General features: G+C 44.3%; 1 protein-coding gene and 1 long non-coding RNA gene across 2 annotated transcripts; both read right to left on the bottom strand.

Moving 5' to 3' along the window:
* Positions 1 to 4830: 4830 nt before the first annotated feature.
* On the bottom strand, positions 4831 to 22685 carry LOC128834576 (uncharacterized). Its single transcript, XR_008444452.1, has 2 exons — positions 22444 to 22685; positions 4831 to 5269 (listed from the first exon to the last, which is right to left on the bottom strand). It is a non-coding gene; the product is annotated as an uncharacterized LOC128834576 (long non-coding RNA).
* Positions 22686 to 23297: 612 nt separating this feature from the next.
* On the bottom strand, positions 23298 to 108819 carry MRPS5 (mitochondrial ribosomal protein S5). Its single transcript, XM_054023185.1, has 11 exons — positions 108713 to 108819; positions 91645 to 91782; positions 71349 to 71474; positions 70022 to 70255; positions 61827 to 61861; positions 43889 to 43979; positions 39108 to 39154; positions 38178 to 38235; positions 35025 to 35087; positions 25496 to 25632; positions 23298 to 23887 (listed from the first exon to the last, which is right to left on the bottom strand). Exons 1-11 carry the CDS (start codon positions 108762 to 108764, stop codon positions 23663 to 23665), a joined length of 1206 nt encoding a protein of 401 aa, XP_053879160.1. The 5' UTR covers positions 108765 to 108819; the 3' UTR covers positions 23298 to 23662.
* Between the last annotated feature and the right edge of the window lie 13077 nt (positions 108820 to 121896).

The following is a 121896-nucleotide window of genomic DNA, read 5'->3' as shown; positions in this document are numbered from 1 at the left end:
ATATGGATTTAGCAAAAGGAGTGTGTGAAACCTCAAGGATTAGGTCTAACTATTAATTATTTAATGATACCTGCAAAGGAGTTGAAGTGTTACCATTTCATTTTTGGAAGAAAAAGTGCTTTTTAAATAAATACTCTTTTTGGTCACTTCACCCGTCACCGCAGGTAAAAAATATGACAAAAATCTGAAGACAGTCTCAGCTTTGGGATAGTTTCAGAGAAAACCACTAATTATAGAGACATCATGACTTTGCAAGACAGCTGGGTCCTTGCTTGCTTTCTTTTGCAAACCATTTGTGGGACAATAACTTATTTGCATAGCGTTATTCCAATGGGATTAACAATACTGCTCCGTTAGCAGCTTGAAGGCAAGGATAAAAACAGAGGTGACATGCAGAGTGGTGGATGTTAAATACCATAAAGCTGAGGTTAAAACTAGAAAACTCTGCCTCTCTTTTGTCATGTTCTTAAATCCAATAGGTTAAAAATATAACTCCGATTCGAACACTCCTATTTCACAGTCTAAGAAAGTGGATGAAAACGAACCCTTGCTGCATCCAGATCTGAGATTTTTTTTGTCATAAACGTTAACAGTTTTCTACTCCAAATGCACCAGGTCATGGCCCCAAATGCTCAAAACTTCCCTTTCCCACAACTAATTTCCTTCTCGTGGCCCCAGGCCTCTATTCTAAAGACATTACAGACCTGGAACATTTTAAGTGTAAAATCTGTTTTTAGATGCTCTGAAAAGTACCTTGAGTTTAATGTTTTTTTGCCATGTGAAAAATGTGTTTTGTCACCTTCTTCTCGGGCTAAACCTGCCGCAGGGATTGTGCTCAAACATGCCGGAAAAAGTCACCTTGGGCCAGAGACCAAAAGCTGCATTCAAAGCCCACTGAGGTTGCTGGGGTGACACCCAGTGATTTCACCAGGTTTGGATCAGACCCCAAGGGTCAACCTCAGAGGTGACGGCATTGGAGAATTACCATCTAGGTAGTGCTACCAGCGAGTGCACTAAGGAGCTCCTATTTCCTTGGAGTGCTGCGGTGCCTTGTCCCTTGGTGGGAGAGAAGTTGCACTCCCAAAGCCACTTCATTTGTGGATAGTTTAACCTCCTGTATAGCATGTCTGCCACCTTCTGGCCTATCAGCAGCATTCCTATGACCCCTTCCGGCTGCCTCACGCTAACACATTTATAATAATCACTTTGCCCCTCAGTTCCACCTCAGAGGGTTCCTGGTTCATCATTAATAAGTCTTGGCAACTGAGGTCAGTTCCTGAATTTTTAGACGACTGAATTCTAAAATTGTATTGCTGTCCACGTCCTCCCCCACCCACCCCGACCTCTTGGGAAAAAACAAACCAAAACCCTCCAGCCAGCCGTATCTTTCTCAGCCCCATGGAGAGTGAGCGCACAATGAGATCCTGGGAATCGGGAGCTAGACACTGGCTTGAGACTATGAAGACCAGGAGTCTCGTCCCAGCTCTATCTGCTCTATCACTTTCCCTCCCACGCTTTTCTGTTTAAATTGTTCCAGGCAGGGATTGTCTCTCATTCTGTATATTTACAGATAAAGGGGCCCTGACCTTGCCTGGGGGCTCTAGGTGCTATTGCAATATAAATAAGAATAATCTGATTGTATGACAGTGAGATCTGCTGCCAGTGAACTTCAGCATAGAGAAATGCCATTTACACTGAAGTAAAATGAAAGCCCGACCTATTCCAATGCATGGCACCAGGCCACTCACAATACCTGGCTCTCAGATAGCACTTTCTATTGGTAGCTCTCCAAGCATTTTACAAAGGATGTTACGTTTTTCCAGATGGGGAAACTGAGGCATTGCGTGGGGAAGTGACTTGCCAGCGGCAGAGCTGGGAACAGACCGCAGGTCAACTCTGTCCCACTCCAGAGTGCTGACAATTCACGTTAGAGCGAAGCCCCAGCTGTGCAAATCACCACACTATCACCGCCATACAATTTCTCAGTGTAACAATGGCTATAGTGCTCTGACAATGTTGGCTGCTTATGCTTGGAAAAATAAACCGACGCGTGATGTGAAAGGATAAGGCCATCCCAGGAGACAGCGACACAGGGATACACCAGACAAATACGCAGGGCCTGCTGCTCAGCTGGTGTCATGCATAGCGCCTGGGACTCCAATGCAGGCAGGTGATTTCCATGCGGCTCTGCCCACGACCCCAGCTGGGGATCTGGTCCACAGGCTGCAATGGCCCAGACTGGGGACTATGCCAACCTGCTCATTTCACTCCTGGCCTACAGAGATAAGCCCAGGCTGGGCTGTGGGTAGCTAAGAGGTTTTCTATTGTGCCTGTTATCTGTGTACTGCACCTTTCCATGCCTAAGCACCGTCCCTGGATGCAGAGTACAGCAGCCACTCTCTCCTCAGAGCAGACTGACCGTGCTCCTGGCTGAATGCAGCCCAAACGGATTGACACTGCGGAAGAGCCCAGAATTTCTAGTATTCAAATCACAATCATTCTGGGCAAGGCAATGGCAGGTCACAGTGGCTAAGAGCCAGGGTTGTTTCTTTCCAGCGATAGGACACAAAAGAGGATGACTTCATGTTCAGCAAGAGGAGTTTCACGATCACAGGAGCATAGAAATGTAATACGCTAATGGCTAATATGCTGCGTGTCTGCCCAGAGCACCAGCTGCTGAGAGACTGGCTGGTTCTTGCTCCTCCTCACCAAGGTGACGGCAGCACCGCACTGCAATGACTAGAAAGCAACAGTGCTGCCCAGAAGGACAGAGACAATTTGGGGCAACACCCCTTACCTCTGACACAGAAATGCTATCGCTGGGTTTTGCATATCTGTGGTAGCCACATAACTTTGTATTGCACCATATTTACCTCAGCCCTTCCCTGGCCGGAGACACCCCACCCCATGCTATGAGGAAATGGACCATAAAACCCATACCAACAAGCCAACACTGACATGGGACTGAGTGAAAACAAACAGCAGTGTGCGTGATAAAAGGTACGCTATGAAATATTACCACTGGTCCTGTTGGCCCACTCACAGGGGCAGCGTATTCATGGTACGTGTAGAAACCTGCATGGAACTTGGAGGGAGCACAGGTGGCAGGATGGAGATGATTGGCAGCGGCACTGGAAGTCAGTCTGCGTGCACATGGCTGGAGAGCCAATTTAGTTTTAGAACGACAGAACCCTCTCATGTTATTCCCAATATGCAGAACATGAAACACTCCCTAGAGTCAACTAGTGACACGGACAATTTTGTAGAGACAACTCCCAGTGCCATCACCCATGTAAATCGTCCAGTGTTGAGAGGGGAACATCCCTCTCAGCTGGCCCACAGTGGCAGAGCGATCTGGTGAGCTCAGATCAACCATGAGAGCCAGCTGGTGGGAATTCTGCTCCCTCCTCTGACACAGACTCATTGTACAGCCTTGGGCCAGTCCTTTAATCTCTGTCTTTTCCCACGCCTGCTAACTGGCTGAGCCACCCAGGCCTCTGGCAGGGGCAGCCTCTGCTCGCCCTGACCATAACTGCTCTTCCGACCCTTGCAGCATGGACTGCAGCCAGCTTGGCCTCAGTTCCCATGCAGCCGGTCCCCCTTTTCTTCATTGCCTCCGGAAGCCTCCTGGGACCACCCCTAGCAGCTCTTGCGCTCCTCACCCTACAGGAGCGGGGCCGGTGCCAAACGGATCCTCTCACCACTGCCTGCCATGGGATTTCTTCACCTTCCTCTGGAGCAGTGGGCGCTGACCACTGTTGGAGACAGGAGCCTGGGCCAAAGGCACCTTGTTCTGATCGAATCTGGTAGTTCCTTAATTCCTAACTCCATGTCTGAGAATTAAAACCACCCTGATAGAAAGGAAAAAGCCCTCGGGAAAGAAACGAACATTCTTTTCCAAGGGCCTGAGGCCGGGAGGGAACGTGGGAACAGCCGTCTCCCTGCGCTGCTTCTGATACAGCCGCTCTGATTTCTTCCCAGCCCCAGCAGTTCAGCCAGGCCTTTGCAGGCGAGAGGCAGGCGCTGGGATTTCTGATCAGACAGATTGGGACCTGTCTAGAAGCCACGCAGAGGCAGGCAGGGTTTTTGCCCCGTGCCTTTCTTTTGAAATATTGGATGAGGGTTTATTTTACTAGGCGCAAATTACCCCATCTGTAGCGCAGTCACGCGGAAGCGAGGCTGGCTCTTGCTGTCCGAGAGATGACGGTATCCGAAGCCCCAGGAGCAATACCAACAGGGTTCACGTGGCTTAGGCAAGAACAGCCCAGTCTGTGAAGTCAAACTGACAGGCCCAGAGGCCAGCCTAAAGCAGCAGCTCTCCCCTCTCTGGGGGCCTGCAGAGAGTCACAGGGTGCAGCTTGGCAACTCATTCCTGACGTGGCCAGAGATGGCCCACGGCAAGCAGCCATGAGGGCTGGTATAGGGCTAACGATGTTAAAGGCCCCTAGAGTTACAGGTTCACTGCCTGACGTTACACAGCAATAGGCGCATTTGGGGTTATTTTTAAACAGCCTCTGATTTTACTCGGTTACTTGGCAAACACCCAAAATCATTCATGCAAATTGAAAGTTTGATTGAACATGAGAGATTAAAAACAAGCATTTACAGCGAAACTGGGGCTGAGTGATCATGCAAAACCCAGTCACACCTGATCACAGTCTTGTTCCTTTTGGAGTCAATACATCAGTCTCTCTTATCTTCACAGCAACTTTCCTTTGATGAAAAGGAAAAAGTTAATTTTACTCCCCATCTTTATCTGAAGGGCATTCACTTATCCTGTTCTTAAAGAACAAACAGACCCAAGGTGGAGGAGAGACAGGACAGAGAAGAGGGGGGAAATATGTTTTTTATTGATGTCTTTGGGGCACAGGATCACTGGTTAGCTACGAGTGGATGCCTTGGCTGGCAAGTTGACCATGACACATGTTGCTTGGACTCTGGCTAGTTACGGTCTGGTCAGGGTCATCATCTGGGTGGAGCCTTTCTCCTTAGACAAGGCAGGTTTGGATGAATGCAATATAGTTGATTTCAGGATTTGATGAAAAGCCGAGAACGAAATAGGCTGGGAGGATTAAACAGGGGGGCAGAAACCACCACCACAATGGGAGCGAACGAGACAGGAACTCACGTGCCTTTGCGGTGCTGGTAATTAGGGATCCCCACAGGTGGGCTGGGGGCTGGATGCCTGGACAATGTGATGACTTTCAGCACTCGCTGGTGAAAACAAATTCCTCAAAGGAAGAAAGTCTTTCCATCTGATCTGCTCCTTCTGGAGGGGTCAGAGAAGATGAGATGAGCTGAGATGAGCTGGGATGCAAGGTGGGACGGGAGATGAGAGAGAGAGCTGATGTTTTTTCAAAGTCTCTTTTTAAGAAACCCAGAAAGGGGAAAAGTGGGTTGCATAGTTCATCATCTTCATTATTTTGTCCACCAATTCTGTCACCCCAATTTTGTTTAATTAACTTCTGGCTGTTTTTAACAAACATCATTTCAGCAGTCCTTGAATTATATTAGGTATTTTTGGTTTAGACTAATCCAGTTTCTTTGTCTGGTTTTCTTGTATCTTTTTATAACATTCAACATCAAACGTCCTATTTTTATTTTTTTGCCAAGTAGGCAAAAATTACACATTATTGTAACATTTTATGAACTTTTGCTCCCTGTTTACATTTAAGCTTACAATAGGGGTACACTTTGTAGGGCCAATAGTCACAACATAATCCCTCTCTTTTATGAGCCAATTACACCTAAAGTTGGACATTTGTTCATAAAATCACAGTTATAAACAAAACAAACTTAAAACTTAATATTGCTTGGATTTAAATTGGCTTAGCATTATTTCTTGTCAAATATGAAAAATCGTATCGGTACAACTATTTGAATATTAGTAAAATCAGAATAAATTGAGCATTGATGTATTGAATAATTTCAGCCGAAGGTAGGTATTATGGGCTTTCATGCGCAGGATGGTAGAGTTTAACATTTTTATCATACCAAATTCATTTGTCATATTTCTGAAAGCAAAGTCTGTTTTGAGTAAGACTTTTTTTTACCTCTAGGTAAATTTTGCTTAATACACAAAAACAAACCTTTAAAGCCAGGTTGTAGCACACCCGTTTTATTTTGCCACTTCATTAAAGAGCATAAAAGGTAACTTGGAGTAAGAGAGTTTATTGGGTTTATATGTATATGTGGAAAAGTTCCCGGTTCTGAAAAAAGAGAAACAAAGCTCTGAAGCACAGAGAGCGCCTGTGTCACAAGAACCAGAGAGCGTACTGGCAGAGAATGGTCGATTCAGAGGAAATGTAGGTGTCTTGCAGACGGACTTGGACAGGAGATTGTGAGAAAGCGCCAGGGACATGACTTGGATGAGAAACATTCTGAGCGAGACCCAGGAGGGACTAGAGTAGCCAAAGGATAGCGTATCAGACTGCAAGTCAGGAATATGAAGAGCTGTTACAAGACCTAGCAGACTTAGGAAAGAAAAGGAGGCACTGGCGTTAGCCTATTTAAACTTGAGAAAGGAAAGAGAGACAGACAAACAACTATCAGGCTCTGTCTACTCTACAGGTTACGCTGCTGCAATTTATGTCGCTCGGGGTGTGAATAAACCACCCCCTGAGCGACATGTTATAAGAACATGAGACCGGCCAGACTGGGTCAGACCAAAGGTCCATCTAGCCCAGTGTCCTGTCTTCCGACAGTGGCCAATGCCAGGTGCCCCAGAGGGAATGAACAGAACAGGTAACGATCAGTGATCTCTGGCATAAACGCTCGTGTGCACATCGCTATGTCGGCAGAACTGCTTCTCCCGCTGACACAGCTTCTGCCGCTCGCAGAGGTGGTTTTTTTATGCTTTCTCCCATTGGCACAGAGCGTCTTCCCCAGACGCACTGCAGCGGCACAGATGTATTAGTACAGCCGCTGCACTGCTGTACGTAGAGACAGACCCTCAGTGTGACTGCAATTAGAAGTGCAAATGAGAGTTGCTCAGAGTGATTTAATCAGTAAAGAGAAGGATGCAATAATGGAAAGAGGGGAGGCCAGAGAAGAATTGATTGGTATGAGGAAGAACCTGCAGGATTCTTTGAATGCTTACGTGATGTTGAAAGGAGACCTGAGAAATTGGAGGGAAATTAGACAGTTTAAAAAGACTGGCGTTACAGGAACAAGGGAACTTTGTTGAAGACCATCAACAATTTGATTCTGTGTCATCTTTGCAGCCTGCTGAAACTGTGTGAGAAAGGAGCCCTGAATTAAATAGCAGAGAGCACAAGCACCCCAGCCATGACAACACAGGCAGTGAATAAAAGTGCTCTGTGGTGATTCATAAGGAGCTGCTGCAGTGTTTGAACCAACTGATGAGAATGTTTAATTCAGCTAATGCAGATGTTAATGTTTACTCGTACTTAACTGTTGTGGAAAACCACCTGAGCGATTTAAGTCAGAGAGGATTAGCTCTCATATGCTTGGATAAAACACAATTATTAAAGCAAACATCTGCTGAGGAAGTTATAGAGTGGATGACATCTCTATCAGTGTCAGCAGAGTTTTACACTGACACCGCTTGCTTTGTGGAGAGTACTGTATCTTTAACGGCCCAACGAATTGCTCATAATGTTAAACAGGAAGGACAAAGTATTTCTGAATATTATAAAAAGTCTTATTTTGCAGGACAGGAACATCCTCAGTGTGAGACGCATGATTTTTAGGTGCTTTTTATCAGGGGATTAAATCGCTGGATACAGAACCTTCTACCTCAAGAAGTCATCCAGTCCAGCCCCCTGTACTGAGGCGGGACCCAGTAAACCTAGACCAGCCCTGACAGGTGTTACCTGTTCTAAAAAAACCTTCAATGATGGGGATTGCACAACTTCCCTTGGAAACCTGCTCCAGAGAGTAACTACCCGTAACATAGTTTCCATGCTGCTTGCAAGCGTTTCTCTCTTGTGACTAGTGGGAGAGAAGTTTCAGCCTGTCTGGGAAATCAGAGGTTGTTTATACTTCCTAGATGAGTAGGGAGAGAGCGTGTGTGGTATGTTTGTGCAGACAGGCGCGTCGTGGATCAGATGATTAAGCTGCAAGCAGGAAATGGGAAGTTCAGCTGCGCAGGTACAGGGTGTGATCTGAGCACTGGGCTGCGAGGTGCGGAGCGCTCTCAACTCCTGCTGACCTCACTGGGAGAGAGGAGGCCCAATTCCATCAGGAGGCACTCAGCACTCAGCCGGCTCAGGCTCCTAGCGTTTGCTTTTTTAGGGGACTGCGCTTTTGTTTTGGTTACTTGGCAGGTGCTCTGATTTTCTGGGCGCATTAGTTGGGGTGTCCCCTCAAGGAAACCTAAACTATCCCCTGGATTTCCAGTTGCATGCTGTGCAGTCTGCGCCTTGGTGCTGACACCCCCCGAATAAATGCAGTGTCAGAATGGGTGCAGAGGCCGGGGTTCCTGTGAAAGGTGCGGGTGGGGCGCTATCCAGCAGAGAGAGATTTACTGTTCCCTCAAACCCCAACCCGCTACAGCCAGAGTTATAATAGATCCACCTACAGCAAGTGCTAGAGCTGCTCATGCCCACCCCTCCTAGAAGGGATATTAAACCTCCTGCTTCAGGGCTTAAACGGAGACAGAACATGTCCCACATCTGCTACTGCGGGGTTTGACACACCTTCCTCTGAAGCAGCTGGTGCTGGATGGACCAAGCTGGAGCCTAGGGCTTCATTGTGGTGGGTGCTCATAGGAAGAGACAATCACTGCCCTGCAGCGCTTACCGGCTCAATGGACAGGCAGACGCCTGCAATATTCGTTAGGCCCATGGTGGAAATGTGGGGCTGAGGCACAGGGAAAACAAACACCATCCAGTGCTCTGCAGCAGGAGGACTCAGAGTGCTGCACAATGGTGTATTGTTATCCTTGTTTTACAGATGGGGAAACTGAGGCCCAGAGAGGTGATGTGACATGCCCAGTGTCTCTTCGGGACTCTGTGGCAGAGCCATAATATGAACCTAGATTTCCTGGGGCCGAGTTCAGGGCCAGGGCCTCATCTCCTCTCTCCTCTTGCTGTCCCCACGTGCTCTTTAGTGCGACAACGGAGTGTGGATTCCAGTCCCAGGGGACCTCTTTAATTGGTGCGATCTTGTGAAATTTAACACAAAGCCCATCTGCCTTTGATGTTAATTATTTTCATTTCATTGGATACTACTTTTTTTTTTTTTAAACCATCTCAGGGTTGGAAGGGACCTCAGGAGGTATCTAGTCCAACCCCCTGCTCAAAGCAGGACCAATCCCTAGACAGATGTTTGCCCTAGATCCCTAAGTGGCCCCCTCAAGGATTGAACTCTCAACCCTGGGTTTAGCAGACCAATGCTCAAACCACTGAGCTATCCCTTCCCCTGGGTTGCCAGGACATGACAGAATTCAGTCCGCCTGGGCAATGTCTGCTGTCTGATGCTGTCCTGGAGATAATAATGACCACTCCGATCGTTGCTGCCTTCACGCTGACACGGAGAGGTAGGTCAGCTGGGTGGTTTTGCCGACACTTTGCCAGCCTGACCTGTGTTTGACATGCTATCATGTTTGTACGTATCATGACTTTGGGCTCCAAGAATTCTGGATTGCCTGGGATGCTCCTGGAGTTTCCTTGCTTTCAGGGTTTGACAGAAGTCCTTACTCAGCGCTAGCTCTCACTGGAGCTGCACTGCTAGAAGTATTTGATGGATTGGTTTTGATAGCTACCGAATGGTCTCCTCTGCAGATTGGAATAAATGTACCATCCCTGCAGCTGTCAGATTTCAGCCATCTCATGTGAAAATGACTCACTCCCCGGCTCTGCGTATGTCACAAACCAAGTCAGCAAAACAAGCCAGCTTTGTGCAGCCGGGGCAGCACGACAGGATTCCTGGGCACTGTGAGAAGTGCTCTGGGTTCCAGGCCAGGGACCCGGTGTTAAGCAGCGAGTTCTGCTCCTTCAGACGCGCTGCTGTTTCTCTGGGCCACTGCCTCCCTCCGAGCCCCTTCTGCTGCTTTCCTGCAGCCTGTGCTTAACACGGCCTCGTTTCTGGTCCCCAAACCTCTGGCTTCTCCCTAGGTCCTCCCAGCGCCTCCTTTCTCTGCTGGAACGCAACCCCTCAGGACTGCCTCTCTGTGCCTTGCTGGGCTCACCACACCGACTTCTGGGCTACAGATAAAAGCGGAGTGCTGCAGCAGTGATCTCTGCCCTACCCACTTCCCGACCAGCTCGCCCTAGACAGCCCGGCAGCGCTCATGGCTGGCCTGAGTGAGAGCCTAGGAGCTGTCGCATCAGACAGGCTCCCGTGGTCCAGGAGCGGCATGTCATTGCAGAACAAGGGGCTGTGCCAGACCATCACCGGCCTCAGAACTCGACAGCCGCAGTCTCCCCTGGCTGGCCACTGTTGTGTGAGCATCCAAGCGCCACTCCAGGGAGAGGTCAGCGCAGGCACGAGGGCGTAGCGGTGCCGTGGCCACATGCGCTCCTGAGGTTATGGTGTCCGATAGCGCACCTAGGAGCACGGTGGCCAAGCTGAAGTGTGAGCTGCCATGTTAGTGGGTGCTGGGGGCTCAGGTCTGCTCTGGATGGGGCCTGGCGCTGATGTCCCCCCCCCTGCTTGAACGCAGGCTTGTTGCATCACAAGCCTGGGCTGCGTATTGTAGCTGCCCCACTGCTGTGCCCGCGGCGCTCGGAGAGTGATGGGCTGCGGGGGTCATAGCAGGGAGGGGAGCTCATCCCCTGGCTCCTGCTGGCGTCGACGGGAGCTGTGCCCTTCGAAAAGCAGGCCCAGGGGTCTCACCGTGGCCCCACAAGAGAAAGCACCTGGAGTTGGAGTACTCTGGAAAACTTGCGGGTTCTCGCAGGCCACTGGGCCGACCGAGGCTCAAGGACGTTTGTAAGAGGGACTCAAAAACTTTCAGCATCGACACCACAGAGCGGGAAGATGCAGCCAGCAACAGGTCATGCTGCACCACGGCGTTAGAGGGTGGAGAGAGGTGTTTGAGAAAGGGAGGAAAGTACAGCAGGCCTCAAGCACTAATAATGCACCAGCTTCATCCTCTGGCCTGTGCTTTCCGCCTGCGGTATCGGGGGCAAGCACCGTCCCTCGAGAATTGGGGTTTTAGCCGCTTGCGACGCTGCAGCACGACACGCAGCAAGTGAAGTGCCCTGGCACGGATACCACGGTCTTTTGAGACGGGCCGTTGCCATGTCAGCAGTGGCCACAAGCTCAGCTGAGTGCAAGGCCCCACGGGGCTGTGCTCTGTGCGGCGAGAGCAGGGCACGGTCGTTGCCATGAGGAGTTTACAATCCACACAGCCGAGACAGAGGGGGAGAAAGGAAGGATATTGCACTCACAGTTTGTGTGGGGGGAACTGAGGCACAGGGCAGTGACTTGGCCAAGGCCATGCAGGGAGTCAGTGGTAGAGGCAAGGAACGACCCCAGCTCTCCCATATCCCAGTCCAGTGCGTTAGCCACAAGCTCATCCTCCCTCCACTCCAACCCTGCCTGTCTCTGCAGGTGGCAGGGACACCTGCCTGAGCCCTCTGCTATTCAGCACGACTCTGTTTCCCTGGTGGTGTTATTTAGAACTGTGGAGTTTTCCAGGACTCGGGTCCCAACGCCCCTTGGCAGAGGGATCCCCTGTGAGCTGACTGCCTCTCCTGCATCCTTCTCCTGGCCCATCCTCCCTTTGGCTCCTCTCTCTCCTTAGACTGGTGCTGGAGGTAACAGTCCAGTTACAACTCACTGGCTCCTTGCGCTGGGGAGAACAGATGCACCCGCTGGCGGAGCCAGGTCTGGGCTCAGCAGCGAGCCTGCCAGCCTGGGTCAGGAGGCTTGTCTGTGGAAGGCATCAAGTACTTCTCCTTTCACAGTGTTCCTGATGTAGCTGACAACGCAGCTGCTTCTCCGGAACTCGCATGTCATGCTTCATGAGCTCTGGAGATGGAGCGTGAAGGCCCAGCAACTTCAAACTGACCCAGCCGCAGTACAGACATCTCCTAGGCAGTTGGGTTGATGCTCTCGGCATCCATCACAGTTACAACTGGTTCCCCTGGGACGCAATGCAGTCATTGTAAAGCTGCTGATCTCAACTGTCCAATGCTCAGAGGCTGTTTTCAAAAGTCACCATCATCCTGGATTTCCAGATCCTGTATTTTCTAAATCCTCTGCCTATGGGGCTGACTTGCTTTCAACTTTGCAGACCCATAACCATGTTGTAAAGAACCTCCTAAATAATGAACATCATCTGTACCAAATGAGCACTTGCCTGGACCACAACACGGCAATGACAATGAATCCTACCTTTGGGCGTAGTCAGAAGATTGCTGCCATTTTGCCCAGTTCAGGTTCAGCTGCATTGGCCTCTATTTTTCCTGGGCTCCCAACTGTCAATGGATGAAGTTCCAAACAGGATACACCTAGCAGCGAGCGCCTCCCATACCGCCCCTGGCAGCGAGCGCCTCCCATACCGCCCCTGGCAGCGAGCGCCTCCCATACCGCCCCTGGCAGCGAGCGCCTCCCATACCGCCCCTGGCAGCGAGCGCCTCCCATACCGCCCCTGGCAGCGAGCGCCTCCCATACCGCCCCTGGCAGCGAGCGCCTCGCATACCGCCCCTGGCAGCGAGCGCCTCCCATACCGCCCCTGGCAGCGAGCGCCTCGCATACCGCCCCTGGCAGCGAGCGCCTCGCATACCGCCCCTGGCAGCGAGCGCCTCGCATACCGCCCCTGGCAGCGAGCGCCTCGCATACCGCCCCTGGCAGCGAGCGCCTCCCATACTGCCCCTGGCAGCGAGCGCCTCGCAAAGTGCCCCTGGCAGCGAGCGCCTCGCAAAGTACCCCTGGCAGCGAGCACCTCCCATACTGCCCCTGGCAGCGAGCGCCTCCCATACCGCCCCTGGCAGCGAGCACCTCGCATACTGCCCCTGGCAGTGAATACCTGGCAGAGCTTATTTATTGGGGACATTCAAGCCATGATTTAAAGTTTCCTGGACTCGTTTACAAAATCTGAATGGCTCTTTAGGTTGGAAAAAGACTGGAGGCGAAACCTTCTCTTGTAGCTCCCCCTTCTCTCTGGTGTGTCAATTTGAATATTTGCTAAAAAATGGATTATAGATCCAGAGATCCTATGGTGAGACGGGACAACGGTGATCATTTAGTCTAAACTCCTGTACAGCACAGGCCAGAGAACTGCCCCAAAATAATTCCTAGAGCAGAACTTCTAGAGAAACATCCCATCTTTATTTCTAGTAAAAATATGTCTAGCTTCAACTTCCAGCCACTGGATGGTGTCAGACCTGTCTCTGCTAGACAGAAGAGCCCATTATCTAGTGTATCTGTTCCCATGTAGGTACTTACAGATTGTGAACAAGCCCCCCTCAACCTTTTCTGTGTTAAGCTAAATAGATTTGAGCTCCTCAAGTCTATCACTAGAAGGCCTTTAATCGTTCTCATGGCTCTTCTCTGAACTGTCTCCAGTTTAACAACATCCTCCTTGAGAACTGCGGGCACTAGACCTGGACGCAGTATTTCAACAGTGGCTGCACAAGTGCCAAATACAGAGATAACAGAACCTCGCTATCTCTAGTCAAGATTCCATTGTTCTATACACCTAAGGATCACACTCACCCTTTTCGCCAGTGTCGCAGTGGGAAGTCAGGTTCAGCTGATTATTATGAAATCATTCTGTAGGCTCTTTATTGTTTCAATTAGGCACCCTGCTCCACCGTCACTGAAGGCTTGGAGACAGACAGACAGACAGAGGGGTGTGCATGGGGATAAATAGCTAGCTAGGTAGATAGCTTCAATGAGCCTCATGCTCATGTAACGATTCAATAAATGACAATACCTCACCCACCTTGTCTCCCGAGTGTCTTGGGACCAGCACGGTTACAACACGGACAGTCCTAGGGAAGGTCATAGACGTGTGCTGACACACAGGAACAGTGAGAGCAGCAATAACAGCTAGTTAGGGAAACTCGAAGGGCCTTTTGCATGAATTCACCACTTGGAACACATGCGTTTGGAGTCGTGTCCCGGTCGGGGGACGGACGGACTCGGATCAGCGCTGTGAACACCTCTATTCTTTTACAGCGTGATCAGGTTTTTTGAGCTATTTTATTTTTTGAAACCAGGAAACAATGTACAGAACATTTTTAAAATACTGCAAAGCCAGTAACAACCAACATTTCAGGCCAACGGCTCCATTGCTACAGTGTCTTGCCTGAATGGAATGTTAAGTGGTCACTGTATTTCAATTTCAGGGCTCGGCCTGTCAGTAGAGACTGCGTTGCAATTTTCTTGGACGGGAAATGTGATGTCAGCATATTGGAAAGCCACTGTGATTTGTTACTATGTGACTGGGATTGTAACCTGAGTTTCTCGTATGCTCCGCTTTCCTTTTCTCTTTTATTTGGCTGAATTAAATTGTTTTCTGTAATGCAAAAGGTGGTTCCATTACACTTAAAAGCAACAAATTGTTTTGATATCAGATCTCGCCGCCTTAACATGCCAGCTGACAGGCTGCAGCTACAGAAACCATTAAGTTTGTGCTGATCATTCCCAGAAAATTAGAAAATAGCTTTTTTATTGTAATATTATACTCACTGCTCCAGACAGGTATGCATATTTTGTACCCACAATCACTTTACTGAAAAGCCTTCAGGGAAGGAAGAGTTTGAATTAAGCCCTCCAATCTTCTCCTGAGCCGCAGGTTTGAAAGCGAACGATTGCTCAGAAAATTAGATCCAGCTCCCCAGCATATTTCGGGGTTATTGCTGAATCTCATTTTACAGTCAGCTTTCTCTAGGAATAGCAATTGGCTCATGTTTTGTGCATGACGTTCATAAATCAGCAATACAAGCTTGGTGCAATGGGAGTCCCGACAGAGCAAGAGATCAGCTCTAGGACAGGGCTCAAAGTCCTTACAATTGCCTGGTTCTTTCACATACGTCGGGTGGATTCCCCGGTTTGGCCTGGCTGCGTTGGGGCGTTCCAGTGATGCACAGCAGGTACATGGCACGGCGCACAGCCACTTGAGCAGACAGGTGAAGAGAGCAGGGCAAACATTTTTGGACAAATACAGTTTAGGGTCGACCAAAACTATTAGCCAATTCCATGAATAGTTTCAGCCCAAAAGATTGTTTTGGAAAAAGCCAAAACATTTGCTCTGACATTCTCAAAGCGAAACGTTGCAACTTTTTGTTTCGAAATGTAGCGAGATTCATTGAAAACAAAAGCAGTACAAAACTCCCAAAGGGTAAAAACCACCCAAAACTGAAAACAAAAAACCCCAATCCCCAACCCCACCCCTGGGTCTCCTGGAGGTTTCCTTGGAGGCCCAATGTGTCTTCCCTGGTAGCGGGGCAGGCAACTGGTGCTGGGACAGCCAGGAGAGCAGGGGTGCGCCTCACTGAAGTCGAAGTGCTTGGTGCATGTTCTGGGCAGGGAGGTGCACAACTGCCTCCATCAGCAGAACTTCAGTCTGGTCTCCCTCTTTCTTGGTCCGCAACTTGAAGTCTCTACAAATCTATGACACGATTCCCCCCCGACGCTTCAGGCAACTGGTGTGCCGGTCCGGGGCTGGCAACAGCTTTTTACAGACAAGACAGGTTTGAAGCCCCGTGACCGAAGCATGTCCCAGAACCTACAGCAGGGAGGGATAGCTCAGTGGTTTGAGCATTGGCCTGCTAAACCCAGGGTTGTGAGTTCGATCCTGGAGGGGGCCATTTAGGGATCGGGGCAAAAATCTGGCTGGGGATTGGTCCTGCTTTGAGCAGGGGGTTGGACCAGATGACCTCCTCAGGTCCCTTCCTACCCTGATATTCTGTGATTCTATGAAACTGAAGCCTATGAACTCTCTAAAAGGAAACTTAACACGGAAACACTCAAACTATGATTAAATGGGCACCAATGATGTGCAAAAATGGACAAATGGGAGGAAAACTTACGAAAGCAAGAGAACAGGCTCCACCAACGATCCTGGGCTGTGAGAAGGACCTGAGATGGGTCGAGGTGGCTGTGCCCTTTATAATCTGGCACAGAGGCAAGGGTGCATATGCTGCCTCAGCAAGTACTGCTGAGGGAAAAATCTCCACCCCTCACTGGGTGTTCAGCCCCTGACGTGGAACGGACATGGGCAATCACCCAGCGAAGACGTCTGGATCCTGAGTCTGCTTTTGACTTCCCATATGCTGCTGAAGAGGAAATGAAGTCACAAGAATCCACGGCACTTGTTATATCTGAGTGTTTTACACAGTCTCCGTTACCTGAAGGGGATCAGACACAGTGGGAGGATGATGCGGTTGGTTTGGTGCAGTGGAAACAGCTGAAGTCAGCTAGTTCGAATAATAATATTTGTGCAGTGACTGAGTGAGCAGTTATTGCTGAAGACAGAGGCAAATTAAAGTGCATCCAAGCAATTTTAGCTGCATTGCTTGGTCTAATCTAAGGTGAAACACAGACAAATGTTCTCAGTGGTGAAACTAATAGGTATCGCCCTTGCTTCTTATTGCCTTTCCCCAGCAGTTGTACTTAAAACCACAGGGAAAATCCGTAGTAAATACAATTGGTGCAATTTTTATCTATATAGCTAAGCAACGTTTGATGGGGCGGGATATGAGTGCGATATCTTCCTTTAGCTAGCAAAGCTCAGAGTCTCTCAGGCCCGGTGCTCATCCCATAGATTAGAAATCTGAGGAGTGTTCACTGTTCAGCTAACCAGAGCTGGAGAAGCCTAGACTAAGAAAACCAAGTCCAAATACATCCATCTCACTGCAGTCTTTAGGAGACCGCAGCATTTACATCATACCCACTTCAATGCCACAAATACAAGTTTGCAGGATACTCTTGAAAGGTGTGTCAAACAACACTGGGGTTGTGGCAGTAAAGACAAGGTGCACTAAAAACACTCGGGGGGTTTAGTGAGGCCGTCACTAGACACACAGATCATATACAATGGCTGCTGTGTTTCAGCCACGGCGATCGTTCTGAACAGAACGGACGGTGAGTAAGTCAGTTCTCACCTTTTTTCACAGAATGGCTTACAGCAGGTCATGGACGCTCCCCTTCCGCTCGCGAGCCCGTAAGGGCCTGACGGCAGCAGCAGCAACTGCTTACATGGAAAGGCCACATTACAAATGTGTTTCGTGTACTTTTAGCTTCTCCTGGGATTGGGCAGTTGGAAAACGAGGAGACCGTACCAGACAAGCAGCCGGCTCACCGTGGACAACAAACAACCGCCCCCAGAAACTGCTCCTCGTGCCCCTCTGGTTGTGAGCTGCGGTGGTAAGGGTGCCAGTATGCATTCATTCAAAGGCTGGTGTGAGTATTGTACTTTCTCCAATAGGCCTCAGGCACCCCCGTTATTTTTACTGAAGTAACACCTAGGAGCCTTAGCCATGAACCAGGCCTCTGCCGTGTGAGGTGCTGTACGAACACAGAACAGAAAGAAGGCCCCAGCCTCAAAGAGCAGGAGGATTGGGAACAGGGAGGCCAGCATGGGCTGTCTGGGAGAGCACTATGGAGCCATGGAGCTCTGAGTATTTCAGGGTCTGAGCCCCGGCAACCAGCTTGGATGGCCACATAGGAGAACGTTTCCCGAGATGGGGTCCCTAGGGCCCCAAAGGAGGTCCTACAAATGTTCCCCTGAGGATACAGTGATGAATCTGAGCCCCATATGTAGGCGTAGGATTTTATATTTGTATCAGAGGTTATAATGATTGCCGGTTATAATAAATGTAGTATGTATTAAATGCATTTATATATGATTTGATTATCCTGCCAGCCACCTTTTTGAAAGCAGAGAGGAATGACGGTCTGGGACACTGGTAGAAACGCATCTGACAGACTGCCAGCGTCTGTACTGATGTTAAGCCCTCCAGTCTTTATTGGTCCGCAATTGGTCAGGGACAGACCAGAACAATCCTTATGGCTGATTATGGTCACCCTCTGTTTTAGGATAAGTTACAATGTTTACTATGGGGTCTTGTTTCCTATATGCATTACAAATTAGGCCCTTTAGTTAAATATACATTTCTTTGTTTTAAGGTCTAGTAAGCAAGAGACGGGATCTTGTATTGTGTCTATGTTAATGAGATTAGAGGCATGTTGAAGGCCCGGGCCCCAATGTGAATTGTTTTGGTCACAAGATATAGTAAAGATTTAATTTACAATGTCTTTTTTGCTCAACATGAAACACTGCTGTTTGTATACCTTCGAAGGTCTCTTTAAAAGTCTGTTTGTGTGAATAAGGAGTGTATGCATCAGAAAAAGATAAGGTGTGAAGGCCATTGTTAAAGTCAGATGGTCAAGGGAGGAGTGAAGAGACTTAATGACACCAGAGAACCATCAATGTGCATCCATAATTGAGGAAGGTTAGATTGATGACCGTGAGGTGGAGGCTGGCACCCCTAAAGACAAGACAATTGATTAAATCAAAACCAGGAAAGGATGACCCTGGAGGTGCTTTGGAATATTAACATCAAAAGGTAACACCAATTAAGGATGTAACCGGTCATAAATGACACAGCAAAATCCACAGAATTCAACTGAGAAAAAGGACTATAAGAACAGGGTTCTTTGCCATGGGACTTTGGGCTTGTTTTGCCACAACTCCAGGAGCATCTGATCGCGACCGACAGAACCCGGCTCCCCTCTGTGACCACTCTGGCTGGCCACTAGATTGATCCAGACTTTGGACTGGTAACATCGACTGGTGCGCGCGCGCGTGTGTGTCTGTGTGAGAGAGAGAGAGACTGAAAAGCATATGCTAACAGCCGTATTCTCAATAAATGCAGCGTATTGCCTTTTTCCCTGAAAAATATACCGTGTGCTTCTTATAAGCATAACACATAGGCTACGTCACAATGCAGCACATTTAATTCCATGGTGCATAGTGTCCGTGGGGGATCCTGTCTCGTCAGGAATGGCTGAAGCACCTAGAAGTAGAAAGGAACCCAGGATGCTGCCTTGAGACAGGACAACAGGTCACCTCGTGCTCCTGACTGAGCGTATTACAGCCAGTGTGGGCCACCACCTCTCCAGCTCCTCATTGTACTGCAAATCCAAGAGGACCTGAAGCAGAGGAGATGAGGGGCGGGTAGTGGAATACAGATAAGGACCACACATCAGGAAGAACTTCCAGTTACAGTAAATAACCTCTATTTCTTCTTGGAGGGCCACTCCCCGTGTGTGTTCCACTTGCAGGTGATTGACAAGCAGTGCTCAGACTGGAGGCGGGTGCGAGGAAGCCAACGGCAGATGCTTGCAGCACTGCAGATCCCACGGCTGCGTCCGCAGCTGAGGTGTGATCTAAGGCACAGTGTGTCACGAATGTGTGACTGGAGCTCCTGGTGGCCGTCCTGCAAATGTCTTGTACTGCGACCTGCTGTTGGGATGCTGTAAAGGCAGCCTGTGCTCTTGTGGAGTGAGCGGACACAGTTAGGAGAAGGATATGTGCTAACCTGCAGCACACTCGGATGCATCCCGAAACCCACTTAGAAATTCTTTCAGATATAGCTTGCCCACGCGATCTTTCTGCTATGGTGATAAAAAGTCTTGGTGACTTTCTGACTGGTTTGGTCCTTTGCAGGTAGAATGCCAGGGCATGCTGGACGCTGAGGGAGTGAAGTCTTTTCTCCTAGCTAGAAGCATGGCGCTTTGGAAAGAAGACAGGTAAGTGGAGACTGTGGGAAATGTGAAATTCAGAAACAACCTGGGGGAGAAATTTAGGATGCAAGATAAGGAAAACTTTGTCCTTCTGAAAAACAGTGTAGAAAGGGTCTGCCAGGATGGCTCCCGGCTCGCTGACTCTTCTGGCCGAAGCAGTAGTCATCAGAAATGCAACCTTCCTGGACGAGTGGGACATGGAGAATGTCATTAAGGGTTCAAATGGAGGTCTGGTGAGTGTTGACAGGAGAGATTCAGGTCCCACTGAGGTGTAAGTTTGATCAGTGGTGGGAAGGTCCTGGTTAGGCCCTTCATAAAACGTACTGTAACTGGCTGAGTGAAAACAGTGTCCATCTATCGGAGGAAGGAAGGCACTCATTGCTGAGAGGGGGACTCGCATGAAACTAATGGAGAGACCTGAGGTCTCTTGGGATAATCTAAAACAATCAGAATCCTTGCAGTGGCTGGAGAGTGTTGACTAATCTGCACCCAGGCAGAGAAACACCCATTTGGCCGGCAGCAGATCCTAGTTGAATCTTTCCTACTTCGGGTAAGGATAGCCTGAACAGGAGACAAGCAAGAACATTCTATTCCGGACACGCATCACAAACCAGGCCATGAGGTGGAGTGAGTCTGGATTGGGGTGCTTGATTCTGCCCCTGTCCTGAGTTAGGAGGTTCAGGAAGGTGTTGATCTGATTTGGGAGGGGAGCGGGGCAGACATTGTCAGGAGCTCCATGAACCAAAACTGCCTGGGCCAGTTTGGTGCTAGGAGAATGATGCTGGCCCCGTCGTAATGTACCTTTCTTATGACATGTGGAAGCAGCGGAATAGGAGGAAAGGCGTATCTAAGGTCATTTGCCAAGGACAACAGGAAAGTACTGCCCCAGGAGCTGCAGCCCATGGCCCCTTTAGAGCAACATGGCCAGAAAGAGGGGCAGCTGGTGGAGGAGAACCCTAAAGGATTCAGTATCAGTGGTCCCTGAGGAAGTCTGACCTGAAGGGATAGGGAGTGTCACTCCTCAAATGTCCATCAGGGCTCAACTCTCTCCATGGAGAGACAGGAGTGACCAGACTCGTCCGCGTCTGCGAACTGCTCCTCCGGTAGCGGAGGGGCTGTCAGTACTGGAGCACTCCTGTCAGAGAGCTGGGGGTAAGACGGCTCCTGGGACACTGCAGTAGTATCCTTCTCTGGTGTAGTAACATCCCTCACTAGGGCTGTGCTGGAGGGGAGACCGCTGATAAGGGAGGAACATATCTTCTGGTGTTGTGGAAGTCTCCGTACGTCCTCGTGTCCGGGAGATTCTGGCAGTCAAGTCTGATGGAACTGCTGCACCCTTGGAGGCAGAGTGGTCCTTGAACAAACCAGGTGGCACCAATGAGGAGTCTGGACCTGCACTTGTAGACAGAACCAGCAGATGTCTGTCCTTCCGCTCTGGTGCCAGCATGACTGATAGAATCGGAGGATCTTTCTTTCTACGTACTTCACCCTCCAGTCCAGGTGTTTTCAGCAGAGCCAGTTCCTTAGGGTCTGTGCACAAAGGCTCACCTGACCCCAACGGGAAGGAGCATCTCTCTTCTGGACAGTCCTCAATGAGGATCTGTGCTGAGAGTGCCCTCTATTCTCACGGGAAGCCCTAGATGAAGAGTCTTTGGACTTGGGTACTGGAGGCTCCACTCATAAGCATGGACTTAGAGGGGTACTGACTGCCAGTTCAGGCTGATGTACTGGGGGTGAGGGGGCGGGCGGGCGAGTGTGTCTCCCCGGCTCGGACTGAAGAAGGGTCTCACAGCCTTCTCCATCAGGTAGTGACTCAGGTGAAGCTCAGGAGATTCTCGAGTTCTGGGTAGGAGCAAGCGACAAATACTGCACGTTGCAGAGATACGCGTCTGATCCAGACAGAGGCAGCACTGATGTTCGCTGCTGATAGGGAAGGAGTGAGGGCAAAAGAGACAATGCTTGAAGCCTGGGACTCTGAGCATAGTCCCAGACCCGGGCAGGGAATCTCCAGGAAGGGGGGAAAATGCACTATACTAACTATACTATAAACTACTAGCTAGCAGGCTCAGAAGGATAAAACTATTGGCAATTGTATTTACAGGGTCTACAAAGGAGCTGAAGGAAGGGAGGACACAGAATTCTGACTCAGGCCACATGGTGGTAACAAGGAACTGGAGATGCATCGGCCTGCACTACCTCTTATGCTCTCGGTTGGGAGCAGGAGACCAGCTGTGCATGGGGGGGCCCCAAGAGACACTGCTTGCAGGAATTTCCGTACTCGGGCGCATGGGCATAGCCATGTGTGGAATACAGATCGGGACCAGCACTTGAAGGCCTACAGACTGTTAGCCCCTGCTGGTGACCTCAGAGCTCCTCTGCGGCCATCCTCACTGCAACCGGGAAGGCTAGGGCCAGGCTGAGGGTGGACAGTGGGGTGGGCTGTACCAATTCAAGCTGCATTGCTAACGCCAGCCAAGCAGGATGCTCTCCCAAGCAGCAGAGGGGAATGCAAGGTGGTTTGGGAGGAAGGCTCACCCCTCAGACATTTGTACCCTTTACCATGTGGTGAAACGTCCTCATCTGTGTTAACAGTTACCCCAGCTGGTTCCAGGACTGACTTGCTCCCTGGTTGCCTCGCTGGCTGCCAAATGACTTCTCCCGCAGCTCATCTTTGTGCCACAGCTAGCCTGCCCCATTGCTCTGGTCTAGAGATGTCTCTCTCACTACCCTGTTTCCCCGAAAATAAGACATCCTCCGAAAATAAGGCCTACTTACAGTTTTGCCTCTCGTTGTAATATAAGGCATCCCCCCGATAATAAGACCTCCCCGATAATAAGGCATCCACCGATAATAAGGCATTTTTCATTTCTGAAAAATAAGACATCCCCTGAAAATAAGACCTAGCGCATCTTTGGGAGCAAAAATTAATATAAGACACTGTCTTATTTTCGGGGAAACAGGGTAGTGGGCCATGAAAGGCAAGTGTCAGGAATCATTAAAAAAATTTATTACAATCTAAAGCAAAAAAATCTGAATTCCCCACTCCCCATGCAACCTTCCCGTTCAAGGTCCAACTATTCTTTGTCAACCTCCCAAACCACGCACATAAATCAAATATACTGGCTTAGCACCGATATCTCTATCACTCTTTTATGGTAAATGTCAGGGGGTTGTGAATGATTATTATTTACTTTGACTGAGGGGTCAACAAGCTCAAGAAACACTGGCCTAGACACGGATAGCTCCTGCCACTGATTCATCACACCTCACTCTGCGGCCCTCCTCCTATCACCATCTCCCCAACCCCCCTGCCATCCTCTGGCACTGCTCAAACCATTTCTCCTTCCTCCTGTTGTCCGTCCTCATCCCCCTCCCCCAAGTACATCTTCCGTCTCACCTCTAGCAACTCTGCCCCAGCCCTCGGCTTCCCTTCATCCTACACGCCTCCCTGTCAACACTTCTGCCCCTCTAATTTCACAGCGATCCCTATCCTCCCACTCAGGACAAGATTCCATGGTACAGAGGCGCAGAGAGTCCATGTACTAACATCTATCCTTGCACAACATGCTGAACTCTAAAAGCACATACAGAAATTTAAACAGCTTTGGGGAAAAACGCAGCACATTAAATTAGGAGAATGATTGGGTTTTATTTTAGTAATGTTTTTAATAGTTTCCTAAATAGCTGTAAAGAAAAAACTAGGATTTCCTGATTACAGACCAGGTCTGAGGATAGCAGCAGAGACCTGGTGCATATGAGATCAGCATGGCTGCACATCAGCCATTTACATTCAGATTGTTCATTAGCTGAACGTGGATGGCAAGAGAAGTTTGCAGAAAAGCCAACGAGACTGTTGAGCATCCAAGGCCGAGCAGCAGTAACACAAAATGGTGCTGAAGTGCACGTCTAGCCAAATCATCGGTCTGAGCTGGACTCTCTCTGGGTTTGTGCTGCGGTACCTTTTTGAATATTGGCATGGGCAGATCCCAGCTCTTCACCACACTGTCCTTTTGACATGTGCCCAGGAAGAACGTTTCATTCCTTGAGCTACTCTCACTTCGCTCCATTCCAGCTTGGTATTGGGAACCTCATCTATAGGCTCTGGTTCCTTCCTGACCTCTCCATTAGGTGAAGCAACTACAATCGGCAGGGGGCCACACTCCTCGCGGAATTCTACCACGTAGAGGCTTTTCTGATCTGCTAGCTCTTGATGGGTTTCCTGTTGGAGGGGTTTAAAAAAAAAAAAAAAAAAAAAAAGATTCTATAAATTTCACAAGAAAGAACTGAACCAGGACAAGTTCAGCCTATTTGATCTATCTAAATAACTTCCATTCTGTATTTACCTCCATACCAATGTTAATCATTGTTTGTCTGCTTAAATGGCATAAGTAGCAACAGAATGTGTCAGTTTTTCAGATGTTGTATGTAAACTAAAGAAATGATTCCTGGAACACGTAAGCGTGTGTAGAACATCCAGGGAATGCGATGCTGTAGTCCTAGGACTGCTGATCTGCTGGCACTGTAGGGTCATTCCCAGCAGTACCGCTTTCTGGAAAGGCTACTGGCCTATGATGAAGGCGTGCAGTGGGACAGTAACAAAATGTGGCAACATACCAAAAGCACTGTTTATTATACGTGTGACAGGCCCGAATAGTCCTACCCTGCCAAGAACTGACTGAAGATTAGTTACATTAAATGAATGTCTCCCAGGAAGTAGCTCTCACGGATGGGCAGGTAACTGGATGTTAGATGTCGTATGGTAAGCGTCCCATGGCCAAAGTACACATGCCATTAGCCTGAAGACACAAGGCAGTTTAATAGAAATCTTGTTGCTTCAATAATAACAAAGTAGCTGTGCTGTCCACGGCACACAATTTTCAAGGTAGTAACTTCTGTTATTCAAAGAAATTCTGTTCATTTGATTTTCAATCTTTCCCCCACCACCAAGAAAAATTATTCATTAAAGTCTCATTCTTCAGAATAGGTATTCACTTATAGCAGCAAACACCTCTGCTGCCCGTTCAGTGTACCAAAAAGAACTAATTTAATAAACATCTCTTAAAGCATCGATACCCCAAATGGGCCTTTCTTTCCTTTCATGCAAACATTTTGCTACTTTTCAGTCCTGCTAGCTAAGGAACATATTTCCAAAAGTGCTTCAGTCAATAGGGCTAACGCTCCTAAATCACTTGAGCTTCTTACAACCCTTGGATAATCTACAACAGTATTGTTTAAAAAAAACTGTAAGAAGCACCTGCAATTCTTTAACTAGACTAGCAACAGATTAAAGTAGAAAATATGAGAATTGTATTTTTTTTTTGCAGACTATATTTAAAATGTCAGCTGACTATGGACTGGACCACAGCAGTCAGGACTACAGCCTCCTGCCCACTAGTTCTCAGGCACTGTAGCTACACTCTCAGGAGAGGCAATGATCGTGTTCAGTACACCAACAGAGACAACCCAAAATGTGACTGACGAAATAACAGCAATAAAAGTAGGATTAAGGCTTTATCTGTTTGCGCTTTTTTAAATGTCACTGACAAAAGCAAATTAATCCCACAAATTCAGATTTCCCCTTGAGGCACTTTATGCTTGAATGCATAAGAGTTGCTGATGGACAGCTGTAAGTGACTAATGACTGCTGAGGGAGTGGAAAGAGGAGATTGAAATTCAAACTCTGTTTTCTCCTGGAATTGCAGAATTCGATTGAACTTTGTTACTTTTGGAACCTAGAATTTATTCTGTTCTATATCACGAAGTATAGATTATATTTCACCTTTTGACCATCGCAAATACGACTGCAAGTACAGACTGTAAAATTTACCTGCTTTGCTAAACCCTTAAAGAGAGCTCTGGTGAGGTTAAGTAGATTGTTGGATCCAGAAAGTTTGGCATACAGGTCTGTAATCCCAATCAGCTTGCAGATGGTAATGATGGCTCGATGGCAATGAAGACCATGCCCTAGAAAAAAATCAGATGTAAATGACACGTGAAAGCTAGTAAAATCATTACAACTTGAATAAAAAAACTAGGATACCGCAGACCAGCCAGTGGTAGCCTAAAAATGGCATGCAATTAGATTGTGAAGAGCGAAAGCATTCAGAATCTTCTTTTGAGGATAAAATATTGCAGATTTATTATCCTCCACATTCTTCATAGTCATGTTGATGGAAATAAGAACATAAAAACGGCCATAATGGGTCAGACCAAAGGTCCATCTAGCCCAGTGTCCCATCTATGTGTGTGAACAGAACAGGTAATCATCATGTGATCCATCCCCTGTCGCTCATTCCCAGCTTCTGGCAAACAGAGGCTAGTGATGCCATCCCACCCCATCCTGGCTAATAACCATTGATGGACCTATCCTCCATGAATTTATCTAGTTCTTCTTTGAACCCTGTTATAGTCTTGGCCTTCACAACATCCTCTGGCAAGGAGTTCCACAGGTTGACTGTGCGTTGTGTGAAGAAATACTTCCTTTTGTTTGTTTTAAACCTGCTGCCTATTAATTTCATTTGGTGACCCCTAGTTCTTGTGTAATGAGAAGGCATAAATTACACTTATTTACTTTCTCCACACCAGTCATGTTTTTATAGACATCTATCATATCCCCCTTTAGTCCTCTCTTTTCCAAGCTGAAAAGTCCCAGTCTTATTAATCGCTCCTCATATGGAAGCTGTTCCATATCCCTAATAATTTTTGTTGCCCTTTTCTGAACCTTTTCCAATTCCAATATATCTTTTTTGAGATGGGGCAACCACATCTGCACACAGTATTCCAGATGTGGGCATACCAAGGATTTATAGAGGCAATATGATATTTTCTGTGTTATTATCTATCCCTTTTTTAATGATTGCCAACATTCTGTTCGCTTTTTTGACTGCCACTGCACATTGAATGGATGTCTTCAGAGAACTATCCACAATGACTCCAAGATCTCTTTCTTGAGTGGGAACAGCTAATTTAGACCCCATCATTTTATATGTATAGTTGGGATTATGTTTTACAATGTGCATTACTTTGCATTTATCAACATTGAATTTCATCTGCCATTTTGTGGCCCAGTCACCCAGTGTTGTGAGATCCCTTTGTAACTCTTCACAGTCTGCCTGGGACTTAACTATCTTGAGTAGTTTTGTATCATCTGCAAATTTTGCCACCTGTTTACCTCTTTTCCAGATCATTTATGAATATGTAGAACGGCACTGGTCCCAGTACAGACCCTGGGGGACACCACTATTTACCTCGCTCCACTATGAAAACTGACCACTTATTCCTACTCTTTTCTTCCTATCTTTTAATCAGTTACTGATCCAGGAGAGGATCTTCCCCCATATCCCATGACTGCTTATTTTGCTTGAGAGCTTTTGGTGAGGGACCTTGTCAGAGGATTTTTGAAAGTCCAAGTACACAATATCCACTGGCTCACGCTTGTTGACCCCTTCAAAGAATTCTAGTAGATTGGCGAGGCATTCAAAGAAAAACAAGCTGAGTAGTTGGGTGGATGGATGTAAACTTTGTATTGATTCTACTGCATAATTATAATGCATTAGTACTAATTGCAAATGTTTTACTAAAACTTGCTGTATTTTACTGAAAGGTTTTTTTCTTTTTTTGATTTTGCGCTAGTTCTCCAGTAAGATCTGTTTCATGTGACCTAGGTCTATAAATCTTTAAAACCTGTGTGCAATAGATTTAAATATTTTATTTAAAACCTGCAAAGACAACTCTTATAGATTACTCCACTCTGCGGGACAGTCTTGTTGCTGAGTAAATGGGGGGAAAAAAATTTATTACAATACTGCAGGCTTTACTACATTAACATTTTCTTCTTCTTTTAACCTATAATTGGAAAACAAATTATACTCATCTGACGCTATTCTTCTGCCGTTTGAGAAAGCCCTGATTTTATGCTCAAAGACAGAATCAATTACATCTGAATGGTCTTTGAAAGGTTATAAATCCTTTTCTTTTCTTAATGGTCCACAATATTCCATTTCCCTGGCTTTGTTTCTTGTCTTTCTCCCAACCTTAGTCAAAATACAGCTTTCTGTAGGTTTTTAATGGATGAAAATCAGTCTTGCAATTTAGACAATCCACCATGGGCCAAGATTTGTTCCCAACATAAATTGAGCACAAGTATTCCATCTGCAAAGCAGCAGCTCTGTAAGTGTGAGGGTGGGGATGGGCTCTGGAGAGCTCCACATTATGTTATCGTAGGTTAATCAGTGGAGCCACTTAAAAGCATAGCTTTTAAAAGGAGCCTAAAAACTACTGAACATTTGTCACATGCCAAACAAAGATATAAGCTAGTCATAAAAGGAAGCCATTTGAAGTTAATTCCTGGTAATAAAATAAAGGTTCAGGGCTCTAACTAATAAAACTCAAGTACAACATGTTAATGGAATTAACTGTTACATTCTCTGGGTAACTAACCAAATACAGATCAGAAGGTAAGAAAATACTGGCACCCTCAAATATAACTTAAATGAATTTTTTAAAGCAAAGTTTGCATTTAGGTTTTAACTGTCTCCATAATAAAAAGTTCTCTTTAACCGCAGACTTTTGATTGTCTAATATTTACTATTAGACTATGAGAATTAGATGTTACATACACGTTCTAACAAATTACAGTTATGAAGGTAGCTTAGCTAAGGAAAGTAAGAAATTAAGAAGAGAAAAAAACTAAATATACTCAAAACAATATTGAGCTTAGTTTACACATTTTGTACTAAAAATCTCAAAATTTTTGTCTTTTGTGACCATTTATTGAGAGAAATGCTGTAAATTAATGGGTAAGGAATTTATAAAGTATCTCACCAACTTTAATACTGCAAAACAAGAGGCTTCAGGACACAGAAATAGGAGCTAGAGTGCTGTTACCAAGTAGGGAGAAAAGATACCTTAATGGAAGATGAATCTGCATATGCCTTGCCTCATGGCATTGTTACTACAGTGGAGGTTTTGAAGTGTTGTAACTTTTCCTCTATATTAAAGATAGCCATAGGACATTGCTATAGTGCTTCATGGCCATAGTGCTGCATTTTGCCTGTTCAGTTAATCTTAGAAATTAGCTTACAAGTCATGCACCTATTTCACTGTGACTATTCTTATAGGTTACAATCATGACTGTTTTAATGGGGAAGAAAGCTTACTCTGTTAAAGCTTTGAATTTAGCTTCTGTAATGCTAAGCATGGGTTGAGGTAGCATATGAATAGTAGGACTTTAAACATCTATAGAACCCCACAGATACCATTAGCTAATATGGCCAAGGAACCAGCATAGACACGAGATTTGTAACACTGATTTACAACAACATTCTGACAATTTTTTTTTATATATACAACATATATATATATATATACACACATATATATATATAGACACACACATACACACACTTGATCTAATATTTTAAATGTTAAATTAGAATTATACTTCTAATTTAATCCCAAATAGGGTTTGTCCAGAACATAGTAGTCACTAGTATGAATATTTCATGCAGCGTTGAAAATGCTTCAAGAAATGTGTGACCTATACCAATCAGTTAAAAAACAGGACGAGGAGATTGTTTTCTCTAGCAAAGGATACTTGAATATGCATGAATGTTTTGTGCAATTAGAACTGCAGACACAATACAAAGAGAAGATATAACACAAAGCATACTGTATAGAAAAAAAAATCAACAAACGCTATAACTGGATGAGAAAGAAAATGAAATCTTGTGTAGTCTAAAAATAATCAAAGAACAGTAAATGTCCTTTTGGGTAATGCTTCAGAGCAAAGAATGGATACTGTATTGCTAGAGCAATAATGAAATCAAACACTTGTATATTGCAACAAGCGACACTGACAGCTGAGGGAATACTATAAAAGTACACAGAACAAAAAACATACATCTACATTTCCTGCTATAAGCATGATCCGTCAGGGGTTATCACATATATGAAGAATGGGTAGGGTGTCAGTCGGACGTTAAACTACTGGAGGACCATTTCTGGAAGAAACGTTAGATGGGGAAAAGGCTAGGGTTTGTTTTGCAATCGACCCATCATAACACAGGAGGACATCTGAGACAGCTTGGGGCTGACAGCCAACAGCCAATGCAAGCAAAGCAGTGTCTTCACAGACACTGCGTCGCCCAAGCTACATTGACAGAAAGTGCTACGCCACTCGTGGAAGTGGAGTTATAATGTCGGTGTTGAGGGCCACTTACTTCGGCGGAAGCAGCATTGTATGCAGACACTCGCATCATTAGGTCGCTGTAAGCTGCCTTATGTTGACCTAACTCTGTAGTACAGACCAAGCCTGACTGTAAAAGATAAAACAGGGTCACAAGAGAATTTTTCAGCTCTGCTCTTACAGGCCCAGAGACTCTGAATTGAACCGAGAGCTCACCCAGGTTTATCCCTGGATTTGCCCTGAAAGACATTTCAAATTGACAGATCATTACAAATCCGTCACTCTTGGGATTTGGATCACAACTCATTTGTGTGTATGTGTTTGCTCTCTGTAAATAACACTTCTTTTTCCTAGTTAATAAACCTTTAGCTAGTTTATTACAGGATTGCTACAGACGCTGTCTTTGGCGTAAGATCTGGGGCACCAACTGACCTGGGATAAGTGACTGGTCTCTTGGGACTGGGAGCAACCTGAATGTGGTGTGATTTTTGATGTAAGTGACAATTTATCACTAAGTCCAGCTTGCCTGGGTGGCAAGACAGACTGGAGAGTCTAAGGAGACTGTCTGACTCCAGGGTAAAACTGCTATCGTGATCTAGGAGTTCCCATTTGTTACTGGCTTGGGTCAAATCTAATTATAGAACACACTACCAGTTTGGGGTGTCAGTCCTGTTTCTGACAGTCTGCCCTGAGATAGGCACTCATGGTTGTGAGCCACTCCAGACAGCATGACAGAGATAAGGAAGGAATGTCTTGTTTTGTTTCTCATAGGGAGAATCTAATTATTCCAAATGAGAGCTTTACATTGATATTTTACATTAATAAACAGCATTTGTTCATAACAGTTTGCTCAAGTGTTTAGTTCAGTAGCATTCCTGCTGGTGTTTGGACATTTTTGCTTTAAAATATTGCAAGGGATATTGAGATTTCTTTGTACTGCCTAGCCTGGAACACTACAGGAAAAAATTTACTTATTTATAAACTTATAACCTCATTAAATTCAATGGAGCCATAGGAATCTAAATGCGGGGGACAATTTGACTCTGTATCTGCTGCTTTATAAATAATATTCTAACCCACATTAAGATTTCACTTTCACATTAACAGAAGTCTTACTGAAAAAATAAGTTTTTCACCCTACAAAAGTAGTATAGGATTCACACTAATTTTTAGATGATAACAGAATGCATGTTATGCTAATAACTCTGTATATTAGCAACTGTTGTAATTTTTGTTCTGTACTGTCATATGTAAGCAACAAAATCAAACGATACTTGCAAAGCTTCAATGTACCAGCCTACTAAAAATATTGTTAATCTGTGAATATTGAAATAATTAAGCAACTGAACACAATGGGCAGTATTTCTGGACTACTAAAGGCCTCTGGGTTACTGTGAACCAATCCCCAAGTGATTTCTACTATTCAGGAAACATAACAACCCTTGAGAACACATTGGTAGTTGGAAACTTATTGCTATCATGTAATGGGGGTTATAAACAAAGAAGGGACCATATAGCTGTTTTTGTATCCCTACTGTCTATTGCAGTTAGAGCACTGATTAGTCACTCAGCAGTAGTCTAAACCTGTCCTCTATGAATGTGATTTCCTTTACTGACTGTATTTGTTCACCTCTGAAAGCAATCATAAACAACTCAAATTATGTCCTTCCAGATTAAGTCAGGTCTATGCCAGAAACTATAAATTTGGCCTTTACTGCCAATTTATGACATAATGAATGTTTGTTTGTTTTAAAATAGAAGGTACTTAGAATATAAAACTAAATATGTTGAAAATAAACAACAATAAGCTGAATGGCTGCATGTTAAAATACTAAGAATTTAAACAAGCCGCTCCTAAAGATATCTGTGTTACAGTCTACGTTAGTGAGACATCAGAACATACGGCTGGAGTGCATCCAGACATGGTCAGGGGTCGGTATAAGTACATGAGGTCTGGGAATTAGGTAAGTCATGAGAAAGAACGGTTACCCACCCTACAATAAAACTGTGGTTCTTCCAAGTGCTGCAGGCAGCGCGGAGCCTGCAGCAGGTGTGCACACGCCTCGTGCACGCGATATCAGAGTCTTTTGAACAGCAGCGTGTGTCGTGGCTGCACATGGCCTGTGCCTCCTGGTGGGAGGGCAGGACTCTCCTTCAGCGCTCGCGCAGACTGCAGCTCTGGTTAGCTGAGGACTCAAAAGTGGGAATAGAGGGCAGGTTGTGGGATCTACACTGACAACCACCTCTCGCAGAACTCGTAGGGTAGGCGACGTTTTTTTCTTCCAGCACGTGTGAGCATGGCTCTCCGAAGGGTCTCAGAGTTCCACCTGAAACAATCAGTTAAAAGAAAGGCGTAAGGCAGCTCCCAAAGGCGGTGGCAGCCTTAGCCAGCACTGCCATCAACCCCACTGCCCCTGTGAGGGCACAGGGTGTACGGTGGAGGACAGTGACTACAGGTGGCCTCTGGCATATCGGGGGCTTCTCCTGGGTCAGTATTTGGACGGTCAGCCCCAACAGTAAGGTGACGTCCTCTGGCTCTGCTTGGTTTATGTGGTTTCTGATGAGGAAGTCAGTATTCCGAAACACCCAAGACCGGCACAGCCCTTGAGTCTTTCAGTGAATGGAGAGCGTTGTCTGTTCTGCTGCTAAAGACCTTCCCATCCCTTCAAAGGGCAGATCCTCTCTGGGGGCTTGAACTGCCGTTGATATACTGGACGTTAGAACCCATGATCTTGCCTCATCATGACAGACATGGGCACTGACCTCGCAGCTGTGTCGGACGATGGCCATGATTTTAGTGACCATTTGGCCCACCCATGATTTCTTTTAGCTTCTCTCTGTTCTCCTGTGGGATCTGAGACAGGAAGGGAGCGACCCTTACCTAAGTTAGGAAGTTATGTTTTGCAAACAAGGCCTGGAGTTTGCAACCCGGCGTGGCAGTGAGGCAGAGGAGAATGCTTTGTGCCCAAAGAGGTCTTTACCCTGAGCCGTGCCCTCTGCAGACTTTGACTTCTCCTGCACTAATACCACCACTGGGGATCCTGGTTTTGAGTGGGCCTAGAAATGTTCAAAGCCCTTCATGACACCTGGTATCTCTCTTCCACTCATTTAGAGTCCAGGATCTCTGAAATATGGGACAGGAGATTTTGGAATGCCTTGAGTTCATCAGTGCTCAGCATAGGGGCTGGTGTAACTGCCTTGTCAGGCAATGAGGCTGGGTCCTCAGGTGGAGACGGGGGTTGCGGCTGTCTCTCCACTATCTCCTGCTTGTGTGGAGCAATAGCCAGCTCCTGTGTGGGTGGCCTGGCTAACGATGCCCCTGGAGAACAGGGTCTCCTCCTTGTCCGGGATGTGCAAAAGGCAATCTGCTCCAGGACACATGCAGCGATGGTCCCCGATAAGACCAATATGGCCAAAGAAGCATACTGTGGGGTACTGGCCTGGCCGATGTTGTGGCTGGCCCAGTGCAAATCTCACCTTATCTACTGAAGGGCCCTTGTTTCGAGCCCCGCAGTACTCTCCTGGGGGTCACCCTCTGAGGGTAGGGGAGAGGGACTCCCACTTGATGCCAGTGAGGAGGAGTAGGTCGGCAGGGTGAAGAGGAGCATGTCTCTGAAATGCTGGTGTCGGGGAGTGACACAGACTCAGTGCTCGTCCCCACTTTGGTGCAGAGGATGTCCCCTCCAGAGACCAATTCCTCCACAGACAGCTCCTTGGCACTGGGTTGGATTTGGCTCTCTTTTTATGGAACAATCCCAGTGTTGATGGAGGGTCTCAGATGTTTTGTCTTTGGAGAATAGTGTTTTGTACCCTTCTTACCAGATGATTCTGCATGGTCTTTACATGGTCTGGCTTGGCCTCTCGGCATCAGCCTTTCCATCCTGAGCATAGGTGCTGCACCTACTGCTGGGGCTTTGTTCATGACCCTTTTGCTGTTTTTTCCTCCCTGATCCCAGGATATGGTGTGTGTTCCAGGGAATGCAGGTGGAGGCTCATTCTAAGCTCTGCTTTTGCGCTTGCTGTTTCCTCTGGGTCCAAAGTGACTCACACGGATTGTTCTAGCAGGTGTAACTTGAGCTGAGTGTCCCGGGACGTGTGGGTCCCTGAGGACAAGGACAGGTATATGGTCCTTCCCAGGCAGGAGAAGCACTGGCTGTGCCTGTCAGCGAGGGGGATGAGTTCATCTCAAGATGGGCAGGAACCCCGATCGCTTAGACATCCATGAGATGTGGCGGGCAGCACGAGGCCCCAAACCCGTTGTAAGGGGGTACTGGAGCGTTTCTGCTTCTTTGTTTTGGAAACATCCAATGTGCGGAAGAAAAGGGGTGAAGACAAAGTTTCTTGACCAAATTAGTGACAAAAAGGAACAAGTTTTGAAGCTCAGAAGAGAGTAGCAGGTTGCACATTCACCAGGTTCTCTCTCACAGCCACAGGCAGTAAGAGGGACCTGAGGAAGGGTCGCAGCCACCCTGCCCTTTATGTCCTTGCATGGAAACACGAGGAGCAAGGTGCACGTGTGGCCCTGATGGACACTCCTATTCAAAAGACTCCAATCTCTCATGCATGAGGCACATCCAAATCTCAAAGAACAGCATCAATATGCCAGCTTAACACAGTTCAGGAGGTGGCTCAGGAGAGCACCCCCTAAGGGAGGAGACAGGGGAGCAAACAACTGGGATGACATGTTACCAGAGCACAAACCAAGTGGGTAAGCCGGGGAGAGTATATCACCTACACTGGCTCGAATGGTCTTTGTTGCTAATCATTTCCTGGCGGAAAATGGTCCTGAACTCCAGCCAGCACCAGAGCAGTTCCCACACCCAGGTAGCATGGAGGAGACCCCGAGGAAGGTGGAGGGAGAGAAAATTGAGGTAGCTGGGGGAGACAAATTGGGTGCCGAGAGGAGGAAGAGGCAGGGATGATGGGAGGGAAATTGGACCAGGAAGAGAGGAGACCAAGGATTTAAGTATATGATAGTGACATGACAATGGCCGGTAGTTTTAATGTACGGAATTGGCAACCAACAGCAGTTAAAATATAATGGCTGTATTTTTATGACGGCATTACATCAAAGAATAATTAACTTCAGTATGTATGTTTTTCCTTTGTCAAAGGAACATGAATGAGCTGGTAAATAATGCTTAGAAGTGCCAAGCCAGTTTTTAATTACCTTTGTTTTGCTTTTTCATCCGGATGGTTGTTCTTTTAAAAGTTGTTGTAATATCATGGTAAACTGAAAATAAAAATAATATTGTTACAGTATAATTCTCTAAGAATTATGCAATTCAACGAAATTACAGAATATCAACATATACAGAGTCCAGAACTCTGATAAGAAAATTATAGCTTACTCTCTTTTAAGAATTTTAGCAGAAGGACACATCTAGATAAAATTCTAAAACAAAATGACCTTTTTACAACAGCAAATATTACTGCAATATTATATAGACAGAATCAACAGTCACTTGCAAAATACAGAGTGTTAATAAGCAGGTTATGATCCCACCCTGCTTTGCACAGTGTTTATATATGGCGCAAACTTACCTCCTTCCTGGGATTTAGGTTTAGTGGTAACAAACAACCTCCCACCCCACCCAAAAAAACAAAACAAAACACCCTGAAAAACCCTCAGCCTAAGATTTCTCCCCAAGCTTGGCTGTTCCTAGGGTTTCCCTGCAAGTTATCCACTGTCCCAAGACCTTAGGTTGCTTTATTCCTGAGACACAATCCAAATCCCCTTAGTGCTTGGCTGGAGCTAGCTGGACACATAGGACCTAACCTCAGAGGATACATCTGCACTGCATTTTAAAACCTGTGGCAGCACGTCTCAGAGCCTGGATCGACAGACTCAGGCTCGCTGGGCTCATGCTATGGCACTGAACACAGCTGTGAAGACAGTTGGCTTGGGCTGGAGCTCGGGTGCTGAAGCCCGGCGATGAAGGGTGAGTTTCAGAGCCTGAGCTGCACCGTCTACACGGCAGACACGGGCTCCGAGACTCATCACCATGGTCTTAAAATGCAGTGTCAGCGTCCCCAGAGCAACTCAGCAGCTCTAGGGCGGGGGGGGGGGGGTTCTAGCACTTGGGCTGAAGATGGCTCAGCGGAAGAGTCCTGTGCTGCTCTGCAGGGCGCTAGAACTGCCAGCTGGTAACATGGCCCCAGACTACAGCTGTGGAATTATCCCTGGCCTCGGAATAAGCCCCAAGGGGACCCCAGAGCTTTATTTTATCGACTTAAAAGGAGATGGCAAATTTAACAAAATCACTTCTCTCTGAAATTTTTTTAATGATACCGGATACAAACACCACCCAAGATTACTACAACTGAAAGAGATTACTCCACGTTTTCACGTTGTTTCCTTTGGACATTCTGCAGTGCTTGATGTATAGTCCTTACTCCTGCTCTCAAGGGCCTTTCACACGACATAATTCAGAGAAAAATATTTCTTACAAGTAAACCATAAAGAGTGGCAGGATGAGGGGGGAAAGGAGTTTCAGCTAGATGCTTATGTGCCCGACACTCCTCTCATTCTTATTAACTGGAGCATCTAATTCACCCTCCAAAACCCTACTACTCATCTCCATTTGTGACAGGATGGGCACAACTAGGTTTAAGGAACTAACACTGATGTCGGGTGCCAGACTAGTAAGTAGCTCCCATGTCCTAAAACTCTGGGTGTGACACCACTGCTGATCTTTTTCCATTATATAGCAAGACCCTTTGTGAGGTCTGCAGAAGAGCGGCTGGCGGGGAGCTGTAGGGATCCCCATCCCTCGCAGAGGCTAGGAGTTGTGGGGTACCCCCACTGCCCATGGTGGCTGGGAACTTGGGGGCCCACTGCCTCAGGTAGCAGGGGTACCTTGCAGTTCCCTGCCGCTGCGGGAGGCATCAGGACCCTGTAGCTCCCAGCCCCTGGGGTGGAAGTCACGGATTCCATGACTTCTGCGACCTACGTGACAAAATCGTAGCATTATGTATAATGCTTTGTGTAATAATGATTTATTCTATAGAGCTGTATACTAATGTTTTTCACTGACTGTCTGGTATAAAGAGAGCAGTACACAGTACTAGAAGATACTACACACGTATTTAAGGTTAGAAAACATTTTATACGTCATTAAATTGCATTATTTGAGAAGCAACAACAGTGAAGCCTGTTTTGTGGGCAACCTGAGCTTTGGCTTTGTGTTTTTATTTGAATGTTCGACCACGCAATGTTCACATTCTCTTAATGTTGTTTTCTGTCTAGAATTCCTTGGGTCTTTTAAACAGAACATGAGGAAAAATCATACATCGCTTCACACTAGAAGACTCTGAAACCTGCTTAGTGCAAAGCAATGGCCATAGTTCAATGCTGTAATCTACCACGGTTTGCCTGGACAGCACCAGGACTCCTTCCTGCACACTCAGGAGCTCTGCTGGACACAGGATCTCTCCTAAGGTGGCAGGAGGTGTGCAGGAAGATTATTTTTCTTCATAGTAATGCCCAGAGCCCCAATCAGGATCAGGCCCACTGTGCTAGCATGCGACACACATATGGGAGGACACTCTGCCTGCTGTGGGGCTCATCTCCTGAGAACCTGAGTTACTCTGGAGCTACCAAAGAGCATCAAACGCTGAACTCCTCCCGCCCTAATGCACCAACTACCAACATTCCCTTTTCCAGAGGCCTGCAGGAAGAGACCGTGACTTGCTGGGGTGCTTAGGAAAAGTGAAGTGGTTTGAGAAGGGCACGGGGCCAGCAAGTCAGCTATAGGAAGCAGGTGACTTATACAAGGTGCAGGCCCAGCAGAGGTCAAATTGTGCTCGCATAGATCTACACGAGCTGTAAACGCTATAAGAGTTTTAACGAGTCTGAAAGTCTTGGCATCTCTTAGGTTTTCGAGATTCAAATTTTAAACTTGGGGGGGAAAAAAAAAATCTCCCAGTTTAGTGCATGGGGAAGAGCAACCCATATTATGAGACCAAGCCACGACTTCGCTTTGTTGATCTTCCTATAACTGTTGATTTGAGACTGAATGAAAATAAAGGGTAAACTGGATATTCATCCCAGATAATGGTGACTATTTTTGCACAGCGGTCGGCACGGAACTATCTGACGCGATCAATATGTCTAGCCAGAACAGTCTGGGGCTGAGATTTAAGAGAGCACACTGAAGGAATGGAACAACACAAGCAGAATTACAATGTAATACGTTCAGGCAAGAAAAAGTTTAGTTATTATGTTTCCTTTTGTAACAGCTGGCTGCAGGTTGGTGTTTTTAACACCAGTTTGAAACTTTTAAAGGAGGAGTCTAAAAAAAAAAAAACCCTTCGTACTTACTTGTGTAGTTTTGATATCGCTCTACATAGTGTAAATAGTGAATTGCTCTGTTCTTTGCCTAGAAAACAAACAAGCAAAATATTTCTTCTTACAATAATTGTTAAAGTTACTTTGACTGGAGTACCTCAAATCTGCAGCTGTTCATCCAAACAAAACTACACTCAGGAAAACGAGAGTCACTTTTCGCCCACCTCGATGCCATACTGAATTTCAACAATTCTAATCAAATAAAATGTTTTCAACTAAGTGGATGCAGTCTCACATAGATTTATCTTCACTCAGTAACAGTGGTATCCAAGTTTGGTTATTTTATCATTACTGTTTGATGACAACTGAGCTGGGCATTACAACATATGAGCAGGATTCCTGGAAACCATGTGTCATTCTAAAACCTAGGGAAGACTTGAGAAAGCCACTATGCTTCAGAGAAAAACAAAAAACCTATGCTGACTGGGGTGCCTGAACATTAGAAGTCTTAAATTGTAACCTGAAACTCCACAGACAAGGGTATTTGTCCTAAAAAAAGAACAACAACAAAAGCAACCCCTAACCAAAATAAAAACACATACAAAAAAGCAGTCAGAAAAAAAAAATTTTAATTAGATTTTTTAATAAAGATTTTTCCTTCTTTCAAAGATACTGCAACTCTGAAATGAAAGTAACTGGGAACAATGCATATAAAGTTACCAGAGCCATCCCTGTTCATGTATTTTTTCGAAATACAACATGTCAACTGCAAGAGATAGTAGTATCCAATTTGGGACACCCATGAATAAGTGAACCTATTACTAAAACGAACAAGCTATTTATTTTGTATCCAGGCAAAACTCTATTAATAGTGTTTACTAAACACTGATACTTACAAACATTTCTATATTTGATAACTACAACAGGTATGAAATATTTACATTTACTTTTTAAATTACATACTTTTCTTAAAGCTGTCATCCTGTCACTTGCTTTCCCCACTGCAAAACCTGAGAGAGACAAGTAGATGCATTATTAAAAACATATACACAATGTAAACAGTACATACTTACTCCTCTTACAGGGGTTCAGCGAGAGCTATGTGATTAAACATGTCATTTCTACTACCCTAACCTCAGCACCTGTTATTTCCACTCCACTGAATTAGACATATGAAAGAAATGGACAAGAAAAAGACCCATAAAAATGTAATATTTACAACTATCTAACAACTGGATGCAGTATTGTTGTAACAATCAAAGTCAAATCAGGTTGGCCAAGGAAAGAGATTTCCCACATCCATTTGTTCCAACCAATCCCTCATACCTTACTGTTGTGTCCAAGAGGGACCCCTCTGTTTAAAGAGCTTCAAGACACCTGCCAACTTTTTGGAAGTGGGGGAACAGAAAACAAAACAGGCATAATAGCTGCAATAGTAAAAAAAAAACAGTGGAACCAAAAACAAGAGGTAAGAGTGGCTAAATAGGGTGATTGTACAGAGCCAAACATGGGGAATATGAAAATTAAGTTTTACCAACAGAGAGAAACAGCAGCAAAGCACATAAACAAGTTAAGATAAGAAACCCTGAACCTTCCTCTTACATTCTAGTACATGCTGTTACTATAGCTAACAGAAAAAAGTTAGTACAAGAACTTCACTGAATTCCGGGATCTAGTCCTATTTTTATTAGTACTGTGGTACTGTCAATAGACAATGCTTGTCCCGAAAAGCATAGAGTCAGCTTAAGAGAAGACAATTGAGAGTGACAGACAACAGGAGAGAGGATGAGGGTTATAGGCTATATTACAATTACGTAGGCTGACAACATGCACAAGGGGTGGTTCCAAATCATGGATTTGGGATATTTTGGTTTTTGTTGTTGTTGTTTTGGCAGGTGATGGGGGTTGTAACCCTGCTCTAGGACCTGGCCCAAAGCCCACTGAAGTCAGTGTGATCAGGCCCACCACTCACTTCTTGCATGAATCACAGCAAAGGCAGGTCTTGAGAGAGGATCTGAAGCAGGCTGTAGCATTATGGACTCAGTTGGGAGGGGGTAGCATGGAAGAAAGTGTGGAGATAGGTATGGGAGAAATGAATAATCAGATGGTCAAAGTTGGCCTCATTAACACAGAAAATCTTACTATCACTATTGGATTCCAGATGGCCTTAATTCTGTGCAGATGCCATGGATGCACCTTAATTCTGGCATTTCCTAACTTCTGAGTGCTGGACTTTGGTACCTTAATGTTCGTGTAATGTAGTTTTGTATATGTATATGAGACATACACACATGAAGGTTGCGAAGTCAAGGATTCAAAAGCTAGGAAATGCCAGAACCAATGGCGCTATGATACGTATGCATCATGGAACCATCTTTAATTGAATGATCACATACTATGTTTATCATGGAATGGAAGGGCAAGAGCATGGAAGGCTGGTAGAATATTTCAACATGGGCAAAACTAAGTATTTTCCTTTAGCCTTGATCTCAGAAATGGCTGAAGCACTTTGGCTGTAATTTTCAAAAAAAATATTCAGCCTGAGATAGACACCCCGCATGGAAAATCTCATCCTAAATGGTTAGAGTCTAGCCAAGTTTTAAGCAATTGAAAATAGGGACTTATACTGGGACGTATCAGGCAACCTTAATAATAGGTGGTGCTACTTGCTCTGCCCATAATAAAATGAGACCATTTACTTCTGTGACGTGAACTTTTTGCGTATGTCTCCAAAACTGAACTGCTTTTATTGCAGCCATATAACAATACACTCATATGTAACGTCCTGTCCGCTGTCACCCTTACAATACACCCCTGGTTCCTACTTCTTGCTAGGTTTTACCAAAACCATTACCTTGCATTTTCCAGGCTGAATCTCAGTTTAATTCCTCCCGTTTCTATTCTCTCCAAGTCCCTTTGGCACTCCAGTTACAGCCCAATGTACGTGGGAACCACCCACAAAATGGGGAGGAAACCTTTTTTTTTTTTTTTTTTTTTTTTTTTTTAAGAAAACAACTGATAGCATTATATTTTCAAGAATGCTTGTTAAATAAAGCTTGTCCTGCATGCAAAAGGTTAACTCTTTTATTATATAATTTAAAGAGAGTCAAACTGATTCCCATGAAGCAGAACTGGCAAAGAATAAATAATCGCAGCATAACAAAGGGCAGCCGTGCAGTTTGTTTGGAGATCTCATTATGACAAAACGCTAAGTCTGTCTAGTATTACTTTGTCCTCACAGTTTAGTCCAATGCTTCAACAAATGTCTCACGCAAACCCTGGCTACTGAAGTGAGCAGGCACTGTTAAATTTTTGTAACTGACCAGATGAAACAGAACCTTTAGAGATGAAACTTGCATTTATTTAGAAAGCATGTGTAGTTTTCTGGCTCAACTTTATATTTCCAGTGCACACTTACTGTCTGTTGGCATCTAAGTTTTAAAATACAAAGTGAAAAATACAAGTGTTTATAGGCCTAGCAGCCTTATGGAATGTTTTCCCTTTGTTTTACATTAAAAATGTGCTGTAAAGAGTACTCTGATTTATTTTTCTCTTCGCGGGGGCAAAGCAAACAAGCTAAGAGGACTTGTCCACATAAGAAGTTGAATAGTGGTATAGTTAAAGTAGTATAGCACCTTACTGCGCATATAAAAGGTGCACAAAGGTGCTTTATATCAGTATAGCTGTTCCCGTATGGGAAGGGGAATAAGAATAAACCCGCATAAGGCACTTCTATACGGGTATAACTGAATCCACACTATGGGTTGGATTGGTTTAACTCTATCAGTAAAAATCACCCTCCTACATGACAATTATAGCAGTATAAAAACTGTGTGTTGACCAGGTGTCAGAGGTCAATTCTATTCACTAGGCAATGACATCATCAGCACAAAGGGAGTTTAAATGGGAATATTTCTTTAGCCATTTTTAATGATCAAAAAAAGGTTAGGAGAAGGTTTTTCATGATGCATGGTGCTGGATTCCTGAGACACCCATTCACACTACGTGAAGTACTGGGCACATTGCCTTTGCCTACCCTATATAATTTTAGGAAGAGATTTGCTCTCTAGTCCAGCTGAAGTAGCAGGAGCTCAAGTGTAGACAAGTCTCTGGTGGATTTCAGCATTTTTTACCTTTATTAATTAGCCCGTCTCCTCAGTAAGTTCAATGCAGTGTTGAAGACATCAGAAACCATTGGAGCTTTGTCTACATTAGGGCTCCCATCAGTGCTAACACTGGTTCAGCTGAACTGGTTGCATATTTTCCCCAAAATTCCCTCATTTGCATATGGGCACACAGGGAGACTTAATATACTTCCCCTTTTGTTTGCAAAGACAAGGTACATGTGATTGGGGCCTTGTCTGACTTAGATTGCTAATGTCTCCTTTGAAGAAGGAATCCTCGCCCTGACTTTAATGCAGCATTTCCCAAACGTTTGAAAGCTGAGACCCACTCTGAGGAAAATTAAGCCAACCACTCCCCTCTAGCCAGCCTCTAGTCTTCCCTTCTTCTTGTATTGAGAAGCTTGTAAATACTTGTCTTCAAATGCACCTGTCCACAGCCAATAATTATTAGACCCATCACAATCTGAGGTTTCTATTTTTTTCAGTTTGCTTTGTGCAACTGACAGCACTTTATCTACAGTTAGTTTCGTTGATGCCCTAATACATAGTAATTTTCTTCCATGTTGAAGAAACCGATATAAATATCTGCAGGGGAGAAGTAAAACAAAACTGGTAAAACCCTGAGCTGCTGATGTCAACGGAAGTCTTGCCATTGACTACACTTCCAGGGTTTCATCAAAGTATTTTATTTTTCATTAACATTCCTGGATGTACTATTTAAAGAGAACTCCATCAGAAACTGGATTTTTTTTTTTTTAAAAAAGAGTAAATTTCTATAAAGTAACAAAGTTTAGTGTGAGCAAGAAGGTAGCATAGAAAATGTTACAGACTTATCCTATAATAAAGTAAATGTAGACTTATCCTATAATAAAGTAAATCAGGCATTAAATTTCAGATGGAAGAAATAATACTTTGGACAGATTATACTGAGGTACAGGATGAGAAAAACAAAAAGAAATAACCTTCTATCCAGTTGCCTATCTGGGAAAAAACTCGTAAGGGTACAGGAATCAGTCCTACCATCCTGTCATACACTGGTTACAGCAAGTGTGGCATGTACTAGAGAAGGTAAAACCTATTTTCAGAACATGGAAATTGCCATAAGTTTGGTCCCCCTTTCTTAATGACTTTAATTGTTCTAATGAACACTCCAAACCACTCAACGTCATAAAGCTTTGGAGGTTCTTTTTAATCATAAATAATGTGATGCCCCAAAGCAAAAAGGAACAGCATGAAAAGGAAATCACATACTCCATTTTGATCTGCCAGTGATATTGCCTTTGTCACTCAGGAATTAAATAAGAGTGGCTGTTATAACTGACAATTATACTCTAATCTTATTAGTATATTACTTTGTTTTGTGTAAAAGAAAATAGAAGTGTCCTTGATGGGCATTTTTTTCATAATCATCACTGATTGTACATTTCCATTGTAAACCTTGATTCTACTGTTCTTTCTCTTGGTATATTGATATGTATGTTAATATTCCACCCCCAAAATGAATTTGTTGTTTAAAAACCAATCAGATTAATAAACATCCCTTTGAACAACATGCTTCCCACAGCCCTACCCCAGCATCATTCACTTGGCACCTTTCAAATACATTATAATTACACCTACCTGCAGCCCCATTTCCATTTCCAACAACCACTAGGGCACTAACTGATCTTCTTCTGCCTTCCTTTGCTGTCATATTAAATACATGTTTCACCTGACGGAAAAAACCAAAGCAGTTTGCTATGAGGCACTTTGTCTTCTTAAAAAAAAAATTAATCACTTTACTAAAAAGACAGATTTGTAAGAGAAGAGCTTAGACACATGCTACATTTTTGTGAATGAATATTATATAGAATGGGAACTGACTTTAAAGATTTAAGTCTGCTAAAAATTCTGTTACTGTATTAACTAGTGCACAACAACATAAAATAAGCATTACAGTGTGGCTTCACTAAAGCAAAAGGAACATTTTCTGTGATCTCCTCTGTACTGTTTAGTTACATAATAAATGAACATCCTGTATTATGATCAACTTCACACTTAATTTCAAGCATCCTGCTTAAGAAATATCACAGCAAAGAAAGAAAATTAATGAAAATGTAAAAAGACATTAACGTCTTGCTTCCCACCTCAAACTGACACATGTTAGAAGCTCTCTCATAGAAACTGCCCAAGGCAGGTTATTGCTTTATACCATTTGAAGACTGGGATCTCAAATTACTTACTGAGGCAGTGGCAGCTAATCTGATTTCCAGGGGTAAAGATACTAATACAAACTCTACACATACTTCCAAGTACAGTGAAAATATCACTGATTTCGGAAGAATTGGACACAAAAATCCGCAGTACTGCAATGGAACCCACTTCCTGGCTCTGCCAGACTCCCTCTTGCAATTACTTCACGTCTGCGCCCAAGTTCCCATCTGTAAAATGGGGTAATGGTTCCTTTCTCCCACCCTTTGCTACTTGAGGTTTTTTTAAATCATCTACTGGTATTTCCTGATTTAGTACCTCAATATTACCATATTGCACGGAGAGAGAGTTTTTTTTGCCATTCATTTCCCAGGATAGGCTTTCCTTGTCCTTTTGGAAAAGGGGGGGGGGGGGGGGAGATACCCTGTACGAGGGTACACTTTCTGGAAACACCAATATGATTCCTTTACAGTATAGCACCAACAGCTGAATTACAGTTAATACAAGCATATTTCAAGAAGCACAATCCTTTTAATAACTGTATTAGTGTCTCAAGAAGTCAGTCTCGTAGCAGCAACATTTGGGGGAGGATTTCCAAAAAGCACCCTGCGTTGGCCTCATTCTGTACCCCCGACATACAAAGGAAAACTCCCATTGGCTTCAAGGGAACAGCCCAAGAGTGAGACCCTCTGAAAACCCCTTGGTTTCCATTACAGTAATTATGTTAAATTCAAGATGCACACATTCTAGAGATGCATCATCTTTACATACTCTAAGCTTTACTAACAGCTTGTTACAAGTTAATAGTTTTTCCTTTGACTTATATTTGGCAGGAATGGCCTGATCAGCAAAGACCCTTGAAAGAAAGACAGAAAGACAGAAAGACAGACCCATGCAGGCAATTTGATATAGGAAAGAAACCCTGTAATAATATGGAACAACAGAAAACAAGCTGAAGTAGAATGAAAGGTGCACCTCAGCCCCTCCTACTCTCTCTCTGTGTCACATAATAGCCTATTCTCCTGTGGGCTGTAATACTTCTGTCCAATTTTGGTTGTTGGGTTTAGTGAGTGGGTGCTGGATGGTGCTGGAGACTTGTGACATACAGGAGGTGATTTGGTGTTCCTTCTGGCCTTAAATGCTATGATTCTGACAACGAAAGCTGCTCTTCATGCTGTATCTAAAATATACGTTTGCTCTGCATGCAATTGTGTGTATGCTTACACCACATTCTTAACATGTGCGTGCACATACAAAGGTGGATATGCATAGGCTCAAAAACCTGGGATTACAAGTCTCTATGAAGACCTTGTTTTTCTCCCTTCTCCAGGAGGTGGCAATCACAACACATGGAATGGGCTCCTTAAGAAGAACAATTTCGAAAACTGTACTTGTCAGCTGTTTCTGAGCAGCTCTGAAGGAAAATGTGTTCAGTCACCCATCAGAATCAGAGCGATCACATCTCTCTTCAAACTCTGTAAAGGCCTTTCAAGCTTGGTAATGTGAACAGACAGCCATGACTGTTAGAACATCAGTGTCCTTAGATTCTATCTATCTTTCTCCCTTTGCCTTATTAAATCAAAGAACACATCCCTTTTCTGGAACACAGTCCACAGTATTCCCCTCCCTACTTAGGAATTAGACTATGCAGCTGAAAGCACATCATTATAAGACAATGGAATTAATTAATACAGAATTAACAGCTTGTCACTTTTATAAACAGCACAGCTCAAAAAAGCGACTGAAATCAAGTCACAATTACCCATTTATTAGACCTTGATTCAACCCAGTTTTAATGCTAACCTTTAAAATCTGTACACTGATATATTGTCAACCTTAGTCACAGTGTATGTATCTTGAATTGATTCTCCTCACTTCATTCATTATTCAGTGCTAACACATTTAAATTCAGCTTTCTCTGGAGAAATGAAAATAACAGAGCACCTCTTTGAAAAACCAAACCAAACCACATAAAATATTTATTTATAAAAAGGAAGGAATAGCTACAGTTTCAAAGGAGGAATAATGGCAGTACAAATCGGGATGCTATAGCCTAAAGAGAAGCTGCAGAAGTAACTCGTGCTCTTATTTGGGTCTTGCCCCTAGACCCATCCATAGAATAAACTTCTGACCCAAGCGTGGTGGTGTTTTCAACTCAGGCTAGTTGGCCTGACTGGTAATATAGGCTAAAGCCCAAGTGCTGCTTTCACTCAGGTAACCCATGCACTTTGCAGTGAGGATGCAGGCTAAGCTACTCGAATGCTGACAGTCCTCCAATGCCTTCCTACAATTCCCCGTGTGTGCCCAGGACAGACAAACTCTCCCACAATTTGCTCGGAAAGAATCAGAGGGTCTCAGCTCACTGCAGCACTAAGAACTATATGATGTGCCCACATAAGTCCTAGAGACCCACATGAGTAAGTGCAGCACCAGAGTGGACTCAGTAACTCAAGTGTGGCTCGCTCACACCTGAACTGGGATAACCCAAGTGTTGATCATCTGGGTTACCGCTGCAATGAAGGCATATCCATAGAGGTAATATCAGAAATTGTTTTTGTTTATTTTCATAGGAGGATCTGTAAGTCAGAACCACATTCCAGGCTACCAAACTGTAAATTACTTCATAGTTTAATGTTCCACTCGCAATCTCTCAAACATCCCAAGCCAACGATGTATAGGCTGGGCGGCTGAATGATGAAGGTAGGAAGATTTGTTTATAAAAATACAAATTGCAACTGGCATCAGAAAAACCCTATTTTCCAGACAGACCAAATTCTAACCCCAAACTATCTGAAAAAGCTTAGTTTATGGCCGTGACCTCTCATTCTCTTATTGGTAACATTTCGGGTGCTGTTCTCCAAGGTGGTTTAAAACAAACAAACCTAGGAAATGCTTTTCATTGTATCTGATGGACATTGTCAACATTATCCAGAGAAAAGACGACTTTCCATTTATTCTGAAGACAATGACAAAGCTATGATATTTGAAAAGCAAGTGTGAGCCAACATCTCATTTGAAGTGAATTATTACTCAAGAAATTTCACGTGTACCTTATAATTTTTCAGTCAAAAATGTCAAACATCGCAGACACTGCAATTTCATGCCACATTTCACTTTTGCAATATTTTTCTTTCATTGTGCCATTTGTAAAAGCATTGTCTAGAAAACCTTAACATTCAGTGACTTATGAAAAAGTTGTAATCTGTGATTCTATGCATTAATAATGGAATAGTTAATAAGTTTCATTTTTGCCACAAAAAAATCCTGTTGTGGGAGGAGCAGTAATAAAATTAGTTAAAAACCCCACCTACTCTACCAGAGAGATTATTTAAAAACCGAAAACATTCACTTTAAACACATGCTAATTATTGCTAGGTGGCTCAAGGTTAATTGAAACAATGACCTTTAAACACCAACTTACATCACAGTAACAATCTTTAATAGCATAACGAAAATATATTTCTACTTAGAAGATGCAGACATGAATGATTAGAACAATGCAGGATGCAGGTTTTGTTAGCAATGTTATGCAGATTAGAGCAGTGTTGCTCAACGAGCAATCTGTGGACTGGCGCCGGTCCCGAAGGTCTCCCTGACACAGTTTAGGAAGGCAGCAAGCCAGTCCCTAGTATCAAAAAGGTTGAGAAATACTGGATTAAAGCATGCTGACATTGACTGTATTTTCATGTTGCATCCACAGACTACTCAGCTTTGTGTTTCAAGCTAGTCCAAAAAACTACAGGAATTATGCATAAGGGTCTCATGTAGCAGTTTTCTTCAAATTTCCCACTGCTGTACTACCACCAGTGCAGCTCCACTGGTGTTGACATGCTGCCAGTGATGCTGAGCAGGGGACATGCTGGTTAAAATACGGGTGTTTGGCCACTGTTGCTTCCACAAGTTGAACTGAACCGTTGATAGTGAAAGTGTGGGAAATTGGGAACTTTTAGTGTGCGCCAACAGGGTCCACACTGGCCACTTTGTGTGCAACACGCTAGCATGCACTAGAATTTACACCCTTGCTAGTGCAAACTAATGTAGACAAGCCCTAACTTATGTCACACCAAACTCTATATACAGACTATAACATTTGCATGTTTGCTTTCTACCATATACAGGGTTGGCTTCTTGCTTCGAGTGTGTTATTGTTAATATCCTTGTGTTGCTTCCTGTGTACTTTATTTAATATTAGGTATATTCTGTGTACCAAACTGCTTATTCAAATGCACACTTCCCTGTAACTAACCCACTGAAACATACGCCAATGGTTAGAAAAGAAATAGCACTGTGCTTTGCTGAAACCTTCAGATTTGTGTCTCACTGAAAAGGATATTACATGTGTAGAAAGAATCCAACATTTCGGAGGGGTTGCATTATTGATCTAGGACCCAGCTAAAAGGTTGCCAGACCTATACAAAATTCCTCAACTGAACTGACAATGATCGAAGAGAAGCAACGAAAACTCAAAAATCTGAAAACAAGAGTAAATGACCAGAAGGCAGAGTTTCTACAAATGGCAGAGGCAGCTTCAGTGTCAAGCAAAACAACCGGTCTGCCCTTGATAAAGGGCATTTGTTTATTACTACACTCTGGTTCCTTCTACAGCTTCCCTTTGCCTGTGTGCAAGAGTCAAAAGAACTCTGACTTCACCTTACAAGCTTTGACGCCCCCCTGATTTATTTCATGCATACTAGGTCTCGCTTTCTAATTCTGACCCTGCTAAACTGCAAGGCACTGCAGAACACTGTTATGCATTGCATTTACTAAGTGGCCACACGGTTCACTGAAGGCCCCGTGTTGTGAGGAAAGAAAATGAGTTAACTTTATTACAGATGACAAAAGAAAAGAGCTCTTGTATTTACAGGTGTAACAATAGCACATGTAATCTCTGTCAAACATAACTGTAGCTATTAATCCTCATTAGCTCAAAATTTAAGTAATAAGCACCACTGTCACTTTTGGCTTTTTTTGAACCTGCCAGTCTAGGATCTCAAAGCATTCAGCAAACAACGAAGTGAGCCTGACAACATCTCTGTGAAACTGGAAGTATTATTGGCAGATGGGGAAAGTGAGGTACAGGGAGGGAGTTTAAGTCACTAGCTCAAAATCACACAGGAGGGCCAGGACTAGAAATCACATCTTGAAACAACACCCAGTCCTACCCTTTAATACTCAGAGTAGGCCAGTATTTCTTTGTGACGATCTCTGAGCCGGCTCACTGGAAACCTCAGCACGTTTGTATCTTAATTCATATTGAAGGAAAAGTTAAGCCAGCTTTTTCTTTTGCTAAATGGCACTACCTCCAAATATTACTATTCTCTTTCCGTAGCTAAACACAGCCAGTGTTCACAGTAGGGTAACATTTTGTTGTTGTTGTTGTTCACAAAACATTGGTAAGGCTGCAACTTTGTTCATAAAAAGGTTCTTGCAAAGCAGTATATTTAACTTCCAAAGAACTGCTGACAAAAGCATGGCAAATGAAGGATAAAATTAAACAGCCTTGCGGGTTAGCTTTCACCCCGTCCTTTCACCCTGACAGCAGCAGCACAGGATAATACGAATGACAAAAACAGAAAATGCATACAAATGAAGCACTAGGTATGCCATCTATTTAAAGTATGAATACTAACAAGACTTGTTTATTTCAAAACCCAGGCTCCTTACCATATAAATGATGGGACTCAATTATCTACTTCAGTTTATAGCTGGCCTTGGATACCAACAACCTTTGCTGCTGATGACAGATCTCTTAAACGACCCACCATTCTTACTGTTATCAGCTGAAATTCATAATACTCTATTAAAACCACACAGCCTCCGGCTGCTCCTAAAAACATTTTTTCCTGTTCAAATGAAGCAGATACAAACAGACTTTAACTGCTCTAGTACTGTATGGTGCAATGGCTAGTTTTATAATTTAATCTAATAGCTATACCTTGACTGTAAAAAACAAAACAAAACAAACAAAAAAACCCATCTAACATAACATACACGGAAGGCCCCAACATTACCTAAAACCTTCTCTGTAGTATCCAAACTGGCAATCAACTGAACCATGGAACTGTAAGAGCAAAAGCCACTTGCAACAGTACACCATGAAGCTAAACAAAAGCAAAGAACTCTTGGGTGCTGTTAGAATATTTTAGTTTTAACTACATACTGCAACGGAGGTGTGACTAAATTAAAATAAATTCTATTTTGACACACTTGTTAGAAAATAAATTTAGAAATCCACAAACTTCCACCCACAGTTTTAAGAAAAACGTATCTCATGGTTTTTAAGAATTTTGTGCTTTGCCGATCCCCAGGATATTCATGAACTGAAGAGCCATATGAGAAGGCGTGGTCTATTTCATTGCTACAGGGGAGCTCCACCTGGGCGGTGACGGACCAGCGAGGAAAGTGAGATGATGCCTCTTCCCCTCCCCGGCAATGCTGGGAAAAGTGTTCCTAACTTGGTAGCAGGTGCTTCCATGCCATACAGAAGTCAGTAAAGGGTTCAGCTGTGCGAGCACAAAGGGGAGGATGCTTCCTTGTGCCCTCTTCATTTTGGCTGCTTGGGTAACTGCTCAACTCTGGGGACAGAAAGGACATTTCCTACCAGGTATTGTTTTGGGTTTTTTTTAAACCAGCCTGTCAGGGTGGCTCCTCTTAGTGGGGTTTCGACCTGTCTAAGGGATCCTGGTTTACCTGCAGGGAAATTAGGGCTCAGCAGAGTGAGGATATGTTGTTCACTGTTTCATTACTTTCTGCTAAAGTATAAAAGAGTGGGGCTACGGGCATGGAAAGCTGAGGAGCGAGACAGCATGTCACCACCGTGAAGAGCCCTAGTGCCTGAGCTCCTCTTACGTAAGGGTTGTGCAATCACACACAGGTGAACAGAGTCACAGAAAGTGAAATACTGCTAGCATTGAGACTGATCTTCATTTACTAGCTAAAGCCTTTTAGACCACACATTCATATTATTTTCTCAAAGCATTAGTGCTCTCGGAGGCAATCCTAATCAACTGCCATGACCAACGTGTCATGTAAATTTATTCTCAGGAATGAAGTCCGTTTATTTCAGGCAACTATGTAGGAGAAAGAATTGCCTTCACAAAGGAATAGATGACATGGAAGTGTTAAGTCAAAGGGAACTTCTGTTCATCCCCCTTCCTTTGAGGGAAAACAGATGGAACTTAACTTCTAGCAATTATAACCCAGAAAAACAAGTCTAAAATCTGCACCGAGTGGTGTAAAATATGACTTAACGTGCAGAATGACTACATCTGGCATATGATTTATTGATTATACCACACTCTACGATGAATCCTCAGTTAGTTTACTCACAACAGCAAAGATGAAATATCTTCAGAAAACAGCAATTCAGCAAAACTTCACAAGGGCTATGTGAATTAAAACTCAGTGAAGCAACACTCTTTGGACACACATCATCTATCTAAATAAAGCAAAAAACTATTTTGTGTAACCTGACAAAACATCACAACACTTTAATCAATCAAGATATTTCATGTAAGTCATATAGGCGATCTGGCAATCTGTGGAGACTAAACATTTTCGAACTTTTATACATACATAGGCTTATTTTTTTCTTAGTGAAGAAAGAGGAATGGAACAATTCTAGTGTTATTTCACCACCCAGCAGTAAAGAGTTTGTCAATGCATCCATGATAGAGCTCCCTGTCTAGAGTTGGGAACACAGCTACTGAAGCTCACTTTGGGTGAAAATCAATTCTAAAATGTTTCCAACTCTGGAGTTATTGATTTTTAAATTTCCTCCTTTGAAACCGAGAAGGAAGAAGCGTGGTCTAGTGGCTTATTACTATAGTGCCTACAAGCCCTGGTCATGGACCAGGACCAGGACCACACCACACTAGGTGCTGAACAAACAGAACAAAACAATAGTCCCTGCCCCCAAAGAGCTTACAATTTAACTAGAAAAAAGACAGATGGACAGAGTAGAGAATACAAGTAAACAAAGAGACAATATCAAATCAGGATTCTTAGGTTCTATTCCCATACTCTGCCACATACTTCCTGTGTGACTACAGAACAGTCACCCACATTTTCAAAAGTGGGCTCTGATTTTGGATGTCCAACTTGAGACAACTTGGGCTGGCTTTTCAGATGTGCAGAACATTTATAACTCCAACTGAAGTCAAAGAGAACTGTGGATTCTAAGCATGTCTGAAAATGCAGCGCCCAGGTCCCCCAGGAGACCTCACATAAGAACAGACGAACAATCTAATAGCCGGGGTAGCTGATGGCAATAATACAGACAGCCAGTCACTTTCCCATTGGATGATCCTCTCAGCAAGGGCATGAGGAGAAAATTAAGTCCAAAGAGCAGTGACCAATTTATCAGAGGAGGACAGGGACCATCGGATGGCTGCTCAGGAATACAGCTGTCATAACAGCTTCAGTTAACTGCACATTTGGGTGAAGAAGGGGTTGGTGAACCAGTGTACAACAGTCTGGGGAAGTGCTTTTGTCCCTTTCTTTGTAGAGGGCTAAAGCAGGCTGTAAAGTTGCTTGAAATAACATTTTAAATGGGACTGTTATAATTGTATATCATTTTCAGATTAATGAACAATGTTCTGTCAGTGTGTTAACTCAGATGTAATTTCCAGTGTGCCATCTCCTCCCCCTTTCAATCACACAAGACATTTTTGTTAGTTGCTAAGGTGGCTCTAAAATGCTATTCCAATATTAGCAAAAAATCTCAGTTTCTCCCACTCTGTCCACCCAATGTATTTCAATGGAGTCAAAAAGAGAGCTTCCTATTTTCACCTCAAATCTTCCTCTCTTTAGTTTTCAAATGCTGATGAATATGGGTTCTGAATTCAACATTTCTGTATGGAAAAATATATCACAAGATGTGCCAGTACCATTTCAACCAAGAGGCAATTGGCTACAGATTTAGAAGAGGTGACACAAATGGACAAGACAGGGAGGCAAGAGACAGCTAAAAATAATCAGACAGAAAATTGCCTCTTGCATCCACAGATGATATCCCTGGTACAACAAGTATCTGAACTTCTGCTTCCACATTGTTTTTTAAACCACTAGATAAAATACAAGTAACTTTTAGAAGTCTATGTGAAAGTATTGTTGTTAAAAGACTTTTTGTATTCCCTATTCTCAGTGGCTCTCAACCACGGATATGCGTACCCCATGGGATACGCACAGGTCTTCCATGTGGTACATCAACTCATCTAGACATTTGTCTTGTTTTACAACAGGCTACATAAGAAGAACTAGCAAAGTCAGTACAAACTGAAATTTCATACAAACAATGACTTGTTTATACTGCTCTATATACTATACACTGAAATGTAAGGACAATATTTATATTCCAGTTGATTTATTTTATAATTATATGGTAAAAATGAGAAAGCAAGCCATTTTTCAGTAACAGTGTGGTGTGACACTTTTGTATTTTTAGGTCTGATTTTGTAAGCAAGTAATTTTTAAATGAGGTGAAACTTGGGGGTACACAAGACAAATCAGCCTCCTGAAAGGGGTACAGAAGTCTGGAAACATTGAGAGCCACTGACCTATCTTACAGTAGCTATTCCTCATTTAAATGAGACCGTAATGGGGCCATATAATTCATGCATCCTGTCTCTTACCCCAAACTGTGCAGGAAGCATGAAGATTATTGCAGGACTGGTGCTGTGTTAAGCCCTGAAGAGCTGGCAAAAGGGACAGGGTCAGGAGCAAGTCTCACTTGGGTCCTCCACCCAACACACTACGTACCTTCTGAGAGTGTGTCAGGATTGGGGGAGGGTGTCCTCCTTCCCTTCTTAACTGACAGGTGTTTGGTAGCCAATATTTGCCTTCTCTCCCAGCTGACTTCTATAGGTAAATTCCCCTAAGAGCTTTTCCAATAGATGAACAGTCTGAAGGCTGCATCATCCAACGTATTGGGTTTATTTATAAACTCGCTTGTCAGCCTGCTGTTTGTTTTTAGAGAGACTTGCGTGAACTAAGAGAGGTGGCCCGAGAATCGGGAAGCGAATATGGCTCCAGGCATAAAGACAGCATTGAAAAGTGCACAGAAGAGACATGAAAAGAAAAGAACAGAGCTTTGAGAACAGCGTCCTATCTGCCAGTGTATAGCATTTCAGGACATATGGTGGAAGCTCCCAAAGAGAGCATTCTGCACGGAGGTCTACTATCTACATGAGTGTGGGGGTGACTTATATGTTCAAACTCCACACTAACCATTTACGCTTCTTTTCTGCGTTACATGGGTTAACATGTACAGGCTTGCACATTTACTACCCATACTTTTTTCTTGATAGTGGATGCAGCTGAATCAATAGGTTATCCTGAATAGCTGTATGTTGTGAAATACATGCACTTCCTAGGAAGTTTAACCTGGCATTGGTCACCTGCCTTTTTCTTTAAAGACAGTGTGAAGAGAAAAACAAAAAAGGCATTACAGTGGGCAATCAGCTTCTGATACTGCAAAAACTGTTTATTGTACTATCATTTTTAGGAACGGGTTAGACACCGGTCAGAGATCGTATACTGCCTGAGCGCGGGGGCTGGACCGGACGATGACCTCTCGAGGGCCCTTCTAGCCCTCTGTTTCTACGATTCTATTAAAACAATGGTGCTCATAAGAAATAACTTACGCACCAGTGTAAACACACATTTGATTTACTGGGGTGGTCCCATGACAGGTACAGAGTCTGCTGAATCTCAGCTTTTATTTAAAAAATATGAATAGTGTTTCGGTCCTAATGGTTGTGAAGATGACTTCTCAGTGTGAATGGCGTTTACACCAATGCGGTGTTGTCATCAGACTCAGCAAACACCCTGAAGCAACAAACTGTGTGAGGCACTCTGTTACCCTGTTCATCTCTCTGGGATATTAATTGTAAAGCCTACTGTGGACATTTAACTATTTCACTGCTGATCACATTAGCATATAGAATAAGGGAAGAGTGCAGGAGGGAAGTGGGAGCTGCTGCTTGGGGGAAAGTGTTGAGAGAAGAAGACAGACAGGGAGGAGGAAGGGAAGAGAAAAAGGGCAGAAACACAGTGATGGTCCTAAAAGCAAGCCTTGTTTACCCCCGAATGTGACAAGACACTTAAATAAGTGAAAGTTTAGTTACTATATAATCAGAATACTACTACTTCCCAGGTCTTATAGATCTCAAAGTGCTATACAAAGAAGATCAGAATCATCATCATTTACAGATGGGAAAACTGATGCACAGAGCAGGTACGTGACTTGCCGAAGCAAGCCAGTGGCACAGCCTGAACTAGAACCCAGGTATAAGAGCCATATTCCACACTTGATCTTTGTGCAAATCTCCCAAAGTCTTCAAAGAGAACTGCTGTGGATTAAGGGGTGTGTAATGTCCTAAGCTTATCCCCCAGCACTCAGATCACGATTAGAAATGGAGTTAGAAATCTACTGAATTTAATAATGAAACTGCTGGATACTTATCGAGTGGGAATGTTCTTGTAACGAAAACTATGATAGCTCTGGGAGAGACACAAGCTTTTCATTGGGCCTATAGTCTAAGAGGCCAATGCACAACTCTATAGTTAGAAAATATCTCAGCTGCAGAAATTCATATGTAGTTAACTGGCCAGAAGTCACTGACAAGCACCATCCTGCCGCAGTGTGTTCAGGACTATCGCTGGAAGATGCATCAAGAGAACCCTTAGCTGCAGCCTGTAGCCAGCTTTCCAGAATGACATGCTATCATAAAATATTAGATACATGCTTGGTACTTATTATATTATTCATATTATTCATATGCCAAAGCTATGCTAGTCACATTCTGCAGGGCCCATCCAGCGCCAAGAACCTCCCTGGCTGCTCGCTCTGCACAGCCTTCTGCAGCCACCTGAGGCCACCTGCTTGTGAACAGCAGCAGCAGAGATTCTGCTGAGACCCCTTCACCCTACACGGAAATCACACTCAGTCCTGGGAACGAGTGTCCCTCCAGCCCTGGTCCAAACGGGGGAAAGCTAGTCACATGGGGAAGGAAGCACTCAGTTATAGGGAACCCGTCAGCAGCAGCGGATTACTATTTTATGGAGAGGGGATGGTACGGTACCAAAGACTCTGCTCTTCCTTCCCAGGTAAATTTGTCAATTACATTGATCTGATCTGTCTTCCCATTGGGGTCCACATTGGAGATCTGCACTATACCTACTGTAGGTGCTCCAGGAGCTGGGTGCATTGGGGAACTGGAGTACAGGCCTTCTGGCAGTCAAGGAATTGTTCTATGGATTTGTTTTCCTCTAAGTATGTGTGCCAGTCCCAGCTGCAGGACAGAAAGAAGGCTTTCTATAGGGCGTTCCACGGTGCCAGAGTCTGCAGCTGCCCAATGGTGGGTGCGTCTTAAAAAGCTGCATAGTATATTTATATTTTGGATCAGGTCATTAGATTAAATTCTTCTGAAAAAAACACACTGTGTGAAATTTGTAATCACATATCGAATTCTAATGAGGTGAAGAGAACTTATTTGCAATTAAAAATCAAAGATTTATGCATGTGCACAAATCCTGTTACAGGCCAGTCAGCTCCACTGTACTTCAGAGTCTGCCAATTTTCATTATTCACCTCTGTTCTGTAAACATCAGTTAACTTGGAATTGAAGCAACTTTGTTAAGAAGCACTTTTACCTGTTTTTAAAATAACATATGAAAGTTTGTTTTAAAGTGGCAGTGAAAAGATTATGCTCTTGAAATTATGCAGCATTTTAAAATACAAGATTTCAGAGGCCATTATGATGGTTTATGACTTTGGAGTACCTTTTCCTTTCCCAATTTCCTGCTGGAAACTCCCTCTGAAGAATTCTCTTCAGAGCTGTCTGGTCCCACTGTGCAGCCTCATAAAAGGGTCACTGGCCTGGTTTACTGCTTTGAAAAGCTGCTAGAACCTGCCATTTCATGTGGCCCCAATGGCTGGTTCACTGGTCTACAGTAAGCTGCCACAATCAGCACATAATTGACCTTCCCTCCTTACTTACCCATGAACAGGTTGCCATATTTTAATTTTAAAAAAGGAGGACACTCCACGGGGCCCCAACTCCGCTCCTTCCCCTGAACGCTCCGCCCCCTGCTCCTCCCCCTCTCCTGCTTCCCGCAAATCAAATTTTCGCGGGAAGCCTGAAACAGGGAGGCAGCAGGTAAGCTGGGGCTGCGTGCGGCGCGGCCTAGTCCGGCCTCCCTGGCCGAGCGGCTCCCTCCAGCAGCCGGGCGGCCCAGGCCAAGAGGCTCTGACCTGGTGTCTCCCATCCGGCTCAGCTTGGGCTCTGGGGCGCTGGCCCCTGGCTCCCGGCCGAGCACCGCCGGGCCCTCCCTCCCTATTTTCCCGGACATGTCCGGCTTTTTGGGATTTCCTCCCGGACGGGAATTTGAGGCCCAAAAAGCCGGACATGTCCGGGAAAATCCGGACATATGGTAACCTTACAAGGAGAAGCAGGACTATTTTTAAAGGAATAAAAATGGGCCGTGATTGTCACAACTAGTGACTAGTGATTCTGTGAGCCGAGTTTTTGGGAGCCCAACTTGAGACACCTTAAAAAGAGGACGAATTTCAGAGGCAGGTGGCTCAAGCCCTCTCAAGGGGTCTGAGACACTAAGGGCACAGCTGTCCAAGAACTACTGAGCTCTGATGGAGAAAGGGGGAGCATGCTAATAGAGGGCAAAACATTTTTGGCATTCAAACAGTTGCTATCCATTCTGAAGGACACAATATTGCATGTGAACTGGTGGCAAATGAGTCACAGACATCGACTTTGTTCCGTATCTAAGGATATCACTAAATACTGCCAATGCAATGTCATTGTTTCCATAGCAACTAAAGCATTTCAAATGGAACAGAGAGAGACTAATATAAGATAAATGGGGGGCATAAACATGATATGTGATGGCATGGTGTTGTGTGGTGTTAAGTGTTAACGTCCACTACTTTTGGATGAATTGCATAATTCATTAATAACTTCACCATTGATAAATAATGAGGTCATTCCAGACCTGTGCAATAAAAACTTTATACCTCCCCACCACAAAGTCTCCATTTTTGTAATATTTTGTTTTCAAATTGAAATTAAGTTTTAAATTGTTTAAAATCATTTTCTCCTACCAGTTCCCTAAAAACATGGCTGGTGAGGAACTTGGATGCATAACGCTTAGCCTAAAGTTTTGCCATCAGTTAGAGAATATTTCGATAGCAATCTGGGTTTAGTAACCAATACCACTTCTCACTACCTCCTCACTTTGTACACAAGGATTACAAAGAATTTTGCAAATGTGAACTAATTAAGCCTTACAACAACCAACAATATTGTGTGTAGAAATACACACACAAATAAAATAAAAGAAAAGAAACAATCTAACAAATGTACATATTTCATGCAACTTATTTTTGAGAACCATCTTGAAAATAGCTTGTAAGGCCCTTCAAGCTGAATTCTTGGATATAGGTCATAATTGCAGATAGCACATGTAATTTTCCTCGTCTATAACATTCTCCATCCACACACAACATTTCAGACGCGAGAATCATTGCTCTATAGAATATGATGTAGTGCCGAAAGCCCAATAAGTGTTTTACACTTTCTGTAGGTCCCTGATCCCCAACATTAGAAAAAAGAACAGTAATACAATCTATCTTCCTCACCAGTGTTAAAATGCTGTGGCATGAACTCAATAAGGATTATACATGAGTTTTTGCTCTCACAGGCTTTTGGATCACTTTATTTTTACAAAGTAATCTGAAGTCGGGTGCCAGGCTAACATTCACCATGATAGGGGGAGGGTTAGCTCAGTGGTTTGAGCATCGGCCTGCTAAACCCAGGGTTGTGAGTTCAATCCTTGAGGGGGCCACTTAGGGATCTGGGGCAAAATCAGTACTTGGTCCTGGCAGGGGGCTGGATTCTATGACCTTTCAAGGTCCCTTCCAGTCCTAGGAGATAGATATCTCTCCATATATTTTAATGTAACTGCTCTTAAAAAAATTCCAAAGATGTAGAAAAAAGCAACCAATCATGAAGTTGAAGAAGATTCAGAATAATTCCAAAATATTTCACCATGACTAAAGACTGAGAGGTAGGTCTAAGGGAATCTACGGTGTCAAGACTAAACTAGATAGTGGGAACTACAGACAGTGTTGTAGCTTGCTTATCAAGACGACATAAAAAGACCAGTGGAAGTAAATATAGGTAGGCGTTAACATCTTTTCCTCAACAATTTAAAAGGTACTAAAATTATATCCAATTAGAGAATATATGCTGACACAAGAGCATCTCTATTATTAAGGTTGAAGCCTAACCTTCCATTACACTGGTCTACAATTTTTGAGAAGTCGTCTGCTTCAGAGATAAAATGTGCTATTTATTATGTATTTTGATGTGCTGAATTCAAATATGACAATTAAAACAACTGATTGGCTACTGTTTCTAAGATATTTAAGGTTTTACATTTTATGTCTATGTATAGTTTGTAGAGAGTAGTTTTAATCATAAATTGTAAACCTAGATCTTTTCATGTGTTTATGGTTGCTTTACATGATAATATTTCACCTGTCCTGTTTATGTAACACTTTAAAAATCAGCAAAAGGGTTATATAAATAAAATTTACTATGAAACAAACTGGGCGTATAGCTGATGGAATGCTTGGATAATGCACAGTCCACTTTTTCTTCTTTGACACATCTTTCCCAACTGGAGGCACCATGCAGAAGTAACAATTGCTGGTATGATCTGTTGGCTCTCTCCAAATCATTGGCACAGCAAAAGGCATAGATTTCCTTTTCCTGTTCAACCACTGGCGAAGATTTGTTGCACAAGTGTTGCAGCATATGTGTGGGACCCACCTCTTGTCCTGATCTCCAATTTTGCAGCCAAAATAAAGGTGATAGGCTTTCTTAACCATAGTGGTTATACTGCGCTTTTGTGATGCAAAAGTCACTTCACCACAAACATAGCAGAAGTTATCTGCACTGTTCACACAAGTACGAGGCATCTCTGCTCACTTTTGCTAAACAGAAATGTGTCCCTTTGCAAAATCAAACACTGACAAATAAGAGAGCACGACACTGTATGATTTCTAGAGCTGATCTAGGGCAATTTGTTCAGCAGAGTGATGTAAGCTTCGTTATGCTTGCATCATCCATGACTTCTAGGAATAACATGATGCAATTCATAGCATGTATGACGCAATACCAGCTTCAGATTGCATCATTCATTGTTTTGCCTAAAAAGCAAGTACTGTCCAAACCCAGTCATAGATTTATTCATAGATCCAGTCAAAGATGTATTTTAGTCATTTCTGGTTTAAATTGAGATCCCTTCCCTTTATAACTCACTTATCCTCCGCCATTCCCAAGTCAAGGGTCGTATATACTGACCCAATAGCATATCTTGAAAACTAGAGCCAATCAACAATTTTAAGCATCATTTTCGTTCTCAGTGACCCAGAATTAGTAAAATTTGACTACATTTATTTCAGAAGCATTTTGGCTGTAGAGCACTGTTATCAGCCTTAGGATTGTGGTTACCAACACCACCTTAAATCAACCTGAAATTTCACATGCTTGAGTTTATGCCAGGTTAGAGTTTCCCCTAGAAGGTCTGAGGCACATCAGGTAAGGCATTTGGGAGATTAAAAAACAACAAAACTTCCTGGCTTTTCTGGTTTTAAAAAAAGGGAGGGGACCGACCATGCACACCTCTTATAACTGACTTGTCTTTTTGCTTCTGCGTCTTCACAAATGGAGCTATAGTATTTGCCAGGGGTTCTCAAACTTCACTGCATCACAACCCACTTCTGACGACAAAGTTACTACATGACCTGGGAGGGTGGGGGATGAGGGAGGGAGCCTGAGCCCTGCCACCCCAGGTAGGGGTGGAGATCGGGCTTCAGCTTCAGCCCTGGGTCCCAGTAAGTCTAATGCAGGCCCCGGCGACCCCATTAAAATACTTTGGGATCCTGAACCACAATTTGAGAACTGCTGGTATTTGCTATATGGAACTTTGTTTTGTAGTAGGAGAGAACAGGGGACATGAGAAAGTCTTTTCAACCAACCTGCTTTAGCTTAAGGAAGAACTAGGCACAAGCTTTATCTTCAAACATTTGTCTTTTCAATGTCATACAAAGCTGCCTCTGAATTAGATACTATCTGTATAGCACAGAAGATCAAACATCAGTTAAAAGAAAGGCAGATTTTATTATGCATCTGAAATAGAACATTGTTTCATATTTCCCTCAGTCAGTCTACCTTCCATCACAATAAAGCGGATTGATCAGAGGCCAATAATTAAAGTGTAGGATTTAAATGTAATTATTTTATATTTAAAAATATAAATCCTTGAAGATTTTTGCAGCACTTACCTCAATTACCCTGGAGTCAAAGTCTTCATAAGTTTCTGTTGGGAGAAAAGAAACAAATATGTACTTCATTTATTTGCTCCTAATTATCAATACAGCACTAGGGCGACCTGTGATGACAGGTGATATAATATTACAAAGGGACAAAGCTTCTTATACAAATTAATTTATAATCCCTGCAGCATGTAGACTCTGGGCATGGCTTGCAATTTATATACACTAAACTAAAGTCCACTGCTTGTTTTCTTTAGAATGATCTGCAAAGATATTTTTAAATGATCAAATTCATTTAGAAATGTATGCTCCCTAAATTCAAAATAAGACGGGCATTCAGTACATTTATAGAGTAATAACAACGAGGAGTCCTTGTGGCACCTTAGAGACTAACACATTTATTTGGGCATAAGCTTTCATGAGCTAGAACCCACTTCATCAGATGTACCTATAGTTTTCCATTTCAGGGTACACAAAGTTCGGGTTTGTTGTGGATTACTGGCCTCTGCCCTTTGAGAAGACCAGCATGCATCATGCTGATAACACATTTGCCATGCCACCTCACTGAAACAAGCCTATCAAGACAAGATCAATCCTGGGAGGTTTTGCTGTTTGCTTACAATACAACATAATTCTGTAAATTTCTTAATATTCTTATTTTATTTCCCATTGGGTAGGATAAAATATCAAGTTTTGGAACCATGCACTATTGTTAAAAATAACATGGAACTTGCCTTGTCAGCAAGGTTGTGTAGTACGATGTCAGAAGCAAAGCACACATCTTACAGAGCAGAAGGGGGGGACGCATAGTGAGTCTAGACTTCATGGAGTTACAATATAAATGGAACAGAGGTGTTAAACGTACTAACCACGTATCTCGTTCTAATTATTTGGGGCACTCAGCACATATTTCTACACTGAGGAGAGCAGCTTCCTCCTGCTGAGCATGGAAGCTCTACAGTTGCACAAGACATCAGTACAGAATGAGTTTTGACTGAAGCCGCTGGTGCATTGGAACTATGGTGATAACAAACTACAATACTGCGATGTATTTCAACTTCAAATGTCAGCATTCCATTTTTTTGTAAAAACATGTTAAGTTCTAGTCTTAAATTAGTTTGAAAATTTAAAATTAGAGAGTTGTGAAAAAAAAATAAATTGTGACATTTACTTAAATGGAACAAACATGTTCCCCACCCCACCATACTTGTAACACCTCAATAGTTAAACAGACCTGGTTCAAACCACTTACCTTTTCCTTCACCCCTGCCCCAGAAACATCTGGGCTCAGACTAAGCTTGGAAAATGCCAGATCAAATGGCAAACTTGTAAGTTATTATAACTTTAACTTCTATAATTAACACCAGATCTCTCTCCAAAACAATAATTTGTTTTACATTAATGCCTTGAGGCTCCAACCAAAACCAGGATCCATTGTGTAACTAAGAGATGGTCCCTGCCACAAAGATCTTATAAATCAAAATAGCCAAGACAGAGTGGAAGGAGGAAGTAGAATTATCTCCTTTGTAGAGATGGGGAAAAGCGGTTACCTACCTTCCCGTAACTGTTGTTCTTCAAGATGTGCTGGATACATGTCCATTCCACTGTAGGTGTGCGTGCACCCCATGCACGGGTGTTGGGCTAATGGACGCTGCTTGTTAAAATCTCTGGATCTGGGTGCACGCGTATCCTACGTGTGGAATTCACATAGGGACCAGCGCTTGAATTTTATTTTCTTCAGGAATTTGTTCAGATCTAAACTAGGCCTGAGACCCCCTTTTGCTTTGGTGATCAGGAAGTAGTGGGAATAGAAGCCTTTTCCCCTGAGGGAAATTGGAACTTCCTCTATGGTCCCTGCCTGAAGAAAAGATTGCCCCGTTGAAGGGCAATCTCGTGACAGTGGTCCCTGAAGACGGACGGGGAAAGGGGGCGGGATAGAAATGAACTGGATGGCATGCCCCCATTCCACCATGATTGAGACCTACCAATCTGATGTTATGTGGCCCCACCACTTAGGAAATGAGATAAGCGATTGGTAAATAAAAGATGGGGAGCAGATGGAACTAAGGTGGCTGGTACACTCACTGTCCTTGAGTATCCCATCAAAATGCCTGTTTGGAAGGGGGTGGGTGGATGGTATGAGCCCACTGATGCTGAAGAGGGCCATGGTGGGCACCTCCTATAATCCCTTTCCATTTTTCTTGGTGGATTTTGGGATCAGGGAGCAGAACTCTGGTGTCTGAATGGCTACTGTGGAAGAAATTGCTTTCCCCCCCCCAATGACTGGAGTATAGATTCCAAGGGATTTGATTGTCGGTCACCCTGGAATCTCTGAGGCTATGAATTCTGTCATCCATTTTCTCTGAAAACAGACAGGGGCCTTCAAAAGGGAGGTCTTGGATCGTGAGTTGGACCTCTAGGGAAAACCCAGTTGACTGCAACCATAAATGCCTTCTCATATCCAAACTATCATCCAAAACTGTTTTGGAGGGCAGTTCTGGCGACCAGTTTACCCTCCTCACTCATCGCTGCAAACTCTTGTCTACACTCCTCGGGTAACTTGTCTTTGAACTTCTTAATGTTCTCCCAGAAAGTGAAGTCATGGCGACTCAGGAGTGCCTGCTGGTTTGCAATCCTGAGTTGCAGCTTCCTGAAGAATAAAGCTTGCAACCAAACAGATCCAGCCTCTTTGAGCCTTTGCTTTTTGGCGTGGAAGCTCGATGTCCCTGCCTTTCCTGCTCATTGGCAGCTGCCACCACAGGAGAGCCTGGGGAGTGGGTGGTGAGAGTAAAAATGTTCATACCCCTTAGAGGGGACAAAGCACCTCCTCTGGGCTCATTTGGCTGCAGGGGACAGGGGGGAGGGTGCCTCCCAAAGAGCCATGACTGGCTCCAGGATGGTTTCATTAACTCGTAGAGCCACCCTAGCCAGGGTCATCGATATCAGGATGTCCATCAACTGGTGAGACCTTTCGGACACTTCTTTTGCCTGAATGCCAAGTACAAAGGCCACTTTTTAAAAGCTGTTGATGGGCTCTGTGGTGCTCTGACATGGTGAGTAATTTGAGGGCCCAACAGCCTCAGCTGATGATAAAGACGAGGAGGCAGCAGGCATTTGACGTGGTTGCTGGTCCGCAGCTTGTGGTGGAGAGGCGGCTTGCATGAGTTCCAGCTGCTCGGAACCTGTCTCCGTAGCAGATATGGGAGAACAGTACTCTTGGTGCCCGGAACCAGTCTCTGCACCGGGGTCTGGAGGGTAGTGCGTTTGGTGCCTGTGTCTCCAGTGCGCCAGGAGCATTGAGGGCAGGACCTGGCTGGAGGGGGAATGCCCCATGGTGACCAGAATGGCCACTGGTATGGGTCTGGGACCCCTCCTTATCCAGGGCATTGACCTTTAGCTGGGGCCCAACATTGGGTTTGCCATATGGCACCGTGGTGCCAATGACTCTGATAGGGGGGCGGGGGGAGGAGAGTGCTGTGTCCTGGATGGGACAGAAATGACCTCACCTCTGAGCATGAGGAGTCAGATGCCTCTGACAGAAGAGGGGCTGAAAGACAGCCTGAGCCCAGGGATGACGGTAGCAGGGAAATAGAGGAGGCTTTCCTCTTGACAAGACAAGCTTCAGGGGAGGCTTGGGTAACCGTGCTGCAGGATCTCAGTGCAGTGAGCTATGAGCCCCAGGCATTGGCATGGGTTGCAGACCTTCTGCTGCCAACAATACCAGTACTGAGTGACTAAACATGTTTCTTGCAGCTGCATATGTGCCTGGGGTGGCTGGGTGCGGCACTGCCTGCTGGCTTTGTTAATGACCTTTACGGGAAACCTCAACAGACCTGACACAGGCTTCGAAGGTGGAGATCCCCCTTGGGAGGTGATGAGAGTTCCAGAGATGGCCTTTCTCACAAACGCTTTGTGGAGTGTCTGCCTCTGTCTTGCTTTGGTACTGACACAGAAGAACAAGAGGCAGAACCTGAGGAAGGTCCGAGTCTTTTCTTCAGTACCAAAGAATGGGACCAAGGAACTGCAAACATGTCGGGTGGGGTGCTCTGGACCAAAGCTGATGTAATTGAGGCGTTTTCCCTGTGTGACGACTCTGATGGGGGTCTAAGTGCTGCTTCCACGAGCAAGCCCTTAAGCCTCACCACTCTCTCGCTTTTTGGGCAGGGCTTGAAGCTTTTCCAGATGTGACATTTGTCACTAATGTGGGATTCTCCCAAACATTTCAGGCAGGAGGGATGCTGGTCACTGACTGGCACAGGCTTTGTGCAGATCCTGCAGAACTTAAACCCTGATGAGCAAGGCATCATTCCAGTACTAGTCCCAGTACCAAGAAAAAAGGGTCAAGAGAGACCAAAATCAGACACCTAGCCCTAAAATTATCAAAAATTGACTAAAACTAACTATAGCCAACAAGCTACTAAAGTACAGATATGTAGAAAGCGGAGTGAGGGAAGTACGTGAATCACTCAAGCCTGGATTCGCTCTGACAACCATCACTGGCATTAAGGAGGAACTGAGGTGGGTGGCTCCGCTCTGACACCAGCCCGCAGTGGCGTATGGTAACAGAGGGTGCTCAAGCCACCTCAACAGATACTGCTGAGAAAAACAAGTCTCTGATGTTTGTGCCCGAGTGTGCGCATGCCTGCCATGGCCTGACATGTGCAATCTCTGGAAGAAGTAGTGAGGCACAGAGTGGTTAAGTGACTTGCTCAAAGGCAGTCAGTCTGGGGCAGAGCTGGAGACAGAACCCAGGTATCCTGAAATTCAGTACAGTGCCTTGACGACAAGACCAGCCTTCCTCTCTCAATTCAAACTGAAACTCTTGGGGCACCATTACTCAATTCTTGAGAGATCCAAACTCTGTACTCATTCCAGGACCAAAGTTGCATACTCTATTCTTCCGAGCTCTTCACTGTTGAAGAAATGCTGCGGGAATAAACAATTGTGCACAGTATGTTCCAGTGACGATCCATTTGTGTATTTCATCATTTGCATGCATGAGCTGCCCACTTGCATAACTGTTACTCAGATGACTACCCTAAGTGAACTGAACATATATGCATTGATTGGAAACGGTCATATTGCTAGAGGATGTAACAATTCTATAAATGGCTCCCTTCCATCATGTCTACACTATTCTCTAGTATTATTTTAGAATATTTTGAATGATATAATATTAGACAATCTACGATGATTCAAGCAAGCAACCATGAGACTTATTTGATACAGATTTCTATACAACTACAGGGAAAAAAGTCTTGTCACTTCAAATCAACCATAATATGTTAGTGCAATACTTTAAAGGGTATTCAATTTAAAGGGCTGCCTGAAACATTTCTCTGTAAATCAGTCAAATGCAACTATAGCATCATTTTTCTGCCCTGTAGGAGTCAGGAAGCAATCTTTACAAAACTAAACATTTCACATAACATTCATAATTTAGTCTTTTCAGAATGGTGATAAGAAAACACTGGCCAGGTGTGTGCTACACCTGGGGTACCAAAGGGCATGACCCTTCTTTTTCCCATATAAATTATATGAATAAATTTAAGCTTCCCCTCTGCAAGTTACTTTTGAAAACAGAATTCCATTTCAGAAATGTCTCATAAGGGACAAAAGCAAATCCAAGAGCATGGCAGAATTTTGAGTATTCTGTACCATTACCCTCTGCTACTGCTCACTTGGCTCATGAAAGCTAGGGCAGAAAGGATACAAACGAAGCAGAAATGCAGTCAGATCCTTTTGACTGGCCTGTGCTCTAACACCCACTTTGGGGAAAGGAACAGTAAGCAAGTCTCTTTGGCACAGCCTTTGGCAAATGCCAAGATTCACTTTATAAACTCTAACAAATTCTCCTGGTGATGGACCTTGCCAATAGGACTGGTCACATCTTTACCAAGGTTCCTGTTTCAGAACTTACTGAACACTAAATTAACTCTCTTATCTGACTATTTTAAACATTAATAATAATTTGTTTCTGGTTATGCCCACAACAAGCTGTACTCTTCCTAGCCATGAAAGACGCACGGTTCCTGCCATGAAGAGCTTACATGCTAAAGGAAAAGGAGTCAGTAGGCCTCTCATATGGCAGGTGAGAGAATTTTCAAATACCAAACCACTCTTAAACAAGCATTTGTGGAGCTAAGCTTCTATAGATGGCTGAATCAGACAGCACAGTGAACAAGAGACATGGTTACCAACAGCAATTCTTGTCCTTAATGCATTGCCTCCACAGAGCCACACTGCACATACCTGGCTGCAGAACCTGTCTGAGCAGAACTTGGCAGTGCGGGCGAACACACGGCCCTCCATCCCTGCCTTCTATAGAAAGGTATAAATAACCCACTCCTCCTAACCTTCCCTCAGGAAAAGGCCTTGCTGACCGATTTATTTTCCCAGTTGAGTCATTTCACCACCTTACATGGCAGTATGAGAATGTATACATTGCCAAAACAGATGCTGTCCCAGCGATTAGCTGTGACGTTTGGATTAGGCTTGAAGTGACCATTCTGATAATCTAGGATGATCCGCACATCACAGGTCTGAAAATGTCACCCAAGGAGCCCTCCATCAAGCCTTGTGATTGAGCTAGAGTGCGTATTTTAGAAAGATGTCTAATCTTGTCTTAAAGTCTTTGAGAAATGGAAGATCCACCATTACCTCTAAGGCAGTGGTGGGCAACCTGTAGATAAATCTGAACAGACAGAGAGGCATAACCTCACAGAACAGTGAGGTAATGGTTCCAGTTTCCATGGTTTTGGTGCAAATGCACCCTTGGAACATTATATGGCGTCCCATGCAGCATATTACTGGAAAGTATTGGCAAACTGGAAGGAGTTTATACAAAACAAAAACCCACAAACTGATTGGGGGGGCTGAAAGAAGTGACTTGAGAGAAGATTAGAAAACCTCAATATGCCTAATTTGGGAAGGGTTCCGTGTATTCTGCAACCATTAAATTTGCCACAGAATCCATCCCTTGCTGCAGAAATATGCTCCAGAAGCTAGACTTTAGTTTAGGAAAAGAAATGATGCTACTGGCTCTTATGGGTGTGAAGAAAACTTTGAAAACATCAATCAAGTTTAATAGGTGCAATTACATCTGAACCTGCAGAGAGCCTGAAACAATCCTGCAGAGAAATGTGAACTGTCTGGTAAATCTCAATGGAATATTACCAGAAAAACCTAAACATGACAATATAAATGTCAACGTTAACTGTTTCACAGACATTATTCTGCTGAGTGTTACTTGTTTTCATATTTAATTTGTTAAAAACTTTTTTGTTCTAAATGAAGCTGTTGTAGAATTTCTAGTTACCACAAAAGACTGTTGGAGAGACTGTAGGACAGTGGTGGGCAACCTGCAGCCTGCATGCGTCCCATCAGGGTAATCTGCTGGCGGGCCGCGAGACATTTTGCGGACGTTGACCGTCAGCAGTCACGGACCCCCACAGCTCCCAGTGGCCGCAGTTTGCTGTTCCCAGCCAATGGGATCTGTGCGAAATGGCAGCCAGCACGTTCCTGTGTTCCGCCACCTTCCACAGCTCCCGTTGGCCATGAATGGCAAACCGTGGCCACTGGGAGCTGCGGGGCGCCGTGCCTGCGGACGGTCAATGTCCACAAAACGTTTCGCGCCTGCAATTAGCTTACCCTGATGGGCTGCATGTGGCCTGCGGGTTGCTCACCACTGATCTAGGACATGAAACAGAATTTAGCCTTACCTTGCCACAAACTGCACGGGGCCTTGAGGTTGGGTAAGAGGTTTAAATATGCAAGGCGATAGCCTTATACTTATCTCCTATAATTTGTATTTCTAATATGACATTTTATTAGCTATTCTTTCCTTGCTTATGCTAACATGAAATCTTTATTTCTGTTACTAAGCTAATGGGAACACTACAAATATGGCTACATCTTGTACTCAGGGCTGCTGAGGTAAGACAGACAAAAAGTGTTTTCACATTTTAAGACTCACAAAAGTTTAACTGAGAAGCAGTCAACTAGTGCTGAGCATTAATGTAACAACTGTCAGTCCAGTTACGATTACTAACTCTTCAGTTTAACTGCCTGGGTTTGTGTATAGAAATTCTTATAGTTCCTAATATAGAGGAGAATAATTATAAAGAAATTTAAAATGCTGAGAAAGTATGGATTCTTCTTCCCCTGCCTCTCTCTAAGAAGGTAATTACATTCACTCTTCTTACCTCCATTAGGACCTGGCTCAGGGGGTCCCAGACTGACGCCTCCCCAGGAATTTCCAGTCCAGCCTCGCTCTCTCTTCACCTTTGTTTTTCTTCTCTTCTCCCACTCATCCCTCTTCCGGATAATTTCAAACTGCACCTTCTCCTGCTCCTCTTTGTCTCGTTGACCAATTGTCTGGACTACCCCACTTTTCATCATAGGAGCATTGAGACCAGGCCAAAGGAAACCAGAACGTCCTTAAGAAAAGCAAAACATGAAAAGAATTCCCTCGCATTTAATGCAAAATTAAAGATTAAAACGCAACAGTACATAAGGTGAATCTAATAAAATGGATGTTTTAATATTCACTTATATTTCAACTGCTTTTCACAAGACAGAATTTGTATTAAAAGCTGGAAATTCAGCTATGTGAAATGGAGCATCATTATCAAAATCACCTAAGAAAAAAGGAAAGAGAGAGAGAGAGCGCTCATCTCACACTGTCGTAACTCCAAAGAAATTAATGCCAATGTGCTAACTGCACTGTTTATAAAAAGTATTACAAATAGGGTTGTCAGGCATCTGGTTTTTGACTAGAATGCCCTGCCCTGGCTCCACACAGCTCTTGGAAGCAGCCAGCATGTCCAGCTCTTAGGCGTAGGGGCAGCCATGGGGGCCCTGCGTGCTGCCCCTACCCCAAGCGCTGGCTCTGCAGCTCCTATTGGCTGGGAACAGTGGACAATGGGTGCTGCAGGGGCGGTGCTTGCGGGGGGCGGGCAGTACACAGAGCCCACTGTCCCCTTCGCCTAGGAGCCAGACATGCAGGCCACTTCCAGGAGCTGCCTGAGGTAAGTGCTGCTGGGCCAGAGCCCATATGCTGAACCCCCTCCTGCACGCCAACCCCCTATCCCATCCGTGAGCCTCCTCCTGCACCCAAACTCCCACCCAGAGCCCACACCCCTCACCCCTTCCCGCAACTCAACCCCCTGCCCCAGCCCTGAGCCCTCTCCCGCACCCAAACTCCCTCCCGGAGCCCACGCCCCCTACTGTACCCCAAACCCCTTATCCCCAGACCCATCCTAGAGCCCACACCCCCAGCCAGAGTCCTCACCCCCCTCCTGCACCCCAACCCCCTGCCCCAGCCTGGTGAAAGTGAGTGAGGGTGCAGGAGAACGAGCGATGGAGGGAGTGGGAGATGGAGTGAGCGGGGGTGTGGCCTCGGAGAAGGGGCGGGGAAAGGGTGTTCGGTTTTGTGCAATTAGAAAGTTGGCAACCCTAATTACAAACCAAAAACACTATGAATAGTAAGAGCAACACATTTATCAGTCCTATAGTTATTTATGTATTTACCTTCACCAATGAACTGGCCTCTATTGAGATCCCTCCTGATCTTTTTCTTGGTTCGCTTTCCTCTTCCCTTCCTTGCTCCAGCACCGGTCTCTGCCAAAACCCCTTTCCACAGCTCATCAGCTGTCACTGTAATGAAATGGCTTTTGTAAGTATGGTATCAGAATAATTAATATTGGTAACATTACTGAACAAAATATTCAAGATGATAACCCTTAGGTGATCCATTCTGGGAATGCATAACACCCCTCCCCCCCCATTAACGCCCATTTAAGCAAGCTTGTATCTTCTGCCTGTATCCTTCTCTCTCACCACTACTCTCTTTTTGGCCCTGTGTGCATTGGGTCGCAAAACAAATTAATGGAACTCTGTTTAAACACTGTTCAAAACAACAATGGTTTCTAACATGGTTTGCATTGCCACTGCAGAGGAGGTGAAACCACATAAGTACTGTGGTAAGGAAGGTACCCAGGTGAGCACAGGGTTTAAAATCTATTTTGAATTTTGTTTTTAAATCAACACCGTTCCTAGACAGTGTAATGTTTTAATGGCCTTGGTAGCACAAGACAGGAACAAAACAAGATCATTCGCTAGTAACTGACATTGGCAATAGCAGTAACTGCTCTCTGTGACACAGCGACCCATTGGTGCCAGCTGGCAAAGAGTTCACTGTTTTGTAACAGCAACTCCTAGCAGGCCTTACCAAATCACTACATCTAGCACACCACTTCCATGGTATTTATTCATAAACGATATCATCTGACAGCTCTCAAGAAAGCTTGTGGCATACTGATCCTCTCAATCATTGTGAGATATACGTACGGATGACATTTAAGAAGCTGTGAATGATGAGGAATGATTTCCCTTTACAAAAACCATGTTGACTCTTCCCCAACATATCATGTTCATCTATATGTCTGATCATTCTATTCTTTACTATAGTTTCAACCAATTTGCCTGTTACTGAAGTGAGGCTTACAGTAATTACCAGGATCATCTCTGCAGCCTTTTTGAAAAATTGGTGTCACCTTAGTTATCCTCCAGTCATCTGGTATTGAAGGTGATTTAAGTGATAGGTTACACATCACAGTTAGTTCTGCAATTTTATATTTGAATTCCTTCACAACTCTTGGGTGAACACCACCTGGTCAAGGTGACGTAACACTGTTTAGTTTATCAATTTGTTCCTAAATCTCCTCTATTGACCCCTAAAATCTGAGACATTCCTAAAATTTGTCACCTAAATAGAATGGCTCAGGTATGGGAATCTCCCTCACATGCTCTGCAGTGAAAACTGATGCAAAGAATTAATTTAGCTTCTCTGCAACGGTCTTGTCTTCCTTGAGTATTTCTTTAGCACTGTGATTATCTAGTGGCCCCAATGACTGTTTGGCAGGCTTCCTGCTTCTGATGTACTTACACATATTTTTGCTGTTAGATTGTGTGTCTTTACTAGTTAGTCTTCAATTTTTTTGGCCTGCCTAATTACACTTTTATACTTGCCTTCCAGAGTTTATGCTCCTTTCATTATATCAGTTAAAGCTTTCATACACTGATGAAATACAGGGTTCTCCCACCCTTTACATCCTTCCTTCCACCTCTCATTAAGGTGTGATGCTTTACAGAGCATCATCATAGAACTGAACAAGACACATTCAGAAAAACAAATTAATTTCACAGCCTGCTGTATATCTTGTCTGGGCACATCTGCTGTGCCATAAGGCATGGGAAGTAACCATCTTCACGTTCAGACCAAGACCTGAAAACATGGCTTGCATGCATTTTTACTAACTGAGGTTACTACGCTACCATTACATAAAGCTGAAACACAGGTCTTTTCTAAAAGTCAGGATTTTTTTTTTTTTTTCAAAATTAAAACTCAAATGATGTGACGAAAAATATTCACAACATGTTATAAAGCCAGTTTTTCTCCCAACTAGGCCAGAATCCAGTAAAGAAGATAATCAGGAATACAGTCAGACAATTGTTTCAACTCCTGAGAATGAATGAGCCTGACTATCAACAGTGACCTGGAAACAACTCTCAAATGCCTCAGCCCACAAGAGACATCACTACTGTAAATTAAATCTCCTGTCTCAGGCTGGACCACATTCTGGGTTTCTCTCTCTAAAGTAGCAGTCTGAATACCAGCAATCAGAGGAAGAAAAATAGTTCAGTTGGACAGAAGCGACTTGTCTAAAAAGCAACACAAAATAGCTGCTGAAGATCCCCAATCATGGAAAGAGATATCCTGCCTTATTCTCAATACGGGCTCACAGATCCCCAGACAATGGCACCAGTGAAGTTCTGCAATGCAGAAAGCAAGGGTGCAGCCAGCACAGAACGCCCATAACCGGCCATTGCCTTTACTCATACAGTGTATTTGTAATTCCTGAGGATACACATGCATCTTCCTAACGATTTGTGGCTTATCTTTATTTTGTATTTATTTAAATTCAGTAAGATAAGGCTGGTATGTGCCGGCTTCATTCTCCTACTGCTAAAATAGCTCCAGTTGCAAAGCCTCATGTTTTCACAAAAATGTTAATAGGATGCAATACATAGATATGGTATGCTATAAAGGTTATATTGCCACGGGCTGCAAAAGGTGCATTATTTGTTTGTGGTTTTGTGCAGGTCAAATTTTTTAATACCCCATCTTGTGACACCAGACTGTCCTTGGACCACAAGCCCAGCTGTACTTACTTTGGAGGGAGATGAAAATTAGAACACAAATTGGTAACACCCAAACATTATCTAAGATTGCAGAAAACCTAACATCATCGCAATTTTAAAGTCCAATCTCTCACAATCTACCAAGATTAAAGACATATTTCTTAGCTCATTTGAAAAGGAAGAATCCCAGCTCCCCCAAAGCATAAACAAAGAAGAAAGATTAGCTGGGGATGTGGAGGGAACCACACGTGTATCAATAGTAGTATTTGTGAGAGAAGTAGTTAATTTCATAGAAAGATTAAATATTGTTTAATAGGTGGAATTTTTTCCACTTGAAAACAACTTTTGCTGAATACTGTCTGATGCCAAATCAGTCATGTAGCAGATTTTAACAGCAGGGACTCAAAGAAACTAATAGTTGATACATTTTTAAAAAGGTTAGTGAACATGCCATGGTAAATGTGTTTTATTCCAGAGTAGTAATGCTTGCTAGCGCCATTATAGTTGGAAATCTATATTCTCTTTATAAACTCATCTTTATAGGGGTTCTATAACAAATGTTTATTTCTAGGCCAACCGTATCAGTTTCAGCTGAGAATACATTTTTATGGACACATTTACTCTAAGTGTACAAATATTTTAGCTATTTGTAAGTCATCACACACACAAAACCCCCTAACAGTTTTGCATTTCAAATACTTTCCCCCATCCCCCCCAAGCAAATAAAAGGGGATTCAAAAAAATTAAAATGTACAAGTCGTTAGCTGAAATATGACATCGTGTCTTTAGAGACAATGGGTTGCTTGGTTTGTAATGGGATATAGAATCTTTAGGTAACTGATACTGGTTTACTCTGGGTCCAGATGTATAACAACAAAGACAAGACAGAGCTTTTTCAAGGGCTGGCCCAAGACTGTGGAATGAACTCCCACAGGAATGAAAGACCTTCCCCTCTAAGTGCAAGGTGCATTTGTTTGCCCTTGCATTCTTTAAAAAACACATAGTATCATGTGTACACACACACACACACACACACACACACACACACACTCTCACTCCACTGTGTAACTTCTTCCGCCTAGGTAGAGGAGGAGAGAACACTATGATAGACGTTAGTCACATTGCTTAATGCACTAATGAAAGGGGCTTGGATACTACAGTGCTAAGCATGGTATAAGAGCATATACAGAACAGAATTACCAGAGATTGTTCAGGGACCACAGTGAAACAAAAGTGATGGACTCATTCTGCTTCCTAGTAGAATTGTTTTTCACAGTCCACCACCACAACTGGCAGCCTTGCTGACAGATTCAGAAAAAGGTCATGTATTGCCAGAGTACGGAATGAGTAACTTACCCATCTACAGAGGTGGCCTTCTAGATCAGAGCTGAGGTTACAAATTGGAAAGAGTGGGGAAAGAGGACTGTATTTATGCTGTAATGAGAAGAGGATTTCAGCCTCCAAAGTGGTCATGGCACCTAACAGGAACACTTAAATTCACAAATCTTTCTAAAACAATCTGCTGAGATTTAAATGTTAGCTAGTATACTTAACCTTTCTACCAATTACATACCTGCTACTTACTATGCATGTGTGCAATTAATGAGACCATTATACTGCATTTAATTTTTAATATACACATTCTTTCTGACACAATTTAACTGCCCTCAAATCAATAATCTGCATTGAAGGAAGGTGTTGAATAGTCCCATCACTGATGCACAGATAGCGAGAGACTATTTCAATCAAAGAGAACTGTTACAATCTCAATGTCAGAAAAAATTATCTTCAGAAGATGGTAACTTTGTTCCTCCAAAACTAACCAGTCAAAATAATTTGTGGTTGTTCTAAATATTAGCAATTCCTTTCACCAGGAGCCTTGAAAACCCCTACTCATTTGTTCTTAATGCAAAACACACCCAATTTGCATGATCACTTCTTCAATTTGCACTTACAGTATTTCCCATAACATAAATGGCAATTTCCTGCAATAGCTTTGGGAGATGGTACTGTATTAAGTGTATGTACCGTTGTGGGCCAGGGACTGTGTGTAATTCCATGGGGGAGGAGGACCACAGTTCCTCCAGGAACTAAGATCAGTGGAAGGTGATTAAACTAATCCACTCAGGCTGTAACACTTCCCAAGAGGTACCACCTACTGAAAACGTTGCCTATACTGCTTCAAACTGGATTCTCCAGAGACCAAGAGATAAAGAAAGGACTTTAGGATAAATAGCCTCTTCTGGATATGCCTCCTTGAGCTGGACTTTACACCCTATAGCGCTAGTGAAGACATACCCCAAGAGTTGCAAAACAGATACAGTAGAAATGACAATAACAGAAAGATTGCACATAAATCTTACCACACATTTCCAGCTTCTGCTAAGAGGTGATCAACAATGAGTCCTTTTTCTGTAAGCACATAATCCTGGTTCTGATACTTTACGTTAGCAAGCTAATATTCAGAGCCATAGTGGGGTATCACAGTGTTGGAAAATGTAAAGTGCTATATTTCACAGAAACGGCCTAATGTTTATGGCCTGACAAAATTAATGACTGTGTCTCAGTGTTAAAGGTTTACATATGCACCAAATCTGATACCTAAAAATATTCTGTCATAACGCTCTTGGTATATTGCCTCAATAAATAAGTTCTCCCAACAATTACTGTAAATGCTCAAAAATTCAAAATGGCCTCTCCATAATCAAGAGTTGTTCAAAACCAATGATTCTAAAGTACAGGGGTGTATAGTCTACTTCAAGGAGAAAATGTATTGGCAGGATGAACTACAGGATATATTGCAATATCCTCCACTCTAACAATTGATTTTTCTGTATCCATCACCATTCTATTTAAGACTATTGTAAGCACACCGCATCTATGCTGTTCTGCAAGACTCTATTTTCAGGAGTCTAAAGTTGTGGCCATTTTGAATTTACGTATCTCTGGTAAGCTTTCTGCAGCAGTGCAGTAGGTTTTTATTGTACAGCACAGTATTTCAATGGTCCAAGCAGCACTGTACATAAGAAATGCTTCTAACATGCACCATTTAAGAATACTTGAGAATACCCAACACAAAGTCCCATGCACTGCAATGAAAACATGTTTGACAGAGAGAATAAACCTTGGGGCAACAACAGGGAAGTGGGGTACTTATTATTTAAATTGTCCTAGTCTTTTCTAAAGGAGTAAACATCTTTTGTGCACAAGTATTCCATATAGCCCCTCCTAATGCTCCTTAATGCTGTGAACAATAATTCTCTTTATGTGCATCTCTCAAGTGTCTGCTCTTCTCCCTTTCTACTGCCCCCAGCAGTTCTCGGTGGGCTTCCCCAGTTTCTCAAACACGTTCTCAACTCCCCAGGACTTCTATGAAGCTCTGCCTCATTTTTCCTTTCAGCAGTTGTGAACTTATTTCCTTCCCTTATCAACACACTACTTCCTCTCAACACCCCTGCATGCTGTATCCACAGATCCACTTGTCACACCACCTGCCTTCTCATACATGAATCATCACTAGAAACAGTTGATTTCCTCTTTATTCTACAGTAACAAGCCTATAAGAGAATCAATTCCCTCTAACAGTACACTGTCACAATAGGAACTGCTGCTCCAGGTCTGACAAAGCACTTCCTACTGTGGCAGTATAGAGTGCTTTAAAGAATATTGATTTTCTCTTATCTAATATCTGAGAATTAGATCTCCTAGCTAGCTACAAAGCTTGCAGAAGGTCCTGAATTTTTCCATGGAAACATAAGTCTATATGTGCTGTGATTTATTTTTCCACTTGTAATTAGTTTCTTATTGTTATACAACCGACATACAATGGACTGAAGTATCAGATTTGCAATATAAATAGCCAAGCACCCCAAAAGATTTGGTATATGAAATTTTGCAGTTAGGAAACAAAGCAACATCATAAGAGAAGCATAACCCAAAAAGCAGAAGCTAAGATAAAGAATTGATTGAGTGTACAATATAATCCTATTAGAGAAAAATGGAATCTACCCAAGCAAAAGGAAAAAAAAAATCACCATAATTTAAAGAGTGTCAACATTTATAGCTTATATAGTCTTGATGCCCAGAGATAAGTCAAAAACCCAAATTAGAGGCAATTTCCAAACTTCTTGTAAAACTAAAATTGGAGTTAAGGTTGAAATTAGGATACAACACTTGCAAGTATGGAAATGAACAGTTAAAAGTCAATCTTATTTCCGCCTCTGTATTATCCTTCACATAACATTCAAAACCAGGAGACAACCTGGCAGCCCTCCACACTGCAAACAAGTCAGAAAACAAATTCTGAAATGTCTCATAACAGACATACTAAGATGCTAGTGAGCCAAATCAATCTCAGGTGTGAAGCTGGGAAAGCCAGTTGATTTATACCAACAATTAGTTTAGTACAGAATGTTCAAAGTTTATCCTCCCTTCACAAGAGAGGAACTCTGGAGTCTTGCCTACTGAAATTCCTGAAGAGAGCTGGAAAGAACAAAGATCTCCTGACTGCTACTGGTTAGAAAAGCAAAGTTAGTGAAATGCCTCTTCCCTTTCCTCACAGAATGTTGCTGACAGTGCGCCAATAGAATTCTAAACCTAGATCTAGAAAGATAAACATATAGAAGAGAAGTTACAATAGATAGGGCAATCAGAGCAAAATTTTTTCTAATATTTAAATCAGAAATTAAAGCTCTCTGTCAGGGCAGCCTGCAGGTGGCAGCAAATACAGTAAAATATCACTACCAAACAAACCAACAACAGTACTGAAAAGATTACTGTGCTTGCAAGAAAAGGCAATAAAAAGCAAAAGCAAAGCTTGAAATGGAAATCAAAACAGAGCTAACTAGGGCCACCCCAGTAATATATCAGATTTCTAGTTTGATTTTTCAGTAAGCCAGAGCCTGCCCTACCACAGGAAAAATCAGAACAAGAAATTCAGCATTTTCCATTCTTAGCAAAAGCTAAGGCTGTAGTTAGAGGCTGTATTCCAACAAGCAGCAATAAAGCTTTTTATCAGATTAATGTAGAGAACACCATACTATAAACCTCCAGGAAAGGCACAGATGAAAAATACTTGCCTTTAGAATGTTTAGTTTGGATTTAACAGCATTAAACAAATGTAAATTGTGGAAATGTTCCATTAACAAGCATACTTAAAAAAAAAAAAAAAAAAAAAAAAGGGATTAAAAGGAAATTTCCGTGAAAGACATGATCATCTTAAAGTCCAGTTGACACTTTCCTACACCTTATTGGAACAGCTTTTAAAAACTATTTCAGCTAACATGGATTTGCCGGCCGTAAACACCACACAAGAGACTACATCTCTAGACTGATTTTCATTCTAGATGATCATTACATAGCTGCCAAGTTTTGCACAGCTCCATGTGTAACATTTTATAAAATTACGTAATGAGCTAATTTGCATATTTTAAAGTTTGCCTATACAAGAACTGAGGTTATGGTCAACACCCTGCTCCAAGCAGTGACTTCAGCATGGAGCAGTGAGTAGGGTTGCTAGGGGAGGGTGAGGCAGCTGTGTGGGTGGGATGCTAGGGTAGAGCGGAGTGTCTGGCTGTTAGGGCATGGGTAACTGCTGGGATTGCTGTTAGAGACTGGGATGGGGGGCGTTTCTTGGGGAGAGCCAGATGCAGCTGGCTCAGGAGGCAGCAGGCAAGGCAAGGGAGTTGGGTGCCAATTCTGGACAGACAGCTCACTCCTTCACTTCCTCCAGCCCTGGGATCCAGCAGGGGGAGCAGCACGAGAGAGAGCGCATACCTGCCCGCTTGGTAGGCGCTACTGTGGCTTCTAGCAACCAGAAGACATAACTGAAGCTCTGGTGTGACAGGGCTATCAAATGCATGACACTTGGGAGCCCAGTTTACACCACATTATGCCAGTCCACATAAACCAACACATCTATGTTAGCTGCAGCTATTTTTAATTATGGTTTTCTAAGATGGTGGAAATTAGTGCTGATGGGGCCTGAAACTGCTGGCAGTCCAAGTAAGGTGACCTCAAAGCCACTGAAGTTGTTTAGATCACCTGAATTCTGGGGTACATTCATCACACACTAGTAACAAAGCTGGTTAAAAAAAAAAAACTAATTAACTTTTGCTTCTATTTAAGTCCTACAACAGTGAAGAATCAGGACAGGAGAGAGTAGTGTTTGCTTCTCAATACTAGTATAGCATATGAGAGAGCTGCATGATTAGAAAATTCTGTTTTCTATTCTTTAATCTGACATTAGCTTCATGTGTGGCTGTCAGCTAATCACTCAAATCCAAATTTCTAAAATCTGAAGCACTGTTCCACTCAGCACTGCAAAGCCGAAGCGAGTTAGATGGCTAAGTACCATTTTCAAGACTGACAAGCACTCAAGAACCTAAGCCTAAATCACTGAAGTCACTTCTGAAAATGGAAGTTGAGCACCTAAATCACTTAAGGTTTGCAATGTTGAGGAAATGTATAATGCCTTTATAAATTGGGCCTTTTCTTCTGTGCCCATTCCCACTCATGAGACGCCCTTTATATTCACATCTGTAAAGCACTCTGAGATCTTTGGATAAAAGGTGCTAAGTAAACTCAAAGCATTATACAGATCAGCTGGCACAGAACCAAATCCTACATCTCTCAACTGAATAGACAAGAAAAATTCTGAAGCAAATGATTTAAGTGTCATTTTTAAATTGCACATGAAATGCTTATTTGCAAGCACAATACTTAGCTTTATCATTTACACTAACTGTCTGATCCCAGAACGGAAGCCTACCACTGAAAACAGACAAAGATGTGGATTGATTCTATTTCCCTCCATAATCCTGGGGTAATAACCAAAAATTGTTTGCAGAATTCCCCGTGGAGGTTTGAGGAAGGATAAGCACAGATTTACCCTTTAGAGGATTTTCAAAAACTTAGCCTGCTGGATTCATAACATTAACTCTTCTTGATTGTTTTAGTCCCAAAAGCAGCATTAAATAGAAATCTTTACAACTAGATTCTTAAAAAGTAGCAAGCTAATTGTGAAGCTCTCTTAAAGGCTGTTTAAAGATGCTTGTGGAAATCTTTAAAATACTTTAGCAGGTTGAGAAGAGACCCTGGAGGCATGCGAGTTGGAGAGCAAGCACATAGTGCACTCACCTGCAGCACTATTTCCTAGTTACAAACTACTCAAAATAGTTAAGTTCCAGGCCAACTGCGAAGAGCTACAAAAGGATCTCTCAAAACTGGGTGACTGGGCAACAAAATGGCAGATGGCAGGGCACAGGGTAAATATGTGTAATTGTGAGTCACAAAGAGACAAAACGCAGCTGATTGGGTGCCTCAAAAAGTTTGGGAACCACTGACTTAGAGAGTTCCTCAGATGGAAATTGCTATAAAATGCAAAGTTAAAAAAAAAAAAAAAAAAAAAGAGACACAAAACACACTCATAAATGTTCTATTTTTTTCCCTGGTAACTCCACTCTCAACCTCTGAAGATTTCATTGCATAGCTTTGGAGATCTCTGAAGAGCTCATCTTTGGCCATCTCCCCTACTGTCTATCCTAGAAACTTTGGAATGTACATTACATTGTAGACAGCATGCTACCAAATCACTCAAAAATTGCACTTAGGGACAGCTCGGGTATACCCAAGGGGCTGGCAGAGCTTCTGAACATTCAGAAAGTTTGAGGAAGCTGGTTTCAGAGTGGTAGCTGTGTTAGTCTGTATCAGCAAAAACAACAAGGAGTCCTTGTGGCACCTGAGAGACTAACAAATTTATTTGGGCATAAGCTTTCGTGGGCTAAAACCCACTTCATCAGATGGGAGTGGAAAATACAGTAGGAAGATATACACACACACACACACCATGAAAAGATAGAGGTTGCCCTGTATATATGCTTGTTTGCGGGCAGGGTGGAGAGTGGAGGCCCACATCAAATCCCAAACACCAAAAGAGCTATGAAAGTGCTCGAACTATATTTAAACAACATACTTTAATTTCACTTCAGTCCAAACACCCAGGAGGACTCTCTTCCCCACACTGAAGTCAATGGGGCACTGCTCAGGTGCAAGGTCTGCATGCACACAACTCTTTGCAGGATCAGGACACTAGCTTCTATTCCTCAGTGTCACATGCTGAGCAACTGCTTCTGTTTGTCTGTTTTCATTCACTGCTATACTCATTGCCAGGCAGGAAGTTCTGTGGGGGTGAGAATGCCTGCACTCTCCACCTTGCAGACTCAGAAGATACTTTGGTAACAACATCTACCCTGATTATCAATGGCTTCTCACAGACAAACAAACCTGAGTTGCCTTCTCTGCATCCTGATGATGTGTCATGGAGACAATTTATAAACCTGCCTGTTTATAAAACTTTAGTGATGTCACTTAAAAACTCCCAAACAAACTGGATTTCATTATTGATTTACTGAATAACTATAGTTTAGATATGGTGTTTAAAACAGATGCATTCTATACAAATCTAGCTGATTATTGTTCTTATATTACCTATGGGAAACTATTCTCACTGACAAGTTTCAGAGTAACAGCCGTGTTAGTCTGTATCCGCAAAAAGAAGAACAGGAGTACTTGTGGCACCTTAGAGACTAACAAATTTATTAGAGCATAAGCTTTCGTGGACTACAGCCCACTTCTTCGGATGCATATAGAATGGAACATATAATGAGGAGATATATATACACACATACAGAGAGCATAAACAGGTGGGAGTTGTCTTACCAACTCTGAGAGGCCAATTAATTAAGAGGAAAAAAAAAAAAAAAAAAAACTTTTGAAGTGATAATCAAGCTAGCCGAGTACAGACAGTGTGATAAGAAGTGTGAGAGTACTTACAAGGGGAGATAGTCAACGTTTGTAATGGCTCAGCCATTCCCAGTCCTTATTCAAACCGGAGTTGATTGTGTCTAGTTTGCATATCAATTCTAGCTCTGCAGTCTCTCTTTGGAGTCTGTTTTTGAAGTTTTTCTGTTGTAATATAGCCACCCGCAGGTCTGTCACTGAATGACCAGACAGGTTAAAGTGTTCTCCCAGAGACTGCAGAGCTAGAATTGATATGCAAACTAGACACAATCAACTCCGGTTTGAATAAGGACTGGGAATGGCTGAGCCATTACAAACGTTGACTATCTCCCCTTGTAAGTACTCTCACACTTCTTATCACACTGTCTGTACTCGGCTAGCTTGATTATCACTTCAAAAGTTTTTTTTTTTTTTCCTCTTAATTAATTGGCCTCTCAGAGTTGGTAAGACAACTCCCACCTGTTTATGCTCTCTGTATGTGTGTATATATATCTCCTCATTATATGTCCCATTCTATATGCATCCGAAGAAGTGGGCTGTAGTCCACGAAAGCTTATGCTCTAATAAATTTGTTAGTCTCTAAGGTGCCACAAGTACTCCTGTTCTTCTTTATTCTCACTGAGTTATGGGCAATTTCCTGATGCCCAGGAGCTACTTCCTACTTATAACACTGCTCTACAGCCAAAATGCTTCTGAAATAAATGTAGCCAAACTTTACTAGTTCTGGGTCACTGAGAACGAAAATGATGCTTAAAATTGTTGATTGGCTCTAGTTTTCAAGATATGCTATTGGGTCAGTATATACGACCCTTGACTTGGGAATGGCGGAGGATAAGTGAGTTATAAAGGGAAGGGATCTCAATTTAAACCAGAAATGACTAAAATACATCTTTGACTGGATCTATGAATAAATCTATGACTGGGTTTGGACAGTACTTGCTTTTTAGGCAAAACAATGAATGATGCAATCTGAAGCTGGTATTGCGTCATACATGCTATGAATTGCATCATGTTATTCCTAGAAGTCATGGATGATGCAAGCATAACGAAGCTTACATCACTCTGCTGAACAAATTGCCCTAGATCAGCTCTAGAAATCATACAGTGTCGTGCTCTCTTATTTGTCAGTGTTTGATTTTGCAAAGGGACACATTTCTGTTTAGCCAAAGTGAGCAGAGATGCCTCGTACTTGTGTGAACAGTGCAGATAACTTCTGCTATGTTTGTGGTGAAGTGACTTTTGCATTACAAAAGCGCAGTGTAACCACTATGGTTAAGAAAGCCTATCACCTTTATTTTGGCTGCAAAATTGGAGATCAGGACAAGAGGTGGGCCCCACACATATGCTGCAACACTTGTGCAACAAATCTTCGCCAGTGGTTAAACAGGAAAAGGAAATCTATGCCTTTTGCAGTGCCAATGATTTGGAGAGAGCCAACAGATCATACCAGCAATTGTTACTTCTGCATGGTGCCTCCAGTTGGGAAAGGTGTGTCAAAGAAGAAAAAGTGGACTGTGCATTATCCAAACATTCCATCAGCTATATGCCCAGTACCCCACGGAGAAGGACTGCCGGTTCATGATGCACCAGAATCCTTCTCACTTGAGTCAGACGAGGAAGAGGATGAAACTTCTGGTCCTGAACCATCAATGTCACAGGACCCACATTTTCTCCCATCCTCCTCCTCTGAACCACACCTCATAACACAAGGTGAACTGAATGACCTTGTCAGGGATTTGGAACTACCCAAGAGTAAGGCAGAGCTGTTGGGCTCCAGACTACAGCAGTGGAATCTCCTGGCAGGTGATGTTAGGGTTTCCATGTTCCATGACTGTCAAAAGGATCTTGTCCCATTCTTCTTCATGGAAGGTGATCTTGTAGCCTGCAACAACATCGATGGTGTGATGGCAGCCCTCAACATCGTTCAGGATCCAGATGAGTGGAGACTGTTCATTGATTCATCGAAGACAAGTCTTAAGGCTGTTTTACTGCTTAACGGCAATGTTTTGCCATCAATTCCAGTTGGTCATGCAGTCAATATGAAGGAAACCTATGACAACATGAAACAACTTTTGAGGTGCATAAACTATGACCAACATCAGTGGCAGCTTTGTGGCGATTTGAAGGTTGTTGCTCTCTTGCTTGGTCTGCAGACTGGATACACAAAGTACTGCTGTTTTCTCTGCGATTGGGATAGTCGTGCAAGAGATTCCCACTACATCAAGAAAGATTGGCCACTCCGACAGTCATTGGAGCCTGGGAGGAAAAGTGTGCAGCATCCACCACTTGTTGAATCAAGGAAGATTTTGTTACCGCCCTTACACATCAAGCTGGGTCTGATGAAGAACTTTGTCAAGGCCATTGACAAAACACAAGCAGCTTTCTAGTACCTCCGTGGAAAATTTCCAAGATTAAGTGAAGCTAAGATAAAGGAAGGTGTCTTTGTTGGTCCTCAGATTCATGAACTTCTTCGAGATGATGCATTTGACCATGCACTGCGTGGCAAGGAAAGGACAGCATGGAAAGCCTTCCAGTTAGTGGCAATCAATTTTCTCGGAAACAACAAGGCAGACAACTACAGGTTGTTGGTGGAAAACCTCCTCAAGGCATACAAAAGCCTTGGTTGCAACATGTCACTAAAGATAGATTTTTTGCACTCTCATCTAGATTTTTTTTCCATCGAACTGTAGAGCAGTGAGCGACGAGCACGGCAAGCGATTTCACCAGGACATTGCAACAATGGAGAAACGCTATCAGGGCAAATGGAGCCCATCAATGCTTGCAGACTATTGCTGGACAGTGACAAGAGATGCTCCATTTAATGAATACAAGAGACAAGCCAAGACGCGCCGAGTAGACACTGAATAGGACTAAACTATAATAGTTTTTTGCCTTTTGTTTCATAATAAATTTTATGTATATACCCTGTTTCCCCGAAAATAAGACAGTGTCTTATATTAATTTTTGCTCCCAAAGATGCGCTAGGTCTTATTTTCAGGGGATGTCTTATTTTTCAGAAATGAAAAATGCCTTATTATCGGTGGATGCCTTATTATCGGGAAGGTCTTATTATCGGGGGGATGCCTTATATTACAACGAGAGGCAAAACTGTAAGTAGGCCTTATTTTCGGAGGATGTCTTATTTTCGGGGAAACAGGGTAACCCTTTTGCTGATTTTTAAAGTGTTATATAAACAGGACAGGTGAAATATTATCATGTAAAGCAACCATAAACACACGAAAAGACCTAGGTTTACAATTTATGATTAAAACTCTACTATCTACACAATATACATAGACATAAAATGTAAAACCTTAAATATCTTAGAAACAGTAGCCAATCAGTTGTTTTAATTGTCATATTTGAATTCAGCACATCAAAATACATAATAAATAGCACATTTTATCTCTGAAGCAGACGACTTCTCAAAAATTGTAGACCAGTGTAATTGTGCTGTTTTACAGTATCATGAGAAGATTTTAGAGTTGGAAAAAGCTATCCTGAAAGATGCTTTCCTGCTCCTGCATGCAGCACAGTGAATAATCTTGCCCCACTGTAGATGAACAATACTTTGCACTTCAATAGCATGTTCCATCTGAGGATATCAAAGCTCGTTATAAACATTAAAGGTTCAGTGATTTGCCCAAAGGGAATGCTATTTAGAGATTGAATTCTTAACCTAAAAATGTAAAGACTGAATCCATGATCCAAACCCTGATCAAATCCAACTACAAGCCTATCTAGCTATATACTAACTCTTGTCACTTTAATAACAAATGAAAACTGCAATGAATACTTTACTTTGTCAAACAGTGGAAACATATTATTTCTGAATAGCAGCTTAAAATAGAAAATGGGATCCTGAACTTCACTAATGGATGCCGTACTCATGGTACAATACTTTGAAGGTCACTATGGTTGACCTCATTACAAAAAAAGATGGTTAAAACTTTCCAGTGTTAAGGTTTTGTTTTTTTTTTTAAATAAAGGGGGACAAGGAAGTGACCTCCCTGACACCAATAAGGGGATTTGGGCACTGTAGCATTAGTTAGGTCTGCAAATCGGGTCCTTTTCCTCTTTAAAAAAATCTGAAATGCACTGAACTGTTAACACAAAGTTAGCTTGTATAGTTAAAAATCAGTCAGGAAGTTCAAGGTTCCAACAGCATAATTAACTCAGCTATAAATATGGGGTTTTCCCCCCATTCCTGTTTTTCTGACTAAACATATAGCATTTAAATCAATATACATAACAAAGCAGGCAGGTTGTGAAACATCACTGTTGAAATTTAACTCTGGCTTTTCCTGATTTTAGAGATCTTCAGTGTTGAACAAATGTAGTTGTTTATATTATTATTACTGATAAAAGTAGTCAGTAACTGTCTCTCTCCTAACTGGAGCAATTTAAGAGCATCTGGAGTAGACATGCTCTGTTCTCAAAAGAACTTTCCACTTTTAATATGGAAAGGAATGATTACTATTTTCCCAGATTCTGTTCCTTTTAAGTTGGGTCAGACACAAATGAAAGAACTAGGACAAAGAAAACTCATCTGGATGAAAAGAAGATATTTAGAGTATAATCTAATAAAAAAGTAGATATGTGAACTGATGTTTCTAGAAAGAAGCCAAATGCCAAGTTTTATACCAAATAAAATTCTTTTTAGTTAGCACAGCCTCCTGAATCAGCGATTGGTATATTTAATATAATTTTATGTTACTGGACTGATTTATTCCCACTTGATTTAGAAACAATGGAAGTGGCCACCTTTCTCATGTATTACATAGCCTAGGAGGGTGGTATACTCTAGTAAGGAAAAGCTAAGTTTTCCACTTTCCCATATCCCATAAGGGTGACAGAGCATTTTAATGTAGCACAGTTATACGCAAGTGTTCACTGCAGTATTATACTTTGATACATAAGCAGATGTGGAAGATGTGTTTGCTGAAGCAACTGAAGGGGTATGGCTGATTGGAGTTGAAGTCACTCTGCACAGGTATAATTCTGGATAACAGGTTGATATTCTCTCTGGGTGTATTGCCAAGTAGTTTTAGTGTTTAGGCTGCAGTTACTTGTCTTTGCTGCCTAAGGCTCCATCAGCGCAAGCCCTATGGTCTTTGAACCAATTCTCAATCATATTAGAATTGTGACTTGTTAAAGAAAATACAAGGTCTGAGATCACAATTCAGTTGTAGAATTTTCTTCATGGACTATGCTGTAGGAATGCATTTGCTTGCAGCTGTTAAATATCACTCTTTTCTGTTCTGAAGAGCTGCCGGGGGAAGTGACCCCCAGAATGCAACAGGCTGAGCTTTTATTGATGTATGTCAAAGATTTTTCTGTACACTTGTGTGCATCCAGTGTGTTTGGGTCTCTGGGCCGTTCCAGAATGTGTATGTGTGGTGACCAACTAGATCACATTCTCTATAGCAGAAGTTGGGTTGAGATCAGCGGAGCTCCATGTGGGTGGAAGAGGGTCTGCCCACGCATTGTAATAACGTACAGAATTGGGACCATACCAAGCAACCTTGTTTCTGAACGATCTGCTTTCTATGCAGCCTGACAAAATTTTGAACTTTTTCCTCACATATAATCAACTTCAGCTTTAATACTTAAATTACTATCATATTTTGAATTTCTATAGCTCTTCTCACCTAAAGATCTGAAAACACTTTACAATTAACTGAGCATCACAGAATACCCCTGTGAAGTAGGTGAAAATTATTTCCCTTCCTTTTACAGATGGGAAAACTAAGGCAGAGAGAGGGTAAGTGGCTTGTTTAAGGTCAGACGGCTGTTCGTACTCCTGATCCCTTGTCTCGGTTTCTAATCACTGGGCCAGGCTTTCTCCTCATTGTTGCCAGAACTGTGCTCCATGAATGGCTAGACCAGGGATCAGCAACCTTTGAGAAGTAGTGTGCCAAGTCTTCATTTATTTACTGTAATTTAAGGTTTCGCGTGCCAGTAATACACTTTACATTTACTGGGGCCAGCGGACGGAACCCCAGATCGGCAGTGGGCTGAGCTGTTCAGCCCGCTGCCGGTCTGGGGTTCTGTCTGCTGGCCCCTGCCAGGCGGGGTCCCAGCCGCCGGTCCCACTCAGTCCGCTGCCGGCCCGGGGTTCCGTCCATCCAGGCCGGCAGCGGGCTGAGCGGGGGCGGCAGCGGCCAGGATCCCGGCTGGCAGCAGAGTGCCACTAAAAATCAGTTTGCGTGCCGCCTTTGGCATGCATGCCGCAGGTTGCGACCCCAGGCTAGACTATGCCTTGTAATTATTATAAAAGCAAACTGTGTTCAAGTAATGATTTCCATTTGGTATCCAGATGGCACCAACAAGAAGGGTTACTATCTATGAACTCCAACTTGTAAAGCACACAGATTTTGGCCCATAAGGAATATTTTTTAAAACTTTGTTGAGACAATTCTCTTTCTATTTCGAATAAACAGACTCAGTTTTGTACCTACAAGTTTACATTTTAGTTATGAGCATGATAGCTACAGGCAACCTCTGACTCCGATTTTTACTGATGTCTAAGGGTATGAAAACAAATTGTTTCAAAGGATTACAAACATCCTCCTAAAGAGATTCTATCCATTGACAGACAGGATGGTGGTAACCTAAGCTCAGAATCCACACAGCCAACCCACAGTACAGGAGGAACCAGAGACTGTTGAGTGCCTTGCACTGACCTACATCCCAGTACCCATGATGGCTAGGTAAAGAACTATATACAGAGACTGCTGATCTAGAGTGGCTCAAATTTTGGGTGCCCAACACAAGATACTGAAAAGGGCCCTGCTTTCCAGAGGGCAGGGGTTCAGCACTTTCTGAAAATCAGACACTTCCAGAATGTCTCAAGCTGGACAAGCACAATCACTAGGCACATTTGAAAATCAGACCTAACTGCTTTCCAAGAGGAAAAGGCAAAACTTGGGACAACACACCACAGCTTTAAAATTACCTTATTATACCGCACTGAGATGTGCCAGTGGACAGGAAGAAAAACCCTAAATGCTGTATGATCAGAAAGGGATATCCAGCTGTCTGGATTTGGATTTCAAGCTGTCTAAGATAATTGCAATTCCTCTTTCTTAACTGGAATTACTATTTTTAAAGGTCAATCTGGAGGTACAAATGATCTTGCTACTAGGTAGTTAATGTTTTTAAAAATATGTGGTGAGAGAAGTAACCCGTTAATGATGAGACAGAACAGCACTGACAGTCATTTTGGTTGACATTTCACTTGAAAAGTGTGTTTTATATAAAGTGTTCATATTTGCATTTTTAATATTATTTCTAATACACCTGAACTGCCAAAGGACTTGGGCACTGTACAATGTTAAATATACAAAGCACATCAGTTTGAATGTTGAAGGTGTTTTGATTAAGCTAATCAAGGAAGTCTTCTAAAGAGAAAGAGGCAAAAAGGTTTAGAGGGAGAGAACTACAGGATCAGCAGCCGTCTACTTTCTTTTCCAGAAAGAACATTTTAGGGACATTTTAAAAGAGAGGAGAGATGGGTTAGGATGAATATGAAAGGAGAGGAAGTGTCAAGCCCTAAAGTTCACCACAGCAAGACATGCTACTGAAAGCCCAATGATATAAATAGCAGCAAAAGCATCCCTAACATGCAGGCAACTCTCTGGAAGAGGCAACGGGAGGCAGTTTGCAATGTACCCAGGGCCTACAGCATTAAGGGTCTTACAAACTGACAGAGCCAACTTAAAAACTCAATTCACCACTTTTTACAGAATCACCAGACTGCCGGCATCTCCTGCGACACCCACACATGTAGCTACCCCTCAGATTTCATGCAGCCAGCTGGGCTGTAGGAATGACTGCAACTTTGGATGCTGCTATCAGAGGCACCCAACAGCTTCTGTTTCGTCTGATGCCTGAAGAAGTTACATGCTTAAATCCTTGTGACTCAAGAAGAGCTTATCCCTTACCCGATACTAATTAGTTTACTTATTTTTTAAAAATGATCAAAGTTCAGTTTGTTTAAGAACGTACAGAGTCAAACAATAAGCTGTCATAAAAACAGTGTTTATTTTTAATCCAGTCACCTAAAGACTGAAATAGCTGCTGGTGAAAAACTTTCTATCCTAGAAAACATCTATTCATGGATTTGTATGGAATCAATATGTAGGCAACTAAGAAAAGATCTAATTCACAAAATCAGCACACTGTAATAGCTTGGTATGCTACATCTTTGTCATATTAATTCACTTAAAACAGTTTAAAATAAATACATCCTTTTACCAGCGGAAGTGTGTATAAGTTAGAAGAATGGAGATAAGCCAATCAGTTACTTAAAACCCGATCCTGCAAACACTTGTGCAAGATTAACTTAATGCCCTACGAGCAGTTGTGTTGGCTCCAGTGGAAGTATTCAGTGTGTACAGTTAAGCACATGTGTAAGTCTTTGCAGGGTTGGGATCTAATGTTGTAGCTGGGCAGATGATTAGATGGATATTGTCATCTTTTGTTTTTTTAATTGACTAAAAAAAAATCCAGAGACTTCACTGGGAGTTGGACTGGACCCTGACTATATAGGGAAAACTATTAAACTGACCCTATCAACAAGGCACTGTCAAATGTGCCAAGTAAATGGAGGGAGGAAAAAAGAAGAAAATAAAATCAAAAGTTTCCTTTCCCCCATTAGCTTTTCAGCTGTAGTAATCTTAGTTGATGTTTGTAACTATTGTAGATGCAAAATGTTAATACAAAATGGGATTTTCATGTTGACAGAGTCAATATAAAAAACAGAAGAGAGTTAGACAAACTGCTCGTGTTATAAAAAAAGTGGTCTTTTTTCAAGACTTACATTTGTTGAAAAAGCTGCCTTGCCTGCATTGTTGTATTGTCACGCTACATGGAGCAGAAATGTAACAACGAGTCTGTAGAGCCCATGCCAGGTTCGTATAGCGACAGCCACTCCTATTCGCTGGTAACGAGAGACAGCCTGTGGAGGAAGATGCAAAATTGTGAAGATATTTTTATTTTCAGGTTGAATGAATCAGTCATAAAGACTTAAAAAGCTTGATTTCTTTAAGAAACCCACAATTATCTCCGCAGACTTCCACCTTCTGTCCCTGGACTGCACAAGGTGAGGTACTTGGGGAGAAGTAATGATAGGTACCATACAACATACATTGATATATTTAAAAATAATCGGCAGAAGATTTCTTCCATATCACTAGCAGAGATTACAAAAAGAAGAACAGGAGTACTTGTGGCACCTTAGAGACTAACAAATTTATTAGAGCATAAGCTTTCGTGGACTACAGCCCACTTCTTCGGATGCATATAGAATGGAACATATAATGAGGAGATATATATACACACATACAGAGAGCATAAACAGGTGGGAGTTGTCTTACTAACTCTGAGAGGCCAATTAATTAAGAGAAAAAAAAAAAAACTTTTGAAGTGATAATCCAGCTAGCCGAGTACAGACAGTGTGATAAGAAGTGTGAGAGTACTTACAAGGGGAGATAGTCAACGTTTGTAATGGCTCAGCCATTCCCAGTCCTTATTCAAACCGGAGTTGATTGTGTCTAGTTTGCATATCAATTCTAGCTCTGCAGTCTCTCTTTGGAGTCTGTTTTTGAAGTTTTTCTGTTGTAATATAGCCACCCGCAGGTCTGTCACTGAATGACCAGACAGGTTAAAGTGTTCTCCCACTGGTTTTTGAGTATTTTGATTCCTGATGTCAGATTTGTGTCCATTAATTCTTTTGCGTAGAGACTGTCCGGTTTGGCCAATGTACATGGCAGAGGGGCATTGCTGGCACATGATGGCATAGATCACATTGGTAGATGTGCAGGTGAACGAGCCCCTGATGGTATGGCTGATGTGATTAGGTCCTATGATGATGTCACTTGAATAGATATGTGGACAGAGTTGGCATCGGGGTTTGTTACAAGGATAGGTTCCTGGGTTAGTGGTTTTGTTCAGTGATGTGTGGTTGCTGGTGAGTATTTGCTTTAGGTTGGGGGGTTGTCTGTAAGCGAGGACAGGTCTGTCTCCCAAGATCTGTGAGAGTAAAGGATCATCTTTCAGGATAGGTTGTAGATCTCTGATGATGCGCTGGAGAGGTTTTAGTTGGGGGCTGAAGGTGACAGCTAGTGGTGTTCTGTTATTTTCTTTGTTGGGCCTGTCTTGTAGGAGGTGACTTCTGGGTACTCGTCTGGCTCTGTCAATCTGTTTTTTCACTTCAGCAGGTGGGTATTGTAGTTTTAAGAATGCTTGATAGAGATCTTGTAGGTGCTTGTCTCTATCCGAGGGATTGGAGCAAATGCGGTTATATCTTAGAGCTTGGCTGTAGACAATGGATCGTGTGGTGTGTCCTGGATGGAAGCTGGAGGCATGTAGGTAAGTGTAGCGGTCAGTAGGTTTCCGGTATAGGGTGGTATTGATGTGACCATCGCTTATTAGCACAGTAGTGTCCAGGAAATGGACCGCTTGTGTGGATTGATCTAGGCTGAGGTTGATGGTGGGATGGAAATTATTGAAATCATGGTGAAATTCCTCAAGGGCTTCTTTTCCATGGGTCCAGATGATGAAGATGTCATCAATGTAGCGCAAGTAGAGTAGGGGCGTTAGGGGACGAGAGCTAAGGAAGCGTTGTAACAAACCCCGATGCCAACTCTGTCCACATATCTATTCAAGTGACATCATCATAGGACCTAATCACATCAGCCATACCATCAGGGGCTCGTTCACCTGCACATCTACCAATGTGATCTATGCCATCATGTGCCAGCAATGCCCCTCTGCCATGTACATTGGCCAAACCGGACAGTCTCTACGCAAAAGAATTAATGGACACAAATCTGACATCAGGAATCAAAATACTCAAAAACCAGTGGGAGAACACTTTAACCTGTCTGGTCATTCAGTGACAGACCTGCGGGTGGCTATATTACAACAGAAAAACTTCAAAAACAGACTCCAAAGAGAGACTGCAGAGCTAGAATTGATATGCAAACTAGACACAATCAACTCCGGTTTGAATAAGGACTGGGAATGGCTGAGCCATTACAAACGTTGACTATCTCCCCTTGTAAGTACTCTCACACTTCTTATCACACTGTCTGTACTCGGCTAGCTGGATTATCACTTCAAAAGTTTTTTTTTTTTTTTTCCTCTTAATTAATTGGCCTCTCAGAGTTAGTAAGACAACTCCCACCTGTTTATGCTCTCTGTATGTGTGTATATATATCTCCTCATTATATGTTCCATTCTATATGCATCCGAAGAAGTGGGCTGTAGTCCACGAAAGCTTATGCTCTAATAAATTTGTTAGTCTCTAAGGTGCCACAAGTACTCCTGTTCTTCTTTTTGCGGATACAGACTAACACGGCTGTTACTCTGAAACTAGAGATTACAAAGAGCCTCTAGAAAAGGAGGGATATTCTCCATCCATCAGGTACGTGACAATAGTAAATAATAAACACATTCCAAGATATATGCACCCTTTAAAGAAAATCTGAGGACAAAGTCAGCTCATTGAAGAGTGCTATTCTAATGCCTGCCTAAAATGTTAATGAGGATCATATCTTAATTTAGTAAGGAATCCTATAGGTTACATATAATAAGACAGGTTGAGAGGGAACATTTAGAAAGTGTGGCAGGAGAATGTCTCCCCATAACTGAAAGGACCTTCCCACCTTTTGTCAATTTTGGTTGTGCTTCCAGATCTACCCGTAGCTGAAGTGGCCAAAAATGCCTCCCCCCACTACATTTGGTACAAAAGTGACCATTTCTTTCTCATGCAGACCTAGCCAATTATTCACGTCCTTGTCACCCACAGACTGGATTAATGCAATGCACTACACAAGGGGTCATATCTTGAAGATCGCTCAGAAAGTGCAGCTGATGCAGAATACAGCAGCTGTTTTATTAATTGTGCTAGCTACAGAGAGCATATTAAATCAGTATCCAGGGAGTGCTCCGGCCTCCTTATTTGGTTTTAGCTGCAATTCAAGGTGCTGGTACTGACTTTTAAAGCCCTACATTGTACAAGAGAAGGTGCCATATAGCGACTGACAGGACCTGATCTACTCTACCTCTCTGGCTTGGTCTACAATTACATCGATATAGCTACATCAGCCAGGGGAGTAAAACCCCCCAAGTTTCTGACTGACATAACCCCCAGTATAGATGCAGACATACCAATGGAAAAGTGCTTCTGTTGCTGTAACTAATGTTGTCTGGGGAGGTGATGCTCCTACAGGACAGAAAAAACCCTTTCTGTTGCTGTATGCTGCATTGACACTACAGGGCTACACCTATATAGTATTTGCTGAACAGACTTGCCTTCCCCCAGAGCCCCTAGATGTGAATGGCTGGTGTAGGGGCCAGAGTGTTGTCAAAAGGAAGGCATATGACTTGAATTCACTTCCTAAGTCTGCTGACCTTCAGGGTACAGGATAAATTTTGTTCTCTCAGGCTTTTGCCCAAAGTAATGGAAGTCGAGCCTATTTTTATTTACATCCTAGTGTGGGGTTGCATGTCTTTAAATTTGAGCTGACATAGGTCATTTGAATTTGCTATTGTTTCTTACTAAAATAAACCACATACACTAAAACAGTATGCATTTTGAAGAAAATGAAATAAAAATGGGGACACAGTGTGCTGACCTTGAAAGAGACCATTCAAATATAGCTATTCATTAACCAACTAAATCCAAAACAAACTACTTCCTCATAAAGAAATTGGATTCTTAAATTCCGTCTTTCCTACTAGATTTTAAAAGTACAAAATAAGCATTGATCGTTGCCATATATTGTTATCTTCCAATACTATTGATCTAGTGGTCCATTTCTCAAAAGGTAGGGTAATTAATTCACCTAGACAAATGACAATTTATTAATTTAACTGGGCCCTGTATCAGCAGTAGATTTTTAAAAAATTCTCTTAATATTTTATTTAAATTAATATGTTACTTTAAGTCTTATTTAAATGAAAATAAGTTATTTCTGAGGAAAGTTCGTTTGATTGTTAAAAAGTCCATTATGAAAATATTCTGAGCTCCTGTAAATTTCTGCAAAATAAAAAGTTGTCCATAAATAGATACTAAAAAAATAATAGCAATAGAAAAGTGACCTGTTTATTCTTAAAATCTTAGTTAAGATACTAGGGAATCCAGTACAAATCAAACATATTAACAACCCATTAAAGCATAATTTGAAATGCATACAAGATATATTGGCTACCATTCAAATCCTGCATTCCTTATACATCCCAAAGTCCGACTGAATTAATAGGTGTGTTGGGTGTGCAAAGAGAATATTCAGTTAAATAATCTGTTTATTAGAACCTGAACTAAACAAAAGCCCATACTTCTGGGCTAAAGTTTTGTACTGCTGCTTCTCCCCCACCCCCCACTTTTTTTTTTTAAATGACAAGCAATAAATCTACCTTAGATGAACAATTAATCTTAGGACAACTGTTCATGGCAATTATATGAATGATTTATTTTATCTTTGAGTCTCATGCAAATTAGAGAGATTACTTTTAAAAAGTTAGTCATTTAATCTACAAACTAATTTCGTTTCATATTATGTTGTAATATTTCTAATTTCCCTTGTTACACTCCTAAATCTTCCACAGCTGTAACCTATCAATAAAATCATTTCAAAACTATTTGCAATACCATTCTGCCCTCTTACCTCGTTTATTAATCTTGTCACACCACAAATACTACTTCACCAATAGAACAATTAATTCTTCTCCAAACTTTACAATTCTTCTAATTCAGAAATAATGAGCTTTCCATATACCTGAGCACATTCTCTACTGATAAAAAAAATTCCTCAGTAGAAATGATGATCAGCATTTAAGTAAACTCCGATTTTTCATTATGTAAAAAAAGCTGCCTTATTCAGACAGTTTGTGCATAATCAGGAGTATTTTATGTTTAGTCACATTAAGAGGGACGTCCAATCAGTAGATTAAAAAACAGCTTTCGGGACTTCGGACAGCACAAACATTCAGGGCTAGATTTTGTTCTTAGATTGTGTATCAGAGTGAATAAGCTGCTGTGTGGTACTGGTCATTTGCATCTTAACTAATTTGGTTGTAAATGTCCTTCATGGATCAAAATGATCATGATCACACAATATGACACTGTACTGTAGAGCACAATAAGAAAAATGAAAAGCATTCATTTGGAAACAAATCATAGAAGAGCAAAGGAAGCATATTCATTAGCAAAAATGTCCCTGCTACGTTCCTTTGCTTTTGTAGATTTTAAGTCGATTAAAAAAAAATTCCACACGCTAAATAAGTCTGCTTCATTCTAACTCCAAAGGGCTCATGGTAGTCAAAGAAAGTGAATGCAAAGACAATGAGATCAGGGAATAACAGTGTTTGGTTATTTAAAAAAACAAAACAAAACAAAAACAAACAAACAAACAAAAAACAGTTCAAGAGGGATTAAAAGTGAACAAGGGAGTTAGCCCAAAAATGAATCTCAAAAACTAGATTAGCAAGGAAAGCAGCAGGCAGTGGAACCAGCTGGGTTATCAATATGGAAACTGAATTCAGCTAGGATGAGAGCAGGAGATTGTAGATGAGTAGAAAGTCAGTAAAGCATCAAAAGAGGGAAGAAAAGAAACCAGATGAACACTGGCATCGTAGCAATAAAAGGAAGCTGGACATGGGAGAAGTCTGATGGGTCTCAGGAGGCCTGGTGATCGGGAGCCAACTGCCCGGGGAGAAAAGGTAATGCTATTCCTGGCCCTCCCTACTCCTAGCAGCACTTTCTAAGCATCCTGGGTGAAATTCTGGCTCCCCTGAATGCTTCGTACAGAGGCAGCTAGCTACCAGGGTGCAATTTATGATAATTAAGCCTGGTCTACACTAGGAACTTATGTTGATATAACTAAGACGCTCCAGGGTGTAGAAAATCCACCCCCCAGAGCAGCGTAGTTATACCGACCTAACCCCGGTGCAGACAGTGCTATGTTGACGGATGGCCTTCTCCTGTCAGCATAGGCAGCTGCACCAAGTGCGACAATGGCACAGCTGCGCCGATGCTGCACTGTAAGTGTAGACAAGCCCTTACATCTAGAGAATTCCAGCCTTGAGCTGAAAATCAAAATTAGGTATCGAGGGACCCAAAGTGGCTTTGATGACAATATTCTGAATATTTTGGCCTCTGAATTGCAGTGGAACAGAGGAAGATACAGCAGAAAAGCATCATTCCCACGTCCTGAATCTCTGAATGCTGGTATTTAATATACCCACACACTGCTGTGCACATACTCCCACCGAGGGAATAGACATTTTAAAAAGCAGAGACAAACAGGGAAAATATTTGTGGAGGGGAAATAGTTTGGAAAGTCACATCTCTATGTAAAACAACATTTTGAAATGCAGATATATACATTAGTTGCCATGTTGTACACACTACTTCCTGTAACTTTTCAAAAGGGCAGCACCTATGTCTGGATTTATTTATTTTTTAATTATTTCAGACTAAAGCATTTCCTACACATGGTCATAAGCTATTCAGAATTTAATTGGGACCCTGGCTCTCTTGAGACCAAGGAGACATTTCAAGAAAGCAACAACAGCAGAGGACAAGTCAGAGCAGAAAGGAATGCATACTTAGTGGGTTTTCTGCTCTATAATAAAAAAACCAAAAAACATGCTGTCACTGCATACTTCTAGATTGTAAACATACTATACAGCAGCTAAGGTTGTGCACTAATCTTAAGGCCTGTCTTCACAGCAACAGTTAGCTCAAGTTAGTATTCTCTAGATCAGGGGTGGTGAGTAGGTGGACCATGGGCCAAATCCAGACTGCCAGACGCTTTTGAACAGACCATGAAATCTTTTTATTTACTTATTATCATCATCACTATTATTTCAGTGTGAAAAATGTGTCTCTGGAGTCTGGACCTTGACTAGGAAATGTGGACCTTGACAAAAAATAAAACCCTGCTCTAGTTAGTCCACTGGAACTAGCCTAGTGAGTGAAAGGGACCACACTACAAAACTCCTCTTGGGTACATGTTCCCAGTGTGGGCAGGCAGACACATGCTAGCTCTGCTCGTGCTAGTGTGCTAAAAGCAGCAAATATGGCTGCAGTGGCTCAGGCTAGCTGCCTGTGCATGATCCCCCCTGGCCCCCGCGTATGTTCTCGTGTGGCTAGCCCAAGCTCCCAATGACCACTCTGCTGTTTTTAGCCCACTACCTCAATCAGAACTAGTGCATGTAAGTCTACTGGCGTTGGGAAGCATCCTACCAGGCACTTAAATTCACCCATGTTAGTATTTAGATTTCTAGTATACAAGCGCTTACTAAATATTGACACATTTTATAAGTGCTTGTATACAAATACTAGAAGTCTAAATACTAAGATGGGTGAATTTGAGTGCCTCGTATTAAGTGAAGATATTGGTCTAAAAGGCATCACAGAACTTTGGTGGAACAATGATAATTAATGGGACATAGTAATGCCAAGGTATAAAATATATAGGAATGACGGAGTAGTTGTGCTGGTGAGGGAGTGGCACTATGTGAAAGAAAGCATAAAGTCAAAGATACTAAATATCTTAACTGACTCAGACTGTACCATAGAATCTCTAGGGATAGAAGTTCCAGGCTTGAATAGTAAGAGTATAGCAGTAGGAATGTACTATCGACCACCTGATGGTGACTGAAATGCTCACAGAGATTAGAGAGGCTACAAAAATAAAAAACCAATAATAATACAGGATTTCAATATCCCCATGTTGACTGGAAACATGTCACCTCAGGACAGGATAAGAGATAAAATTTCTAGACACCATTAATAACAGCTTTTTGGAGCAGTTAGTCCTGGAACCCACAAGGGGAGAGGTAACTCTTGATTTAGCAGGATCTGGTACAAGAGGTGAATATAGCTGAACTGCTCCGTAACAGAAACCATAATGTAATTAAATTTAACATTCCTGGGTGTGGGGGATATCAAAGAAGTTCACCACAGTAGCATTCAACTTCAAAAAAGGGGAGCTACACAAAAATGAGGAAGCTACTGAAACGGAAAGGAACAGTTACAAAAGTGAAATGCCTGCTAGCTGCATGGAAACTTTTTAAAAACACCGTAACAGAGGCTCAAATTAAATGTGTACCCCAAATAAAAAAAGGTAGTGAGAGGATCCCCCCCCCAAAAAAAATGCCACTAGGGCTGAACAATAGAGTAAAAGAGGCAGTTAGATTCCAAAAGATATCCTTTAAAAATTGTAAGTAACATCCTAGTGAGATAAACAGAAAGGAGCATAAACTCTGACAAGACAAGTGTAACAGTATAAATAGGCAAGCCAAAGAAGAATTTGAAGAGCAACTAGCAAAAGACACAAAAACCTCACAAAAAAAGTTTTTTTACGTACATCCAAAGCAGGAAGCTTGCCAATCAATCAGTGGAGCCTCTGAACGATAGAGATGCTAAAGGAGCGTTCAGAGAAGACAAGGTCATTGCAGAGAAGCTAAATGAATTATTTGCAGTGATCTTCACTGATATAGAGGATGTGAAGGAAATTCCCACACCTGAGCGATTCTTTTTAGGTGACAAATCTGAGGCGCTGTCCCAGAATGAGTTGTCAACAGTGGAGGAACAAATTGATACATTAAAAGTATTAAATCACCAGAACCAGATGGTATTCGCCCAAGAACTATGAAGGAACTCAAATGTGAAATTGCTGAACTACTAACTGCAGTACATAAGCTATCACTTAAATCAGCCTCTGTACCAGATGACTGGAGGACACCTAATGTAACACCAATTTTTAAAACAGGCTCCAGAGGTGATCCTGGCAATTACAGGCCAGTATTCCTAATTTCAGTACCATGCTAACTGGTTGCAACTATAGTAAAGAACAGAATTATCAGACACAGATGAACACAATATGTTGGGGAAGAGTCAACATGACTTTTGTAATGGGAAATCATGCCTCATCAATCTATTAAAATTCTTTGAAGGGGGATCAACAAAATGTGGACAAGGATGAACCAGTGGATACAATGCACTTGGACCTTCAGAAAGCCTTTGACAAGGCTCATAAGCAAAGTAAGAAGTCATGGGATAAGAGGAAAGGTCTTGTCCTGGATCAGTAACTGGTTAAAAGTTGGGAAACAAAGGGTAGGAATTAAATGGTAAGTTTTCACAATGGAGAGAGGTAAAGAGGGAGGTCCCCCAAGGATCTGTACTGGGACCGGTCCTATTCAACATATTCATAAATGTTCTGGAAAAGGGGGTAAACAGTGAGATGGCAATGTTTGCAGCCATACAAATTTACTCAAGACAGTTAAATCCAAAGCTGACTGCAGAGTTACAAAGGGATCTCACAAAACTGGGTGACTGGGCAATAAAATGGCAGATGAAATTCAGTGTTGATAAATGCAAAGTGATGTACATTGGAAAACATAATCCCAACTTTACATATAAAATGATGGGGTCTACATTAGCCGTTACCACTCAAGAAAGATCTTGGAGTCATTGTGGATAGTTCTCTGAAAACATCCAATGTACAGCGGCAGTCAAAAAAGCAAATGGAATGTTAAGAACCATTAGGAAGGGATAGATAAAACAGCAGATATCAAAATGCCACTATATAAACCCTTGCTATTCCCATATCTTAAATATTGTGTGCAGTTCTGGTCACCCCATCTCAAAAAAGATATATTGGAATTGGAAAAGGTACAGAGAAGGGTAACAAAACTGACTGATTAGGAGCATGGAACAGCTTCCATATGAGGAGAAATTAAAAGGACTGGGACTGTTCAGCCTAGAAAAGAGATGACTAAGGGGAAATATGACGGAGGTCTATAAAATCATGAAAAGGATGGAGAAAATGAATAAGGAAGTGTTATTTACCCCTTCACATAACACAAGAACAAGGAGTCATCCAATGAAATTAATAGGCAGCAGGTTTAAAACAAACGAAAAGAAGTACTTCTTCAAACAATGCAGAGTCTACCAGTGTAACTCATCAGGGGATATTGTGAGGGCCAAAACTATGACTGGATTAAAAAAAAGAATTAGATACATTCCTGGAGGACAGGTGCATCAGTGGCTATTAGCCAAGATAGTCAGGGACGCAACCCCATGCTTTGGGTATCCCTAAGCCTCTGACTGCCAGATGCTGGGACTGGACGAGAGAGGATGGATCACTAGATAGTTGTTCTGTTCTGTCCATTCCCTCTGGAGCATCTGACACTGGCCACTGTTGGAAGACAAGATATTGGGCTAGATGGACCACTAGTCTGACACAGTATGGCCGTTCTTATATTCTTATGCTGTGTAGACATACCCACGGTGTTTGTATTAGCAGCTGATGAATTGTAACTCAAGTTGCTGCATCCGCTGTGCACTATAAACTTCAGTGTCAGCAGCACTTCAACTTCAACCCATACCCCCTTATGAACCAGCTATCTCTAGCTTAAAGCACCTCTTAACTTGAGCTACAGACTTATGTGTGGATGGGAATCAGGTTATGAGAAAATCTTTATAGGTCAGACTAACAATGCAGTGAAGACAAGCCCTTATGCACCCTGATTCCTCAGTAACAAACGCATTCCAGGCTAAAAATTTACATAATAAAAACATGGCTACTCAATTTTTCTCCCCCCAAAGTAACAGCAATGGCTGGAAATCTAGTCTCAAGATACGTACAAACATGAGTAAAATTAAAGATGAATAAAAATATTCTGATCTGGATAAGGGAAAACATACCGAAAATAACTATTGTTTATGCGAAGTGACAGCTACAAGAATCTGCTCTGTAACACAGCTGTCTTTCTGATGAAAGGCTTTTGTACCTCCACACCCACTTACTGTAAACTACGGCAGCAGTTCTCAACCAGGGCCCCAGGGCCCCCAGAGGGGCCATGAGCAGATTTCAGGGGCCCGCCAAATAAACCAGAGAGCAGGGCCAGCGTTAGACTTGCTATGGCCCAGGGCAGAAAGCCAAAGCCCGAGCCCTGCCACCCGGGGCTAAAGCCAAAGCCCAAGCAACTTAGTTTTGCGGGCCCCAGCCCATGGCGTGGGGCCCTGGGCAACTGCCCTGCTTGCTACCTCTTAATGCTGGCCCTGGCTTTTAACCTACCGGATATGCAGAAGAACAGTTGTTGTGGCATAGGCGGGCTGTGGAATTTGTATAGCATGTTGCGGGACCCTCAGAAAGAAAAAGGTTGAGAACCCTTGAGCTATGTAATATCTGCCTTTACTTTAACAATAAATCTGTTTAACACTCAGGATCTAGGAATTTGGTCATAAGGACTATGTAATGTCTGCAGGTTGTAAATCGCTTTCCATTCTAACTACCATCTCAATATATTTTTGAGAGCAAATGTACTCAACATTCAGGAAATTTATTTCACTATGGAATGTGGTGATCTGCAGAATCTGAGCACTAATTAATTTTTACAGTCAGCAGCAGTTTAATAATCCCCTCTACTGCTGTAATTATTTTCTACACAAATTAAATACAGAAAACCATTCTTAACAAAGTCTGTCCTTGTAAGAAGAAAGACTGCATGAAGCTGGTTTAAGCAGCATGATCTGCACTGGTAAGATTTATTTTTCAAAGACCTATCAAGATTTTTATTGCTTAGTTAAAATTGGCTAGGTGTTATTCCAGGGTCCTGAATGGAAAGCTCCAATCTGAAATAACTCTAATGTTCAAGAAGTTAATGTATGTGGAAATCTCAGATGTATTGATAAAATTCCAAGACAGCTATTTTGAAAATATTTAATCGTACTTAACTTTTGTTGGTCAACAAACTCGTTTACCTTCTATTTCTATTCCATATTTCTTCTGCGCAGAAACCAATATGCAAACTGTTGTGTTTTGAACAGAAAGAATACACTAAGCACGGAAGTCCCAAAGTAACACCCAGTGCAGTTATCCACAACTGTGCAGTTATTTCACAGTAACTTGTAGTTTTTTACATCATCTCATACACTCCAGAAAGTCACAAGTGCTCAATCAATGTAAAGCTTTGAAGCCCACTGGTACAAACTCTTCCTTTTTATTAAGAATGTGAACTTTTAGGATGAAACTTGAGCAATTTGCCTTCTCCTTAGGAAATGCAAGTTTAAAACACAAGCATGTGACAGGGTACACCACCTGTATAGGCCCTCAGGGGGACAGGAGGATGGTCAGGTCAGAAAGCCCTGGAGCTCCACAATGAGGAGACGAGCATTAATCAGCAGATCTAGGAAGCAGCTGCAGCCTTTCAGCCTTCCCAGATCACCTCTAGGGAAGAGGTCTGTTCCTACAAATGGATGAGCAACCCAGTGTGACCAGATGAGGGGAAAGGTTTGCCCCAACGAAGGAAACACAATTGGCCTGATTGCACGTCTCCTGGTGGATTTGAGGTTATTTCCAGCTTTGCTACAGGATGGGCATTACTTTATTTTACACCGTTCTGAGGAGGAAGGAGCAGAAATTCACTAATAGCCTCAACTGCTAGCAGAGCACCTCACCCTCCCTGATTGAACTAACCTCGTTATCTCCAGACTGATTTATACCTGCCTCTGGACATTTCCATTACTTGCATCTGAAGAAGTGAGGTTCTTACCCACAAAAGCTTATGCTCCCAATACTTCCGTTAGTCTTAAAAGTGCCACAGGACCCTCTGTTGCTTTTTACAGATTCAGACTAACACGGCTACCCCTCTGATACTAACAGCCTTGTTTCATTCTGTTGGAAGCTTCCAAAGGACTATGGCTGTAGCCAGGCTAGTTGAAAACTTTACTTTGCCTTTGACGAGGGGGAGGAAGCACTCTCAGAAAGGCAGGAAAGTACCCACTGGCTGTCCAGCTTTCTGAGTCCAAACCGGGACGCCAGAGAGAAAGGTGTGCTGGAGCCTCCCCTCAAGGCCCCCCTTTCAAAGAGCAACAACAAATCTAAACACTGTTTAAAAATAACTTTGATAATGCTTTCCTGGGTGTTTCCCCTCTTTATCTGGCTTTTAGGATTCAGCTGGGGCTATGGCTACTCCAGAGAGCTTTCAGCCGCACAGCTGTGCCGCTGTAAGATCTCTAGTGGAGCCGCTCTAAGCTGACGGGAGAGAGCTCGCCAGTCAATTTAATTAATCCACCTCCAGTTAATCCACCAGCAGCTATGTCAGTGGGAGAAGCTCTCCTGCCAACAAAGCGCTGTCCATACCGGTGCTTAGGTTGGTGTAACTTATGTTGCTGAGGGAGGTGGCTTATTCCCACCCCCGAGCGATGTAAATTATACCGACATAAGCGGTAGTCTAGGCATAGCCTTAGTCTCAGTCTCTGGCAGTACTTATCACTATGCAAAAGGTGCAACCTTTTCCCCCCAAAATGTACGTGTATTAACTTTCATGTAGTGGAACCCTACGTGAAAATCGAAGTAAAAAATGTTAACAGGCATTCCTTTACAATACTAAGTAGACGCCCTAGGAATGTGCATTGGCTAATAACAGCACCTAAGAGAAAATTAAAGACTTTTCCCTGTAAAAACTGTAACTAGCTGAGACCAGATTGTAGCATGAGATGCATAACTCAAGTAATTACACATCTAAGAAACTCTGTGCACCAGCTGTTGTAAGATGCAGTGATACCCTTCCTGTGACAAACCAGAATCTGCCCAATTCCCCAGCAACATTCTTTAAGTTACTGAGTGAACGTGATCCTTCATTTCCTCTGAACACTATTTTCATTCCTCCTCCTCAGATTTTTTTAATCTTTATAGGGACAAGTCTCCTCTCAAACAATAAATCTTTTGTTCTGGAAGCAGATAATATTGCCTACTCCCTTAGAGACCAACCCTGAGCAGCACAAAATAGCCATTCTTCCAGCCATTTAAAGTCTGGAAGATCAATAATGATGAATCTGCAACAGGCTGACAGAGAAAAGTCAGATGTATTGGAGAAATCAGAGAAAGAAACCAAGATCCAACTAAAATGCTCAGGGATATCGGGGGAAAAGGGTGGGAGGGGAGAGAAAGATAGCTCTTAAAAATGAGCTAATTCCCACTCTTTTACTCTGACTTCTCAGGCCTCCAAAAGCTAGAGAGACTTACAACAGCTTTAGGATTGGTGTAGAGATTGATAGGCTCATCCCATGGCCTTTGAACTAGTACAATAGTTTTTTAAAAATGCATAAGGGGAGAGAATTAACAGATGATGTCACGAAATGGTGGAACACGCTGATAATTTGTGAGGCTCATGACTGAGAAATTTAGAGATGTTCAAAATATACAACATAAATCATGTAACTCTGGTACTTCCTGAAACTAAGTTAAAGACAGGGAAGCCCTGCATGGAAGAGCATGCACGAGAGTAAAAAATGATAATAAAGGTTGGGGCCTCTTTGGGGGAAAACACTGAGGAGGAACTCTGCCTTCTTAACCTGTGACGTGTACTCTCAAAAACCTTGGAGAGTTTCTCATCGCTCCATTTCAGCTTTGTCCTCAATCAAACTTGACCAATCCCTTTAAGTTATTACCCTGAGATGCTTAGCAAGTACACTGTCTAGTTTACTGTCAGCTGAGGAATAATTTAAAGGCATCTATCTAAGTTACTGTGAGCCCCACTCTAGGAGACAGCTAAGGGAAGGAATAAGATCTTTGCTGAAAGGTTTGAAAAGTTTACCCAATATTTACTCCCCCCAGGACTAAGTCTTCTAGCTAAGTTAAATATCTGTGGTATCACACCTCTAAAGCCTTACCCCTACAATATAAAGGAAGAGTTCTGTACTGTATTTAATTGTGACAACTTTCCATTTAATATACTTTTGAAAATAAAATGCACCTTACTACATCTTTTTTGTTTGTTATACCTTCTTGCCCATGGGTGTAGTTTGGGGAGGTGCAGAGGGGCATTGCCCCCCCCCCCCCCCAAACAGAGGCAAGGCATGTGGGGCACACAAGGTCATGTGCCATTCCCCCACCCCAACCCGATTTCTACAAGCGCAGAGCTGGCAGCATGGGCGGGGAGCAGGGTGGGCTCCTGGGTTGCTACCTGGGTAGCTGGATGCCACCTCCTGGATCCTGGTGCTCATCTGTTTCCTATACAATGGTGAGTGCCCAAGGGGGGCAGGGTGGAGCTGGGGGGTAGAGACAGTGGGGAAGGGTGGGATAGGGCAGGGGGAAAAGAAAGGGATGGGGGAGTAGGGGGTGGGGGATGCAGCAGGGGATAGTGGGGAAGCAAAGGGGGATGGGATGGGGAAGCGAAGGGGGGATGGGCCGGGGCGCAGGCGGGCACACTGCAGGCACTGCTGGGGCACAGGGCCGGGGTGTAGGCGGGCAGGGCTAAAGGCGGGTACACTGCTGGGGCACAGGGCCGGGGTGTAGGCGGGCAGGGCTAAAGGCGGGTACACTGCTGGGGCACAGGGCCGGGGTGCAGACGGGCAGGGCCGGGGCGCAGGCGGGCACTGCTGGGGCACAGGGCCGGGGCGCAGGCGGACACACACACTGCAGGCACCGCTGGGGCACGGGGCCGGGGCGGAGGCGGACAAGGCGCAGGCGGGCAGGGCCCGGGCACAGGCGGGCACACTGCAGGCACTGCTGGGGCACAGGGTCCGGGCACAGGCGGGCAGGGCCCGGGCACAGGCGGGCACACTGCAGGCACTGCTGGGGCACAGGGTCTGGGCACAGGCGGGCAGGGCCGGGGCGCAGGCGGGCACACTGCAGGCACTGCTGGGGCACAGGGCCGGGGCGCAGGCGGGCACACTGCAGGCACTGCTGGGGCACAGGGCCGGGGCGCAGGCGGGCACACTGCAGGGGCACAGGACCGGGGTGCAGGCGGGCAGGGCCGGGGTGCAGGCGGGCAGGGCCGGGGCGCAGGCGGGCACTGCTGGGGCACAGGGCCGGGGCGGAGGCGGACAAGGCGCAGGCGGGCAGGGCCCGGGCGCAGGCGGGCAGGGCCCGGGCACAGGCGGGCACACTGCAGGCACTGCTGGGGCACAGGGTCCGGGCACAGGCGGGCAGGGCCGGGGCGCAGGCGGGCACACTGCAGGCACTGCTGGGGCACAGGGCCGGGGCGCAGGCGGGCACACTGCAGGGGCACAGGGCCGGGGCGCAGGCGGGCACACTGCAGGCACTGCAGGGGCACAGGACCGGGGTGCAGGTGGGCACACTGCAGGCACCGCTGGGGCACAGGGCCGGGGCGGAGGCGGACAAGGCGCAGGCGGGCAGGGCCCGGGCACAGGCGGGCACACTGCAGGCACTGCAGGGGCACAGGACCGGGGTGCAGGCGGGCAGGGCCGGGGTGCAGGCGGGCACTGCTGGGGCACAGGGCCGGGGCGCAGGCGGACAAGGCGCAGGCGGGCAGGGCCGGGGCGCAGGCGGGCACTGCTGGGGCACAGGGCCGGGGCGCAGGCGGACAAGGCGCAGGCGGGCAGGGCCCGGGCACAGGCGGGCACTGCTGGGGCACAGGGCCGGGGCGCAGGCGGACAAGGCGCAGGCGGGCAGGGCCCGGGCACAGGCGGGCACTGCTGGGGCACAGGGCCGGGGCGCAGGCGGACAAGGCGCAGGCGGGCAGGGCCCGGGCACAGGCGGGCACTGCTGGGGCACAGGGCCGGGGCGGAGGCGGACAAGGCGCAGGCGGGCAGGGCCCGGGCACAGGCGGGCAGGGCGGCGAAGCGCAGCGCGCCCAGCAGCGGTAACATACACGGCGGAGCCCGTTACACCCCGCGCGAGCAGCAGCAGCAGCAGCGGGGCCGTACCGCGCGCTCAGCCCGGGACACCGGCCCGCCAAGGGCAGCGGCGCGCGCCGGGAGCGACTCACAGCCCTGGGCTTGAACAGGCCAAGGCTCAACCCACTGAGCTATCGGGGCCCGATCCCCGAGCCGCGCGCCGGGCGGGTAACGCCGGGCAGGGAGCCGCTGCCCTCCCGCCAGTGCGCGGCCCGAGGCGCCTCACCTCGCCACACAGCTCTCAGGGCACCAGAGCCACACAGCCAGCTCGCCGCCATCTCCCCGCCGGCTCCTGCCCCTCTCGGCCACCGTAGGTAGGGGCCCTACCCAGTGCCTGACAGGAAAGATACCTCGGCGGGAGGGGGGGGGAGCTGTGTGTCGCAGCGAACCGTTCCCCCGACCGGGGAAAGACAAAGGGGTTAAACAACGGCCCGCGTCCTCCCCTGGCAGTGCCCGCACGGGGGCTACAGGCAGCGGGACGGACAGCCCTACTTGGGGGCCTTGCATCAGGACCTCCCTAGCCGCGCACAGAGGATGGTTAACCCGCTTCCACGTGACTCTCGCAGCAGCCGGCACAATCACGTGACTCCGCGGGCAGCAGGTGTAGGGCGGAGTCCGGCTTAGCCCCTCCCCCCGCTCTCATTGGGTGCGGAGATTGTGGGGCGTGGCTACGCTCTGTGGAGGGAGGGGGACGGTCTCTGTGGTGCCCTGGGCCTGGGGCTCCTGGCTGGGCCTGGCCCGCCCCCTCCCCCTGCTTCCCCGCCCCCCTTGTGCTGGAAAGTTCCATGGGTCAGGGGCCCCAGCTGTGAAGCCCAGGCCTCGTGCCAGGCCTGGACCCGCTCTTCTAGCGCTGCTGGGTCCGGCCACGGGGCCGACAACACAGCCAGGCCGGGGTCGCCGACGGGCCGGGGTCCGGGATTCCCTCGAAATCAGCCCACATTAGCTAGGGTTACCATAGCTAATAAATAAAAAAAGAAGGACCCTCCACAGGCCCTGGCCCCGCCCATTTCCCCCACCCCTGGCCCCGCCCCAACTCCGCCCCTTCCCCGCCCTAACTCCGCCCCCTCCTCCCTCCCACTCCCAGCCACGAGGAAAGGGCTGCCCCAGCACTACCGGCTTCACGGTTTCCCGGGCAGCCCCCAGACCCTGCGCCCCCGGCCGGCGCTTCCCCAGCGCAGCTGGAGCCCGGGAGGGGAAGCGCCCAGCCGGGGGTGCAGGGTCTGGAGGTTGCCCAGCAAACCGTGAAGCCGGTAGCACTCGGGCTTCAGGCAGCCCCTTTGCCTCCGGACCCTGCGCCCCCAGCTGGGCACTTCCCCTCCCGGGCTCCGGCGGCGCAGGGTCCGGAGGCAAGGGGGCTGCCCAAAGCCAGTAGCGCTCGGGCAGCTCGGCTCTTAAACAGAGCCGAAGAGTCAGGGGAGGAGCAGAGCCGCCATTTTCCCGGACATGTTCGGCTTTTTGGCAATTCCCCCCGGACGGGGGTTTGAGTGCCGAAAAGCCGGACATGTCCGGGAAAAAGAGGACGTATGGGAACCCTACGTTAGGAACCGAAATTACTTGGAGGCTCTGGATCCCAAACCTTGAATTTGACTCAATAGTCGATGGGAAGGGAGCACAGCGCATAGGGGACAGATTTGAAGCAGGCGCAGGGGCCTTGTTGCTGAAGTCCTGGAGAGAGGCTGCATTCCTTCCTAGTGGGACCTTCCCGCTGGCTGGATGCCCAGGTGTATGGCATTGCTGTAGTTCAGAGAGGAGGTGGCAAAGTCCTGTGCATAACTGTACAGAATCTCCTAGCCACATGGAGATAGTAGAAAGAATGGGGGAGGGATAGCTCAGTGGTTTGAGCACTGGCCTGCTAAACCCAGGGTTGTGAGCTCAGTCCTTGAGAGGGGCCACTTAGGGATCTAGGGCAAAATTTCTTGGGCCTGCTAGCGAAGGCAGGGTGAGCAAAGGAAACTACGGGGGTGAACTGACCAGTTTGAGGTTTGCACCTTCAGAGAAGATATTATGAAATGCAGAAGAGAAAACGTAACAAAAAACAGATGCTAACAAATATAGACATACCCACATAAATATGAAAATACAGAAATTCAGTAATCTAGAAATCACACAAGGAAATCTAGACATCCAGGAGAGATATCAGACAAAGGACACCAAAAAAAAAAAATCCAGAACAGAAACCCAGCATGAGAAATGCAGTGTGAGCTCAGCAATAGTCAATTGCAGCAGTTTTTCTTGGGTTTTATCTAATCAAAATTAAATAAAGAGATTATTCTGGGTACGTAACATTTTGTGTGAATACTAATGCCCACTATGTCCTGTCCTGTTCCTACTGAAGTCAGTGACACTATTCTCATTGACTTCAGGGGAGCACCATTTTACCCACAGTGATTGTTCATCCTGCACTCATTTCAACTGTCCCTGAGTCCATTGGGATATCGTTGTGACTTTTGTTAGGATAGCTACCGATATGTGTATTTTATACATTAAAGACATTTTTAAAAGAGGAATTAGTTCCTGCTTTTTCAGATACATTTTTCTACTAGGAAAGTTGAGCTGAAATTATTCAGATCAGACACTTTCCATACTGCTTTTCCTAGCTGATAATCAATGGATTTATCAGTCAAGATCCCATTAATAAAAGGCACTTTCTTATACAGAGCTACTGTACTTATTAATTACATGAGAGATGTGTTAAATAGTAATAAATAATTTGTTTTAGTGAATAGAAGCAGATGCCTTGAAGATTATCTGGAATGTACCAAACAATCACTCATTCCATTACTTATCAATGCTCTATTCAGAGAGTAGCATGATGATTGCTTTATATGTTGGGGAAAATATTGAAAAAGTATAAGAAAAATTTCTTGCAGAGCAGTGACATCATATAGGCTGGCAGAAAACTGATGGAAGACATTTTATTAATATAAACAGGATTTCTATCCATCTTAGGTACTTTGAATATGCCCATTCTTATAGTATCTAGATGACAATACTTCAGTCCTTAAATACTTACAATGCAGGTGAATATAAAATAATTTCTGATGAGCAAATTTGTATCAAATATTCTCACCTCTGTCCTTCCGTTCTTCATTGTGATATATAAAATTAATTTCCCTCTCTGATTAATGGTGCACAGGATAGCCAACTGGGAAATCGACTTGTTATACATAATTTAGTTACAGGAGAAAAATTAATTGCCTGTTACTAAGTAGTTACATAACAAAATTTTGCCACTTGCACAACGGCTGCTCAACTACTCTGCATCTTGTTATATTGCAACAACTGATGTCAGGAAAGTAGAGGTGACTATATTTTGTCCTTTGTCAAGGAGAATTACTGTATATTGCTTTGCTAGCTGGTCTCTTGTTGTCATACTATAGATCGTATGTGAAAAAATGGAGGAAGAGCATTGTTCAGCCCGGAAATCCACTTCCTGGAACGGTCCTCTGTACATTCAACTCCAAGATGTAATTTTAAAAGGAGCAGACTGTCTCTTGTATGAGATTTATTAGTAAAGTGAATATTTCTGTTTCTGTAGTGCGACAGCACTTTCCTTATCAACAGAACAAGTACAGCACAGGCAACAACTAGGTAAACTCCCTCATCCTACCAAAAGGCTACAGCTTAGACATGGAGGGAGGACAGCTATGTAGTGAAAGGCTAGTCCTTTCTCCATGCATGTGGAGATGAAATATTTGCATGGCAAAAAAGGGTCCCCTGGGACAAAGAGAATCCCAGTGCAGCAGTATCTTGTGGGATCACCACAGGAACACATTGCTATCCACGTGTTTGGGTCCTTGCCTGAGACAAGGCAAAGTGTAGCAGCACATTTGTGGATTCTTAAACTCTCACAAAACTCATAGCAGACAGGCACACTCACCCACTGCTGGACTGGTTTAACATGACTCGAGGGTCCTGCACGGAAGGGCAGAATGGTTTTCAATTGCAGTAGCTCAGTCGAGTTAGCTTAGCATGCTTGAAAAGCTCCCTCGGGACATCAGGCTAACGTATGAAGCCATGCTTTAGCCCAGGGGAAAGGTTAGGTTCATCTGGCTAACCCTGCAGAAGCACACCTGGGGGATGGAATAGGAGTATAGCTTCTATCCCTGGGGAGGCCTGCTGAGCACTCTGATGCTGTCAGGGCAGGGTGTGTGGGGGGGACCCTGAGAAGCATTCAATCCCCATTATAAGAACAGAATCTCCGATATGGGGAGGGCAGGGAACTTGTGATTATTATGGGGCAGTCAGAGAGGCTCAATACGCCCGCACTCTGTCATCCATGACCACCCAATTATTGTCTCCCTCCCCTTCCCCGATATATACCTGTCCACCTCCATTCACGTCTCTTGGCTTCAGGAGTGTCAGCCTCTCACTGGGCTGATGGACTCTCTGTTGTTTGTCAGACCAGCCAACTGCAGGACATTGACTGGATGAGAGAGCCACCTCCAAAACATCAAAAGGTGGGCTGTGGAAGGAGAGGGCAGATTTACAGTCCGAGCTCTCTGATATGCAGAGACACCTGTAAGGCACAAGGAGAGAAGGTGGGGATGTTTGGCACCGACCCTCTCCCCAGCCTTTTGTCTGGTGAATATTGAAACAGTGTTAGCACAATTATGTTATCAGCTATTTATTTTCAGTAGCCTGATAGATGGAAATTCAATTACAGTTGATGACCTGACAGTATGAAAAACTAAATCAGTTACAGTAGGGTTGTTGTCTGGGCATATAACTTTTGCAGTTTAGTTTAATCTATTTTTTTAAAAGTGAAAATTGAATTGCTGTACAAATTTAAAACAGTATTAATGATTGATGTGTTGAATTGTATTACCCCAGAGAGTAAGACAACGGAGTATGATAATGGAGTCTAGAAAAACATTCAAAGACAGACTGCCTTTTCCATTAAAGGATGAAGAGTGGAATTTGTAATGCCAGCACACAAAATATTCAGTGTAATTTGGATTAGGTTTTTGTATTTCTTAACTCAAATGTTTCTCTCTCTGCTCTTTGTTCTGGCAATGTGGTAAATTTTTGACAGCTGCTAACATTAATGCTCATTTGTATTGTATATTGTCTGTAAATCTGTATATTGTTTTAAAGCTATTTCCTGAAGAACACTTTTCTGTTATAATAATTGTATTGCAAACTAGATGCATCATGCTGCCTTTGTTTTTCCTTAATAGCAATTTAAGATGTGCAAGAAGAAATATGGTATCTCTAAACTAGGGCTTGGGCTAACGTCCACTCCCATTGACTCCAACAGGTTTTGGATCAGGCCCTTAGGACTTTAGATGGGGATGAGGGAAGGTTCTGTTTCTTTCTTCCTAGGGGAAGTTGCTGGATGGAGCAGGAATGCTTTGAAAGTTTGTTGGTTTTTGTTTCCACACCAGTTTTTCTTGAATCTCTTTCATTGCCATAAAGACTTATAGAATGGCTCAATAGACAAACATTAGGATTACCACCTAGAAAAGAAATTTAAGGTCTTGGAACATCTAAGCATTGCTCTCAACATCAAGGCAAAGGCAAGGGAAGGAGGCAGAGGCAGATTCCATGCTTACCTACGCTGAGCATCCCATGTAGAGCATTGTTGCAGGTTTGGAAGAAGGTCCATCTGTGAATCTGAGCTGATAACCCTCCAATGACTGAAACTCAGCTACCTCTCCCCAGCAGCACTGCTGATAAATTCAGGGGGTAGCTCTACTGGACTGAGCTAATTCCTGGAACAACCAGTAGGAGGCGCCACGGTGGTGAGTCCCAACCCCATTACACTTCCATATAAACTCAAAAGCAATAGGGAAGTCCCTAATGGACTTCATGGAGGCTCTGGCGCTTGTGTGTGTTCAGTGTATAACCTCTTGTTGGGTGGGGTTGTTTGGGTTTTGGGTTGGTTTCAGGGTTTGATTGTTACAGATGGGGAAGCATTTGGGTAGCTGGAGAAGTCAGCGTTGTGCCATTCTGACTGCTGTGCAAAATCAGCACTGCATGCCATAAACATGGGGGAACTTGAGATTTGTATCCTGGAAGGGTTTGTATTTGCTTTCCTGGGCTTCCCCCAGAAAAGGAAGAAGCCCTGTCTGTAAATTCTGTTTCTCCACAGGTGTTTGGGGGGAGGTGTAATACCTTGTGCGTTCATATCAGGGCACTTGCTGGGTCTCAGCCGAGCCCAGTCTTTGCAGAATCCTTGGTTCCTCTCTGCCCTTCCCTCAAGCACAGCGGTAAGAGGACAGGGCACTGTGAGTCTCTCTCCACGCTGAGGCACTCAGCACTGTGGCAGAAGAGGAGGAGGAAACATTAGCAGGGAGGTCTTTGTTACAGCTTTCTGGGTTCTAAGTGTGGCTCTAGGCCCTCCAGTAATGTGGATCCCTAGGACTTAGCATGCGAAGGAAAGCCATTTGACAGTGCTGGACCCTTGGTGCCAGTGCCCCTTTCTCGTGGAGGAACCCAGCGGAGGACCTTTTTCAGATCTAGAGGAACTACTTGAGTTCCTGGTCCAGGGCCGCCAGAGTTGGCCTCAGTACCACGTGGGATGGGCTTTGAGGCTACTCTGAGCAGCTTGCAGAACAAGGGAGCTGCAGCATTCCAGGTTTCATATTCCCCCAGCCTACAGCAGGGTTCTAAGCCTGGAGCAGTTTCTTGCAGAGTTGCTTTCTGCGCCATCTGTTCTTTTAACTCTCGCACTATGCAGCCATTGGGGGAAGGAGTAGGGTTACCATACGTCCTCTTTTTCCCGGACATGTCCGGCTTTTCGGCAGTCAAACCCCCGTCCGGGGGGAATTGCCAAAAAGCGGAACATGTCCGGGAAAATGGCGGCTCTGTTTAAGAGCCCGGCTGCCTGAACGCTACCGGCTTCGGGCAGCCCCGTGCCTGGAGACCCTGCGCCGCTGGAGCCTGGGAGGCGAAGTGCCCGGCTGGGGGCGCAGGGTCTGGAGGCACGGGGCTGCCCGAAGCCGGTAGCGCTCTGGCAGCCCGGCTCTTACATAGAGCCGGGGGGACTGGAGCCTCCAGCCGCTGGGGCTGTGTGTAACTGACACAGTGTCAGTTACACAGAGCCCCAGCCGCTGGAGGCTCTGTTTAAGAACCGGGCTGCCCGAGAGCTACCGGCTTCGGGCAGCCCCCGTGCCTCCGGACCCTGCGCCCCCAGCCGGGCACTTCCCCTCCCGGGCTCCGGCGGCGCAGGGTCCGGAGGCACGGGGGCTGCCCAAAGCCGGTAGCGCTGGGGCAGCCTGGCTCTTAAACAGAGCCTAAGAGGAGCAGAGCCTCCAGCTGCGGGGGCTCTGCTCCTCTTCGGCTCTGTGTAACTTATACAGTGTAAGTTACGCAGAGCCGCCGGAGCCCCGGAGGGGAAGTGCCCGGCCGGGGGCACAGGGTCCGGAGGCATGAGGGCTGCCCAAAGCCCGAGCGCTACCGGCTTCACGGTTTGCTGGGCAGCCTCCAGACCCTGCGCCCCTGGCTGGGCGCTTCCCCTCCCAGGCACCAGCTGCGCTGGGGAAGCGCCGGCTGGGGGCGCAGGGTCTGGGGGCTGCCCGGGAAACCGTGATGCTGGTAGCACTGGGGCAGCCCTTTCCCCCTGGCTGGGAGTGGGAGGGAGCGGAGTTAGGGTGGGGGAAGGGGCGGGGTTGGGGCGGGGCTAGGGGTGGGGAAATGGGCGGGGCCATGGCCCGTGGAGGGTCCTCTTTTTTTATTTATGAGATATGGTAACCCTAGGAAGGAGGGGTGTGGGTGCTTCCAGATCCTCAGTCAGGAGGTATGGCCTGCAGCTCAAGGAGGCCTGGAGGAAGTCCTGAGAACAGCCTGGGTACAAGCCTGCCTTCTAGGAAGAGGATTTGGGTGTAAGCGTCTAAGCTACAGAGATCCCTCCCTCAGAAAGTCAGACTAACGCCAGCTCTTCAGCATAGCAGAGACAGGATCTCCTGTTACTCAGGGTACAGTGAAAACACAAACTCTTCAGAGTGAAGGAAATAAAACCAACAATTCCAAGCAGTTCCCTGGCCACTCGGGAAGCAGCATAGACAGGAAAGAGAATTTCTCTCAACTCCAGAAGCAGCCGTGAACCACACGGGCTCTTTCCCTTTCTGGTGTGCATTAGCAGAGCTGCATTACCTCCATCCCTGCAGGGATCCAAGCCAGACTTAACCCCATTAAAGAAGGAAAAAGGATGCAAAGCGGTTTTGCAGATACACTAGCCAGGCTTCCCACTGTCACCCAGCAAGAGCTTCGCATGAGAAAGCAAAATATGATCTCCATGGAAACCCAGACACCACCAAAAAGCAAATATCAGCCAGACATCCTTAAAGAGGCAGTACAATGCCATTGGAAGACTATCTAAGGAGCAAGCAGCATAGGCCCACCCTCCTTTGTGTAGCTATTGAGGATTGTAGTTAACAATTAATAAAACTCTGGGACTCCTCTGCTCTTTTAGAGGATTATGTAATAGCTGTTTGTTCTGATTCAAAGAAAGGGAGCCAAACTATAAAAACCAAAGTCACTGGGTCCTATTTTCAATCTCTCTGTCCAGGTAATCACCACGCTGAGCATCGTAGTACCGGCTGCGTTTTCCATCATGAGTGTGTCCCACAGCCTTCTGGTGGCTTGCTCAGTTTCAGCTTATGCTGCAGTCTCTGAGAAGCACCTGCTTGTAGGTCTGGAAAGAACATGCATGAGAGCACCCCACCGAGGACATGTGTGAGAGCAAGGTGACCACGTCAGCCAATTGCATTTCCTGTCTGATGTACTGTCAGCAGAGACACAGCATGATCCCATAGATAGCGCACTGAGCTGGGAGTCAGGAGACCTGGGTTCAGTTTCTGGCTTCTGCGACTGACTTGCTTGGGTGACCGTGGGCACATCACCCATCTCTGTGCTTGTCAACAATTCCTCCCAAGCACCCCTTGCAGCTGGGTACCCTAACACCAGGGTTTATCACCCCACTTCCCTCTCAGGCTCCTAAGGACTCCATGACAAGCCCTGTTGACACAGTAAAACCCTGGCTTGGGGCTAGTTTGTAACAAAACCTAGTGCAAAGAGTCCACAGCAAGAGCCTCAAAACACATTGTCCATCTATCACACCCAGTGCAAATAAAGCAAACTTTAACTTTCAGTCTGTCACCATAGCATAGCAGTTCTCAAACTTTTTTCCCCACGGACCGCTTGAAAACTGCTGAGGGTCTCGGCGGACCACTTAATGATCTTTCCAAATGTTTGTACTGTTAGATAAAGGCACTAGATATATTAAAAAAAACTTTATAGTAATTTTTTTTGTTCTACAAATAAAAGCACACAACTCATATTTTAATATTGGTAGTCTTATCTTTCTAATGGATGGATGTGCCCACTCTCCCCCACCACAGCAGTCCCCAAGCCCACTCTCCCCAGCAACCACAGCCCTGGAGCTTGGGAAAGTTGCCTCTTTCTCTGGCCACCGCAGCCCTGCATGTCCCAAATTCCCCCCACTCCCTCTTCTCACCCCACTGCCCCCTCCCAAGGCCACCACCTCACCTTACATGTGCATCTTCTCCACAGTCCAGGCACCTAATTAGTGGCACCACGCCTAATTAGGTGGGGGGCCCTTTATTCTCTCATGTACGGCCACCCAGGCACATACCTTAGAGGAAACTGTCCACAGACCACAGTCTGAGAACCTCTACCATAGCATATACCACACTCCAGCATCTTCAACCCACCAGCTCTTCTCCAATACTCTCCTGGCCTTTTATCAGGACACCCAGTCCAGCCCCTCCACCTGGAGCGCATCCCTGCCTTTCCCAACAGGAACCCCCCAGCTGCTCTGCTGGCAGTTCTCCCCCTCCGGGGAGCACCCATCGCTCCTGCTGTTCCTCTCAGCCCAGCCCAGCAGGGGGCCCTGAGCCCACCCCAGTGTGGAGAGGCCAGCCGTGGGTCACTCCTGCATTTAGCCCCCTCTAGCTTGGAAGCCAGCAGGCAACTCTCTGCTGCCATCAACTCAACCCTCCCCTGGCCCTCCAGCTTAGGAAGGTCACCCCACAAACCCCTCAGTTACCTTCTGCCTTCCCTGGTCCTGTGTAGCCCTAGGTGCTGCCCCAGCCCTGCCCTCTTAATTGGCCAAACTGGGAGCACCTGTCCTGGCCCAGGTCACTGGGCCTGCTTCCTTTAAAGGGCCAGCCACCCTGTGACAGCACTTCTATTCACTCCCCACCACCACCTTTTTCTGGCTGTCTCATTAGCCTGTAGGGACTGGCTCCACAATGGTACTTAACTTTAGGGGCCTATGTCCCATTTTTAGGCACCGCTGCAATCCACAAAACTCCCGTTCGGCTGCCACCTCACCCTGTGGGCACCTAATCTCACTCGGCACCTCAGGGTTTGCAGGAAAAGTCCCCTCGCTGTCTGCGTTTCTCTCTCTGAGCATGCACACTGCTGCCTCCCTCTAGGAGCCCGGAGTCCTATCTTCTGCCTCAGGCCCAGAGCGATCCAAGAACCTGGGCATGACAGACGCTGCGTGGCCCTGATGCAGTTGGTATGGCCAAGGCCGTCTAGCTCTACAGAAAACAGCTGAAGGGAGGGGCGGGCATGCTCCCTTATAGCCCAGGGGTTATGGTATCCCCTTGGCTAGGGGAGACGCTCCCTGGCTATGGGAACAGGCTGGTGTGGGGCTGCCTCAGTCTCTCCTGCTGAACTTATTTCATTTGAATTGACGGATGGAACATGAATTGGGCCAGAGAGCACGAGAGTCATTGGAGCACACACCTGGAGGTGGCAGATCCCTGTTCAAATCCCTTCTCCCCCTGAGGCAGAGGGGGGAGTGGTACTGGGGATCTCCCAGGTGACTACCATCGCCATTGGGCTATAAGGGAGAGCCCTTCCTTTCCCCCCTCCCCTGGCTGTTTCATATGGAGCTAGGCAGCCTCTGAGTCCACCTAGCAGATTGGGCCCTGGCCGGGGGAGCACCTATCTTCCCCCGGTTTGTGGATCGCTAGCAGAGATAGGCACCTGAGGCCAGGTTGCAAGGAACCTTCTATCTCCATCATACTCCTCTCATCAGCAGCTCCCAGTGGCTCCCCACCCTTGTGAACTGCAGTCTCGGGCACTTCTCTCTGTCCATTCATCGTATAGGAAGCCCAGGTGCACAGCTCAGGCTTTGTGGATCCCAGTGTTGTTCCTGGGATTTTCTAGGTGCCTAAAAGTCAGGCGACACAATGCTCAGCATCCCAAGTCCCTTTGTGGATCTGGGCCTAAGCTCTATAGGACAGGGCCTGTCTATATGTACAGCGCCTAGCACAAAGGGGCCTTGATCTCAGTTAGGACCTCTAGGCATTACCATAATACAAATAATTCATAAGAAGAAGATAGTGAAATGACTATATACCAAGTGCTGGTGAAGTGCACAGAGTAAAAGAAAGTATCTCCATAAAAGAGCATATGGAGGCTCCAATGGAGGGAGGTTCTTATGCAGGAGAGGAGGCAGGATATGATCCGTCATGATTCATTTGTAGTCCCCAACCTAAGCTTTGGACTGAAGCAGGGTTCAGACATGTGCAGACATTTTATGTTAATTTAAAAATAAACAAAAGTCACCAGTAAACGAGTCTTCCCAGCATTGGCGAGCTGAGCTGAATCGGCCGGCCGGTGTAATTCCAGCCCTTTCTCTCCCCCAGGAACTTGCAATCAGTGGTTTGAAGGTTTCCATAGTTACACATTACATTTCCTACATTTAACGAGAGAGACAAATCAAACCTTTGGATGAGCTGAAATAAATGATAGTTATTAATATTCATACAATCCGGTTTGCCCACTCACAATCAAATATAGTGACATTTCATCAACTGTTTAGTAAATGAGGGCTGCTAATGACGATTCTTAGAATGACAATTCCTAGAATCTTCATGTTTGGATGTTGGATCTTGACTCAGAGTATTTAAACGATGGCTCTACAACACTTCACTGGTAATATGGTGCTGTCAATGCCTGGGAAGTTAATAGGGAGCCATTTTCAAAGCTTAATACCCAACAGAAAATTAACCCATATAAGTAATGACTTATCCCCATCTAAGTGCTTCTTAGCAGATACAGTATTACCACTTATCATTACCATGCAAAATGCCTTTCCATGAATCAAAGAGAAGAAAGCTAAAGGCTAGCTACCAAATGGTATTAAACACTTAAGACTTTTGTCATTAAAAGCTCCGAGTCTTGCTCTGTTATTTACTAAATTCTGAACTTTGTAGAATGTCTTAATTACAGGAAAAACACAAGCCAGCCAGGCTAAAACAATCATTGCCAAACTGCGTTTCTTATGGGAACTGAGGCGTGACAAAACTGTGACGTACCAGCTCAGATTTTGACCTCTGATACAGTGGTGTCAATCCATAGTTCTGCGGGTCTTTGAGTCACTCTTGCCCTACACCTTGTGCAGGCATTTGCATCAATGTAAAGTAAGTGTACAATGCTACCATTCTGCTCTGGGACTGTTTCCACACACTTCACCGTGGTATAAATGATTGTACAAGGTGCTGGGAAAGAGTGAAAGGGGGTCCGAAAACTGCATTAAATCCAGTGGGGCTACCCTGTATTCACAGTAGTGCAGCCCACAGAGCTGGCTAGGAATTTTGTCAAAATGTGAGAGCTAAGGGGTGCGTGGGGCAATTGGCAGGTGCCCAGCATTGGTGGGTACACAAGAGGGAGGATGCACTAAAAATGAGCGAGGGGACAGAGAGAGCCAGATCCTTAGGGGGAAGTGGGAGGAGAAGGCGGGGAACGGAACTCAGCGCTGGGAAGGAAAGTGGGGAGGTTCTAAGCGGACAGTGGGGGAGTGAAGGAACAAGCCGGAGAGACCCATGATTTGTGTTTGAGGGAGAGGAGAAGCGGGGAGAAGTAGGGAAGGGGGATCCAGCCCAGCGTCCGGCCAGCTGCATGCGTTACAGCTGCTTGTGGGTGCTGTAGTTAAAGAGGTCAGCTCCTCCACCAGCTATTTTTCATTGGGGCGAGTAGATTTACCCCGTGGGCTAACAGGTGTTGGGGAAATCCCTCCATCTCTATGCTGACTGTATAACTATGTGAGATTGAGATGCATGATTAATGGCAGACACACTATAAGCAACGTTAGTCGAAAAGGCTTATCACACATTTGGTTAATTACTAAGTGAATTGCTTTAATGCTGCACACAATATACAGCTATGTTTAATGAACTGCTAAAATAGTCTCCGGGCAAACTTTAATCATATCACTGGTCTAGTTCAGGGCAATTGCTGCTGGGGAAATGGGTCTCTTCGCTCCTAAAACGTTCTGACGGACACCGCGGTGGCCATTTTCTTTAAGGCTCCCAGAGTCAGTTTCATTAATGTGAATTGTTAAAATATTTACTCTGATCATTGGTGTGCAGCCTCCAGGGCGCACTGTGAACCCAGCTTTGCTAGCTGCAGAGAAAGCTGCTCCCAGGA

This window comes from Malaclemys terrapin, chromosome 3 (assembly GCF_027887155.1).
Source record: "Malaclemys terrapin pileata isolate rMalTer1 chromosome 3, rMalTer1.hap1, whole genome shotgun sequence".
In the NCBI taxonomy this organism is placed as follows: Eukaryota; Metazoa; Chordata; order Testudines; family Emydidae; genus Malaclemys; species Malaclemys terrapin.
The sequence above is the reverse complement of the archived record's forward strand: the minus strand, read 5'-3'. Positions and strand labels throughout refer to the sequence as shown.

Excerpts from the sequence above, each read along its gene's own strand:
- MRPS5 (XM_054023185.1), bottom strand. The coding sequence starts at position 108,764 with ATGGCGGCGAGCTGGCTGTGTGGCTCTGGTGCCCTGAGAGCTGTGTGG. Across the intron at positions 71,475-91,644 it reads AGGCAGCTTTTTCAACAAAT|TGACAGCTGATGAGCTGTGG; the intron begins GTAAGTCTTGAA and ends ATTTCATTACAG. Across the intron at positions 25,633-35,024 it reads GATGAAAAAGCAAAACAAAG|GGCATGGTCTTCATTGCCAT; the intron begins GTAATTAAAAAC and ends ATTTTTTTCTAG.